This window comes from Muntiacus reevesi, chromosome 5 (assembly GCF_963930625.1).
Source record: "Muntiacus reevesi chromosome 5, mMunRee1.1, whole genome shotgun sequence".
NCBI lineage: Eukaryota > Metazoa > Chordata > Mammalia > Artiodactyla > Cervidae > Muntiacus > Muntiacus reevesi.
In genome coordinates, this window is record NC_089253.1 from 3,428,389 (window position 1) to 3,572,567 (window position 144,179).

Here is a 144,179-nt window from a genome sequence, read left to right on the forward strand (position 1 = left end):
GGCTTCCCTGGTGGCTCAGATGGTGAAGAATCCACTTGCAATGCAGAAGACCCAGTTTCGATCCCTGAGTGGGGAAGGTGCCCTGGAGAAGGAAAGAGCAACCCACTCCAGTAGTCATGCCTGGAAAATTCCATGGATAGAGATGACATGCTACGGTCCATGTGGTCACAAAGAGTTGGACAAGACTTAACAACTAGACAAGGATAACAAAGAGATATAGATAGATAGATAGATAGATAGATACATACATACATACATACATACATACATACAGTGGGTATACATGTCCCTGGCACGACATTTTTCTTGTGACCAGCAGAATTCAGCTAACAGCATCAAAGGTTTTAACAAATCAGTGCATTTCCCAACCAGGTACTTCTATGGAAGTGCTGAAACAAGTTGGCTCCTGAAACCAGGCACTTTGGTCAGCTAGAGGTTGTTTGGCCACTAGGATGCTCGAGGAAAGAGTGCTGGCTAGGAGACAAAGCATCTTCCACCTTCTGCCTGGGAAGACTGCCAGGTGAATGTAGGTGTGGCTACTGCTACAGCTGCTACCCCTCCTGGATTTCAGCTCCTCAGAATGTTCTCTTATGCCTCAGAGGCACCTTACAGATAAGTACAGAAATCTGTCTAGGTTTCAGCCTCCCCTATCCCCAGGCAGTACATAGATAATAAAGTAAATAGTCTTCACTCCCTTGGAAGACATAAGCCATTACAGCAGGGGGTGAGACATTTCCTACAAGAATGATAAAGTGTTTTATCTAGTGGGACACCCCTCTGGTCATTTAAGATCTGCATAGCATTTAATACGCATTCTTAAAAGGCCGTTTTATTTCTTTAAAAGTGCCTACTGTGTGTTAGTACTGTGGTAGGCTCAGTGCTGATAACAGTACGCTTTATGATAGCGGGGAATCTGTTTATAACATTTATGTTTCTGGCCCCAGTTCCCTACACGAGGCCCAACACACTCAATGAATATAGTAAAACTCAATAATATTCAAAGGGTAAACAGATAATGAAAGCTTGTAATCGCCTGTTAGACCCAACGAATATGAGACATAGGATATAATTGAAAAAATATGAAACTATAAGAAAATAATGTTATGTTACTTGCTATATCACATCTCCCATTTGCCACTTTCTATCCTCAGGGCTCCACACGTGTCTTTTAGCCACTTCTGGAACCAAGTTCTAAACAGGCTCCAGCTGGCTTCAGTCTGACAATGTCTGACCCTCAACCCCTCTTACATCTTTCCTCCCATCCAGAGGCTTGTTGGTTGAAGTTTTGGTGTAGACTAAAGCCCAAAAAGAAGTGCAAGAGCTTAAACACTTATGATAAATCTTTGACCAATGGGAGCCCATAAATAAATGGTCCCTTTACCATCCTCCAACAAAGAGTCCTGAAATGTGTTCCATAGAATTTCCTGGGTGGTCTTCCTGAAGAGCCAGGCTCCCGAAGCAGAGGCCAGCTTGATAACACATCCTTGTACTGGCTCTCCATCCTTAGCTGGGTCCCTCCCGCTGTCCCTCACATGCTCCCTGAGGTCACACACCCCAATAAAGTACTTCAAGTAAGTCTGTTATCAGACCCTTTGTTTATCACTATCCCAGAGAATCACTCACCATCAATCCTAAATATTTACATTAAGGAGCAAATGATTTTCACAATGTGCTAAGTACACACACACACACACACACACACACACACACTCTTACACTGGCTCCTCTTTGTGATTAATTAAATCCCACACAGATCTGTTCTTAATAATCTCATTCACTTTGTTTCTTTGCTCATAAAAAACTGCAGAGGAACTTGTCCGTCTCATTGCTAACCTTCCATAAGCATTTCAGAACGGTTTACCTATTGGACTATTGAGAAGCGTGATGGAATTTCTTCCCTGGAAGTATTTAATCAAAGGATAGGTGTTTGTCAACTTGGGATAGGAGTGGATCTGTCCAGAAACTGTGGTACTAGGATGTTTTGGAAACAGATAAAATCAAGTTATATGATGGCAGGGAGTCAGTTTAGGGAGGTGTGAAATGAGCAGGCCCTGGAGGGAGGCAGAAAGACTGAGTTAGCATCCTCGCTTTCCACCTTCACCTTCTGTATTATCTTGGATAAGTTACCTAATTTCCCTAGATGTTAGTTCCTTCATACAGAGCTTGGAGAAGTACAATGATAAAATTATTGTAAGAATGCTGCTGCTGCTGCTAAGTCGCTTCAGTCGTGTCTGACTCTGTGCGACCCCATAGACGGCAGCCCACCAGGCTCCTCTGTCCCTGGGATTCTCCAGGCAAGAACACTGGATTGGGTTGCCATTTCCTTCTCCAATTGTAAGAATAAATAAGATAACTCATAACAGCATGTACTCAGTATATAATGAGAAACCAACAAATCTTAGCTATTATTGTTCTTTTAGAGACAAATCATCAGGCAACATCAGGCTACATTATAGCATCTGAGCTTAAAGTCAGTGCTAGAAGCCAGAACAGAGTTCAGACTTACTACAAGTCCCTTCCATGCTAAAATTCTGTGATACTCACTTCAGACCTGGAAGAGCATCTTACTATTCACCTCGCCGGTGAAGGCCAAACTTTTATTTAAATACAGCAAAATGATGTTGCAGATATTCAGTATCATGCAGTCCATAAACTATGTGTGTATAAGGGGATCACTCACTGGTGGATGAGGACATCTGTTTACAGCCTTTTTTGCACCTCATTAATAAACATACCTGCTCAGATTTCTTCAGGAGGGGCTTGCCGTGCCGGGTCTCTGCTGCTGCACAGGCCGTCCTTACCTCTGGTGAGCAGGGGCTACTCTAGTTGCAGCGCGTGGGCTCCTCACTGTGCTGGCTTCCCTTGTTGCAGAACATGTGGATACGCGGGCTCCAGTAGTTCCAACTCGGGGCTGTAGAATGCAGGCTCAGTGGTTCTGACCCTTGGGCTTACTTACTCCATGGCATGTGAGATCGTCCCAGACCAGGGATCAAATCCACGTCCCCTGCATTGGCAGATGGATTCTCAACTACCGGACCACCAGGGATAGCCCATCTTCCTTAGATTTCAAATTCACCTTTTGCAAGATTATATATTATGATTCACAATGACATCATATAGTATATGCATGAGTGCTCACTCAGTTGTGTCTGATTCTCTGTGACCCCATGGACTGTGGTCCACCAACCTCCTCTGTCCATGGGATTTCCCACAGAAAAGTACTGGAGTGGGTTGCCATTTCCTCTTCCACAGGATCTTCCCGATCCAGGGATGAAGCCATGTCTCCTGCATTGACAAGTGGATTCTTCACCACTGAGCCACCTGGGAAGTCCCCATATAATGCATATGTGACTAATTATAATTCAAATATTATCGTAGAAAAACGTTTCCTTATTTGACTCTGCGTATTATAAAACATCAAAGAATACAAATGAGATTTTGGATACATTTTATGCTTTTTGAGTCACGGACATCTTTGATCAAACTTACAGAACCTCTTTTTAAAAATACACGTGTGCACACATATACATCTTGCTTTCTGTCTCAGTAGTTTATGAGTCCCTCTAAGGTCCCTCCAAAGAACCCAGATTAAGGAAAAGATTGTGCATTAAAAATTATCCTGAAATTCAAGTTCTGTTTCTTCAAGATTTTAGTCACTGAGCTAGCATTGCTTTTGCAGATTTACTAGAAGGAATATGTAATATCTCAGGGTTTGGAAATGGAAACCCACACCAGTGCTCTTGCCTGGAAAATTCCATGGACGGAGGAGCCTGGTGGGCTACAGTCCATGGGGTCGCAAAGAGTCGTACACGACTGAGTGACTTCATTTTAGCTCCAGGGTTTGGAGGTATAAACCGTACCTCAAATGAACTTGGATTATTTCAAACTCTTAAGAACTACTCTTAAAATAAACATGTATATCCAAGGCCTCATGTGTTGGGGGACCCATTGTGCAACAAGAAGTTATCTGAATTAACTTCCACTTAGACAAAAAAGCTTATTAAAAGACAAGGAATTAAAATGTGCTAATTTGGAGTTTACAAACTCCAAATTAAAACTCAACAGTAACTAAATTACAACAATATAACTACAGGATTTTTTCAGAACTTAGAAAAAGAGAGATCTTGTTACAGAAGAATATTTTATCACTGTTATTTTTAGAGTTGCATGTCTATAATAATTCTAAAGAACAGACAGGACTTCCCAGGTAGTACAGAGGTAAAGAATCCATCTGTCAATGCAGGAGATGCAGGAGACTCAGGTTTGATCCCTGGGTCAGGAAGATCACCTGGAGGAGGAAATGGCAACCCATTCCAGTGTTGTTGCCTGGAAAATTCCATGGACAGAGGAGCCTGGCAGGCCACAGTCCGTAGGGTTATAAAGAGTTGTACACAGGTGAGCACCCATGAGGAGGGAAAGAGCAGGCTGTTTTCTTTTCAAATTCTCTATATTCAGCTAGCAATTCCATTCCATCCAACACCTGCACGCGGGTCAGATCTCTCCTACTGCCCCACCTTTTGAACACAAGCCACTGATGATTCTTGCAGGGGTCCTTTTTTTGCCACTGAACTATTCTAAAGCTGACTAACCAATCTCCCTTATTTTGGAACAAGAACCAAAGAAAACTTGGACAGTCCTAACCACTTGGCTTTCACCAAGCAAACTGTCTTACTGTCCTTATCCTTTGGGAAATTTCTTTTTATACATCTGTCTTTGACTGCAACTCTCCCCTCTTTGGCTATGTGGAGACTAATAATAAATGAAATATCAGACACTTATTTTTAACACATCTGCAGTTCTACATTTTTTAGACCACTCCTCTTTCTTTTTTATTAATTCAAAAATATTGTTTCAGAAAGTCCTAAACAGTTGGCTGTCTGCTAAGTGCTAAAATTTTAATGGTCAAGAAAAAATGATGCAATATCTGCCTTCTTGGATCTTTGGGTCAGTGGAGAAGTCATTCTTTATTAAATGATTATACAAAAAATGTAACAGTCAGAAAAACTGTTGCAAATGAATACTTCAAGTTGTTTGTTTAATAATCACCGCCACTCAGAGGGAACTTTCATTCATCCTTTTTCTTTATTCATAAATTAAAGTTCAACACTAACCATGGCTAATAAGCAAACAGGATATTCAGTGCTACATCTGATTTACGTTTTGAGATAGTAGTATACATGATAAATGTCATCAAACACTAAGATATTAGAGTTTTTTTTAAATTTCAGTGGTTTCTTATTCAAAACTACTCTCTTTCAAATTATAAAGTATTCGTACTTATTGTCTTCCCCTATATTTCAATAAAATACATAATTTATCTTATAAATAAAATATGCTTATGTGCACTAATCTAATCAGATCACCATTTATAATATTTTTATGTGTGAAAAGTATTTCACATTCAAAACAACTGGTTTACAAACTTTGGGAACATGGCTTGTTTGTAAAAGATGTCCCATTCCCACAGTTGCTATATAACATAAAAGTGAGGTAATCATTTATTACAAGATCCATAAAGTCTTAAAAGTTAGAAAAGTAGAGTTTTCTCTCATGTCTTTTAATTTACCTGTAAGTCATAGCGGCTTATTGCTTCATCCACTAGTGCATCTCAGAAAAAAGCAGTCTAGGCACAGAACAAAGACTTTTGTCTCCTTGTTAAAAGGAAGAAATATACCATCTTCAACCCATTCACTGACTAATGCAAAATGGAATGTGAAAAAGAAATCCATCTAAACTCAGGGGCCCCTGAACCAAAGAAAATGAAAAAGGCTTTTCAAGAGGTTGGTGAACAAATTATAGCAATTGATTTTATTACCTGATCTTAATTGAACCAGCACAGTATTATTAAAAATAAATGTTGGCATATTGCCTTAAATTAAGGAACATAGACCCCCTTTTCATTTTGAATTCATGAAAAGATCTACTTACTCTTATTTTTGGAATACTTTAACTCAACAAATTAATACCTATTTCATTTCACTGGGCCCAATGTTAGCCATGAATGTTAGCATAATTTTTCAAAAATGAACTGCATCAAACTATTTGCATAACAAAAATGTCACTGTGAACCAGCACCTTGCTGCCCCTGGCTATTGTCAAAGGAAACTGGAAGAGCATCATCTATTTTTATATCTGATAACTTTGTTCACCCCCAAATAACTACTTGTCAAATACAGGTGATTTTCAGTAAAGTGAAAAAAAAAAAAAAGAAAACTACTGGCTCTGAGGAAGTAGCAGGTTCAAGAATTTGATGGTAGGATTAGGTTGGTTTTCTTTAATTAATTAATTAACTTCCGGCAGTGCTGGCTTGCTGCCTCGTGGGCCTTTCTCCAGCTGTGAGGAGCCGGCCTAGTGCACTGCTCAGGCTTCTCGCAGCGTTGGTTCCGCTTGGTGTGGAGCGCGGGCTTCAGAGTCCCCAGGCTTCCATAGTTGTGGTTCAGGGGCTTCGCTGCTCTGTGGCATAGGCAATCTTTCCGGACTAGGGATCGAACCTGTGTCCCCTGCATCGGCAGGTGGAATCTTATTCACTGAGACACCAGGGAAGTCCCAGCTGTTTTATTTTTGTTTTTAAATTTCAAAATCTGCCAGTCCAAATTCACACCAGATTTGTGGTGATTAAATGTTCTTTTCCCTCGATTCTGATTCAGGGATCGATTTGAAGCAAGCTGCTTCTCTCCGAACATTTTCCATTAAGTAGATTGAGTCATTGCAGCATTGAGAGCACCTCGTTCACACACTGAAACCCTACTATGTGCCGAGGGCCAGATGTTGGAGATCTTTGTGGCGTAAATGGTTCCTGATGTCAGGAAGCTCATCCACGGCAACCAGACCTTGGATTCGGTAAGGCTGATGTTTTTGGATGTCAACAGAAATGGGAACCTCTGATTCTTAATTTCTCTGATAAAGAATCTGCCTTTAATGCAGGAGATCCAGGTTCAAACCCTGGGTCAGGAAGATCCCCTGGAGAAGTATTGCTGCCTGTGGAATTCCATGGACAGAGGAACCTGGTGGGTTACAGTCCATAGGGTCACAAAGAGTTGGACACGACTGAGCGACTGAGACTTTAGCACCTTTATTCTCAGTTCTTTGCTACCACACCAACCCCAACGCTTTTCCTAATGAACCTCTAGCCCCTTGGAGTGTCTGCGGTCTGTGTTCCCAGCAGCAACTGGTCTTTACCTCTGTGAAACCACTTTTCATGCAGCCCCATTCTCACCTTCCTCTGGTTTTATCTCCATCTCCTCCACCAGAAAGGGAGCCTCTGGAGGATAAAGACTGGTGTTTATCTCTGCATCACCAAGGTGGGCATCACATAGAGCGAGCTCAATGAGAATGTTTGCAAGTTGAATGAATTATCTCAGCCTTGTTTATTCGGGTTTCCAGGTTGTGGGAGAGCATGGAGTTGTCATTTCCCTGAGAGAGAGGCCTAGATCAGTGGTTCTCAAAATGTGGTCCCTGACCAGTGGCATTCACATCAATTGGTAAGAGGATGCATTAGAAATGCATATTCCCAGTCCCCACGCCAGACTTCAGTTTAGTTCAGTCACTCAATTGTGTCGGACTCTACAACCTGAGAACTGCAGCATGCCAGGCTTTCCTGTTCATCCAGGCTTCCCTGTCCATCACCATCATGCCAAACCTAGTGAATCAGAAATTCTGGATGTGGAGCCTAGGGATCTGAGTTTTAACAAACCCTTCTGTTGTTTTACTCTTCTGATGCTTGTTAAAACTTGAGAACCACTGTTCTTCACATGCACACAAGGGTTCAGGGTTCAGAATAAGCCCATGTGAAGACTGATCTTGCATCCTCAAAGATGGAAGTGCCACACCCCCTTAACCTGGAAATCAGTGCACAGGCTGCCGTCAGCTAGTCTGACTCATTTGGCAAAATTCCACATTGTTCTCTCTACTCCCAATGATGGGGCAGTGTTTGTGCTTGAATTGCCAGGTAATTGCTTCAGTCAACCAATCCATCTTGCTTAGGCAGGCACAGCTGGTGGGAAAACCATCTACAGTTCACAACAAACTGTGGAAAATTCTTCAAGAGATGGGAATCCCAGATCACCTGACCTGCCTCCTGAGAAATCTGTATGCAGGTCAAGAAGCAACAGTTAGAACTGGACATGGAAAAACAGACTGGTTCCACTTTGGGAAAGAAGTACATGACGGTTGTGTATTGTCACCCTGCTTAGTTAACTTACAGAGTACATCCTGAGAAACGCTGGATTGGATGAAGCACAAGCTAGAATCAAGATTGCCGGGAGAAATATCAATAACCTCAGATATGCAGATGACACCACCCTTATGGCAGAAAGGGAGGAAGAACTAAAGAGCCTCTTGATGAAAGTGAAAGAGGAAAGTGAAAAAGTTGGCTTAAAGCTCAACATTCAGAAAACTAAGATCATGGTATCCAGTCCCATCATTTCATGGCAAATAGAAGGGGACACAATGGAAACAGTGAGAGACTTCATTTTTGGGGGGCTCCAAAATCACTGCAGATGGTGACTGCAGCCATGAAATTAAAGATGATTGCTCCTTGGAAGAAAAGCTGTGACGAACTTAGACAGCATTTTGAAAAGCAGAAACATTACTTTGCCAACAAACATCCATCTAGTCAAAGCTATGGTTTTTCCAGCAGTCACGTACGGATGTGAGAGTTGGACTATAAAGAAAGCTGAGCACAGAAGAATTGATGCTTTTGAACTGTGGTGTTGGAGAAGACTCTTGAGACTCTTGGAATGCAAGGAGATTCAACCAGTCCATCCTGAAGGAAATCAGTCCTGGGTATTCATTGGAAGGACTGATGCTGAAGCTGAAACTCCAATTCTTTGGCCACCTAATGCCAAGAACTGACTCATTGGAAAAGACCCTGATGCTGGGAGGGATTGGGGACAGGAGGAGAAGAGGAAGACAGAGGATGAGATGGTTGGATGGCATCACCGACTCAATGGACATGAGTTTGAGTAAACTCAGGGAGTTGGTGATGGACAGGGAAGCCTGGCTGTAGTCCATGGGGTCGCAAAGAGCTGGACATGACTGAGTGACTGAACTGAACTGAAAGGTATTTTAGCCCATTCTCCTCAGGTTGCTACAAGGTTGCTACAAAGTTGCTACTACAGAGCTGCTGCAAGGGGATATGCATGCATCATTTGGCGGGAGAACAGAACCTATGTCTGCCTTTACTTGGCGCAGTTTACACATTTCTCTCCTTTACACCCTGATTCATATCATTTTATGCTACCAGGGTCTGGCACTTGAGTGATGAAAGGAAGTGTTTTCCTATAAGGAATCATATACAATTAGGGTACATCTCCCCCACCATTAGAATCAAAATAGGGGAAATGGACTTGACTGGGGAAATTGCTGCTGCCTCAGCAGCTTTGATTTTCCTGTCAATGTTAAGTGCAGTTTTGCATGAATAAGAACCTGAATTTGTCTCTGCACCTTATGAACACTGTTGCCATAATAGTCACTGGATTTGTGAAATTTTGAGATGACAATTTGAGGCAGGTAATTACAAGTGATCCTGGTTGGTTTTAAGAAGCAATCGGATTACTTACATGGATTAGGCTCCTGAAAAAAAAATTGAAAGACTGTTTAAGGAGTTACATGGAAACTATTTTCATTTTCTTCAAGTTGTGCCTAAAATCAGTAACTTTCTTTTTTTTTTTTTTAGCCCTGCTTCAGGTATTACTTTCCCTGAGATATTGGAAACCTGGTGCCAATAACTTTTTATTTGCCTTTAAGACAAAATTGACTCACTTTATAGAGCTTTCTATCTTTCCAAGTTGGAAGGCTTAGGTGAAGAAATGTCTGAAGAAAATTTCATTTCTCAGGACATATTTCTGAGCTTGTTTGGGAGTGACAGTAATGGCATTACAAGGTATTGAAGCACTGCTCCTGGAAGCAGGAGGACAGGCTGGAGTGGTGTGGAAATCGGCGGATCTGCGGAATGTCCTCCAGCTTGCGAGGGCAGCACAGAGTGATTTTCACAGAGGCTGGCCCCCTCTTGCTATTGACAAACAACATTTAGAGATCACATCAGATTTTTTGCTTAGTGTTTTTTGAAGTGGGGACAGAGTATTGTTTTTGTTTTAACTCTAGTGAACATGCATGCTTTAGCCCATGATGGTTAGAATATCTGGAAGCTCTAGAGAATTCATGAAACCCCAGGCATTAATTACTGGAAATACGAGTGTTAATTCTGATAGAGGATTCTGATAAGGTTAAGGTTGGAGCTTCCCAAGTGGCTCAGAGGTAAAGAATTTGCCTACCAAGCAGGAGACACATATTCTATCCCTAGATCAAGGAATATCCCTTGGAGAATGAAATGGTGACCCACTCCAGTATTCTTGCCTATAAAAATCCCAAGGACAGAGGAACCTGGCGGGCTATAGTCCATGGGTAGCAAAAGAGTCAGACATGTCTTAGCGACTAAACAAAAACAAAGTTAAGACTGGACTAGTAAGCTCCGTGAGAACCAAGAAGGAAAAAGTCTACCATTTCTATTCATTTATTAGCCCATGTATTCACGTGTGCAAACATGAATGCATGCTACACACACCATTGAGAGTCTATTGTATTTCAGAAGCAGAGAGCCCAGAGGTTAATGTGACACAGTTCCTCCTCAAGGAGCTTGCATCCTACTCTAACCGTATCTGCTCACCTTTTCTGTGCGCTGGAACATGTTAACAGGGATTTTAATTAAGCTTAATGCTTGCTTCCTTCGCAGGTTTCAGAGTATCTCTCAGTCCCTAACTTGCTTAGTATTTTAGAAAACACCCAGAGCAGCTACTAGGATCTCAGATGTGTGTCACTACTTCATGTGGTTTAGAAGCCCCAGGGTTGGGTCCTGAACAGCCCCCAGGGGTTATTCCCAGTAGTGATTTCTCCCTGAAGCAGAAACAGCTAGTGATGGGAGACTGCTCAGCACAAGCCATTGTCTTGCCCCCAAAGGTTAGAACAGCCCCTCAGAGAATGGACTTGGCAGTTTCATCTTTATTGAGGTGGCACATATAGTTACATCCACTCCAACAGGGCACCTCCTTGGTCAGTTTCATTAGCATTTCCCTAACAATTGACTGGAGAAGGCGATGGCAGCCCACTCCAGTACTCTTGCCTGGAGAATCCCATGGATGAGGGAGCCTGGTAGGCTACAGTCCAAGGGGTCGCAAAGACTGAGCGACTTCACTTTCACTTTTCACTTTCATGCACTGGAGAAGGAAATGGCAGCCCACTCCAGTGTTCTTGCCTGGAGAATCCCAGGGACGGGAGCCCGGTGGGCTGCTGTCTGTGGGGTCACACAGAGTTGGACACGACTGACGTGACTTAAGCAGCAACAGCAGCAACAATTGACTGCGGCTTCCCAGGTGGCTCAGTGGTGAACCTGCTGCCAATGTAGGAAAATTGGGTTTGATCCCTGTGTTGGGAAGATCCCCTGGAGAAGGAAATGGCAACTGGCTCCAGTATTCCTGCCTGGGAAATCACACGAATCGAGGAGCCTACAGTTCATAAAGTCACAAAGAGTCAAACACGACTTAGTGACTAAGCAAAACAACTGATTAACTTGGAAGGAAGACTAGTGTTTAGTCTGAATGATCCTTTCATCCTAAGTAGAATCAGCGTATCATTGTGGTTTTGCATTAACAAGTCTTGCTGAATAATAATCTTTCCCAGTTCTTGTTTTTCTCAGTGCCATTCCCTAACTTGGTCAAGCATCTTGGGTGGTCCTCCATCACATCGCTGGTGAAGACAATGAGAAACTGCATCAGCAGTGACCTTGAAGCAGAGTCTGCCCCTCACAAGTCCATAGCTCTTGAATGGAGCCAGTTTGAAATCTTGCACAGGATCTGTGAACTCCAGAGGAGCCTTCAGGCTCCCGTGAACTTGCATTTGTCTCCCAGTGGCTGTCTCCCAGCATTGACAGTCTCTGCCCTGCAACAGAGATACACAGGTACCCACCCAATCAAAAAGAGCAAAGAGGCAGAGAAAGAGAGGAGGGGAGGGACCTTTTACAGCCCTTTTTTGTTCTTAATCAAAACTTCAGACCTATTTTTGCTATATGCCATCTAGCTAGCTTAACCTAAATATTTAGTTGCCTTAACCATTTAAACAATTGTTCTTAGAAGGTAGAAATAGTGTTTGTTTTGTTTGTTGCTGGCTGTATACCTGACTCTCAGTATGCTTAGACTCTAGTTGTAGACAGGTGTTAGACTCCTAACAAAGACCAACAATCACAAGGAACATTTCCTAGCTGCCTAGAGAGCAGGGCACATAATGAGAGATTTGTCCTTTCTGGGAAATGAGAAATTACTGCATGCTGAGACAGCCAGAAACTTCATTGAAGAGGTGCAGCATAGGCAAATCCTAAAGGATGAGAGGGAGTTCAGAGAGTTGGGCAGAACAAATGGATCATTTCAAATGACCTGGATGAAAGGATCAGTATGGAGGGTGGTGAGAGTACCAGGCTAGAGCTTTTCTGTGGGAGTTTTAGTGGAAAATAATAATGTGAAGTTCAGATTTTAAAGATCATGGGAAGGTGGGCAAGGGAGTCTGAACATCATCTTAAGGCAGCAGAGAGACACTGAGGATTTTTAGTTAAGGAAGGACACGAAGATGGTGTTTCAGGGCCCCAGTGATGGTGTGTGTGACCCAGAGGGTCTGGGTCCAGGCTCAGCCACTTCATGTCCTAGCTTGTGCAGGTTACTTCACCCTTCTGAAACTCAGGTGTGGGTAGTCACCTCTGTCCTCTTCATGCATTCAGTAAGAAGTCCTGAGAACCTGCTCTGCCAAGTACTCCTCTGGGCACCTGGGACATGTGGGTGTATGGGCTCAATCATGTCTGACTCTTTGTAACCCCATGGACTGTAGCCCACCAGGCTCCTCTGCCCATGGGATTCTCCAGGCAAGAGTACTAGAATGGGTTGCTATTTCCCTCTCCAGGAGATCTTTCCAACCCAGGGATCGAATCTACATCTCCTGCATCTCCTATATTGGTAGGTAGATTCTTTACCACTGTGCCACCTGAGAAGCCCAGGACACTGGGAATACAGTGGAGGGAAAATGAACAGGGTCTGGATTCCATGGCCCTCACTCTTTCAAGGAAGCCTCGATCCTTTTATTCCATCTGGACTGGACCCCAACCACTTGAACCTCTCATACTTGCATGGACTTATCTTGCTCGTCACAAACCCACTGAGTAAGACCAGTGATCCAGGAAGCGTTTCCCCTCTCTGGATGCCTGGGCCATGGCATCAGCCACAGGCCTTCCCTCAGCCCCAAGCTCAAAGCCTTTTCTTCCCTCGGTCAGCCCCATCACCTCCTGCATTCCACCTGAGAAGACAATGAGAACTGGGATTATCTCCTCAACATCCCTGTGGTCAGGCCAACTCTGCTAAAGCAAGATGTATCCTTAAAGGATCTGTTCATGATCTGAACACCTATATTTTCCCTCGCCAGCTGGTGGACCAAAAGAACAAGCTATGTTTGATATCTTTGATATCCTCCGAAGTGATGCCAAGGAAAGCACTGAAACACATTTTATTTTTATTCTGCATTTGCAACTCTATAATTTGACTTGGAATCGGCTGCCAGTGAGTTATTAAACAGTATTTCCTCATTCTCCATTATATATGGAATATTGTGCTGGATGTTTGGGTTGAAAGTCTGGAAAAGTCCAGATTCGTCATTGTTATACTTCAAAGAAAGTATCACTAGACTGGGAGGCAAAAAAAAAAAAAAAAAAACACAAGGGTTCTAGCCCTGGCTATGGCATGTGGTCCTGAACAATGCATTTAAATTCACTGTGAAATCTGAACAATGTAAAAACAGTTACCATTCGTTGAATTACTATATGCTTGAAGTACTAAGTGCTTTACATATATTATCTTATTCTCACAGCAACCAGATGAAGCACATATTATCATTATTCTTCTTTTATACATGATAGAAGTGAGGCTTGGAATGCACACCTCCCCCTGCCCCTGTGACCCCACGACCACTAATGGAAAAACCAAAGTTGAGGCTACCTCCCTTTAAATCCAGAGCCCTGAGGCTTAACCTTTATTCCCCAGGGTTATTATAAACATCTAGCCAGTTAATGTATATAAAAGTGTACTTGGAGCTTGTAACCAGTGTAGAAAATGCTTTTTTCAATTGTAAAAACTTTGAAGGAAAGGGTTGTATCTGATTCCTATGTGTATTTTATCCATTCTTGGTGTGAACCAGTGGATGATCAAGGCGTATTGGATGGACCAAACATTTGTATACTTGTGTTACCTTATTCCCAGCCCCACTGCCATATCAAATTAATCTCCATGTCCACCGAACTGCCCCAAACGTTGCTATTTACAGAATGGAGAGTGGATGTCATTTACATACTGAAATGAAGTGTCCCTAGCTCTCAAATTCTATTTTAAATTACTACTCAATTCTGAAGACATGCATATCTGTAGAAAGCTAAGCTGTCATACTTAGGAATTTCTACCTTGTCAAACTGAGAATCCACCCTACGAGACTGTCATGACTGTAGTATGAAGAGAGCACAAAAATGCCAGGGGAGAACCAAGCAAGCGATGACCATTCAGGGGGAATAAATGATGAAAGACATCCCAGTGTGGTTATTTTTAGGAGGATTTTGAAGGAATGGCAGGAGGCTGGAATGGCAGAAATGACTGTCTGCTCGGGATATGACACACAAACCCCTCTCCCCTGGTTTTCTTAACTCATACATCTCTTGGTCTCCTAACGTTGTTAAGACTAACTGTAAAACTGGTCAGTCTTTTAAACATTTACTGGTTTTTTATCTTGTTTTGTATTTTAAATGGTGGTAAAGTTGCCGACAGAGTAGACAAGGCATTAGATCAGACACTGTCCCACTTCCTTGTCTCTTTTCCGCTCAGCACCAGCTGCTGGGACCTCATGTGGTCCCAGCTGACCATGCCTTGCCTTTGGCTGATGACCAGGGATTCACCTGGTGTCCATGTGTGTGCAAACCCAAAGTGCAGGATTAATGCTGCAAGGACTGAACCACATCCAATAGGAGATGGGTACTCATGGAAAAAAGGCTTTTCCTTCTGTCCTAGGGATAACCTTGAGATCCTGGATATATAGCTTGCCAGACTGTCCTGTGATGGCTAACTTGACAATGCCTCCTCATGTTGGCTCTCTTTCCTCCCCCACTCCTCTCCTCCTCGTCCCCTCCCTCCCTGTAAGCTGAGAGAATACATACCCTCTGTCACTGACTCTGCTTTCTGGGAGACTCAGTTTATAACAAATATCAAGAATGGGAGGTCCATATTGTAGCCATTAATATCCTTAAAATGAGATTTTAATTTTTTTGACTCATGGATATCAAATGTGACCATGAGAGGTGTACACGTGAAAAGGAATTCATTAGTTTGTTGAACTAAAAGCATAAAAATCATCCCCTTCAAGAATATTTAGTGAAAATGATCTCGGTTAACATCCACAATATTAAAGGTGAGTAAAATTCTTCAATATTCACAAATCAATCAATGTGATACACCACATTAACAAATTGAAAGATAAAAACCATATGATTATCTCAATAGATTCAGAGGAAGCCTTTGACAAAATTCAACATCTATCTATGATACAAACCCTCCAGAAATCAGGCATAGAAGGAACAGACCTCAACATAATAAAAGCCATATATGATAAACCCACAGCAAACATTATCCTCAATGGTGAAAAATTGAAAGCATTTCCCCTAAAGTCAGGAACAAGACATGGGTGTCCACTCTCACCACTACTATTCAGCATAGTTTTGGAAGTTTTAGCCACAGAAATCGGAGAAGAAAAAGAAATAAAAGGAATCTGGATTGGAAAAGAAGAAGTAAAACTCTCACTATTTGCAGATAACATGATCCCCTACATAGTGACCCCTAAAGACGCCACCAGAAAATTACTACAGCTAATCAATGAATATAGTAAAGTTGCAGGATCTAAAATTAATACAAAGAAATCCTTTGCCTTCCTATACGCTAACAATGAGAAAACAGAAAGAGAAATTAAGGAAACAATTCCATTTACCATTGCAATGAAAAGAATAAAATACTTAGGAATAAATCCACCTAAAGAAAAGAAATTTCTATATATAGAAAACTATAAAACAGTGATGAAAGAAATCAAAGATGACACAGATGAAGAAATACACTATGTTCATGGATCAGGAGAATCAACATAGTGAAAATGAGTATACTACCCAAAGCAGTCTATAGATTCAATGCAATCCCAATCAAGCTACCAACAGCATTTTTCAGAGAACTAGAACAAATAATTTCACAATTTGTATGGAAATACAAAAAACCTTGAATAGCCGAAGCAATCTTGAGAAAGAAGAATGGAACTGGAGGAATCAACCTGCTTGACTTCAGACTATATGACAAAGCTACAGTCATCAAGACAGTATGGTACTGGCACAAAGACAGAAATATAGATCAATGGAACAGAATAGAAAGCCCAGAGATAAATTCACATAACTATGGACACCTTATCTTTGACAAAGGAGGCAAGAATATACAATGGAGAAAAGACAATCTCTTTAACAAGTGCTGCTTGGAAAACTGGTCAACCATTTGGAAAAGAATGAAACTAGAACACTTTCTAATACCATACACAAAAATAAACTCAAAATGGATTAAAGATCTAAATGTAAGACCAGAAACTATAAAACTCCTAGAGGAAAACATAGGAAAAACACTCTGACATAAATCACAGCAGGATCCTCTATAACCCACCTCCCAGAGTAATGGAAATAAAAGCAAAAATAAACAAACGGAACCTAATTAAACTTACAAGCTTTTGCACAATGAAGGAAACTATAAGCAAGGTGAAAAGACAGCCTTCAGAAAGGGAGAAAATGATAGCAAATGAAGCAACTGACAAAGAATTAATCTCAAATATAAACAATCAACTCCTGCAACTCAATGCCAGAAAAATAAACAACCCAATCAAAAAGTGGGCCAAAGGACTAAACAGGCATTTTCCCAAAGAAGACATATACAGATGGCTAACAAACACATGAAAAGATGCTCAACATCATTCATTATTAGAGAAATGCAAATGAAAACCACAAAGAGGTATCATCTCTCGCCAGTCAGAATGGCTGCTACCAGAAAGTCTACAAACAATAAATGTTGGTGGGAATACAATACACTGTTGGTGGGAGTGCAAACTAGTACAGCCACTACGGAGAACAGTGTGGAGATTCCTTAAAAAACTGGAAACAGAACTGCCATACGCCCAGCAATCCCATTGCTGGGTATACATACCAAGGAAACCAGAATTGAAAGAGACATGTGTACCCCAATGTTCATCGTAACACTGATAGCAATAGCCAGGACATGGAAGCAACCTAGATGTCCATCAGCAGACAAATGGATAAGAAAGCTGTGGTACATATACAGAATGGAATATTACTCAGCTATTAAAAAGAATGCATTTAAATCAGTTCTAATGAGGTGGATGAAACTGGAGCCTATTATACAGAGTGAAGTAAGTGAGAAAGAAAAACACTGATATGGTATATTAATGTATATATATGGAACTTAGAAAGATGATAACTATGACCCTATATGTGAGACAGCAAAAGAGACACAGATGTAAAGAACAGACTTTTGGACTCTGTGGGAGAAGGCAAGGGTGGGATGATTTGAGAGATAGTATTGAAATGTGTATATTAACATACGTGAAACAGATCACCAGTCCAGGTTTGATGCATGAGGCAGGGTGCTCAGAGTTGGGGCACTGGGGTGACTGTAAAGGATGGGATGTGGAGGAAGGTGGGAGGGGGGCTCAGGATGGGGAACACAATGTACACCCATGGCTGATTCATGTCAATGTACGGCAAAACCAGTACAGTATTGTAAAGTAATTAGCCTCCAGTTAAAATAAATTTATTAATTAAAAAAAAGATGAGTAAAAAGTAAGCTATCTCTTCTCTGTGTTCTAATTTTCTGTAAAATATGCATTTATGTGTATGCCAGAGTAACATGAAAGAAGGATGCCAATGCTTTACTTACGGTTATCTCTGGGTGATGGCAATAGGACTGACTATTTATTTAGTCTTTTTATAATTTTCCTTATTGTCTATGATCCTGCTCCCCTCTGATTTATTTATTTTATTTATCTTTGGCTGCCCTGCAGGCTTGTGGGGTCTCAGTCTCCTGACCAGGGTGGAGCTCGGGCCTCCTCAGTGAAAATGCTGAGTCCCACCCACTGGATGACCAGGGAATTTCCTTTCCCTTTAAAATTAGAGCAAACAAACGAACAAACAAACAAACCTTGTTATTGGAAGTGAGCCTAAGAATCCTTTATTCCTTCATTTAAGATTTTTTCTCCATGCATGAAAGCAAATGTGTGTTTCTGCCACAGGAAGCATTCCAGGGTCTTCTTTTTTTCCAGGTCAAGAGTTGATACGGTTTATGCTGTACTTCAGTTGCCGGTGGAAGCCTAGAGATGGCATCACCCTTGGGGCGTGTGGGAGCTTCCACGGCAGGGAGGCGGACAGCACGTGTGCGGGTGGGAGGGTGATGCTAATGACAGTGATGCGGGGAGAGACACACGTAGTGAGTGCGGGCGGTGTGAGGAGGGGTCAGAGCACAGGCGGACACGGTCTGAAGTCCAGACTCAATCTACATTTACACAGGACATCCTGATGGCCCCGAGGGTCACCCTCAGCTGCTGAAGACTGATGAGGAGACACAGGTACAGAGACTTTACCGGCCGTTAGCATCTCAATCCCTTTACATGTGGGTAAAATAGGTGGCTGCCCATGCAGAGTGATGCATCCCTGGGGGCTCGTGCTGAAGAATCTGCCTGCAATGCAGGAGACGCCAGTTGGATCCCTGGGTCGGGAAGATCCTCTGGAAGAGGGCATGGCGATCCACGCCAGTGTTCTTGTCTGCAGAATCCCGTGGGCAGAGGAGCCTGGTGGGCCACAGTCCATGGGGTCGCAAAGAGTTGGACACAACTGAAGTGAATAGCAGGCACACATGCGTGCAGGGTAGTGGCAGGGTTGTGCCTAACCCCAAAGTCCGTCACAGGTGCCAGATTCCTCCATTATTACCCCTTGGGAGAGGGTAAGCAATATCCACAGTCAGGTGGGACAGAGTCCCTCGGTGTAGCCCTGGGAAGGCATTATATCATCTCATTATCAGTTCATATTTTATACAATATCAGCTTTTTTCATCTTTGACAGCAAATTAAAAGCAAATTAAAAGGACAAAGAGTGAAAAAAGGAGGGAGTCTGACTTCACAGACTCTATGTATGGGTCTCCAGCTTGTGATCTCATGCTGGTGAACTGAGATGGAGCTGATGTAATAATAATAGAAATAAAAGGCACAATAAGTGTAATGTGCTTTAATAATCCTAAAACCATCCTCCCACCACCCCAGTCCATGGAAAAATTGTCTTCTGCAAAACCAGACCCTGGTGCCATACAAGTTGGGGACTGCTGTGTAGGAGCAAGCTATTGCCTACTGTAAAGAGACCCGAGGGACTATATATTACCAAAATAATAATTTAACATATTTCTAAATTGCTCTATTTATCTCTCTACCAATCTATGGGTCATAAATCTATCCACACATAACCTTATGCCTATTTGACTCTACACCGCATAGGGTAGATTGCCCCCAACTCTTCACCATTTCTATATTTGTTCCCTTTGCCATGTGACTTTACATTTGCTCCCTTGAAACTTTGAACTAAGTGACAAATATTGTTTGACCAATGATGTATGAACAGACATGGCAACCCTTCCTTATTTCCGCTTGCTCTCCTTCTCCTCTGCCGTTGTCAAGATAAGAGCATGCGGCACCCGACCGATGGAACCGGGGTGAGAGCTGTCAGGAGCAGAGCCGATTCAGAGAAGCACAGCCTGGATCAGCATGCCGCAGCCGACCCACGGTTGCATGCATGCATGGGGATGTGCTCAGTTGTGTCCAACTCTTTATGACCCCGTGGAACGTAGCCTGCCAGGCCCCTCTGTCCCTGGCATGATCAGTAATTAATGACCGTTATTTTCAGCCACCTAGTTTGAAGTGATCAATTACACCGCACTAGCTGGGTGATATAGTGCTCTTTTTTTTTTTTTTTTTCTTACATCCTGAGTTCACTGGCTCATAGCTCAAATAACAGTGAGCATCATGTGTACACGAACTTTTTCTTTCTCCTGCACAGTGTTTGGCACTTGTTATGTAATTGATGACTGTCTGTTGAATGAGTGATTCTTCACAATAGTTCCCAATTGACCTTTTCAACCTTTGTATTATAGGTTAAACTGAGTACTCCCTAAAGAAATGTTGAAGTAATAGCCCCTGGTACTTTAGAATGTAAACGTATTTGGATATAGGGTCTATACAGTGTAATCAAGTTAAAGTGAGATCAGAAGGGTGGACCCTAACCCCATATGACTAATGTCTTATAAACAGGGGACATTTGGATACAGAGGCAGACACACATAGAGAAAAGAGATATGAAGACACTGGTAAGAAGATGGCCAGGTGACTAGACTGAAGCATCTACAAGCTAAGTGTGCACTTGTGCTCAGCTGTGTTCCTCTCTTTGCGACCCCGTGGACTGTAGCCCACCAGGCTGCTCTGTCCACAGGATTTCCTAGGCAAGATTACTGGAGCAGGTTGCCATTGCCTTCTCCAGGGGACCTTCCCGACCCAGGAATCAAACCCATGTCTCTTGGATCTCCTGCATTGGCAGGCGGGTTCCACCTCTAGCTGAACCACCTTACTAAGAACTGCCAGCAACCTCTAGAAGCTAGGGGAACACAAAGCAGGATTCTTTCCTAGGGCTCTCAGAGGGAGTGTGGCCCTGGGAACACCTTGATTTCAGACTTTTAGCCTCCGGAACTGTGAGGCAATACATGTCTATTGTTTAAGACATCCAAGGTTTGATACTTCCTTAGAGCAGCCGCAGGAAACGCAGGGACTCCACTGCTGTGTCCATGTACTCCTCTCTGCTCTTCTGTTGAATACATGAAATTTCGCTTTTGGAATTTCACTTTCTCTTCCTCAGCTATTTAACGTCCTATTCAACTTTCAAACTCAACAGAAAGCTCAGCCCCACTGAGAAACCTGATCTAATACTGCAGGGAGAGTTCATTTCTCACCCTATGTTCTTCTTCTTCTTCTTTTTTTTTTTAATGTGGACCATTTTTAAAGCCTTTATTGAGTGTGTTACAACACTGTTTCTGTTTTATGTTTTGGTGTTTTGGCCAGGAGACATGGAGTGTCTTAGCTCCCTGACCAGGGATTGAACCCGTACCCCCTGCATTGGAAAATGAAATCTTATCCTTTGGACCACCAGGAAAGTCCGTCTACTATTTTTTTTTCTTCATAACTGTCATGTAATATTTGTGATACTGTAGTTTGTTATCTGTGAATGAACTCCCCCCACCCCGCCCCATTGTAAGACTGTGAACAGGGTTTCTCTGTTGGATCAGAGGTAGAGAATCTACCTGCCAATGCAGGAGACATGAGTTTGATCCCTGGGTTGGGAAGAGCCCCTGGAGAAGGAAATGGCAACCCACTCCAGTATTCATGCCTGGGAAATCCCATAGACAGAAGAACCTGGTGGTGTACTCAAGTCCATAGGATTGCAAAAAAAGTTGGACACAACTTACCTACAAACCACACCAGCAAAGACTGAAGTCCTGGGGAGCAGGACTGTGCATTATTTCTCTCTCCTTACATCTTTCACTGCTACGGTTTCCGACTTAAGTCCTTGTTACATACTTGCTGACTGACCACAACGGCTTACAGAACGAGGTTTCCTTTGGGAATAGAGGCTTAAGAGTGGCCATGGGACACCTCCGTGGTGGCCAGGGAGCCTGGTGTCCACGGGGAGAAGGCATTTCATGGGGCTGGAGAGGTGGACAAAAAGGAAGATACAGGCTGGCTGCTTAAAGTTTTTCCGAAGGGAGAGTCCGACTCTCCTCACAGCAAAGTGTGAGTAAAAGGGCACTTCTGGTTCTCGTCTGTACACTTATCACCTGATTGTTGCTGCTGGAAGTTTATAATGAAGAGAAAAAATGAAGGGACTGCATGCCCCCTTCTTGGAGGTCTCCTATTAGAATACACAGTCGTGAAGCAGTATACAGCAAGCAGGGCCTTTGAAGTCAGGAAGACAGGGGTTGGAATTTCCCATGTATCACTTGTCTGCTGTGTGACTTTGATCAAGTTCTTTAACCTCTCTGAGCCTCTGTTTCCTTATTTATAAAAATGGAGATGTATTTTCTGCTTCATAAAGCCATTGTAAGGATCCAAGTATACACACTATCTGAAAGAGATGGAAGCATAGACAGTATTCTTTAACACCGGCCTGTTTTAGGCCTAATCAATGAATAATTCAATCCGGAACAGGAATGTTGCCTCTTTGGCAACAGGAACAAGTAACTAGAACATTCTGATCTTTAGATCACATTGCTTTATCCTGTGCCTTTCACAGGAAAATATATGAAAATGATTAGAGAACAGAAAAAAAAAAAAGGGTGCTAACCCTGCAATTCTGAAGACTTTACATCAAGTTCAACCCTTGATACAGTTTTACAGATAAAACTTACAGAAATCAAGTTTAAATTGAAAATGGACAGACTTTTAACTCAAACAGTAAAAGGGGTCTCTTTTTGTAATGATACAAGTACAGTAACCCTTGGTTAAATTTTATCAGGGTTCACAGGTTTTTCACTGCTGGATAAAGAAATCGCGGTATGGTACCTGGATTCAGGAAAGAGTATAAAATAATATATTTATAAATGCCAACGATTTTGTGGTCTCATTTCATACCTGTCACCTCACATTAGGATATACATCTTTCTGTGGGTACTCAAACACACCAACCTTCCTTTCGTCTTTAGAAGTGTTTCCATTTCCATTATAAAAGCCTGTTCAGGGGCAAATTTTGTTCTTAAAAATCGCAGTTCATGAAACCTATTTTCAAACTGAGCAAAATTATTTCCATAGCATTTGGTTCCTTCGTGTGCTCATTTATTTTTATTTATTAGAAGAGATTTTCTGACAGTCAAATACAGACTCAGCAACAGGTTGGCAGATATGCCAGGTGCTTGCCTGTCCTTATAGCCTTGGGTCAACCTCTACTCAACAGGGTCACTCCAGAGGCACTTTCCAAACGGGGATTGCTCTCAGCCTCAAAGAGGGAGTAGAGACCAAGTTTTGCTTTATGGTGACTACAAATATGTTTAAAATATATTTACCCCCAGAGGTTTAAGTTTTACTGTGCATAAAAAAGAGAATGTGAGTTTTAGTGCCTTTCCTAACCAGAATCTCCTATTAAATTCTTTAAATTACATATGAGAAAAATAAAATTAAAGAAAAACAATGTAAATAACAGAATTGCAGAGCATATATAATAAACACCTCTAAATCAGAAGGGCTCATAAAAATAACATTTGAAGCTTTTGCCATTAATATTAATATGACAGTTAAAATTAATATACCTGCATAGGACTACCCTTTTTCCTCCAGGAAGCTGAAACTGTTTCACTGATACTATTAGCCAAACTTTAACACATGCTACAGGGTGTGGAAAACACAGAACTTATTTATCCTGATTTGCATAGGAGGCGACCAGACCATAGAGAGGTTGAGTGAGTTTCCTGATTGCTAATCCCCACATTACAAGTTTAAGATTACACTTTTTCGAATTCTTTGACTCAGTGCATCTCATTTCATTCTAACCCAGAAGATCTGGCTTTGGTCTTCCCACACTGCCTTCTCCCAGCCAAGTGGTCTCCTTTGTAAGTCTGGTGTTCACGCCTCCTTTCCAATTTTGAAGTCACTTGATTCATCTCCCAAAATCTGTCCTCAGGCAGAAGCCAGCTCAGATTAGGAGGGTTTAGTGCAATCTCCTTCCTCCCAAGAGCTTCTAACAATCAGATACTCCTCAGGGTACTAACTCAGATGGTATAAAACTAGCTGAGAAATTCAAACATGAAAGGCAAGGGTCAGCCCCAATGACTTTAAGCCTCAAGATAGTCCTATAAGTAGGAATTACCTTCTCCTTGAAAGGGAGTCCTGCATGCCTGCATTGATTCATGGATAAACTGTGTTCATCACTGGGAATATAGAAATTAGAGACCTTACGTTGAGATAATGCTGTGAATTGTGCATTTAAGTACCATTTTCTCTTCCAAATAGGGAAAATAAAAACAAAAACAAAAAAGCATCGGATGAGAACTTTTACAAGAGATTTCGTGTTTTAAAACAAGATGGTTGGGGACTTGCCTGGTGGTCCAGTGATTAGGACTCTGCCTTCCAACGCAGGTGGTGCAGACTCCATCCCTGCATGGTTGGGGAGCCAAAACCCCCCAAAACCAGAACATAAAACAGAAGCAATAAAGTCAATAAAGACTTGAAAAATGATCTACATGCAAAAAATAAATCTTTAAAAAACAAGACAATTATCCCCGTGGGCCAGAAATGAAATGTAAATGCAAAATCAGGAGCAAGGCCGAGAGACTGTTCTGTTGGTCTCCTGGCCGCCTGTTCACAAATAGACAGAGCCTGTCAGGAGGCCAGATCATGCAGGACAACTGGACTGAGAGTGCTTCTCAAGCAGGTGGGGGCCTAAGCCAGGTTCACTACTTGAGCAGGGGCAGGAGAAATCCCACTGGCATCCCCCACTTGTGAAAAGATGTGGAAAAGGAATTGTCAACTGCTTTCTAGACTGGAGTCCCTATATAGCTGTATAGTTATGGAAGGTGAAGGACATGTTATCACATTAGGAGGTACAAGCAGTGCCAATTCGAACTGGATCTGCTGAGAAGCCACAGAAGATTGTAAAAATCAAGATGACTTAAAATGTTGATCTAGTTCTATTCTGTTAATGATGAACATGAAGTATAAATTGTGTCCAAAAATCTTACACTATGGTAATTTGAAGCCATTGTAATTATCAAGATATTGAGAAAATTATTGAAAATGTTATATTAAATTTTTTGTATATACATGGTCAGTTCAATTGCTCAGTCGTGTCTGGCTCTTTGCAAACCCATGGACTGCAGCACACCAGGCCTCCCTGTCCATCACCAACTCCTGGAGCTTACTCAAACTCATGTCCATTGAGTCGGTGATGCCATCCAACCATCTCATCCTCTGTCAGCCCCTTCTCCTTCTGCTTTCAAACTGTCCCAGCATCAGGGTCTTTTCAAATGACTCAGCTCTTTGTATCAGGTGGCCAAAGTATTAAAGCTTCAGCTTTAGCATCAATCCTTCCAATGAACATCCAGGACTGATTTCCTTTTAGGATGCACTTATTGGATCTCCTTGCAGTCCAAGGGACTCTCAAGAATCTTCTCCAACACCACAGTTCAAAAGCATCAACTCTTTGGTGCTCATCTTTCTTTATAGTCCAAGTCTCACATCCATACATGACCACTGGAAAAACCATAGCTTTGACTAGATGGACCTTTGTTGGCAAGGTAATGTCTCTGCTTTTTAATATGTCATCTAGGTTGGTCATAACTTTCCTTCCAAGGAGTGAGCACCTTTTAATTTCATGGCTGCAGTCACTATCTGCGGTGAATTTAGAGCCCCCCAAAATAAAGTCTGCCACTGTTTCTCCACCTATTTACCATGAAGTGATGGGACCAGATGCCATGATCTTCATTTTCTGAATGTTGAGCTTTAAGCCAACTTTTTCACTCTCCTCTTTCACTTTCATCAAAAGGCTCTTTAGTTCTTCTTCCTTTTCTGCCATAAGAGTCGTGTCATCTGAATATCTAAGGTTATTGATATGTCTCCCGGCAATCTTGATTCCAGTTTGTGCTTCATCCAGCCCAGCATTTCTCATGATGTACTCTGCATATAAATTAAATAAGCAGGGTGACAATATATAGCCTTGACATACTCCTTTTTCTATTTGGGACCAGTCTGTTGTTCCATGTCCAGTTCTAACTGTTGCTTCCTGACCTGCATACAGATTTCTCAGGAGGCAGGTAAGGTGGTCTGGTATTCCGATCTCTTGAAGAATTTCCCACAGTTTGTTGTGATCCACAGAGTCAAAGGCTTTGGCAAAGTCAATAAGGCAGAAATAGATGTCTTTCTGGAACTCTTTTGCTTTTTTGATGATCCAGCCGATGTTGGCAATTTGATCTCTGGTTCCTCTGTCTTTTCTAAAACCAGCTTGAACATCTGGTAGTTCATGGTTCAGGTATTGTTGAAGCCTAGCTTGGAAAATTTTGAGCATTACTTTACTAGCATGTGAGATGAGTACAATTGTGTGGTCATTTGAGCATTCTTTGGCATTGCCTTTCTTTGGGATTGGAATGAAAATTGACCTTTTCCAGTCCTGTGGCCACTGATGAATTTTCCAAATTTGCTGGCATATTGAGTGCAGCACTTTCACAGCATCATCTCTGAGGATTTGAAATAGCTCAACTGGAATTCCATCACCTCCACTAGCTTTGTTCATAGTGATGCTTCCTAAGGCCCACTTGACTTCACATTCTAGGATGTCTGGCTCTAGGTGGGTCATCATACCATCATGATTATCTGGGTTGTGAAGACAGTTTTTTTGTGTATTCTTGGCACCTCTTCTTAATAGCTTCTGCTTCTGTTAGGTCCACACCATTTCTATCTTTTATTGAGCCCATCTTTGCATGAAACATTCCCTTGGTATCTCTAATTTTCTTGAAGAGCTCTCTAATCTTTCCCATTCTATTGTTTTCCTCTATTTCTTTGCACTGAGGAAGTCAAAGCTGAGGGTTAAAGGACAGATAGTTCTGAGCCAAGCACCGAGGCAGTGGAGGGCATTCCAGACAGAAAAAGCAAAATCCTCAAGGGTGTGGCAGACTTGAAGTTTTCTGCTGCAAGTCACGCTGATGTCAAAGTTTCAGTGTTTCCCTTGGGAAGGAATAAAACATATGGACTCAACAAAGGAAAAGAAAAAAACCACACAGCCTTTAGTGTCAGACAGACTGAAGTTTGAGTCCAGCCTCTGCCACTTGTTCTGTGAACTTCTGTTGCTTCTCTTTGATGACCATGGATGCTTCACCTGCAAATGACAGTAATCATACCTACCTCATAGAATCACTTTGAGCATCACTAGAGATGTTGTGCTCTACTTAACACCATAAATGGCCTGTGTCCAATGTTGGGTGACTGCTGTAGGTGGTAAGGATCTTCTAGGAAATATTCACGAGGGAGGCAGCAGTGGTGCAGACCCACCAGGGGCACCCTGCCGATTGCACTGCCATTGAGGACACTTTTTGCTGGCACGTTCTACCCTGAACCTCGGTTGGTGTAGAAAGAAGCCTTCAATACTGTGAGGTAACAGATGAAGAAAATGAGAGGCAAAGAAGAGATCTTTTGATGAGTTGTGTTGGGATGGAATGGAATGTTGATAGAGGTAAGAAAGCACTTGGAGAAACTCCCTGGGGAAAGAGCATTCTGATCTGGGAGAAAATGTGATGCTTCTCCTGTCTCTTCGAAAGGAAAATCTGGCATTTTTCAACACTGCTGCCAGGCTCCGCACTCGGGGCTTGCCTGAAGGTTGGGGCTGGGACTCCTCTCTTCCAGTCGTGTGTCTTCAGCAACGCTCTGAGGCAGGCAGGGAAGCACATTCAGTGGCATCGTAGACAAAGCAACGTCTGGGAAGAATTTCCATCACCAAGAAAAGAAAGGGGAACAAAAGACTGGAGAAATAGAGCTGGTGTGTGTGTGTTTGTTTAAAGGGAAGGATGTTCTGTTCTACTCTGTTGAGGAAATCACTGGAAGAGAATTCTGTCAGTCTAGGTCAGGAAAAATTAACTCAAAAGAATGACATTAGAAATCAGATTAGGAGGTATAGTTCTCAGCTTCACAGGCAACCCCACAGTGGGTTGTTACTCAATTGCATCATTTCCTCATGTTGTTGTTATTGTTTTATTCACAAGCATTTGACCTTTGCATGTATCAGCAGTTTCTAGAAAGTACAGGTTGAAAGACACAGGGAACACCCACCAGCCTGAATTTGCTTTAAGTCCTTGTCTGCAGTGTTCAGGCTCTTTTCCTTGCATGTATGTCTGATGACATGACCTAGTAATTAGATGGTGGCAACTCTGACCTTCAGCGCATTTCGGAGGAACGTGTCTCTTCTACGTAGCAATAGGATTAGATATGTCCTCTCCCCAAATCTGCTCTTTTCATAGGAATACCCATTTTTTTCCTGTTGGGTCAAAGAATGGTTCTAGCCACTGGACAGTTTTCACTTCCATGAAGAAGGCTTTTTCGCATGTGGTGTGATGGAAAGAGTTCTTTTTGTCCCTGCTCCACCAAGTACAGAGGATTTGGTTTTGGGCAAGTTACCTAACTTTTCTGAGCCTTAAATTTCTCATCTACAAGTGGGAAAACAATACCCACCTAAAAGAATTGTTGCAAAGACTGAGTAAGACAGTATGTTTCAAGTACCAGGCACAGTAGCTTGCATATCCAAAGAATGCGACCAATGCTAATTGCTTCCTTCAAGATGGTAAAGAATCTGCCTGCAACGTGGGTGACCTGGGTTGGATCCCTTTGTTGGTAAGACCCCCTGGAGAAGAGAATGCCTACCCACTCCAGCATTCCTGCCTGGAGAATTCCATGTTCAGAGAAGTCAGGTGGGCTCTACAGCCCATGGGGTTGCAAAGAGCTGGACACGACTGAGAGACTAACATTTACACTTTTTTCATCAGGCATATTGCCTGGCATACCCAATGAATGAAACAAATGCTAATTACATCATTTAGTTAGAAATTACATTTAGTTCATTTAATTCAATTCTCTGGAAAGGCCTTCTCCACTTGGTGAGGAAGATGACTCTGGACGTGAACTGTCCTCATTGCTAGTGACCCCATCGACAAGAGGGTGACCCATCTCTTGGTATCAGTATCAGTCTTCAGAGAACACTGAACGGCCCTGTTTTGGTCACATGTCTACCCTTAGACCATGACAGTGACTAGAGTGATGAGGTACTTTGAGCAGCCTATGTCATTTGACCACTCCTGTGGTAGGAAGCATAGACAGAGAAAAAATCAGCTCCTTATTCAAGTATAAATAATGTAAAAGAGGTTAAAAGATGGGAAAGATACAGGATGGAAGCCTTGCAAGGCTAGACCCCGCTTTCAATGAGCCCTTTGACCTCGTAATCTTAACGGTTTTTCCCATTCCTTTAATTTCTTCATTCAAAAGTGACTGGCCATTTGTTCTAAAAACACACTAAGTAGAAATAATATTGTGTATTTAGTATTAAGAAGGCAATGGCACCCCACTCCAGTACTCTTGCCTGGAAAATCCCATGGACGGAGGAGCCGGGTATGCTGCAGTCCATGGGGTCGTGAAGAGTCAGACATGACTGAGCGACTTCACTTTCACTTTTCACTTTTATGCATTGGAGAAGGAAATGGCAACCCACTCCAGTGTTCTTGCCTGGAGAATCCCAGGGATGGGGTCGCACAGAGTCGGACACGACTGAAGTGACTTAGCATAGCATAGTATTAAGAAGAATGAATAAAATAAAATGCAGTAAGGAAAAATAAATTATCTGAGATAACTGGACCATGAGACAAAAGCCTGAGAAGCTATCACAGTCTATCTTTGGGGCTTTATAAACATCTAACAGTGCAAAATCATAGGAGATCTGCTGCGTGGATACATTTAGTGGGGCTGAATATCTGTCTCTAATTTCTATAAGGTGGCCAGATAATCCTGGAGAAATTTGGATGAAGCAACAAGAAAGAAGTCAGTAATGTGAACATGACTCAGGGAGATGGCAGCAAAGGCAGCAAAGAGATGGTGAAGAGGTTCCTGGGGAGTGGACCCCAGGCTGGAACAGAGCTGAATTCACATTTTCAGGAATGTAATAACAACCTTACAGATGATTTAAAAATAGCTGCATGTCTATAGCATTTATCTTGTGCCTATACTGAGCACTGCATGTATCATGTAATTCTCACAAGAGACCTCACAAGAAGTAAGGATAGGATATTGATCTTATTTTGACACCAATTAGAGGTAGCAAAAACAATGCGAGGGTAAAAGGCTACTTAGTAAAGGAAATACCATTTTCCCCTGACGAATTGCAACTTTCTTTTACCTGTAGGAATGTCGATTTGACACTATCTGCACCTAGCACAACCATTATCTTTAAATATTACCATCAATTTATTTTATGTAAATTGGTATACGGGAAGCCATGTCATTACAACAGGAGAGGTCTTCCAGGTTTAATGGGGGCAGTCTTAGGACCCATTATCATCTGGTGGCATTTTCAGAAATTTTGCTTGTTACTTTTGGCCTTGTAAAAAGAACAACTGTTTATCTCTGTCCCTATAGAAGGAAAAACATTTAATTTATAAGTATACCCAAGTTAGAAATAAAGCATTTTCTATTTAATTAACAGCCACACTAGGATGTATTTTTCACTTTTCCTAGTTAATGACAGAGATGACACTCAAAGGGATTAAAGAAGGAATGTTCAGAGACTGACCATAGCTATTTCAAAACATCAGATTTGATAAAGGATGTCAGCTGACCACCCAAGGAAGTGTAATCTATTTAAGCACCGTTTAGCTTTATCTGAGGCCTTTCTATAACGCAGAGTGAGCTTTGCTCCATCCATCACTCTTTTAAGAAACTATGATGACAAGCTGCATAACTGCTTATTCTTCATGGACTCCTGATGAGCCAGGCTGCTGCTTCAGTCCTGGGAGGTGAGAACAGTCAGTGAGGCCAAACTACGCAACTCATGTCAGTTACCAGGTGAGAGCTGGCTGTAAAGCCTCAATTTGAGTATTTCTTTTTCTTTGAGCCAATTGCTTTCTTTACAATTATGTATTTTTTTATGTTTTATATAAGATAGTGAAAAATATCTAATATAATGGAAAAAATGACTAATAAACATGTCAATTTATATTTAATGATAGTTATCACTTGCTAGTCCTTGCTTAATAAATATTCTAGTCCTTGCATGAATAAATATCTTAGACCTGTGTATCTGACCGTCCAGCTTTTAGGTCCTACTCTCATTTTTAATTTCCAAATACTAATAGCCAGAGTTCTCATCCTACTATACTGCAGGGAATGCAGTCTGTTTTTAGGTTCTCCTTCCCCAAAGTTTCTACATATTCCAAAGAAAGCGTGCATGTGCATGCTCAGTCATGTCGAACTCTGTACAACCCTATGGACTGTAGCCCGCCAGGCTCCTCTGTCCATGGGATTCTCCAGGCAAGAATACTGGAGTGGGTTGCCATGCCCTCCTCCAGGGGATTTTCTTGACCCAAGGATTGAACCTGCATATCTTACTTCTCCTGCATTGGCAGGCAAGTTCTTTACCACCATCACACCCGGGAATCCCAAAGAAGGCTTGCTGCTGCTGCTAAGTCACTTCAGTTGTGTCCGAACCTGTGCGACCCCATAGAGGGCAGCCCACCAGGCTCCTCCGTCCCTGGGATTCTCAAGGTAAAACCACTGGAGTGGGTTAGTGTTCCACAAATCCCACTCTGCTACAGAAATGGCCCAGACCCAGTGATGTTTTGTATCAATAACAGGGTTGCTGGAGATAAAAAAATGTGTTCATACACATGTACATGAAGATAGTTCTAAGTCGCATTCGACTCCTGCGACCCCAGGGACTGCAGCCCGCCAGGCTCCTCTGTCCTAGGATTCTCCAGGCAAGAACATTGGAGTGGGTTGCCATTGCCCTCTCCAGGGGAGCTTTCCGACCTAGAAATTGAACTCAGGTCTCCCACATTGCAGGCAGGTGCTTTGCCAACTGAGTTATGCAGGAAGCCCGTATGTACATAAGTTTATTATTAATTTTAGTGATATAAAGGATATAACACAATTTACAAAAATAAAATATGCAATATTTTTATAGTAAATTCCATATTGCAATTGGTTCTCAAGGAATGATTTCATTGATTTTTGCAGAACTGTTGTGCCCTGTACAACATATGCTTGCAATTTACAAGTGTACTTCTAACATAAATGGTTGACATTTTGGGTTAGATTAAGGAATATAGCAAAAGTGAAACAATGAAAACATAGGCTGAGCTTCAATCATTTCATTTTTGGCAGTATTTGGAGCTATTCACAATGTAATGGCTACAGACATAACACAATTTAAAGGTTAATCTGGATTTTAAAATATTTTCTGTATCACTTTCTTCGGTCTAGAAGTCAACAAAACAATAAATCAAGCTCTATTTTATAGAAGTTGCCAGTTTTGTGGTGCACATGGAGCCGCCATGGCTGATTTCAAGCTATTAACATGACACCATCAAATATGAGCTGGAGAGAGCGGTGTGCAGCGTGAGTGTGCGTGCTGAGTCACGTCAGTCATGACCGGCTCTGGGCAGCCCTGTGGACTGCAGCCCGCCAGGCTCCTCTGTCCATGGGATTCTCCAGGCAAGAAAACTGGAGTGGGTTGCTACGCCCTCCTCCAGGGAATCTTCCCCACCCAACGACTGAACCCTGCTCTCTTGGCAGGTGTGTTCTTCACCACTGGGGCCACCTAGGAAGCATTATCTGTGATACAGTATTTCCACCACACAGATTCTGGGGGTGTAAGCAACTTCAACAGCACAGGTGGTAGTAAAATATAACAAAATAGGAAGTGATGAGTTTTGAGTATTTGTTAACTTTATTTATTTATTTATTTATTTATTTATTTATTTTTTTTATTTATTTATTTATTTATTTTTTAATCATTTTTTTTTGGCCGCACCACGCAACTTGCTAGTTCCCCGACCAGGGGTTGAACCCAGTCCCTCCACAGTGAAAGTGAGGAGTACTAACCACTGGACTGCCAGGGAATTTCCTAACTTTATTTTTAATAAAATTTATTTAATTGTAAGAGTGTATAATGTAATTTAGTTGTATTAAATTGTAAGATTATATGACAACATTTAACTGGATGATTACATCATGAATTTTCAATAATGTCTGCTTTTAACAATGATCTCACAAGATTCCTGAGAATTAGCAACTGGGTTTTTGGAGCCATCATGAACTGGCTTCAGTGCATTATCCCCCTAACTCATGCTTCTACGCAGAGGTTAAACTCCAGCTTCTTTGAAAGACCCTCTCTACCACAGCTACCCAATGGAGGAGAGGGGATGGGAGGCTCAGGATGTTATTAAAAAAGGAAACAAAATCTACAGAGATACATGCATCTCTACTTGCATTAAAGACCAGATCATTATCACACAGAGCAGTTAACCTCCACAGATCTTCCCATTTCACAGGATTTTTGCCTCACTCTGTATAACTAAAACGTCAACCAAAACATTCCTTCGTGGACAAATGAATCATCTGCTCCAAAGGCAAACTTTCCTTTCACCTCAGAAGGCAGACCCTGCTTAGAACTTTTTAAACAGATCTTCCTCTCTTTACAATCAGGATTGGCTTTAAAAATACGCAAGAGAATTCTATGTTCTAATGGACTCAATTGCATTGTAAGTGTTCTGTGTATCTAAAGGTATACATATTGTAAATATTATGTTAATCACATTGTAAATGTAATATACAACTGTAATTTACATAACATTTCCTATTTTGCTTGCCTTACATACATAATATATTGTATACATTTACCTATTGTGTTTGCAATTTCCATTTTACTGGCTGTATATAATATAGAATGTTTCCTACTGATTACAGTAACTTAAGCTCACTTATTCATTTAACAAAAATTTATGGAGGGCCTACGTGCCAGGTTTTTTGATGCAGTTAAATCATCAATGATGTAGAAAACTCTCATGATCCCCCTTCCTGCAACTCACAGTCTAGTGGAGGAGAGAAACATTGTAGCAAACACACAACTGCTTAGAAATTGATCTGAAAGCTGAGTGGAAAGTTCAGTACATGATTGGAAGGAAGAGCAGAGATAAGATCATGTAGGGTTATAGACCATTTTAAGAAGATTAAATTTTATTTATTCTGAGTATTATGGGAAGTCTTTGAAGGTTTTTTTTTTTTTAAATACTCAATGTTTTGATTTATTTCCTTCTAGTCTTTTTTTTGTTGCATATTGTTTCACATAGTTAAGAATAAACCATATGTCTAACTTGCATGTATACATATGGACATAAATGTTCACAAGTGTTCTTCCATAACATTAAAAAGCCTTTATAAAAACATATTTTAATACTGCATATTCCTCTTCCTCATCTTTATTTCTCCCCTTCTGTTTGAAGATTTTTAATAGAGATTAGATGGAAGGCAGTTTACATCTTGAAGGCTCTCTGGGGCTGTCCTTTGGAGAATGGGAGGGCAGCAAGAACGTAAGTGAAGGGATCACTCTGGAGGCTGGGGAGATGCTAGTGGTCTTGGGCCAGACTGGAAGGAGGTGGAGTGAGCTGACGTGTCCTCTGGGGTTAGCACTGCTAGGATGTGGACGTGATGTGATGGAGGGACTTGAGGAGCTACATGGAAGGAGCCGTTCAGAATTCAGAAAAAAGGAGGGTATGATCACACTTTAGGGGCTGGGGATTATTGGCAGTGGAGGGTCAAGGATTCACCGTGTTTGTTTGTTTTTAATTTAAGCATATTTGCTACTTCAAATTTTGGCAAGATGAGGTTAATCTCTCTACCTGTTTTCTTTTCTGATGACTAACATATAAAGTAAATTTAGAGTCTCAGAGAGCAAATTAAAGGATACATCTTATAGGCAATAAGAATATACAAGAAGCAAAAAGCCTAGAAAACTATTAGAAAGAAGAAAGAAGAAAAAAGTTTAAAAGTTTCTGTCAAATCACAAAGAACCATCGGAAATATACTGTGTTATGAAATTCTGTAAGAACCAGCTTGTTATTGGCATATAGTGATTGGAAGCTTATAAGTTTCTTGCATGTAATTTTTCCTGCTTAATAAAGTTGGCTTTTGCTTAAACCGTGAAAGAGGCTAGGAGTTACATAGTGTCATAAAAGGGGAAAAACTCCTTAAAAGTGATTTAGCCTATATTGAAGTTATATCTTAGATGATCTGAGTTATAAGAACTTTGAATAAATTGCAAGGATACTTTCAGTTTCTTTTCTAAAAATAAGAGCCCTCTGCAGAGTGACACCACCAATATGAATAGACTAGATTTGGTTACTCTCTGGTTACTGGTACTTCAAAGCTGATCTGTCTACTCTAGGCTCTAGAACCTTGGTTGTGATTGCTATTTGGGTCCCACAAATTCGAAGTCTTCCCTCTAACAATATCTTAAAATGTTTTTTATGGGGGACTTCAGGAAGACATCAAATACATATAAATAAATATACAAGTATTCAGGAAACTACACATAATATCATAGAGTTATGTTCCTGGAGGAGTTGCTTGGTTTGTCTCAGACTGAGTTTCCTTATATGAATTATATGGACACTAATATGTAATTCGTAAGGTGAGTTCATAATTCATAATTGAATATGAATGAGTAACATGTAATTCATAAGAGGTTACTTGAGGATCCAAGGAGATCTTGTTTATTTTTATTTTTTATTTTTTTTGAGATCTTGTTTAGAAAGTGTTTCTCACTATACTTGGCAAAGAGTAAACCCTTGACAACTAGTAACTATTATTATTTTAATTACTGAGGTCTGTGTTCTCATTCTTTTATCTGAAGCTTTTCTCAGTAAGGACTTGTTGAAACCCTTATTTTCTGAGCATTACTAGAGTTTGATGTTTTTGTCACTTTATTCCATAATGTCTGCTTATCTTGTATTGGAATTTTCTTCTGCACACATTGCTGCAAGACTATCACTTATTGAGTCTCTATCATGTGTTAGAGGATGTTTCAAAAGGACCATTCCTGCCTCAGTTTGAGTCCAGGCCCCAGATCAGTAGCTCTGAGTGTTACGGAGTCTAAGTCAGACTGCCTGCCAGATGACAGTCCAATAAATTGAGAGACGAATTGTTGGAGCAAGAAATAGCAACTTTATTTGGGAAGCCAGCAGACCAAGAAAATGATGGAGTAGGGTCCCAAAGATCCAGCCTCCTTGAATTAGAATTTAGGCATCTTTTTACTAAAAGGAGAGGATGTGATTGGTTGTTTCAAACTTCTCGGTGTCAGAATCCTTTGTTCTTGCATCTGTTCACCAGGGTCAGGTCACAATGTTCGGGTTCCTGTAAACCTCCAATGAGACAAATGCTATTCTCTGTTCTGCAATTTTTTATCTCTGTATGAATAGGATAAGTGTTATACCTTAATGGTCAGAGTCTCCAGAATGGGCTATCCTGTATATTCCAGGATATAGGCAACATTTTTATCTTTAGCAAAAGCAATAGACTATAGAGGTTAAATTAAAGGAAATATATCCAATATGGAGTCAGGCCTGTTCTTCCCTATTACACAAGTGTGCTTCTATAATAGAGTGAGGTACCAAGCTACCTAGGCAGGGTTTACTAAAAAGGTTTCAAAGTCCAGTTTTATAGTCCTTGAATAAACACCCCCTTTTGAGGGTGAAAAGTAGAGAAAGTGCATGGAAAAGCTGTCAAGAGTTCTGAGGCATTTTCTCTCATATCTCATTTTGTTGTCTAAACATCTCTTGGTGTTAAAAAACTGAAGATTTTAGCAACCGAAGTAACCATCAAGGATTCTACCCATTAATATCATCATGTTATCTCAAATTGTAATGCAGAATCCCAGTAAATTCTTTTAACAAATTCATCAGCTCGGTGCTGTGTGATGATGTAGAGGGGTAGGATAGGGCAATGGGAGAGGGCTTCCAGAGAGAGGGGGTATACATACTTAGAGTTTACATATGTATCTGATTCACACTGTTGTACCGCAGAAACTAACATAGCATTGTAAAGCAATTATACCCAATTAAAAAATAAATTAAAAACAAAAAACTCAAGGGTGATGTTTTCCCTGCTCAGTCGCGTCCATCTCTTTTGAGACCCCATGGGCTGTAGCCTGGGCTCCTCTGTCCTTGGAATTTTCCAGGCAAGAGTACTGGAGTAGATTGCCATTTCCTATGTAAATTCGATGATTTGTTGGTGATTACTATTTAACTCTTCTTTATTAAAGAGATAAATGTTTTCATGTTTCTTACATTTTAAGTCAAAATAGAATATACATTCATTCCTCATCCTAATTCAGAAATGCAACACAATCCCTCGGGGCTCTTTTCTATATCAGAGTGGATATCAAGGCACAACTGCAGTCACAGTTAAAGAAACGCAAAGGTTACTGAAAGCCTTTCTCATCTAAGTTCTCATGATTTAAACATTGTATAGCAACCGACACTTAAGGTGAACATTTTTTATACTTAATTTAGAACTCATTTTCTTACGCCATTCATGTTCAGGCCTCTGTGCCAGATGCTGTAAGGAACAAAAAGTAAATAATCTGTGGATTCTCCGACCTCAAGAAGTTTATGGTTTGGTGAAGATAACAAAAAGTGAAATGCTGCAGAAGAAGAAAGTAGGAGGAAAATAAGGAGAGGAGGAAGTTGTAAAGAAACAATAGAACTAAACTTAGAGCCGAGTTGGGACTAGACTTCTGATTGAAAGCCCATCAGTCCAGAGGAAGAAAAAAGAAAAGCAGCATATTGATGTGCTGGCTACCTGTTCATCTCTCTATATTCACTCTCCACTATTCACCACTTTCTAAGATGATGGACAGCACCGGCTGGTCCCCAGCCCTTGGGTGGGTTTGGCCAGTGGGAGTCCTAGTGAGAGATGGAGGGAGGAAGAAGGTAAGGTCGGGGTGTTTATCTGTGACTCCCTCTGTGTGGAGTCTCTTTAGGCTGATCGTGTCCCTCACCAGCCTGCCGTCAGGATGCTTTCCTGTGTGTGACTCCCTGGCCAGCCCGTCCATCCTTGTCCTGTTGAGCTCAGGAGCGGCAGCAGCTCTTAATGGTCCTAAGTCATGGCAGCATCCTCTGTGACTCTCTCGACTATCCCTTACCCAATACCGTTGTAAATATCCTCCAGACTGTGTGCATGCTTGCCAAGCTGCTTCAGTCCTACCTGACTCTGTGATCACATGCACCGCAGCCCACCAGGTTCCTCTGTCCATGGGATTCTCCAGGCAAGAACACTGGAGTGGGTTGCCAAGCCCTCCTTCAGGGGATCTTCCGGACCCAGGAATAGAACCTGTGTCTCGTATGTCTCCTGCACTGGCAGGGTGATTCTTTATCATTAGCACTGCCTGGGAAGCCCCACCCTCCAGTTTACTCCTCCTCAATACTTCTTCTTTATTAACTTGAGTGGGCCGTTGTTGGAGCAGGTCATTGAGAAGGCATGACTGCAAGGTCAGCGGAGAGCTGGGCCCAGGCAGCCTAAGGCTCTTCATCCCCTCCCGGTCCTTGAAGGGTATGTTCTCCCCCCATCCACATCTCTGGACTCATTTCAAGACAAGGATGCAGACTTGAGAGAGCCACGTGTTGTTGAGACCATCTGGACCGCCCATGTGACTGAACCAGGGTGAGGGCGCTAAAGAAGCTCGTAAGACTCCAGTGGGTGGGAGGGCATGTCTCCATGTCTGTGACCGCCCAGGACGAGCCTTGTCTGTGAGTTCTCCTGCTCGTCAAACCTACCACCTGCCAGTCTGGAGCCTCGAGCCTCTTCGGCCTCTTCTTGCCCTCTTTGTGTGGGGAACTCCCAGGTTACACACAACGACCATCTACTCTTATGAGAATCCTGACTGATAACCTGAGGTCGATCGTCATGAAATTTCAAAATATCAAAGAAACAGAGAAGGACTTGAAAGCTTCAGAAAGGAAAAAACCTACGGTAGGTATCTGCAAAGGAATGAGAGACAAATTAGCCAGAATTCTCTTCAACAACACTGGCTGAGATGACAACAGAAGGATGCCTTAAATATTATTCTGAGGGAAAACTATTTTAAATCTGGAATTCCATTCCCAGCCAAGCTATTTTGAAGGCAAAATAAAAACATTTCATATAGTCATACATGTGATCTGCTGCTGCTGCTGCTAAGGCGCTTCAGTCGTGTCCGACTCTGTGCGACCCCATAGATGGCAGCCCACCAGGCTCCCCTGTCCCTGGGATTCTCCAGGCAAGAACACTGGAGTGGGTTGCCATTTCCTTCTCCACTGCATGAAAGTAAAAAGTGAAAGTGAAGTTGCTCAGTTGTGTCCGACTCTTAGCGACCCCAGGACTGCAGCCCACCAGGCTCCTCCATTCATGGGGTTTTCCAGGCGAGAGTACTGGAGTGGGGTGCCATTGCCTTCTCCAATGCATGTGATCAGCTTTTCCTATCACATCTCTGTGCACCCTATGCTGACAGTGAGACTCTAGGGAACGATAGGTGAAAACCAAGAAAGAAGATAAAGAATTCAAAATATTGTGGGACTAAACCAGGGTATGATTAAAATCTATCCTGTAATGATAATTTGTGCAGAGGTCTAAAAAGAAAAGTTGTAAATGGCAAAGATAGAAGTTTCCATGAAGAAAGTCCTCATGAAAAACTGTACTGGATTATAAGCAGCAGAGGGAATAACCAAGGAGCTGAAAATTGGCAATATTAGTGAAACTATGAACTATTTTGTCAAGAAGAAAAATGACAGGCAATTAGAAACTTATGGGAAAATTAAATAGAAAGTTGTGTGGGAAGTCATGGTCCTGAAGGTGAAGGAAATAAAAGGTATTACATGAATTAAAAACATATGGGGTAAATATGAGTGGATCAATTTGATCTGGAGAGCTGAAGCATTCTCCTCAGAAGGGAGGTGAGGTGGAATCAAAGGTAGGAACATTAATATTTGTAGAAATGTATTTATTTTCAGCTGAAGAATAACTGCTTTACAATCTTGGTTTCATTTCCACCACGTGTCAACATGAATTGGCCGTAGGTGTACGCAGGTGTCTTCCCTGTTGAACCTCCCTGCGACCTCCCCCCCACCTCCCACTCTTTCCCACCCATTTAGGCTGGTGCAGGGTCCCAGTCTCAGGCCCCGAGGCACGCAGCAGGTCTCCACTGACTCTGGGGCCGTGAAGACGCGTCCCTGCTCTCCACTCACCTCCCCCGGCCCTGCCTCGCCCGTGCCCATAAGTCTGTTCTCTACCCCTGAGAAGACCCCTGCAAAGAGGTTCATCAGTACCATTGTTCTAGATTCCACGTATAAGGGTTAATGTATGATATTTGTTTTTCTCTTTCTGACTTATTTCACTCTGTATAATATGCTCCAGGTTCATCCACCTCATTAGAACTGACTCAGATGCCGGGAACACTACTATTTTCACTGCACATAACGGAAAATCAAGGTGTACTTCCCAAAGTTGATAAAAAAAGATTAGCAGAAATCAAAAAACTGGGAGAGAGTAAGAATATGGAAAACAAGGTAAATAAGTTGATATTTATTCTCTCATGGCAGGAACTAACATACAATATTCTAAGTTTATAAATATTTTATAAATATTTATAAAAGTTTATAATATTAATAAATTATAACTGTATTTATAATAATAATATTATATAATATTAATAAAATATAAAAAAGTTTATAAATAAAAATACAATATTCTAAGTTTTGAGTTATAACTCAAAAAAATACGATAGCTGATATCTAGAAGTACTAGTATACAAATCCTGAAAAATAGCTACCTTTAGGCATTGGGAAGGTTTGGTGGGGGGTGCCTAGTAAGATAAGCAGGATCAAACACTGTTGCTTTTCATTTAAAAATCATCATCATATGCTTATATTATTTGGTTATGTTGTCTTGACACAAAATAAAATAAAAACCTTTGAAAGGTATACACATGTTATAAAGTGGAGACAAAGGGTAAAATATGCTTGAGGAATCCAAGAGGGAGAGGTCATTCAGGGCTAAGAGAATTCAAGAAACTTTCACGAAGCGAGGAGTTTTAAATCAAGGTAATTTCTTTTTTTTGAGAAGAAAAATTTAGGATCAAGTCATTTTAGGGGTGTGTGTGTGTACACAGTGAGATGTGTGGGTAATTATTACATTAACAAAAACTGTTGCCTTGAGAACGAAATAAACAATGTGTTTTCATTTGGTCAGAGATAGCTGTAAAAATCAAATGCAGTTAAATTGTAGTGAAATAATGAAAAATAACAATTTTTTGGACCTCTAACACCTAGCCAGTTGAGTGACACGCAGCAGATGCTTGGTAAGTACAGGTGAGGCAATTTTTAATAAATGAGTGAACGAATCACTTATGATTAAGGAATTGCTTTAGGAGAGTGTGCAAATACACAGCAGCAAAGTTGTGGCTTGATATATGGCTGTGCTCGCTGGCACAGTCGTGTCCGACTCTCTGCAACCCTGTGGACTGTGGTCCACCAGGCTCCTCTGTCCATGGAATTTTCTAGGCAAGAGCACTGGAGTGGGTTGTCATTTCCTTCTCCAGGCTTGATATATAAAATACATCAACATACCATATGACAAATGCGGTCATAGAGTGGAAAAAGCCCCCACACTGAATGCCAAAGCTATAGGACAGGGCCATTATCAGCTTCATGTTCTATAAATCACTGAGCGCATATAAGGCTCAGTAAAAACAGAGGTATGTGATGAATGGCTTGTCTCTGCCCTTTGTACTCACATCATTTCAGATACTAATTGGAGAGAGGTTTAAGGTAAGGTAATAAGCAACCATGCTGAGGAAGTCCAGATTTAGTATCCAGGATACAAAAACAAAACAAGACAAGCACAGCACTGAATTCTAAGCAGAGGCAGTCAATTAGAATTTGGCGGTCCTCTCATGATCATGGCTGCCTGAGAGTTTCCTGGACATAATTAAGTAAAATAAGTCAGGAAGCTTTGCTCTCTGCATTTCTACTTTCTCAGCTATATGTTTTGCATTTTGGAGGAAAGAACACTTAATTTGATAACTTTAACCAGGTCTTTCTCAGGCGGGAAACACATGTACCTGTTTACCAGCATATTTCCAGGCTATGCAGTTCTTGGCTCAGAGCAGGTGATTGATCAATAACGTTTTAGGAAGAGAAAACAAATGCTGAATTTCTGACTTATTAATTCACTTCAGAATTGATCTCGCTGTTCTCTGAGCACCTCCAATGATGGTGAATTCACACTGGCTGAAAAAAGCAGATTCTATGTGTAGATGGTGGTACATGAGTCATTACCCCTCCAAATCCCTGCCCCAGATGACCTCCGCAGTACAAAACAAGGCACTGCTCCCTGTCTTAAAAACAGATAAAAACAGCCTGTTTGTTCATTTGCATATTTGCTTTTATTTCGGCTGTGTTGGCTTCACTGCTATGCGTGGAGAGCGGGGGCTGCTCTCTGACCGTGGTGGGCAGGCCCCTCACTGCGGTGCTTCCTCCTGGTGCAGCACTTGGGTTCGGAGGCACTTGGACTCAGTGGGGTGGTGCCTGGTCTAGGGGCCTCGTGGCGTGTGGAGTCTTCCCAGCCCAGGGATCGAACCCTTGTCCTCTGCATTGGCAGGTGGATTCTTAACCCCTGGAGCACCAGGGAAGTCTTCCCTGCCTTTTTTTTGAATTCTGTGTATCTATTAAGAGTGAAGTGACTTTTGATCCTTCATGCCAAGGAGTTTATTCATACTGAATTTATAATTATTTCTCATACTTCTACATATAAGCATATTAAATAATATCTTTCTCATGTTGTATTTATGAATTTTGTAAATGGAATAAAATAGTTCATGGTCACCCATGTTATATTTTGAAGGGAAATATTTTTCATCTAAAAAATTTCAGTGTATTTTGCATATAGTAAAATTTACTGCCTCTACTGTACAATTCTTTGAGTTTTGACAAATTTATGCAACCACGCAGCCACTACCATGATCAAGATAAAGAGTTTTATTGCTCCAAAATATTCTCCAGTATAGTTTTGTAGCCCACCATTCTCCCACTCTCATGTCTGCAATCACTGATCTATTTTCTGTTCCTACAATTTTGCCTTTGCAAGAATGTCTTTTCAGTGAAATCATACAGTATGTATGCTTTTGACTATATCTTTTTTCATACAGTAGAATTCACTGAACATTAAATTATATTGTTTTGTGCATCATGTGTGTTTGTATCTTTTTTGCTGTTGAGTAGTATTCCATTTTACAGATATACTGGGAGTTTATGTATTCTTCAGCTGAGAGACACTTGAGCTATTTCTAGATTTTGGCAATTTACAGATAAAGTTGTTCTAAACATCTGTGCATATCTTTTTGTTAAAACATAGGTTTTTATTTACTTGGGTTAGTATTTGGTAGTGGAATTTCTAAGCTGTATTGTAAGTCTATGTTTAACTTTCTTAGGAACTGTCAAAATGTTTCCCGAACGTGAAGTACCATTTTGCATTCCTTAGAGAAATGTTTGAGAGTACCACTTACTCTTCATCTTCATCAGTATCTGATGTTGTCAGGTATTTTTAAAAAATTAGATTTGATTCTAATAGATATATATTAACAGTTGTATTTTATTGTGGTCTTAATTTTCACTTCTCTACTGACTATTGATGTTGAGCATCTTTTTATGTACTTAGTGGCCATATTTGTATCTTCTTATATGAAGTATCTACTCAAATAGCTCCCTATTTTAAATTGGCTATTATTGAAATTTGAGAGTTCTATTTGTAAGCTGGATACAAACTCTTTATTAGAAATATGACTTACAAATGTTTTCTCCCTCTCTAAGTCTTTTCTTCTCATTTTGTTTTGGCTTCCAAAGAGTAGATGTTCTTAATTTTGATGAAGTCCTATTTATTGAGTATTTTCTTTATGGATTGTGCTTTAGGTGTTGTATCTAAGAAATCACTGTTTAGCTCAAGAAAACCACATTTTTTTAACATTTTATTTTTTCCTATTTGGTTGTCTCTTATTATAATTCTTTTTTTCTTTTTAAAAAATATTATGTATTTCTAATTGGTGATCAGTTTACAATATTGGTTGATTTCTGTCATACATTTTCTTTTAAAAGTTTTATAGCTTTAGGTTTTACATTTAGGTCTATTATCCACTTTGAGATAATTTTAGTATAGTGAGAGGTATGAATTGAGGTTCGCTTAAAAAAAATAAAACAGAATTCCCCACTGTTACCTAATTGTCTCAGCACTGTTTGTTGAACTTACTTTCCTTTCTCTATTGCATTGCCTTTGCACCTTCATAAAAAATTAAGTGATACTACATGTGTGCATCTATTTCTGGACTCTTTATTTTGTTCCATTTATTTGTATGTATTTCTTCTCACCAACATCAAACTGTCTTGACTTCTATAGTTTTATAGTAAGCTTGGAAATCAGGTAATGTGAAACTTCCAACTTCCAAAAACTTTTTGTTTATTCTAATTTCTTTGCATGTTTATATAAATTTTAGAATGTTTATTTTTTAAAAATAATCCTCTTGGGATTTTGATTAGGACTCCATTAACTTTGTAGACCAATTTGGAGAGAACTGATATAACAACTTTGAATCTTCCTATCCTTGAAATAGTATATCATTGCATTTATTTAGATCCTCTTGGTTTCATTCATTAATATTTTATAGTTTTTAACATACAGGTCTTATAGTTACTTTGTGATATTTGTTTACAAATATTTCATTTTTGGTACTATTGAAAATGGTGTTTCAAAAAATTTAAACTTCTGATTATTCACTTCTAGTATATAGAAATACTATTAAATTTTTATACTGATATTGTATTCTTCAAGTATGATACTCACTAATTAGTTTTAACAGCTCTTTTTAAAAGGCCTTTGAGTTTTCTATATCATCTCTACACAGTTGTGCCATTTGCAAATAGAGACAGTTTTATGTCTTTCTTTCCAGTCTGTATGTCTTTTATTTTTTCTTGCATCTCTGTTTTATATATGTATCTATTAATTTATATCCATATCCATATCCATGTGCGGTGCTGTGTTTAGTCATTTAGTTGTGTCTGACTCCGTGCGACCCCATGGACTGTAGCCCGCGAGGCTCCTCTGTCCATGGGGATTCTGTAGGCAAGAATACTGGAGTGGGTTGCCATGCCCTCCTCCAGGGGATCTTCCCAGCCCAGGGGCTGAACATAGGTTTCCTGCATTGCAGGAGGATTCTTTGCTCACTGAGCCACCTGGGAAGCCCAAGAATACTGGAGTGGGTAATATATCCCTTCTCCAGGGGATCTCTCTGACCCAGGAATTGAACCAGGGTCTCTTGCATTGCAGGCGGATGCTTGACCAGCTGAGCTACCAGGGAAGCCCATCCATATCCATATCTATATCTATCTGTTCTAACCTGTCAAGTGGGCTTCCTGGGTGGCTCAGTGGTAAAGAATCTGTCTGCCAATGCAGGTGATACAGAAGACACAGTTTTGATACCTGGATCAGGAAGATCCCCTGGAGAAGGGAATGGCTACCCGCTCCAGTATTTTTGCCTGGAGAATCCCATGAACTGAGGACCCTGGTGGGCTTCAATCCATAGGATCAAAAAGAGCCAGACACGACTGAGCATGCATGTGCTAGCCTACCAAGAATCTTGGAATCATGAAACTGGCTTCTAATTTTTTTTTTATTGCTGATCAGAAAGTTTACCAGTTCCCCATTCTAGTTTTTAAAGTACCAAGCTAAATTGTAAACAAAATAGATTTGCTTTTTACTAGGAGAAATTTAAAGTATCTATGTTGTTGTTGTTGTTGTTTGGTCTCTAAGCTGTATCTGACTCTTTGTGACCCCATGGACTGTAGCCCACCAGTCTCCACTGGCCTTGGGATTTCCCAGGCAAGGATAGTGGTTTGGGTTGCCATTTCCTTCTCCAGGAGATCTTCCTGACCCAGGGATCGAAACTTTGTCTTCTGCATTGCAGGCAGATTCTTTACCACTGAGCCACCAGGGAAGCCCCAAAGCCTCTATGCGTGTGTTAGTTACCCAGTCGTGTCCGATCCTGCGACCCCATGGACTGTAGCCCGCCAGGCTCCTTAGTTCACAGAATTCTCCAGACAAGAATACTGGAGTGGATCGCTGTTCCCTTCTCCAGAAAGCTTCTATAGATACGGGGAATCAGTGTAATGAACACATCACTCCTATTAGAAAGGGTCAAAAGTTACCAACACATGGCCAGTCTTGCTTCTTCTATACCTTCACTGGCTTCCTCTTTTTGACCTTACCGGTGGGTTATTTTAAACAGCATAATATTTCCAGATAGAGATATTATAGTGAACACCTCCACTATGCTATAAGTTATGCAAAGGAAAGAATGCAGTCTTACTTATAATTTTATATCCACTATAAAACTCAACACCTTGCACATGGAATATATGTTCAAGATATTTTTGTTGAACTAAATTTTTGTGTAATCTGTCACTTCAGTATGGTTCTAAATGCCCTTTCTCCCTTTGTTTTCTGAAAATCCGACTAGTTTACTTTGAGGTCCTTTCCTATATTTAGTTGCTTATATAATCTTCTTTTTGAAAATATTTTATTTAAAACTCATGACAAAATATATGTAAATGCATATGTACCAAAGCATAGTAATGCCATGTACACTCAACACCCAACTCAAGAACCAGATTTCACAAGATTACTGGAGCTTCTATACTCCTTATCCCCTTCTAGAAGTAATCTCTATTGTGAATTTTATCATTAATATTTTAAAGTTGTATACATAAGTAGACTCTATCTTTGTCAGTACATGATGTTGTCATATTTTTAGAAGCATCTTTAAGAAACATACTGTTTAGTTTTGCTCATTTTTATCAGTTTAATTGCTTTACAATGTTGTATTAGTTTCTGCTATATAATTTTGCTCATTTTTGAGGCTTGTAAAAATGCTATCATATAGTTAAGTGTCTGCAAATGATTTTTAAAATAATACCATTCAGACAATTTACATTTTATATAATTATTGGTATGGTTTGCCTTAAGTGTACCATAATTGCTTTCTGTTTGTCTGATCTGTTCTTTGTTCCTTTTTTGGCTTTTCTTGACTTCTTTCGGATTAATAGAATATTTTTAAGGTTCTCTTTCACATCCATTTTTTTTTTTCTAATTAAATTTCCTTTGTAATATTTTGGTGACAGTTCTAAGGTTTAAAATATAAGCTTTAACTTAGTATAGTCTATCTTCACATTTATTATATCACTTCATACAGATTATGTGAGGCTTGTAACAGAATTCTTTCCTTTCTTCCCTCCCATCCTTGTACTATTGTTGTCATATGTTTTACTTCTCATATATTATAAACTTTGTAATACATTGTTACTACTTATGCTTTAGACAACATATTTTCTTTTAACATTACTAAAAATAAGAAAAAATTTCTCTACCCATTCCCCTTTTCCTTTTGGTAACCAAAAGTTTGTTTCCTGTGTCTCTGAGTCTCTTTCTGTTTTGGAAATAAGTTCATCTGTGCCTTTTTTTATTTTAGATTCCACATATAAGTGATATCATATGATATCACTTTCTTTATGATATCATATGATATGTCTTTCTCTGTCTGGCGTACTTAGTATCACAATCACTAGATCCATCTATGTTGCTACAAATGACATTATTTTATTCTTTTTTAATGGTTGAATAATATGTCATCATGTATATATATATGTTCTGCATATACAAAATAATATATATATAACTAGATAACCTGTGCTGTACCTTTGAAACTTACATGATATTGTAAATCACCTCTACATCAATAAAAATTTAAAAGATAAGACAAATGAAATAACTATGAAAAAATAAGATTAAAAAACCCTCTCAGTTCTAGGCAGTACCTTTGTGCCTGGGCCTTGGAGATACGGCACACTCAGTGTTTCCATGGATTCCCCCTGTGACAACAGAACTCTGCCTTGGACCTGTGGCAGGTACCCAGAAGAAGGATTCCTGCCCCCACTAGGGTATCAGACTTCTGTTCTGTGTAGGTGCAGAACATGGGCGTAGAGATTTTCCATTGTCTCTGCCCTTCCCTAAGATGCTTTCTGTTGGCAGGAAGGGGAGTGTCGTACTCTGCCTCCAGAGGCTGATGGCTTTCACTGCTCTCTCTTCCCCGGTGACCCTGGACACCAGAGGATTTTCTGTGCTTCCCAAAGCGGCTTTTGTTTTTTATGAGAGATGGATTTGCCCCTGAATCAAGCAGAAGCTGCGCTCCATCTGTGTACACCCCTGAAGAGAGATCTCTCTGGTCTCCTGTCCTGCCCTAATCTTTCTTGAGGGCATCACTGGAGCACCATGGAGAAGAGCTGGTGTGTGAGTAAGAACTACCCTGCGTCTGGGGCTCCTAGTTATGCTAAACTTACATCCTAGGCCACATTTGGACTTTAGGAATTTGTTAAAATTTTAACTGCTGCCTTACCCTCTGCTGGAGTGGTCTCCTATTTTTCTTGATCTCTGCAAAGGTGAAATAATTTCCATGTCTTGTCTCTTTTTAAAGGGACTTGTCTGGTTTTGAAATTCAGTTCCTATGGCTGCCTTGTGACCTCAGCTCCCTGATGGGTTCAAGATAAGTTATAATTTTACATATTATCTGCTTTTTTGTTGTTATTAGGATGGGAGAAACATTCTCTTGCAGCTTTCTATAGCTTATGTGGAAGTGGGGTTTATAAAGCTTATTTTCTTCACTCAGTAGTAAAGTTTTAAGATTTATGTTAATGCATGTAGCTGCAGTTCATTTATTTCCCCTGATGTATAATATTCTACTATGTATATAGTACAAATTACCCATTCTCCTGTAAATAGGCGTTTGAACTGTTTCCAGTAATTTATTTTTATAAACAACATTGCTTTGAACACTCTTAGTCATATCTGTTGGTCTACTTTTGTAAGTTTCCCTGGCCTGTATATCTATAAGGGTGCTACTGCAAGGTAAATTATGCATGCATGTAAGTTATTTGTTCATGCATGCTTGTATGTAAGGTATTTGTTCAACCTTACAAAACAATGCTTTTTAAAAAATTACCCCACCACACCTTCTGAACAATAAAGAAAGCCTGCATGCATCGTTTACACGTAACCTCTTTTTTTTTGGTCATCACCTATGTCTTCCCTTCCTCTCCTTATGATCTCTTGATTTCTAAATTCCTCTGTTTTTCTATTTGGTTCCTGCGGCTTAGGACTCAGCTCTTACTTCATCTGAACGCTATTTTTTAACTTGCCTGCATCACGTCTCAGTCGCCGCATGCAGGCGCCGTCATGGCGCGGGCTCAGCCGCTGCGCTGCGTGGGCTTCGGGGCTCTGGGGCGCATGCACGCACACGCACGTGGGAGCTCGGTTCCCTGGCCAGGGGTCAAACCACGTCCCCGGCACTGCAAGGCAGATTCTTCACCACTGGACCACCAGCAAGCCCCCATATTAGTGCTATTATTTCATTTCTTGATTTTTATCTCTTAGTTTTTTAAAACATATTTTTGCTTGTATTTGCTAACATTTGCTTGAATTTGCTAACACTGAAATAGCTAACATGTGTTGAGCTATAGATTATAATAGCCCTCATTTTACTCAGTCCCTGATCCCCCATCTCCAGCTCTCCATAGCTGAGCCAGCATCCTGACCTAGTATTTACCCCTTGGCCTACTGTGTGTGTGTTGGTGGGAAGGGCATGTGTGTTTGCATGTGCACGTGTGTGTATTATTATCTAAACACATGAAGTTGAAATAACTCTACCAATTACTATCCTTTAGGTAGACTTAATTTCATTCTGGAAACTGGTTTAAGTAATTAACTATTCACAACTCCCAACTGCATCTCTCTTCTTAGGATATTAAGAAATATAAAATTGAGGTTTAGACAGTTTAGGACTCGGTGATTTTTTTTTTCCCTTCACACTATAGGTGACTCAGAGAACTTGCTTCATAAAACAGAAATTAAGATTTTTTTCACGGAATTCACAAATTCACAGTGAAGTTGGGGAACTCCTCCTAGCTGAGAGAAACCACTTGGTCTTGGAGGTCCTGGCACCCCCCAAGGCTGGCTGCACGGCTGCTGACTGGCTGATACAGGGGACAGATGGCTGAACTCTGCCTCTGGAGTGGGGAGAAGGCAGTAACTCTGTGATGTGATTCATACTCTAGAGAAGGAGTCAGCAAACCACAGTCCCTTGGCCAAATCTGGCCTACTGATTGTGTTTGTAAACAAAGTTCTATTGGAACAAAGCAAGGCTTTTTTATTTTACTGCCTGTGGCTACTAATGTGCTACAATGGCAGAGCTGAGAAGCTGAGAGATGATGAAACCTGCTAACTCTTGCTCTAGAACCTTATTCCCAACCGCAGACCCCACTAGACACCCACGTTCTCGCTTGGTTCTGCTTCCTCTCCACCTTCACAGGTTGCACCCAAATCTCATCGTCAGGCTCTGCTTCCTGACAAGGGAGACTAACACGTGTACTCATATGTGTCTTCATTTTCCTGCTATTTTCTTTGTCTCTCCATCGGCTCTGAGGGGAGTGTCCCAGACCAAAATGCTGACGTTGCTCAGCAATCAGCTCCCTCCCAACTGGTTTTTGGATCAGTGATGCTCTTCTCAAAGGGAAAGTGCTCATCATTTCTGCAAACTCAACTTCTCTTTCTACAGCTTCTCTGATAGAGTGCCCAGAGAATGATTGCCCAGAATGATCTTTGTTACCCTAGTTTCAAGAATCACAGGCTATTATTATTTCATTTGCATTTATAACATGTTTCAGATCACCAGAAGCCTCCATGGCATTTATCATATGATGCATGCTATAGCCCATGTCCGAAGACCTCTGGGAATATAAATTTCTCACCCCAACTGCCAGTAATGATAAAGTTGTTGTTGTTTAGTCGCTAAGTCATGTGTGGAGAAGGAAATGGCAACCCACTCTAGTGTTCTTGCCTAGAGAATCCCAGGGACAGAGGAGCCTGGCGGGTTGCCGTCTATGGGGTCGCACAGAGTCAGACACGACTGAGGCGACTTAGCAGCAGCAGCATGTGTGACCCTGGACCCCATGGACTGTAGCCCGCCAGGCTCCTCTGTCCATGTGGTTTCCCAGTTAAGAATCCTGGAGTGGGTTTCCATCTCCTTCACCAGGGCATCTTCCAGACCCAGGGATTGAACCCATGTCTCTGACGTTGGCAGGCAGATTCTTCACCACTGAGCCACCAGGGAGGCCCAATGATAAAGTATTGGCAAGAATTAGGTGAGGATATTGTTGCAATTCATTATATTAAAGATAAGAAGGAGAAAATATTTTGTCTACCATTTGTCCAGCATCACACAGAAAGAATGAAGTTTTGTTTAAGTAGCACCCAGTCCTGCCGCCTCCCTCCTGAGTTGCCTGCCTTCATGCTAACGAAGCAGCGCTGAAATCTTCCCATGATGGGGACGTCTTCCTTGCATGATTACTTGCAGTTGGTGCTTAGAAAAATATTCATGGTTTCTAATGCAATATGCTTAAAATTTTGTCTCACTGAGAAAATAAAGGAAGCAGTAGGGCTAACACATAAAATGAAAAATATAATTAGCATCAAGAGTTGAAACAAAGTCATTTTCTGAAAGGATAAAAAGGGGAATGAGAAGAAAGAGAAAAACTTATTAATAAAGTAGGATCAGGTGTGCTGAGGTTCCATTTTAATATTGGCTGAGGATTTGGGCTGGGATGAGCAAGGCAGGGACTGTTCATATCTCTGTGCAGAGACAGTGGATCATTTCAGAAAGTCTGAGGCTATTTCTCAGGACATAGGAGAGGTACAGTCTCTCTTTTCTGAAATAAAAGTATTTTCAGGTCAGTGGTCCACTGTAGGATTCTCAAATGGGTGGTTTCATACAGCTTGCAGGATAGTACTATATGTATGGCATAAGAATAATTTCTTTACCAAAACAGGGATTTTATGAGCAGCAATTTAATTTAGAATGTCATTTGTTGATGAACTTCAGTAAAATATTTTATATCTAAGGGACATTTACCAAAGCCCTTTTCAGTTTTCCAGTTGATTAAAAATCATCACTGAGTACTAATAGGTGAATAGAGGGGTACTCAAGATTCAGAGAGAAGGAAATGGCAACCCACTCCACTGTTTTTGCCTGGAGAATCCCAGGGACGGGGGAGCCTGGTGAGCTGCTGTCTATGGGGTCGCACAGAGTCGGACACGACTGAAGTGATTAGCAGCAGTAGCAGCAGCAAGATTCAGAATTACTCACATACAACCATTGAATTTTAAGATAGTAATTCAAACCTTCCAATGACCAATATGATGGTGTAGCGTATAATAAAACACTTCACATTTGTACATTACTCTAGAATTCTTTCAATGTACTTTCATGTTTTTAATTTTATTTTACCCTCACAGTAATACTGCAAAGGGGAGTAGGTATTTAATTCAGTAATGAACTTAATAATCAAGCTCAAGGTAAGCTTGTTATAAGAATTAACATGTATGTATTCTATATAATTAATGTTGTTAAACAGATATATAGTAGAGTCACAAAGATGAGCATGCACTTTGGACAAAATTAGAAAAAGTATCTGGGTCAGGCAATGACCCTGACTCTTACTGGTTTGTGAGCACTGAGGGTGCTGTTTGACACACCTGAGCCTCTTTTTAAAATGGATATGGTATTAATGACTAATGCCTAAGGTTGTGAATGGGAAGTACCTCAGACAGAGCTAATGTTTAGAGAATCTGAGTGACTTTTCTACTTACCTTCAGCTATATGCCTCCCAAATTTAAAAAGGATAAAAAGCAGCTTCCAAGATAAACCTTGTGTAAGATGGGTGTGACTGAAATAGAAGAAACACTATCTAAAAAAACCCACCACCCAAAATAGTGCCATCAACTGAAGATGAGTTAATTCCTAAGGTATGTATGGATTTAGCTCTGAGTTTCCTGACATCTGAAAGGAACCTCATTAGTTACCTAATGTTCTCTCCAGACAAAAGAAAGCACACACATTTACTGCAAGAAATAAAGCTTTCCTTGGAATTATGCTAAATGAACTGCATTTCCATGGGCCTTTTGAAAATTCATGCTTGCAAGTGTAGTGGACATTGCTTGGCTCCAGCTTTGAAAAAACAACAGAAATGCAGATGAGACAACTTTCCTATCGACCCTCTGCAACAGCTCAGGGCAAAACCTTCCATCATCAATCAGTGAAGGCATTTCTATGGAGAACTGAGATAATTTGGTCCAAGTACGTGACTTCTTGATGATCTAACTTAAAAAGCAGCAAGATTTAGAGAGTCTAGAAGAAAGTGTACTTAGCATGCCCATTACACTTTTTCTTTCAAATATCAGATGCCTTAAGTCAGACCTTGGCAGGTGTGTGTGTCCAATTCTTTCTGACCCCATGGACTGTAGCCCACCAGGCTCCTCTGTCCATGGAATTCTCCAGGCAAGAGTACTGGATGGGATGCCATTTCCACCTCCAGGGGATCTTCCCAGCCCAGGGATCAAACCCACATCTCTTGCGTCTCCTGCTTTGGCTGGTGGATTCTTTACAACGGCATCACCTGGGAAGCTCTGGGTAGGTACTGGCTCACAGACAAATCCTGATTGAACAACGACCTACACTACTGGCTTGTGAAAATTGTAAGCTTTAGATACCAGACATGAGGGAGGCAGCACTGTCATTATGTCATGAATGTTAAGAGCTTTATTTATGTTTTGGCCAAGTTGGAGGACCAACCTATTTCAGTAGCTGCTTAGAAAGTGGGTGGATTTATAGGGAAGGTTACTCTCTCCAGTACAAGAAAACACTGCCTTTTCCCTGTGGGCTTGCATTCCTCAAGTTCTGTGACTTACAGTGCAGGAAGGACAAGTATCATCTTCATACACCAGCAGCACAGGTGTTACTGGAATTTTTCTTCTTCGATTCCCTGGACCAGAGGGGTTTACAGTAGTAGACACTGCTTAAAGCTGTGAAAACAACCCAATTATGAAGACTTCAGCTTATTGCTTCCGCTATTCCTTCTGGTTTAATCCATTTCAGATCAAATTCTCAATAATCTTGTTTCATGTCCTAAAATTCTGCTTGCTTGGGATGTGTGTTTCCACAGATGAGATTTTTCATACTTGGCTGGTTACCCTGGTGTCAATATATGTTTTCAAGTACTTTGGTCCAGTCAGGTAGGGTGGACCCAATTCAGTTCAGTCACTCAGTCATGTCCAACTCTCTGCGAACCCATGAACTGCAGCACGCCAGGCTTCCCTGTCCATAACCAACTCCTGGAGCTTGCTCAAACTCATGTCCGTCGAGTCAGTGATGCCATCCAGCCATCTCATCCTCTGTCGACCCCTTCTCCTCCTGCCTTCAAACTTTCCCAGGATCAGGGTCTTTTCCAAGGAGTTAGTTCTTCGCATCAGGTGGCCAAATTATTGGAGTTTCAGCTTTAACATCAGTCCTTCCAATAAATATTCAGGACTAATTTCCTTTAGAATTGACTGGTTGGATCTCCTTGTAGTCCAAGGGACTCTCAAGAGTCTTCTCCAACACCACAGTTCAAAAGCATCAATTTCTTCAGCATTCAGCTTTCTTTACAGTCCAACTCCCACATCCCTACATGACTACTGGACAAACCATAGCCTTGACTAGACAGACCTTTGTTGGCAAAGTAATGTCTCTGCTTTTTAATATGTTGTCTAGGTTGATCATAGCTTTTCTTCCAAGGAGCAAGCGTCTTTTTATTTCATGGCCGCAGTCACCATCTGCAGTGATTTTGGAGCCCAAGATAATAAAATCTGTCACTGTTTTCACTGTTTCCCCATCTTTTTGCTGTGGGGTGATGGGACTGGATGTCATGATCTTAGTTATTTGAATGTTGAATTTTAAGCCAACTTTTTCACTCTCCTCTTTCACTTTCATCAAGAGGCTCTTTAGTTCTTCACTTTCTGCAATAAGGGTAGTGTCATCTGCATATCTGAGGTTACTGATATTTCTCCTGGCAATCTTGATTCCAGCTTGTGATTCACCCAGTCAGGCATTTCACAAGAGGTACTCTGCAGGGTGACAATATACAGCCTTGATGTACTCCTTTCCCAATATTGAACCAGTCTGTTGTTCCATGTCTGGTTCTAACTGTTGCTTCTTGACCTGCATACAGATTTCTCAGGAGGCAGGTAAGGTAGTCCGGTATTCTGATCTCTTGAAGAATTCTCTAGAGTTTGTTGTGATCCACATAGTCAAAGGCTTTGGCTTAATCAATAAAGCAGAAGTGGATGTTTTTCTGAAATTCTCTTGCTTTTTCTATGATCCAATGGATGTTGGCAATTTGATCCCTGGTTCCTCTGCCCTTTCTAAATCCAGCTTGAACATCTGGAAGTTCATGGTTCACATACTGTTAAAGCCTGGCTTGGAAAATTTTGAGCATCAACTTGCTAGCATGTGAGATGAGTTCAATTGTGTGGTAGTTTGAACATTCTTTGGCATTGCCCTTCTTTGGGATTGGAATGAAAATTGACCTTTCCAGTACTGTGACTGCTGCTGAGTTTTCCAGATTTGCTGGCATATTGAGTGCAACACTTTCACAGCATCATCTTTAAGGATCTGAAATAGTTCAACTGGAATTCCATCACCTCCACTAGCTTTGTTCACAGTAATGCTTCTGAAGGCCTACTTGACTTCACACTGCAGGATATCTGGTTCTAGGTGAGTGATCACACCATCATGGTTATCTGGGTCATGAAGTTCTTTTTTGTATATTCTTCTGTGTATTCTTGCCACCTCTTCTTAATATCTTCTGCTTCTGTTAGGTCCATACCATTTCTGTCCTTTATTGTGTCCATCTTTGCATGAAATGTTACCTTGGTATCTCTAATTTTCATGAAGAGCTCTCTAGTCTTTCACATTCTATTGTTTTCCTCTGTTTGTTTGCATTGATCACTGAGGAAGGCTTTATTATCTCTCTTTCCTATTCTTTGGAACTCTGCTTTCAATGGGTATATTTTTGACTGTGGCTCAGATCATGAACTCCTTATTGCCAAATTCAGACCTAAATTGAAGAAAGTAGGGAAGACCAGTAGACCATTCAGGAATGACCTAAATCAAATCCCTTAAGATTATACAGTGGAAGTGACAAATAGATTCAAGGGATTAAATCTGATATACAGAGTGACTGAAGAACAATGGATGGAAGTTCATGACATTGTACAGGAGGCAGTGATCAAGACCATCCCCAATGAAAAGAAATACAAAAAGGCAAAATGGCTGTCTGAGGAGGCCTTACAAATAGCTGAGAAAAGAAGTGAAAGGCAAAGGAGAAAAGGAAAGATACACCCTTTTGAATGCAGAGTTCCAAAGAAGAACAAGGAGAGATAAGAAAGCCTTCTTCAGTGATCAGTGTAAAGAAATAGAAGAAAACAGTAGAATGGGGCCCAATTGGAAAAAAAAAAAAAAAATTTCTGTTGCTCTTATAAATGTGTGTGTGTTTGTGTGTGTGTATGTGTGCGCTCTAGTGTGCCCAACCCTTTGCGACCCCATGGACTATAGCCTGTCAGGCTTCTCTGTCCATGGGATTTTCCAAGCAAGAATACTGGAGTGGGTTGCCATGCCCTCCTCCAGGGGATCTCCCTGACCTGGTGAGCCAACCCGTGTCTCTTGTGTCTCCCACATTGCAGGCAGATTTTTATCACTGAGTCATCAGGGAAGCCCACTCCTATAAATATTTCCATGTATTTTTATGATTTCTCTTTCAAGAGAAATCTTTTCATGATTTGGAGGACAGGATGTGCTTTGGAAGTTTAAAGGCGACCACTTCATTCACACATATGACTCACAAGTGGAATTATGTCAGTGCAGGTGGCATTTGTTTGAAAGAATAAACCGATATTTGTACAATATCTGCTCACTTATTTTAAGATTCTTTACCTGATGGTATTGCAACTTCCATATGCTAGTACTGACATCCAATGCAAAGCAGGATTATGGCAATAATACATGAGCTTGATTTTCTATCCAGTGTTGCACCTGGATTGCTAGTTAATTAAGTATTTCTTTATTGTTATCTGTCTTTTGTAAGAGAAAATTTCCCAGGCATGGGAAATATATTCTCCTGAGTCTCATCACAGAATTAAAATTTAGCAGTTATTGCCTCCATCTTTATGGTTTTTTATTGCAAAAATGAAAGTCCAAGTTCTGAAATGTTCAAAGTGAAATATGGAGCTATTAATAGTTCTTACCCCAATACCATCCCCTTGAAATTTTTTGATTAATATTTTGTCTCAGTTTAAGGATTTATCACAAAAAGAATATGTTCATAAATATATTCGCTCAATAGATTACATAAAATATCATAAAATATTTTGTGCTTGGAACAGTGATAGCTGGTTAGTGAAGTATTTTTATGGGTGCATGTTTGATGTTTAAGCTCTGATTAAAATCCAATATATCAAATGAAAATAATGTGAAAACTCTCCAAGAGTAAAACATGAAGAATCTCCATTCCAATGACTCTCCATTCCAGAACCAATCAGTAAAGTCATTGAAAAGGAATTTTATTCTTCCTTTTTCCATGTTCACTCAATCAGGCACAAGTAGATGGAGTTTTCAAGGGCTGAAACAAAGACTTGTGCCTTAGAAATTTAGAGAATAGTTTTCTGGTCTTTGTGAAGAATGTCTTCACTAATAAGCTTGTGTGAATGAATCATCTGCATATTTTTATCTACTCTGTAAATGTTTCAACTGGGACTGGCGTTCACTTGGCAAGATTGACCCACAGTGATTTAATGACATATAGCCCTGCTCTCTGCCTTAGCAAAACACCTCCATTTATCTCAGGAGAGGGTCAGCAGCACCCCTACAGCACAAAGTGAAAGCACAGAGGTGTGTGATGAAAGTCTCAGTTAATCAGGGACAAATGCAAGCTTAGGTCTCTAAATCCTGTTGTAATTCGTTTACGATTGAGTGTAGAGACTGCTGTGGCTGAGAAGTTTTCCGTGATCCCTCAGGCCTGGGTTACCTGCATCTCCTGGTTTCCATGGTATCCTGTGCCCAGAGAACACTCTATTATCATTAAAGGTTACTTGAATTTCTAAATAGTAAGCCCTTTGAAGGTAAGAATTTTGTCTTATTAATGATTGTCTCCCCATCTTTTGACACATTTCTTAACCCACAGTGGTATCTCCATAAGTGTCTACCAAGAAAATAAATGTATCAACACATGAATAAATGTCTAGTAAATTTTCTGACCTCATCATAGCTTCCAAGCTCTAGCTTCAGGTTTTTGTTAACTGTTAACACTTGTCACTAAACATGCTTAAGAAGGCTAGCTTGCTGTCTTCTGAGACACGTCTCAGTTGTCATCCCTTTCTGGATTCTCAGAGATGGGGGCTATTGTTCTGAGCTATGTACTGAGTTGACACCCTTCTAAACAGACACATGTAAGGATTTAAGAGGGTGCCTGCCATTTGCATCACCTAGAACTCTGTGTCAAGAGCTACATACCCTCTTAACAGGCAATGCTATTAAGGAAGGGCCAGAGCCTAGCTTATTTTGCTTTGAGGTTGGAGAGAGAAAACACCCGATGATCACTGCCTGGACACTGGTGGGCATCCCCCGTGTGGGGCACAAGGGAGAACACAGCCTCTGAGTGGCGGGGGTGATGCTGCTGTGGGAGACGGTGGGTCCCTTAGACTTCACCTGGCTGTCCTTTGGACCTCCGCTCAAAACAAGTTTTCAGTGAGAGTTAACACTATTTCCCGTAATTGAATTATAATTGCCTGGTTTCTCGTCTTATTTCTTCACGAATTGACAAACCCCTTGAACCATGATTTTATCCTGTTCATTGTTGTGATTTAGCTCCTCATGCATTGATGTAATACAAGAAGTAATGTAGAAGTAATTATTTCTGCTCAGCGTGGGAGCTTTCTCAGGTAGTATTAAACTTGGAAGTTATATCAGGAAGATGGTGAAGCCAAGAATGCATCCTTTTCCTTCTGTAACTAAGCAGAAACAGAAAATTATAGCAGGCAGTGTCACCAGAAATATCAATAACCTCAGATATGCAGAGGACACCGCCCTTATGGCAGAAAGTGAAGAAGAACTAAAGAGCCTCTTGATGAAAGTGAAAGAGGAGAGTGAAAAAGTTGGCTTAAAACTAAAAATTCAGAAAACTAAGGTCATGGCATCTGGGCCCATCACTTCATGGCAAATAGATGGGGAAACAGTAGAAACAGTGGAAACAGTAGAAACAGTAGAAACTGACTTATTTTTTGGTGCTCGAAAATCACAGCAGATAGTGATTGCAGCCATGAAATTAAAAGACACTTACTCCTTGGAAGGAAAGTTATGACCAACCTAGATAGCATATTGAAAAGCAGAGACATTACTTTGCCAACAAAGGTCCGTCTGGTCAAGGCTATGGTTTCCCCAGTGGTCATGTATGGATGTGAGAGTTGGACTATAAAGAAAGCTGAGCACCAAAGAATTGATGCTTTTGAACTGTGGTGTTGGAGAAGGCTCTTGAGAGTCCCTTGGACTACAAGGAGACCTAACCAGGCCATCCTAAAGGAGATCAGTCCTGGGTGTTCATTGGAAGGACTGATGCTGAAGCTGAAACTCCAATATTTTGGCCACCTGATGTGGAGAGCTGACTCATTGGAAAAGACCCTGATATTGGGAAAGATTGAAGAGAGGAGGAGCAGGGGACAACAGAGGATGAGATGGTTGGATGGCATCACCAACTCAATGGACATGAGTTTGGGTAAACTCCTGGAAGTTCATAAACTCCAGGAAGGCCTTGCATGCTGCGGTTCATGGGGTCGCAAAGAGTTGGACACAACTGAGCGACTGAACTGAACTGAAGTGTCACCAGGTATGTGCTCGTGCACATACTTGCCCCCAGGTTCTTGCACTGCACAAACATATCCAATTAAGTACAACCGTACTTCCCAGTGGCTCAATGGTAAAGAATCTACTAGCAATGCAGGAGACCCAGGTTTGATCCCTGGATTGGAAAATCCCCTAGAGAGGAAAATGGCTGCCCACTCCAGTATTCTTGCCTGGAAAGTCCCATGGACAGAGGAGCCTGGCAGGCTATAGTTCATGGGGTCACAAGAGTCGGGCATGACAGTGGCTAAAGCACCACCACCACCATACTTAGAGCTACAGAAATAGAAATAGAGACTCTCCTGACATTGTTAATTTCTGGAATTAGTTTTAAAAACCATAAAGAAAGGGGAAAGGTTTCCTTATTGGAATTGGTAAAATCAGTGCATGGTACAAAAAAGAATGAAGCAAGATCAGGTCAGAGAACTTTAGTTCACAAACTCCTTCTCGGAGTTCACAAATTCCCTTCTCAAGAGAAGTTAAAGTGAAGAATAATGTCTTCATTCATTCACTCAACAACTATTTTCCAGGCAATGTGTTAGGTTCGGGGGATTTAAAAAGAGTAGTTAAGCCTTCATGGAGTGCATTGTCTAGAAAGAAACAGACAAAACTAAAACAAAATCGGAAAGTAAATAGTAAAGCAAGGCTAATATCACTTTTTTACTTTAAGCATAAAATAGTACTTAGAAGGGAAACAGTGCATCTTGAGAGATGAGAGGGCAGAAAATGTGACATCCAGTGTTTTGGAAAGTAAGAATCAAAACAGGGGGTTATTGGAGATGAGACTGAAGGGCAAGCAGGGCCACTTCTCTGTTACTCTGCTAGGATCGTGAACCTACAGTGTAAGTCATAGAGAATCGAAGGGTGTTAAACCACGAAAACATATCTGGATGTTAGTCCAATGACTCCTCATGACAGTGTAAATCATGCGGAGTCATTGAAGGGTTTTAAACCACAGAAACATATTTGGATGTTACATAAGCATATTTGGGGGTGGTGACTGGTTGGAGGATGGATACCAGAGAAAAAATAATGAAGATAAGGAGATGTGCAAGTGGTCCAGAGAGAAGGGGTGAGGGTTTAAGCCTGGGAGGTAATTGTAGGAATGGAACACAAGGCTATCTTCTGGGAAACATTTCAGATGTCCAGCTGGAATTATTTAATAATTCACTGTAATGTGGGGATGACAGAAGAGTAGAGGTATGGATGACTGTTGCTGGTTCCGTGGGTAGATGTTGACGTGAACGGGGAGAGGACCCTAGGAGGAGGACAAAGAAGAGGGTAAGTGTAGTTTTGTGGCTGTTGAACAGAGAAGTTTGAAGCTCCTGCTGAATATATGGGAGTAATATTAACAGGTGAGGAAGAAAACAGATATATATTTGTATATGCCATCAGTATACAGTTTGAAATCACCAGGAGAACAACCTCGTACATTGTTTTATATTGTACATAATAAACACTTATATATTATAATATTTATATATTATAATATAGTATATAATTTGCTATATTTATGTAAGAATTAATATTTATATATTCATATATATGTTGTCAGTACTAAATGAATACATTATAATACAATATGGATTTGTGGATTATACATATTTGTATACTGTATGTGTCTGTGTAGTAGTCACTCAGTCATGTCTGACTCTCTGCGATCCCATGGACTACAACCCACCAGGCTCCTCTGTCCATGGAATTTTCCAGGCAAGAATACTCCAGTGGATTGCTATTCCCTTCTCCAGGGGATCATCCCAAACCAGGGATTGAACCCAGGTCTCCTGCACTGCAGGCAGATTTTTCACCATGTGAGCCACCACGGACGCTCATGTTCATATGTCAAACTCGTATATATATATACACACACACATATATATATATATATTTAATATTTACATTTTTGTATTCACACTTAAGCTACTTTGCTGATGGGGCATATTTTAGAAAGTAATCACTCTATATTCCCCCAAAATGGAGAAGGTAATGGCACCTCACTCCAGTACTCTTGCCTGGAAAATCCCATGGACGGAGGAGCCTGGTAGGCTGCAGTCCATGGGGTCGCTAAGAATTGGACACGACTGAGCGACTTCACTTTCACTTTTCACTTTCATGCAATGGAGAAGGAAATGGCAACCCACTCCAGTGTTCTTGCCTGGAGAATCCCAGGGACGGGGGAGCCTGGTGGGCTGCCGTCTATGGGGTCACACAGAGTCGGACACGACTGAAGTGACTGAGCAGCAATGTGGTCCTTGGCCCTATGCTTTACTTCTAATACTTCTTTAGCCAAGAGTGAATGGTTGGGCTCAATGACTTTGGGCCCAGTGGTGATTAACCCTTCCTCTAGTTCACAGACCCTCAGATTTTAAGAACAAGGGGTTGTCTATAAAATTCCAGGTCTCCCATCCTTTTATTTTCTAACAAAGAAATGTGTTCTGTTTGAAAATTGTAACCATTCGAGAGTAATCAAATGAATCCTCTTTTAACTTACTAGACTGCTCTGTATGAAAAGACTCCAAAAAAGAATCAATAATCTTAACAGGAATTTTAGCTCTATAACATAAACAGGATTTAACATCCACACAATGCTATTTTCACACTATTAACTAAGAAGTATGCAAATCAACACTGGTCTGGTCTGTGCTGACATTTCGTTAACACTTCATTAAGAAGAGTTGGGGCTCTTGGTACTTGAAGTTGTGCCAGAGGTGGGATATTTCTTTTCTTTGAAAACCACATATTTTCCCCCAAAGCTCCAGAGCTTCTTGGACTATCTGTTAATGTTTATATATATTTCAGCTGTTATTTAAAAAAAAAAAAAAAAACAATTGCTTCTGCTAACATCCTATATCTCACAGAAAGTCTGAAGTTCTGAGTGTCCTTCTAAGGATTCATTTTAGATCCAAAGTGCTTTCCTTGAAAATAGTTGTCCTGACAGGTGACCCCGGCAGTAGTAGGGTGATGGAATAATCAATGATGGGGCAAGTTTGCTCCATTCAACCGTGCTTTTAACCATTCAGTATTTAGTAAGTACTTATGGTATTTATTAAGCACTTAGAGCGTTCTAAGCACCCTGTAAGGTTTTGTGGATAAAATATAAAAAAGTTTCAATCTTTGAGGATGGATTCACCAAGTGTTTGTGGAATGTAACCATATATATCTTACAATGTAGTAAATGTAAATATATATCTTACAATGTAGTGTATTAAATTTCACAATTAGATTATGAATAGTGTGCTATGGAAGACCTGCGTCTAGGACACTGACTCAGAGAAATGGATATTTAGTCTGAGCGTTTGATCATAATTAAAAATTTTCCATATGGAGAAAAGTGTCTATGTGTGTGGAGGGGTCACTGGTGTGTGTATTCTTGAATTTGGAAATGGAATGGGTTTTCACAAACCCCAACTGTGTCCTGAATACAAGAGGAAATGGTATACTGAGAAGATAAATTGCTATTGAAGCCTGAGTGTTGGGCCAGAGACGGAGGCCCATCCTAGTTCATTTTAGCTGGACAATTGGACCTCAATCAATTTCAGCTCCTGGAGCCCTCTTGGAAAGCCTAAGAAATTTCCAGTTTGTAAGATTATGACTTACTGAGCAATATCTTCAATGATAGTGTAGATACCTGAGTCTGAAACATCTGGGTCCTAAGTCTGCTCAGGTCCTGCGCTGAAGACGAACAAGGACCCAGTTTTTCCTTAAGTAACTTCAAGTCTTGGATTAATGCAGTAGGTGGAAAATCAACTGCTCATAACTTTCAGGCTTACGTCTATCTGCAGTGCAACCCAGACCTCATTTCTCCTTGTCTGTGGGGCTCTAATGCTACCCTGAAAGAACAGGCAGAATAAATGTCAGCCTTTGCATCCTCGGAATGCTGAGGGGTTCACGTCTTCACTTTCAGGAAGATACCTGTGTGCAGCTTGCAGACAAAGTGTCACTTTTGTGAGAAGGAAAAATGTGAGCCACATTTAAATAGTGGCATTTCTGGAGTACTGAGTCAGTTTCACAAGGGACTGATTGTTCTTCATCAATTAACCACTGCTGAATGCCTAAGATGGGATTAACACTGGTTGGGATGAGTTTTCCTTGTAGAAGGAATTCCAGTTGGCAAAATCTTTTTGTCCTTTCAAGATCCTGGGGACATTTTATTGCTCGTTGAGGACAGTGGCCATCTCTTGTTCAGTTTTATTTACCTGGCACTTACAAAAGTGTTCAGTGTTTTTGAATTAAAGAAAAAGACTTCTTGGATAGTGTTATCTAAAATTTTTCTTATAAATCTTTAAAGTTCAGTTTGGAAGTATTTAGGGCTTCCCTGGTGGCTCAGAGGTTAAAGTGTCTGCCTGCAATGTGGGAGACCCGGGTTCGATCCCTGGGTTGGGAAGATCCCCTGGAAAAGGAAATGGCAACCCACTCCAGTATTCTTGCCTGGAGAATCCCATGGATGGAGGAGCCTGGCGGGCTACAGTCCACGGGGTCGCAAAAAGTCGGACACGACTGAGCGACTTCACTTTCACTTTCGAAGTATTTAAACTTGGAGAATAACAAAAAGCAAGGTAGGTATTGGTCTATATATTAGAAATCTTCTTATAAAATATTCCTGTGATCTCCCCTTGGAAACAAAGAGTAGCAGAAGTCATGAAGACTATATTTAGAGTTCACATAGAGAGTATATCTTGACTTAAAATGAATAGAGCAACTGCCTCCCCCACCCCCGATTTATTCGCATCAGTCAGCATGACCCAGCTAGAAAAGCGTTTTAGCTTACCATAGTTCTCGAGTTAAGACAGAGCAGTTAAACCAATAGTAGTAGGATCCCAACCCTTTGCCGTAGGTTTCAGAAGAGACAAGAGAAGCCGAAAGGAAGCCCTCACATTTGAGGTAACAGCCTCGGGGGAAGGAGACAGCTAAGTGAGGTGGGCAGGAAGTGGTCACTGAACACTCTACAAAGCTCTAAGCGCTTGTCACAGCCTGGGGCTGACGTTCACAGTTGTCATCACGTTCGTTCCAATGGCCCCTTGAGACCCAACTCTTTCCAGGGCAGGAAAAGCTGGATAGCACAGTGAACCCTAGTCCAGAAGGGGTCGTCGGAGCTGTGTCTGCTTTGACCTGTGTCTACTCTGAGGATCCCATGCTTGGTGGCCAGGGTTTATAGCATTATCACGTGCCAAGCTTCCGGGAAGGGCCGTTCCCATTACTAACCACTGGAGGGTTGCTTGGAGACTCAGGGAGCAGCGTGGCCATGGGTAGCCCTGACCTTCCTTGAGGACTGGAAACACAGCGATCGTGGAGGTGGTGTGACTCTGCCCTTTTATCCCAACTCCAAATAATAAGCCTCTTTCCTCCCTTTTTAAATATAAGCGTGACACATTGCTTACCTTGTTTGAAACAGACAGGCAAATTAGAGAAAACAGAAAAAGAGCGTTTGCAAACAACTCAATTAGGTACAGTAGCCTTTCTGTGATTCCAACTAGAAATAACCACTCACAGGACAAGAGTAAGTGCCTATCTCATTTATATCAGCCAAATGCCTCTCGGAGGAGGGGCTCATTGACCTTTTCATCTTAATTTTAATTATCTATCAATTATTTATCTCTGTCGGTGAGCCATGGACTGTCTTAGATGCTTAATACTGTCTTGCTGGAGGAAACTGCTCATCATCTTTGCAGGAGAGATCCACAGCAAAGCTGCTTCCCTTCTTTTTCCTCTCTCTTTCAACATTTTATATTTAAAGGAAATACAGCTGATATATAAAAGAGGGAAAAATAACTCAGTAGTTCTGCTCTTAGCATTGGGGGGTTCATTAGGAATATGCAATTGAAAAAAATACTGTAGCTCAACAATTGCACATTATATATTGCTGACCTACCCTCTCTGGCCGGTGGCTGTATTTTGGTGATACATTGGCAGGACAGTTGGTTTCACAGCTAGATTGCTCCCTCGATCTTAGTAAAACAAGGTTTCTGTCACACATGACTTCAGACATCATAATTCTTAGAACAAGAACCAGCATTTCCAAGGAAGTTTTTTGGCAGTTGCTTGGAGCAGGTTAAATTACGACTCAGTGCAAGGTTAATATGTTTCCTTTGATAAAATTTCAAAGAAAATAAAGCTGTAGATTCACAGGATGACCTTGGAGGATTTGTAAAATAATCATTATCCCCATAATTGTTTGGAATTTTTGGTGCTTTTATCTCTGTCCATCCACCCGTCCATTACGTGCTGTTGTGTCTGACTCTTTTTGCGACCCCATGGACTGTACCCCACCAGGCTCCTCTGGCTCTGGGATTCTCCAGGCAGGAACACTGGAGTGGGTTGCCATTTCCTCCTCCAGGGGCTCTTCCTGACCCAGGGATTGAACCCTCGTCTCCTTCATTGCAGGCGGACTCTTTACCTCATGATCCATCAGGGAAGCCTGCTTTTATCTAGTGTTTCAGAAGGTGATGCGTGATAAAAAAATATATCCATGCTGATTGTCTATAAGTAAAAGAATTTCAGAAGGAGCAATCTCCTTATTTACTTGAGGTTTTAGTTTTTGCTGTTAACAAAATCAGAGGACAACTGTTTCACCTCACGCAGGGTTAAAGAGCAGCTTAGAGAGAAAATGATGGCGCAGAGTTCTGTGAATATTTCAGTGGCACAGAAATGCCTATTACCAATAATAATAGTAATAAGCAGTGAGGGATTCGGCTGAAGAAGTTGAAGGCGAGACACTGTCACATTGTTTCCCTAGAATTAAAAAAAAAAACAACTCTGGCTCTCTTGTGCACATGACACTTTCAATTGTGTGGAGAGAATAGAGCTCTAAATGTGGTGCTTGGTTGTCTGAGGAATTCTTGATGGAGACAGACTTCACAGGAAGTCTCAATTGTGCCACTCACTGTCTGAGTTTTTGCGTTAAGATCTTTAGAAGATAATTTGTTGATACTTCATGTAACCTCAGGCTGAATTCTCTCAGGTTATCACAGAAGAAATGTTACCCCAAAGCAGAAAATATCCCGGAGATTGCTTCAGGCTTGAGCACAAAATTTCTTGTCAAAAAATTAAGTCCAATCTTGAAGGTTATCAGTATTTGCATATATACCCCTATTCTTTCCAGTTCCCTGGGACTGAAAGACTGAGTAGAAGTGGGAGGAAAGATTATTCTTACATTGAAAAATACTAACAGTTGGTTGATAGCGTCAAATTCGTAGAGCCAGGAAGTGCATTGGTAGATGCCGGGCCGGGGGCTAGGGGAATGGGGGAGAATGTGTTTAGTGGGGATGGAGTTTTGGTCTAAGAAAGTGAAACATCCAGGAGACAGATGGTAAAAGGTGCCCAACAGTGTGAAAGGACTTGGTACCACTAGGCTGAGCAGTCTAATATGGTTACAGGGGATGTTTTATATTATGTGACTTTTACCTTAAGAAAAAACCATAAATAAATTGGTTGATAGCATTTTCCAAGTCTGAGTATACAAAAGATGTCTGTATACCTGCTTGAGTCTGTATCCCTGAGTCACTGCAAAAAAATGTTTTAAGCTTTTAGCTTTGCAGACAAGATCCACAATTGTTTATATGCAAGTACTTTTACCATTTCCTCTCCAAATAGTCTATTTTAGGATCACGTTCTTTTTAAGTATATATGAAATTACATATGAATTGCTTTGTAGGTAATGTGACATTATTGCAAAGGGGAAAGAGATAGTATTTTCTCTGTATGGCATGTTTTCTGTGTATTTTCTCTGTGGAAATTAGAAAGGCAACATTCACAGGGCTTCCCTGGTGGCTCAGATGGTATAGAGACTGCCTGCCATACAGGGGTCTGGGGTTTGACTCCTGGGTCAGGAAGATCCCTTGGAGAAGGAAATGGCAACCCTCTCAAGTATTCTTGCCTGGACAATCCCATGGACAGAGGAGCCTAGTGGGCTACATCCCACGGGGTCTCAAAGAGTTGGACATGACTGAGCAACTAACACACATCCATAGTAAATTCATTTGATTTGGCAATGTTCTTTTGCTCATGGAAAGCAGCCTTGGACAGAAGAGTATATATTTTGGAAAATTAGGCAGAAGGGAGCAGGGGGATGGAGCCTGGTGAGCTGCTGGGGGCGTGTGTCACTCAAAGCCTGCCCATTCCCCTACTAAACAGAGGGAAAAGGGTAGGATTTCATTCTGTAATTACAGCCTGGGTCTCACTAGTGATCTGATGCATTCTGGAGTCCAGGATATTTCTTGATGAATTTCAGACATCAAGTTACCCTAAAGGATTTTGTTTTTATTTTTAAGGAGATGCTCACAGGACTACAATCTGTGTTAAACACCAGCACCAGGGAATTGTTACAGATAGGAATGCTCCTTGTTCATCATATAGATTGACTTGGCAAAGAATTACTAAGGATTTGGGAAATTCCAGAATTTGGTGTTAGGGTGTTAGGAACACTTTATGCTGAGGTCAGAAAGGTGACTTTGAACCTCTGGAGGTAGCCAATTACCTAACCACACAACACCTGTTTTACTCAAGACACCACCCTAGGCCTTTAGAGAGGCACCTAAAGAAGTATAAGACACAGTGTCTGTGGCCAAAGAGATTGCATCTATTTGCAGAAAAATTCAGAAGTGGATGAAAAATGAATGGGGTAAGGCAGTGTCTGGAAAGTGCCCAGTGAAAGGCAGGGGAAGGATGGCTACAGGGAAGAAGGGGTATGAGTCAAGATTCTTTGATTCAAATCAACAATAATGCTCTTTACTTGAGCAGAAGAAAATTTATTTGAAGAATTGGACATGACTGGGCAGCTGAAAAACAACAAGGAACTCACAGACTTGTCAGAAAGTCTCGAGAGTCTTGCTTGGAGGCCTGGGACATCAAGCTTGGGAGGGCTTAGAAAGCAGGCTTGCAGGAGCCCTCGTCCAGATATCTGAGGGTGTCGCCAATCCTAGGATTTGAAGAAATTCTGTGTTAGATCACTCCAAGAGGTGGAGATGATTTGAAACATTTTTATATTCCGCCAGAGGTAAAGAAATGATGTTGCTCGTATACTTGGAATGAGGCAGAGTTCCTTTTGCTTGGAAAGTGTTAGACGCTCAGTTGTGTCTGACTCTTTGAGACCCTATAGACGGCTGCCCACCAGGCTCCTCTTGTGGAGGGACCTATAAAAACAAAATGGAGTCTAATATACGCTTTCTGCCTCTGTAACTCAGCTTGCCTCTTGCATGATCACTATAGATCAAGTAGTTTTGGGGAAAAACAGCAATACCAGGAACTTAAACTTATCTCACTCACCCTGTGTCTTGCAATTACCCAGCCTCTGTAGTCTTGCTTAGCCATGCTTGTCTGTGTGAAAGGCAGGCAGTTCCCCGCCCCCGCCCCATCTTGCGTGCCTAAAGTAATCCAATACAAGATACAGAACACAAATCCGGAATTGGACCCTATGAAGGAACTGTACACCCATTGGTCAGGGCTCAGAGCTTGGAGTGTTAACTCCGCTGAGTCCACCAGCATAATAAACCTGAGTTCCCCAACTCTCAAGAGCGTCACTTGGTTTCTTGACAGCCAGTTTCTGCAACACTCTGTCCATGGGATCCTTCAGGTATACTGGAGTGGGTTGCCATTGCCTTCCCCAAGAGATCTTCTTGGCCCAGGGACTGAACTCGGGTTTCTTGCATTTTAGGCAGATTCTTAAGGAGAGAGATCAAGTTGGTAAAGTAAGTGGGAGCTAGATTGCAGAGTGCCTTCCTAAAATTATCTTACTAATTGGGGAGCTATTTGGCAAGTTTAGCAAGAGTTGTTGTTATTGTTTAGTCACTAAGTCATGTCCGACTCTTTTGTGACCCCATGGACTGTAGCCTGCCAGGCTCTACTGTCTGTGGGATTTCCGAGGCAAGCCTACTGGAGTGGGTTGCCATTTCCTTCTTCTGACCCAGGGGTCGAATCTATCTCTTGCTTGGCAGGCATGTTCTTCCCCACTGAGCCACCTGGGAAGCCCTCAGCGAGGTAATAATAGCACTGTTCTCAGTTCTGTTCTTGGCATTGGTGTTTTCAGAAGCTTCCCACTCCTGTCCTGATTGCTGATGCTTTTTAATTCAGCCTGTGGCTAGTCTCTTCCTGAACTACTCGCCTTCCTCAGAGCAGTCTTCGTCCTGTTTTCCCTAGGGCAGAGTTTCTAAAAAGAGCTTCACAAGGCTGCATCAGAAGTAACTGGGGCGATTTGTTAAAATGCACCTTCTGAGGGCTCTACAGAATTAGAATCTTTGGGAGTGGGGGCAGGACTCTGCATTTTTAACAATTTCCTTAAGTGATTCTTTCATGCACCAACATTCATAAACCACTGCCTTGGACAGATAGATGAAGTTTACGGGTAAAATGCTAGATTCTGCCTGTCTTTTTTTCTTGAATCTGTTCCTTTTCATTTCCCAAATTCTGCTCCTTTTCCTCTGTCTTCTCTGACTCAAGAAACACATTACTTGCTGAGCACCTATTGTATGCAGAATGCTGCTGAATGTTTTTCACGGACACTGGAGGCTTAAAGACAGACCTGAAGGTCTTAAAATATGTGTCTGTTCCAAATAAGCATTGGCAGAAAATCAGTGCTATTTCAGGGTGAGCCTTTTATGGAAAAGTTGTTTAGCATTTGCTTTGAGTAAGGCTGACTTTGATTTGCAAGCTTGGTAAGACTTGAGTCAGGAATATCTAAACATTTTTGGCTGTTGATAAAGGGACAGCGGCTGGTGACATGAAATGGCAGTGATCAGGGTAAGAGAGGCTCCTGCAGGTTAACTCAGAGCCTCAGGGAATGGGCAGAGCCAGTTAGCAATGCTTGAGTTAGTTCTCTCTCCCCTTATTCACTGATCTTTTTTGTTTGAGATATCATTAAGACAAACAGCACTTATTTAACATATCACATGCTTTATAGATAGCATCTTATTACTAAAATAATACCTACCACATAGTAAACTTTGAATAAATATTTTAAAATATTTTATTTTATTTCTTATTTATTTGGCTTTGCTGGGTCTTAGTTGGCATGCAGGTTTTTTTTGGTTGTGGCCTGTGGGATCTTTCGTTATGGCAAGTGGGATCTAGTTCCCTGATCAGGGATCAAACTGGACCTTATGCACTGGGAGTGCAGTCTTAGCCACTGGACCACCAGGAAAGTCCTTGAATGAAGACTATTGTTGATGGACTCATTCAGTTAATCAGTGAACACTAAGCAGTGTTCTAGGCACAGGAGATGCAGCAAGGAAATAAAAAAACCAAATCCCTGCCCTCATGTAACTTATATTCTAGTGCTACCTGTTATTTTGTGTCAGCTCTAGGTGGAAAATATAATCTCCATTTGACAGACAGATGAGAAACTGGAGCTTGGAGAAGTCAGCTTGCTAGAGGTCAGACAACCAGGAATTTGTGAAGTCTGTAGGAAACAGATTCCCACATCTGTTTGGCTCCCAAACTCATATATTTTCTATGACATCACTACAGCCTCAGGCTGATTTTTAAATAAAAAGCTTTCCTCTGGATATGTTGGTCACCCTTTGGAATCGAAGTGAATTTCTTCGAAAACTGCCTTTAGGTAATGTGAAGAACTGAGAAGGTGCCAAATAACGGATCACTCCGTCTCTTGCACCCTGTGCGGAAACCAAGACTCCAGGTAATCTCTCAGAAACTGAGTTGAACTGGAAACTTACATGGTGTTTGGAAATGTCTAGTATCTAAAACACACTCCTGCCTCTGACATTTCTCCCCACTCCTTTTAGGAAGAGTTTTGCACACCTGCCTATAAAGCAGCCAACTTGCTCCACGTTAAAAGTCTGCATGTTTTTCAAGTAGTTGAAAAGTTATCCTCTCAACCTCTCAGTCACGTGCTACTGATACCTAGCCAAGCCCTGTGGGGCTCCTGAGGGCAAAGCCTTTCTGTGCCTCTATTTCTTTGATTACAGGAAATAGCCTTCATTTAGCCTCCGTGACCTTCCCTGAGTTCCAGTGGGCAGATTCAAGCAGTTCTTAATTAGGGAAGGGAGGGGACATAAGACCAGGGAGGAATAAACAGTCACAAGAAACAATAGTGCATCCTTGGGCAAGGTCTCCGTTCCCCATCAAGGGATACACATAACAATACCTTTGAGCTGTTTTGCAGATACTGAAGCACCCTCCAGGTGGGAGAAGTTGATGACTAACTGCTCACGAGCATGTAGACCACAGACCACTTGGAACCTGAGGGTGGATGATGCTGATTCCTATCTACATCCCCTCCAGCCCATCAAAAGAATGTCCACAAGATGATCACACCCACTTTGGACCATTAATATAAAACTTCTCATTACCCTCTTCAAGTTGGGGCACTCAGTTTTTCGAGGCAGGAGACTGCTGTGCCCCGCCTTGCCTGGCAAAGTAATGAAGCTATTCTTTTCTACTTCATTCAAAACTCTGTCTCCAGGCTTCAATTCGTCACCAGTGTAAGAGAAGCTGGGCTTTCTGGATTACTATTTCCTGTTTCCTTTCCGTCCCATCCTCTCTTTTCTCTGACAACCCAGTGTACTGGCATTCGCAGAACCTTTCAGACACAACAGAATATGATCTTAAGAATGACTGTGTAAGAGATGTGATATTTCTCTTTTCCAGTGTTTGCATTTTAGAAGAGGGTACAATTCAGTTCAGTTCAGTTGCTCAGTTGTATCTGACTCTTTGTGACACCATGGACTGCAGCACACCAGGTTTCCCTGTCCATCACCAACTGCTGGCGTTTGCTCAAACTCATGTCCATTGAGTCAGTGATGCCATCCAACCATCTCATCCTCTGTTGTCCCCTCCTCTTCTTGCCTTCAATCTTTCCCAGCAACAAGGTCTTTTCCAATGAGTCAGTTCTTTGCATCAGGTGGCCAAAGTATTGGAGCTTCAGCTTCAGCATCAGTCCTTCCAATGATATTCAGGACTGATTTCCTTTAGGATGGATTGGTTGGATCTCCTTGCAGTCCAAGACACTCTTAAGAGTCTTCTCCAACACCTGAAGAGGGCGCAGCTGAGCCCAAAGGACTGACCCCTGTCAAGGATGGCTGAGAGGGTGCAGTCTCTCTCATTCACTCCATTGTCCCTTCCACTCTGCAGATATCCTCTTCTCCCAAGCAGAATTAGTGACTTTTTTCCTTTGAGTCCATAAACTTCTAATACCAATGCTTATCATAGACTCACCTGTTTGACAGTCAGTTGTGATCATGGCCTTGCCATTGGACAGCACTGGACTTGCATCTTGGAAACATTTGAACATGAGTAGTGGCTACAGCAGTCCTTGCAGGAGCTCCAGCGTGGTTTGGTGTGCTGAATGGAACTGAAGGAGTTATTCTGAGAAAGGGCAAATTAAAAGAGTGTGAACTTGACTTTGTGTCCATTCAGAATAACTTGCCAATGATGTAAATAGGTGTAGGGAGAAGAGTTGGGCTTTCTAAGTCATTCTCTAAAGAAATCAGCTGGGCTTTCCCTGGTGGTCCAGAGGTAAAGACTGCAGGGAGAATGGGTTTTGATCCCTGGTCAAGGAACTAAGATCCCCCATGCTGCATAGTGTGGCCAAAAAAACAAGCAAACTATAAAGACATCAAGTAAATGTCATTTTTTGGTCTTGACCATACACTTAAACAATGCAAACTTGGATAGACTGTCTGTCCCTTACTAGGTGGCACCGTGGTAAAGAATCCACCTGCCAATGCAGAAGATGCAGGAGACACGGGTTCAGTCCCTGGGTTGGGAAGATCCCCAGGAGAAGAAACGGCAACCCGCTGCAGTATTCTTGCCTGGAGAATCGCATGGACAGAGGAGTCTGGGGGCTACAGTCCACTGGTTTGCACAGAATTGGACACGACTGAGCAATAGCAGGCATGCACGATTTTGGATGAATTACCTTCTCTCTCAGTGACTCATTTTCTTTCTCTGTGAAATATGCTAATTGTGAGGATTCCGTGGGTAAAGCCATGAGCACACACCACAGTGAATAATAACCCCTCACTTATTATTACTTCTACTCTCACAACATCTTGAGTCATCATACCTTCATTTTCTAGATAAAGTAACACCAGCCACTATTTATTGGGTGCAATCTTTTGTTGAATTTTTACAGCAAGCTTGTGGGAAGGCATGGTGATCACCCCCGCTTTCTCCAAGAGGAACCAAGCTGTATTTGCAGTCACACAGCTGGGTGAGTGGTGGAGCGGGAATTCAGACTTAGGTCTGATGAACTCCTGAGGTTTCATTCTTGCCACTATGACAAGCTGCCTGTAAGGAATGATTGCCACTTCAGAATGGCACTCAGCCTTCTTAAAATACTTCTGTTCTTCAAACGAAATCCCTCACGTCAGTTCTAAATCTGTAATACTTGGGGAATTAGAGTTTCATCTCATGTAATGTTGCAGTGTGCTCTCTGCACTGCTAAAACCTCAGATAGGAGGGTTCTTGCCCTGAGGCATTTGCATTTCACGAGTGGGTGGCTGATTTCTATACTATCTATAAGGTGCTCTGAGAGCTCTCTGGATGAAGGATGGCTGCAAATGGAAGTCAGTATTTCTGCACAAGACAAATTTGTTCCCACTACTGTTCCCACTAATACTGAATGTATTAGTTCATCATGTTTCCCTGGAATACTGAGAGCACATGTGCAGTGAACGTTACAGCATGCATCCATTTCACACCCTGAGCTGGCATTTTACAAGCGTTCAGTTATTAACATGTGAATTTGAACTCTTGTTCCCTGCTGGAGGTAACTGATAGCAGAATAAAAATCGTTGAATTCAACATTCAAATGCGAATGGATAGAAGCAGAGCAGTGTCTTCTGATTGGAAACTGGCCCCTTGCCAGCTCTCGAGTTCTGAGAGAGATCTAAGACCTGGGGGAAAAAATAGCCAAGGTATAAAATATGATTTCCGTTTGCTTTCATTTTGTTTCTTCAAATGTAACATTCCCATGTAGTTCTCAGTTATGTTTGATCACATCAAAGCTGGCTTAGATACATCTTTTGAAACACTCAAAACATTTTGCTGAATAACCTAGAGAGGTCATTTATTTTAGTGTGAATAAAATCCAGATCTATTAGAAGTAATTGCCAATCTTCCTCGCCGCCCCCCCCCTCCCCGTACCAGTCCTAGACAAATTTTCACAAATCTTTGGCAAAAAGAAAAAAAATAAAAAATAAGGGTGATGTGGCAGATTTTCCATCATGCTGAATACATTCAGTGAACTCTATTTTGAGAACTGATTTTGCAAAATACTTTGTGTTGTAATGAAATGGTAGTATTTTATTATGAAATGGTAGTATTAGTAGACTTAAGTTTTTGCTTCTCATGTTTTTGGCAGTATCCAAAGTTGCTATCTCTATTTCTGTTTGCCATTTTTGTTGTTATTGTTAATTTACTAGCCTATATAATGCAAATCTGGAAATCATTGGTGTGGTAAAAAGAGCATAGGTTTTGAAAGTAGAAACCCCTATGTTCCCTTCTTTGTTGGATTTGCTAGGACCAGATGAGCTGAGTCCTTACTGGTTCTTTGTGAATTCCAGTTTCTCCAGTGGTCATGTAAAGATGGGCTTCCTTCCTTGCTCAGAGGTAAAGAGTCCACCTGCAATGCAGGAACCGCAGGAGACATAGGTTCAATCCCCCGGTTGGGAAGATCCCCTGGAGGACGGCATGGCAACACACTCTAATGTTCTTGGTGGAGAATTCCCTGGAGAGAGGAGACTGGCAGACTTCAGTCCAATGGGTCACAAACAGTCAGACACAACTGAGTGACTTAGCAGGCACACACACAATGAAAAGGTGATAGAGCTGTTGAGAGAATTAAATAAGACCACATATACAAAAAGTCTAGCTCGCAATCCTACGTAATAAACAATAACTTCTACTCTTTACTTTTTCCTCACAGAAGTTCAGTTCATGAGGAGAAGAAGAGTATGGTCACTGGTTGATATTTGGGGGTGGAGCAGGTTAAGGGGGACAAATCATAAAACAGTGAAGGTCCCAAAGGCAGGTTGTGTTTGAGGGAAGCCTTTCTTTCTATACTTTACAACATTTTCTGATTCTGAGGAAACTTGGAGGGTAGAAACATGTCTTGTTGCTTTTGATTCCCCACCATCTGGTCCAGGACAGGCAGCACTGCTACAAGTGGTACAACCTGGGAAGTAGCCTTTGATTTAACTATTTGCATGCAGGAGTTTATAAGGATGTGTTTTCCAGTCTAGTGCCTGCAGGGGAAGTGAAGGAGGAAGGCTTAGGCAGAGATCTCTGCCAACACTGCAGGGAATTTCGTCCTTGGGATAACTTTACAAAGTTGTTCTGACTTGACTTTTACACTCCTTTCATCGACCCATTATGGGTTGTGGGTTCTTACAGGGAGGGGGTGTGACTTGGGTGAGGTGGCTTTCCTCAGCTGAGGACAGTTTCAAGAGGGGTTTAGCTGTGAGCTCTCAGTGGCTCCAATGAGTAGAATTTTGTCCCTCCAGAAGATGTTGAAGTCCTGACCCCTCTACACCTGTGAATGTGACCTTATTGGAAAAGGGTCTTTGGAGACGATCAAGATGATCAAGTTTAGATGAGATCATTAGGATGAGTCCTAATCCAATATGATGTTATCAAAAGGGGGAAATTTTGACAGAATTAGACATGAGTAGAGGGAAAATAGGGCTTCCCAGGTGACGCTAGTGGCAAAGAATCTACCCACCAAGGCAGGAGACATGACACCTGGATTCCATCCCTGGGTCAGAAAGATCCCCTGGAGGAGGGCATGGCAACCCACTCCAGTATTCTTACCTGGAGAATCCCACGGACAGAGGAGCCTGGCAGGCTACAGTCCCGAAAGTTGCAAAGACTTGGACACGACTGAAGGGACCGAGCACACAGGTACATATGCAGAGGGAAAATAAGGTGAAGACTCAGGCAGAATGCCATCTACAAACCAGGAAATGTTTGAGGCTTACCGGAGTCCAGGAGAAAGACATGGACCACATTTCCCCTCACAACCCTCAGAAGGAACCCAGCTCGCTAACGTCTTGATTTTAGACTCCCGGCCCCTATAATTTTGAAGCAATCAATTTCTGTTGTTTGAGCAGCCCAGGTTGTTTGTGATACTTGGTTACAGCAGCCCTGGGGGACCGGAACAGCTCCAGTGCTCTGGAGAGCCATGCCGGGTGAGCCTGAGTTCTGAAGTGGGGGTGCTGGCGGGAGTACACCGACTGAAACCCCTGCCCTGACCAGGCACCAGAGTCGCCGTCTGCGTTAGTTATTTTAAAACAAGAGGTCCTGTGAGGGGCAGGGAACTAACTAGCCAGTACCAACCGTGAGAGTTCAGGAAAGGTCGAAAGGAGTCGCCATGTATCCGACCACCTCCCAGAATGCTCCTTGCCGGACTCCATCTTGGCTGAGCCACGCGCTGGCCGCCAGGAAGGACCCTGAGTCGGGATGAGCGGTCAGAGATAACCCGGAAACGAATCCCGTCACCGCAGGGCCTGAGAGCTCCATGAGGCAGGAGCAGTACCCCTGGTTCTTCCTCCCTCACCCTGCTGCTCTCCGTCCGGCCGCCTCTCCCCAGTAAAGCCCCTTGCATGTGCGTCTCCTTGGACAATTCGCTTGTGAGTGTTAGACCGGAGCTCCCTTTCAGGCCCTGGAAGGGGCTCCGCTTCCCGCACAGGGCAGTGTTAGCTGCAGAACGCCAGGCTGTGGGATGAGGGAGCCCTCAGGGGACAGTTCTGAACAACGCTGGCTCAGGTTACTCCCGGAAACAATTCAGTTAACACGGCAGTGGACTGTCCTTTCTTCTAATGAGGTCCCCGCACTTCACTGCATTGAAATACCCCGTCATGTGAAGCTACCCTGAGGCTGGGCCTGGAAACTGACACAAAGAGGGCTCCGCTCACGCTTGGCACACCCTGAATCTGAGGTGCCCTAGAAACCAGGGTATTTATGGAGTTGGGGCTTAAGATAGGCTAGGACTGTTCTGGAGCTTATGGCCACTGCTCTAGCATTGTCAGTTTGAAAAACTTGTTTAAGGACGTGAGGTTTTAAAAAATACATCGACAGTCCTGACTTTGGAGGAGGAGGGAGATATCCCAAAGTGAGTGTAAGGATCCTTTATTGTCACACTCTTACTCCGCATAAACGCTAATGAGCAATTCTCTTAGGGTAGAAGAGAGATGAGGCTGGAGTCACGTAATTATAAATTGATGTTCGCTGGTACGACATGTATCTCTTTGTTATCTTTGGATTTTGTCCAGCTTTCAAAGGCAGGGATGTGTCTTATTCATCTCTGTAATCTCGTCACCAAGCAGAACGCCGATGCTGGGGACTGAATGTGTGTTTAGAGCTGGTGGGGTGGGTATATGAAATCGGCTTGTATAATCCTTTTGCGTCTTCCTGCAAGTTGTGGGTGTTAGCTATATTCTTCATCCATCAATAGAACAGTGGGAGGGGAAGAATCTATTATTTCACTCAGGCCAACAACCAAATTGTCATCAGAGTTTGAATTGCAAAATCTTTATTTCAGGTCAGAGACAGAAAGAAACAGCTGGCTTTCTGCTGAACTCCAGGTAAGTGCTCAGGTCTTGAGGTTAAATAAGGTCATTGTTGCATGGACATGGAAGGCACGATTAAAGCCTTTCAGGACTCTCTAATTTTTGTTTTGGTATTGTATATAAATTTATGCCCATTAAGGAAATCACACAGTTTAGTGCAGGAAAGTCCAGACATTCACTGCCTGCTTGCAAATCATACTATACAACCCCGAGATTCATGACAAGCACACAGTAGGTGCTCAGTAAATATATTCAGAGTACAATTCCATGCTTTACGATAGAAACAGGTTTCCCAAAGAGAACAGGCCAAGTTTCCCTTGAAAGGTCCTTCAGGAGAGGACAGCCATCTTTTAGACTGCATTCTTATCATCTTCCCTTCATCACCCTTCCCAGCCCTTCTTCCTTTTCTTGTGTGTCTGTGAGCCTCCTACTCATGTCCCGGTCTGCAGCTCCAGCCCCAGGGAGGAGGCACAGCAATGGGGCCCTGGGCAGCTCGGCCTGCTGGGTGCAGTGTTGGTGAGAACTGGAGGGTCCTCTGGAGGGAGGCGACGATCGCCGTGGAGTGACGAGGCTTGCCCAGTTTTCCCGCTCTCCTCTGTGCAGGGCCGGAGCTCTCTGAGGCACTCAGTCGCTATGGACTAGGGTGGGGCGAGGCAGGCAAAGTCTTCCCTACCCTTTTTCCTGTGGCTGTCTTTGGTTTTTGAGTTCAGCTGGGTTTCTGCTGCTTCTTGATTGTAATCTAGAACTTTCTCAGAGCTATTTTCGTTTTCTATCTTGCGAGGGAGACAAACATTGGGACCTCCTGGCCCACCATCTTTTTGACGTCTGTCCAAGATCTTCTCAAGACAGACCCTACCATAGTTGGAAGCATTCACTTCATAAACATCCATCCAGCTTGAGGAAAAATGAGCAACACAACCCTACATGCTAACAACTTCCCTCAACAGTATACAGAGTTGAGAGATGTTCTAGCCAAGCTGGAATGAACTCTAACTCCTAATGTGATTCTGCTGTATAGACTTTTCCAGATTGTCAGCCCTGTTGGGTCGCCCTGAGGCCCCCTATTGTCAAATAAATCTTATAATTTCTTGTGGGGTTCTGGAGAGCAGAGACTATCCATCACTTACTTGAACAAATGGCACCACACAGGCACCTCTTAAAACTGATGTAACAAATATTTGCTTGATGACATAATGGTCTGTGAGGATTGGACCCTGCTATTAGCTTTGAGATTTAGGCAACTTTGAAAATCACATTGAATTAACTGTCTAGACATTTACTATATAGGATGTGGTAAAGATCAAATGAGGACTTCCCTGATGGCTCAGTGGTAAAGAACCTGCCTGACAGTGCAAGAGATGTGAGTTCGATCCCTGGGTCGGGAAGATCCCCTGGTGAAGGAAATGGCCATCCACTCCAGTATCCTTGCCTGGGAAAGCCATGGACAGAGGAGCCTGGCGGGCTACAGTCCATGAAGTCACAAAGTGTCAGACACAACTTAGTGACTAAACAACAACAACAAAGGTCAAACGAGAGAGTGGTTATCAAAGCCCCAGACATACACTGGGCACTGCAGGTCTCTTTATTTCTCTCTGCCTCCTTCCTGCCCTGTCTCGGGCCCTCCCTCCTACTGGCCATTTACCTGCCATTGCTACCTCAGCACTCAACACAAGACCCACAATCTTTTCTTCTTCATCCGCAAATGCTTCCTTCATCCGCAAATGCTTCCTTCTTCCTCAGCCTTTTCTCCCTTAGCCTCTCTCTTTAGCATCTCTATTCTGCCTTCTTTCTACTTAACATTCAGCTCACCCTGTACCTGGCTCCTCTGCCTTTCTGAAGGTTTTATTTAAACACCTAATCCCTCTTGCCTACGGAAAGACAGGTGATGGAGACTGTGTTCCTGAGGCTTAAATACCAGTTCTCAACTGCCTGCGGGAAAAGGGCTCCTTATGGAGCTTGTCTTCTGCTCCCCACCGAGACAAAAGGGCTCCCCAAGCCCATGCAACCCACCTGCCGAAATATTAATAGGAAGAGACAGAGAGGCGAGGCCACGCATGTCGGGTGCGAGCCCAGCCGGGCTTCTGGAGCTCTGCTCTGCGGAGCCCCACAGGACGGCTGGCATTCAGCGTGCCTCCACCCGGAGATGCAGATGGCTGCCTAGCCTATTTCAGGGAGCAGACAGGGAAGGGGGTGGGAGAGACTGGCAGAAGAGAACCACAGTTCCTTCCCGGGGCAGCAAGATGCCAAGACGCAAAGACAATTAAAAATGGATAAATTGAGGGAACACACACAGGGAGACAGTTTGAGCCTTATTAAAATGCACTGAAAAACTTTTTTTTTTTTGAAATAGGAGGAAAATTTAATCTGATTTGTTTTTAAGCTGCAAAAAGTAAATATCTCTCAAGATTGGCCTCTCCTAATAGGGTCAGTAGGGGCATGGCTATGTAAAAATAAATCCAATAGGACTTCCAACAGTATTTTCCTTAAAAAAGATGCCAATAAATTTGAATACTGCCAAGTTCCAGAAGAACAGATTGAATTACTCAGGATTAAAAATTCAAAAAAATTTTTCCATTTTAATTTCTTTTGAATTGCAAAATCTTTATTTTTGATTTTTTTAAACTATTCTATTTTAATTTTTATTAAAATTAATTTTTCATTTAAATTTAATGTTTAAATTTAGTTTAATTTCTTTCCCTAGACTACTCTAGGGTGGGGAGGGTTCACTGTCCTTCTGTAGTCTCTTCTTTTGCTTCCCCCTCCCCCAAGTGGTAGGCTCTATTTGCAAGAGATACAAATACTTAGGGAGATTAAGTTAGAAATCACTTTGGGATTTCCCAGTAACAGTCCAAGAAGGGAGCAGTGTCCATATGTGAAGATGGCGAAATTATTAGCTCAGTGTAGTTTATTATTTTCTGATAGTGCATTCAGGGCTGGGCAAAGCCCACCTTCTCAGCCTCGTTTATATGGAGTCAATGAGTCTTCATTTAAAAAGTATGCTATTCTTTTATTTTTGGTCCTTTCTTCACCATTATAAAGGTACTGGTTGCTGTTGTTTAGTGGCAAAGTTGTGTTCAACTCCTTTGCGACCCCATGGACTTTAGCTCACCAGGTGCCTTTGTCCATGGAATTTCTCAGGCAAGAATACTGAGTGGGTTGCATCTCCTTTTCCAGGGGATCTTCTCGACCCAGGAATGGAACCCACATCTCCTGCATTGGCAGGTGGATTCTTCACCGCTGCGCCACTAGGGAAGCCATGAAGTTTACTAGCTCACATTTATCATATAGTGCTTAAGAGCTTAAGCTTGAAAGCAGGATTTTCTTTTGGATTCTATTCTATCCATCATTGTATTAGTTGAGTGACTTTGGGCACATCACCTCATTGCTCTGAGCCTTGGCATATTCATCCATAAGATGGGGGTGTTAACCTTTGCCCCTGATGACAGTGAGATTAGCATGGGGTCAGCTTGTAAAACCCTGAGCAGGCTGTGTCTGGCAGGTAAGTGAGGAGTCAATGATATATTGACTAATATTATTTCTGCTTCTGGGAGAGTTTGTATGACATCAACATAATAACTTCTGATACTTTCATAGCATTTTGCAAATTTCAAAGCATTTCCACTTTCATCGCATCATGCATCCTGTGAGGTTGATAGAGCAAGAATAACCTAATCTCCCTTAACATATTATATTTAGACACGTCCCCAAAACCATGCAGTTAGAAAATATTAGGTCAGGCTTGAAGGTCTGGGCTTTGTTAGTCCATTGCTACATTTATGAAATATTTATATTATGTTTAAATTTTAGTGAGTCCTTACAATGCACCAAGCACTGTTTGATGTGATTTACATCTATAATCTCATTTAATTCTTAACAATAATTTGATTTAGGTCCTCTTATTTCTCCATTGTACAGATGAACAAACTAACAATTTAAACATTAGTATCTAGTCTCTTATCATAGTCACTCAACATTTTAGGTAGAAATACTCAGAACTACTTTAAGCACATCTGAGTTTTCCAGTGTGTAATCTTGAGGAATTTCTTTATATTTTTGCTACCTTCTCTGTAAATTGAGAATAATAATTCAAACTTACTTCCCAGAGTTGTGAGGATAAATTAAGACTTTCAAATTTCCTTTGGAAAAAAAACACAGAGGTACTAATTATCATAAATATGGCAGTAAGTCACTTATACAGACATGTAGCTAAAATGACCACCAATGATGTGGGTATAATTATATTTTTCCCTTTTAAAATCCCATTTTAGCAATCTATAGACACAGATATGAGAAGAGCTGCCTAGGAGCACAACAGCTGTATCATTGCAGTTATAACAACTGTGATTTCTTCAAGAAATGGCCAAATTAGCGATGTTAGCAAAGCTCAGATAATTTGACTTTCGATGCCCTAACTGTCCACAGCCAGATCTGTGTGAGTGCTGGTGTTTCCAGCTCATGGCTTCTGCACTGACGGCTGGTAAATTCTGGATGTCACTCTTTATTGGAATTGAAGTAGTTCTAAATTCATGAATGGCATTTTAATATTTGTGCAGGTAACCCACAGGGAATCAGCAACTGCAATTGATTTTGGCTGTTCATTCCTCAACCTGAAGTCCACTTAATGCAGTTGTTTGAGGAATGATGTCTGAGTAAACATCCGTGTGCACAGACCTGGGAGCCCTTCACCAGTGTTGTTTACCTTCGTGTTTAAGGAAAAAAAAATCAAACAGTGGTGAATGAAAGACAAGACTATGAGCCACCGGACTGTCTTCTTCGAGAGTATCTCCAGACTCGCAGGCTGCCATGTCTTCTGAAATGTTTTTGCATCTGTAGAACCTGGGCTCTGCCCATCCAGTAAAGGATCCCTCTCCTCTTCCTTTGTCTGTGGCGCCCCACTGCCTGAGCGTAGAGCAGAAGCATGGTGCCGGCCCCTCTACTCGGCACCTTGCTGGGACTCCCAACTCTGTTAGCACTGTGGCTTTGGTCTTGATGAGTTCCCTGGCTCTTCTCCTCATCTGTAAAATGGGGATATTAGTAGACAGCTTTGGATTAAAGATAATGAAGATATTACAGGTAAAAGTGCATACACAGTATAAAAATTATTTCAGGGACCTCTCTGGTGATGTTAAGAATCCACCTTCCAAGGCAAAGGGTTGTGAGTTCGATTCCTGGCCACGGGGTGCAGCCAAATAGTAAACAAACAAACAAACAAAAAACTTCACTGATGCTCAGTGAGTTCTCTACCATTGACACTCTTATAATATGAAGTTCTAAACCACAGGCCTTTAGGGAAAGGGTCATGGAAGGTGGGATGATTTAAAATGTAGGGTGCTTTACACTCATTATTTTGTTTTATCCTCACACACATTATTTTGCTTTATCCATGAAGTAGGTACTGTCATCTTCATTTACTCCATAGAGCCTGTAGAGAGTGTAAGTCATGAGTCCAGAGTGCCCCCACCTAGTCAGCAGATGAAAGATTCAGACTTTGAACGCTGTGTTCTTTATTGAAGAAAACACCAGATTTGGAGTGACTTTGTTCACATGACAATGGTGGAGGTAACATTACCCGAACCGTATCCATGTACTAGGCCTGTGTAAGCTGTTCCACACCAGCTCATCATGTTCATAATAGCACTCTCCCCATCTTACGTGCAGGTAATCTGTGAGGTTACCTGTCTTACTGCAGGTCAACAAGTACGTGGCAGTCAGGATTTGGCCCCAGGCAACCTGGTTCAAGACTCTCTGCTTTCTGTTCTGTGCAGTATTAACCGAGTCTACATTCACCTTTGCTGCTCTCAAGCATGACACTCCTCTGCCCGGGGTCCCCAGCTTGTGAATTGGCAAATGAGGAAGTCATTTGGACAAACCATAAAGCCCTTTCCTTGAGTCTATGCAATAGAGCGCATCAATGCTGTCATAATAAACAATCATATGAGGGCTCTCCTGCAGGCCAGGCCCACACTCACCATTCAGTCCATGAGTAACGAACTGGGTGCCTTTTCTTTTGTTTCTGAGCTGGTAACATGAAGCTGAGGTTTATTAGGTACCAGAAAAGTGCGGTATCTCTATGGTAGGACCTTTCTCTCCTCTGAGGTGATTCCTCCTTGTTCTCCTTGTAATTTTCTTCCCAAATTTGAACTTCCTTTCTGTATATTCAAAGTCAAGATACAGGTGGCAAAGGGGTGGGTTATTACCTGGGCTGTGATCCTGGTCCCAAGTGTGTAGATGTGGTTAGCACTCAATAGAACCCGGGCATTGGTTTCTAGTTCTCTACAGTGAAACAGGCCAAACTGAAGCTCTCCAAACTTCCCCTCAAGGAAATGAAATTGTTCGTACATGTGTCCTTACACATGTTGTAATATTAGCTAGTAATGTCACCCTCACAATTGGTGGTCCCTATCTTGGTTTGCTTCACCAGTCTGAACCCTGCAAAATCCAAGAGGATCATGGTGGATGACGGTGGATCATTCAGATATAACCACGTGTTAGTGCCGATGGCAACTCTATACAGATGTGGTAACTTTCCTGGAGCCAACTAACACAGAATACTACTCAGTCATTAAAAAGAACAAAATAAGGCCATTTCCAGCAACAATGAAGCAACTCGAAATGATAATACAGAGTGAAGTAAGCCAGACAAATATGAGATGACAGCACTTACATGCGGAATCTAAAATATGACACAATGAACCTATTATAAAGCAGAAGTACTCACAGACATAGAGAACGGATCTGTGGTTGCCGAGGAGGCGGGGTGGGGGGTTGGACTGGGAGTCTGGGTTAGCAGAGGCCAACTGTTACACATAGAAGGGACGGATGGCAAGGTTCTGTGTATAGCACAGGGAACTGTGTAGTCAGTGTCCTAGGATAAACTGAAATGGAAAACAGTATAAGAGAGGATGTATGTAGAGGATCATGTCATCTGCAAACAGCGAGAGTTTCACTTCTTCTTTTCCTATCTGGATTCCTTTTACTTCTTTTTCTGCTCTGATTGCTGTGGCCAAAACTTCCAACACTATGTTGAATAGTAGTGGTGAGAGTGGGCATCCTTGTCTTGTTCCTGATTTCAGGGGAAATGCTTTCAATTTTTCACCATTGAGGGTGATGCTTGCTGTAGGTTTATCATATATAGCTTTTATTATGTTGAGGTATGTTCCTTCTATTCCTGCTTTCTGGAGAGTTTTAATCATAAATGAGTGTTGAATTTTGTCAAAGGCTTTCTCTGCATCTATTGAGATAATCATATGGTTTTTATCTTCCAATTTGTTAATGTGGTGTATTATGTTGATCGATTTGCAGATATTAAAGAATCCTTGCATTCCTGGGATAAAGCCCACTTGGTCATGGTGTATGATTTTTTTAATATGTTGTTGGATTCTGTTTGCTAGAATTTTGTTAAGGATTTTTGCATCTATGCTCATCAGTGATATTGGCCTGTAGTTTTCTTTTTTTGTGGCATCTTTGTCTGGTTTTGGAATTAGGGTGATGGTGGCCTCATAGAATGAGTTTGGAAGTTTACCTTCATCTGCAATTTTCTGGAAGAGTTTGAGTAAGATAGGTGTTAGCTCTTCTCTAAATTTTTGGTAGAATTCAGCTGTGAAGCCATCTGGTCCTGGGCTTTTGTTTGCTGGAAGATTTTTGATTACAGTTTCGATTTCCTTGCTTGTGATGGTTCTGTTAAGATCTTCTATTTCTTCCTGGTTCAGTTTTGGAAAGTTATACTTTTCTAAGAATTTGTCCATTTCATCCAAGTTGTCCATTTTATTGGCATAGAGCTGTTGGTAGTAGTCTCTTATGATCCTTTGGATTTCAGTGTTGTCTGTTGTGATCTCACCCTTTTCATTTCTTATTTTGTTAATTTGGTTCTTCTCTCTTTGTTTCTTAATGAGTCTCGCTAATGGTTTGTCAATTTTGTTTATTTTTTCAAAAAACCAGCTTTTAGCTTTGTTGATTTTTGCTATGGTCTCTTTAGTTTCTTTTGCATTTATTTCTGCCCTAATTTTTAAGATTTCTTTCCTTCTGCTAACCCTGGGGTTCTTCATTTCTTCCTTCTCTAATTGCTTTAGGTGTAGAGTTAGGTTATTTATTTGGCTTTTTTCTTGTTTCTTGATGTAAGCCTGTAATGCTATGAACCTTCCCCTTAGCATTGCTTTTACAGTGTCCCATAGGTTTTGGGTTGTTGTGCTTTCATTTTCATTCGTTTCTATACATATTTTGATTTCTTTTTTGATTTCTTCTATGATTTGTTGGTTATTCAGAAGCGTGTTATTTAGCCTCCATATGTTTGAAATTTTAACAATTTTTTTCCTGTAATTGAGATCTAATCTTACTGCACTGTGGTCAGAAAAGATGACTGGAATTATTTCAATTTTTTTGAATTTTCCAAGACCAGATTTATGGCCCAGGATGTGATCTATTCTGGAGAAGGTTCCGTGTGCACTTGAGAAAAAGGTGAAGTTGTTTTGGGGTGAAATGTCCTATAGATATCAACTAGGTCTAGCTGGTCCATTGTATCATTTAAGGTTTGTGTTTCCTTATTGATTTTCTGTTTAGTTGATCTATCCATAGTTGTGAGTGGGGTATTAAAGTCTCCCACTATTATTGTGTTACTATTAATTTCCTCTTTCATACTTGTTAGCGTTTGCCGTACATATTGCGGTGCTCCTATGTTGGGTGCATATATATTTATAATTGTTATATCTTCTTCTTGGATTGATCCTTTAATTACTAGAGCTAATCAATGAATATAGTAAAGTTGCAGGATATAAAATTAACACACAGAAATCCCTTGCATTCCTATATACTAACAATGAAAAAACAGAAAGAGAAATTAAGGAAACAATACCATTCACCATTGCAACAAAAAGAATAAAATACTTAGGAGTATATCTACCTAAAGAAACAAAAGACCTATACACAGAAAACTATAAAACATTGATGAAAGAAATCAAAGAGGACACAAACAGATGGAGAAACATACCGTGTTCATGGATTGGAAGAATCAATATTGTCAAAATGGCTATTCTACCCAAAGCAATCTATAGATTCAATGCAATCCCTATCAAGCTACCAACGGTATTTTTCACAGAACTAGAACAAATAATTTCACAATTTGTATGGAAATACAAAAGACCTCGAATAGCCAAAGTAATCTTGAGAAAGAAGAATGGAACTGGAGGAATCAACCTGCCTGACTTCAGACTCTACTACAAAGCCACAGTCATCAAGACAGTATGGTACTGGCACAAAGACAGAAATATAGATCAATGGAACAGAATAGAAAGCCCAGAGATAAATCCACGAACCTATGGACACCTTATCTTTGACAAAGGAGGCAAGGATATACAATGGGAAAAAGACAATCTCTTTAACAAGTGGTGCTGGGAAAACTGGTCAACCACTTGTAAAAGAATGAAACTAGAACACTTTCTAACACCATACACAAAAATAAACTCAAAATGGATTAAAGATCTAAATGTAAGACCCGAAACTATAAAACTGCTAGAGGAGAACATAGGCAAAACATTCTCTGACATAAATCACAGCAAGATCTTCTATGACCCACCTCCCAGAATATTGGAAATAAAAGCAAAAATAAACAAATGGGACCTAATGAAAATTAAAAGCTTTTGCACAACAAAGGAAACTATAAGTAAGGTGAAAAGACAGCCCTCAGATTGGAAGAAAATAATAGCAAATGAGGAAACAGACAAAGGATTAATCTCAAAAATATACAAGCAACTCCTGAAGCTCAATTCCAGAAAAATAAATGACCCAATCAAAAAATGGGCCAAAGAACTAAACAGACATTTCTCCAAAGAAGACATACAGATGGCTAACAAACACATGAAAAGATGCTCCACATCACTCATTATCAGAGAAATGCAAATCAAAACCACAATGAGGTACCATTACACGCCAGTCAGGATGGCTGCTATCCAAAAGTCTACAAGCAATAAATGCTGGAGAGGGTGTGGAGAAAAGGGAACCCTCTTACACTGTCGGTGGGAATGCAAACTAGTACAGCCACTATGGAAAACAGTGTGGAGATTTCTTAAAAAACTGGAAATAGAACTGCCATATGACCCAGCAATCCCACTTCTGGGCATACACACTGAGGAATCCAGATCTGAAAGAGACACGTGCACCCCAGTGTTCATTGAAGCACTGTTTATAATAGCCAGGACATGGAAACAACCTAGATGCCCATCAGCAGATGAATGGATAAGGAAGCTGTGGTACATTTACACCATGGAATATTACTCAGTCGTTAAAAAGAATTCATTTGAATCACTTCTAATGAGATGGATGAAACTGGAGCCCATTATACAGAGTGAGGTGAGCCAGAAAGATAAAGAACATTACAGTATACTAACGCATATATGCGGAATTTAGAAAGATGGTAGCGATGGCCCTATATGCAGGGCAGAAGAAGAGACGCAGAAGTACGGAACAGACTTTTGAACTCTGTGGGAGAAGGGGAGGGTGGGATGTTTCGAAAGAACAGTATGTATATTATCTGTGGTGAAACAGACCACCAGCCCAGGTGGGAGGCATGAGTCAAGTGCTCGGGCCTGTTGGGCTGGGGGGATCCAGAGGAATCGGGTGGAGAGGGAGGTGGGATGGGAGACCGGGATGGGGAATTCGTGTAGCTCTATGGCTGATTCATATCAATGTATGACAAAACCCACTGAAAAATAAAAAAATAAATTAAAAAAAAAAAAAAAAAAGAGATGGGAAAAAAAAAAAAAGAGAGAGAATGTACATATACATATAACTGAGTCACTGCTGTACGGCAGAAATTAATGCAACATTGTAAATCAGATATACTTCAATTAATTAAAAAAAACTCACAGACTTAGGACATGGTATGGTGCTGCTAATTAATTTTCCATACTCATCAAGAAGTATGATTAGGAACGGTTCACATGCATGAGAGACAAATAGAAACACACAGTCACGGTCGAGTGACAGCACTGTGAACTCTTCTGTCCTCTGTCATAATAGATTCCAAAGGGGCCCTGGCTGTCTGGACGATTCAGAGCGTCACATTAGTCCACAACGTTGGTGACATCATGTTGTTTGACCCGGTAATCATTAAGTAGCAAGTACATTGGATGCTTTGAAAAGACACAGGCACTGCAGAAGGTGGGTGATTGCCTTACAAAGATTCAAGGCCTGCCACATTGTAGATTTTAGGGACTGAGTGTTCTGTAACATGCCAGGATGTCTCTGTCACAGGGAAGGACAAATTATTTCACCTTGCTCCTTCTACCACTAAAAAACACGTACAACACTTAATAGCATTCTTTGGATTTTGGAGCCAATGCATTTCACACAAGGGAATTCTGGCACAACCCACTTACCAGGTGACCCAGAAGTCTTCTAGCTTTGACTGGAGATGGAGCTGAGACTCATGTGGAATCTCTGGCAGGACCCAATAGGAGCGTCACAGAGCAGAGTCTTGATCTGGAACAAGGCTCTGCCATCTGCAGCAGAGCACTACATATCATTCTAAAATCTCTCTGGTGTGCTTCTGGGCCCTGATTGAAATTGATCCCCTGACTGTGAGTTATCAGCTGACCATGTGACCAGAGCTGTAGATTCAGTGATATGTCCTATCAAACCCACCAAGGTGTGAGAATAAGAAATTCCAGCAGCAAGTCATCAGTACATAGAAGTGGTGCATCCAGGATCAGGTTTGAGAAGGACTAGGGGGATCAAAGTAAACTGGAGGGCAGGAGGCCCAGGTCCAGACATCGCTTATTATGTCACCTTTCCATCACCACCCCTAGACCCGCCAGGCGGGGCTCCGCAGGATCAGCTGGTGGCAGAAGAGAAAGCCCCAGTTCAGTTCACGAACGGACTGGCTTTGTGTGTGTGAAGCACAAGCCATGTAGAGACTGCTGCTTCCCTACCACCTCACCCAGGAGTGCCCTTAAAAGAGACGCTACATGAAGATCTTTCCAATGGACTATATTTGAAGGAAATGAGAGAAAGTAGGAGAAGGAGAAGCAGAGAGAGAGAAACACAGACATACACACGTGTGTTGAAAACACTTGAAAATCTTAAAATGTTACTGAAAAGTTAGATCACCCAGTGGCCTATATATGCAACGGTACTGCTGTTCTGTAAGGACAATGGGCAGGGCTTTGGGCTTTGAACCTGGTTATCCATTTTGTGTGGAGAGAAACAGTGTGGAGCAAGGGTATACATAGACTTTTGCAGTGAATATCTTAGTTGCTCAGAGGTGAAGTTTGAAAGTGCAAGGTTGGACACCTGTGGACAGAGTCCTAGAAAGAGTAATATAGATAATCCCAAGAAAGTGAGGAAAGTGTGTTTCACTTGTCATCACCCATTAGAAAACATTCATGGTAGAACAGGATTAAACTTGCAAGCAGACGAGCTAATACAATCAGTAGGTATGAAGCAGCCTCTATCATCAAGGACCCCAGTAAACAGATTAGTCCTGATGGCAGAGATGGAGGCAATTCATGGTTTCACCAAGGCTGATGTAGCCACTACTACTGATGGATGTCCAACTTTCCAGCAACAGAAAACCTGAGACTGTGTCAACTTTAATAGAGATCAAGTTGGCAAATTGACAGACTGGACCGCTTTCATCTTGACAAGGCCAGCAATGTGTTACTGGGATTGGCAATAATCTAGATTTGCCTTTGCCTGTCTGCCATGCCTTGGGCAGTGCCACTATCCAAGACCTCATAGAATATCTGACTTACCAATGTGGAATCCCCTATGACATTGCTTGGATCCACTTTACAACAAAGGAGATGGGTTTGGTAGCACATGGTTATGGCGATCATGGCTCTTACCTCATACCATACCATCCAGAATCTTATAGCCTAATTGAGCAAGGGAAATAAACTCTTGTTACTATAGCTGGATTGTAAGTGTTGAGAAGACCTCATGTAAAGATGGAATGCTAATAGTGTGCACTTATACCGTTAAGCATTACATATTATATTTCCAATAGTTATTACAGAATACATGGCTCTGAAAACCAAAAAAGGGGAAGTGGTAAAGGCACCATTCATTTTGACTCCCTATAATTCAGGGACTTTTTTGAAAACCTTTTCTGTAAGTTTGAGCTCTGTGAATTTAGAGGTTTCAGACTGTTGAGGGGGCTGCTTCCATCCATAGACTGCTAATCTAAAGAAATGCTACCTAAAGGACTTCTAATCTAAAGCTCTGGTTGTCATCTGCTAACTTTGGGATCCTCAAGCTGGCTGACCATCAACAAAGTAAAGAAGTAACCATAACGGCTAATCATGAAGTGGTAGGATTGCTCATACATAATTAAGGTAAGGAGAAATACATCTAACATAGAGACAATCCACATAGGTATCTCTTGCTGCTTTCATGCCCATTTGTAAATTCAGTTCACAATTAGAGTAATGATATTCTAATAGTAGCATAGTAATCAAGATTTAAGACCCTCTAGGGCTAAGAATGACCTTCCCTGGTGCTCGGCTGGTAAAGAAGTCACCTGCAATGCAGGAGACCTGGGTTCAATCCCTGTGTTGGGAAGATCCCCTGGAGAAGGGAAAGGCTACTCACTCCAGTATTCTGGCCTGCAGAATTCCATGGACTGTATAGGGTTAAGAAATTGTGGTAACAGACAAGCCCCTAGTAGAAGCACTGGCCCAGGGGGAGGGAAATCTTGTAGATTTTAGAAGTTAGGGATGATGACCATTTCCGTCATACCTCAGTAGCAGGCAGGGATATAGTTCATCTTGGAAATTTTTCCAAGAAATTGAGACCAATGAGAATCCTGAGAAACTACACTCAGGAGTAAACTTAACATAAGAATCACATGAATACCAGTGGTGCAAGGAGTGAACTATAGTGGATGCTGTTGGTTCTTTGCCTAGATTTAAAAAAATCAACCAGTGCACTTATGGCGGCCTGAGAATACTGCACAGATATTCTCTTTTTCAGAGAATTGCCAAAGGATAACCTCACCTTGGAGGCTACCTCTCCTTCCCTCTTCTGAGACAAAAGACTCACTGGCATAGTGTTATAAAAGGTCAGCCAGCTCACTTGCCTCAAGGTGGGACTAACAACGTGATGCAAATTGTTCTCCATAGCTTCCCTGTGACATCAGAATGATGAGAAATCTAGATGAAACCATTTGGTCTCCTTGCCTCATCGGGTGTCATTTACTCTTTTCCCTTGAAAATGTGTTGTTTTTCAGTCACTCAATCGTGTCTGACTCTGTGCGACCCCATGGGCAGCAGCACACCAGGATTCCTTGTCCATCACCATTTCCCAGTTTGCTCAAACTTGTGTCCATTGAGTTGGTGATGCCATCCAACCATCTCATCCTCTGTCATCCCCTTCTCCTCCTGCCTTCAATCTTTCCCAGCATCAGGGTCTTTTCTAATGAGTCGGCTCTTTGCATCAGGTGGCCAAAGGATTGGACCTTCAGCTTCAGCATCAGTCCTTTCAATAAATATTCAGCTTTGATATCCTTTAGGACTGACTGGTTTGATCTCCTTGATGTCCAAGGGACTCTCAAGAGTCTTCTCCAGCACCATAGTTCGAAGGCATCAGTTCTTCAGCACTCAGCATTTTTTATTGTCCTGCTCTCAATGACTACTGGAAAAACCATGGCTTTGACTAGACCTTTGTTGGCAAAGTAATGTCTCTGCTTTTTAATATGCTGTCTGTGTTTGTCATAGCTTTTCTTCCAAGGAGCAAGCATGTTTTAATTTCATGGCTGTGGTCACTATCTGCAGTGATTTTGGAGCCCCCAAAAATAAAGTGTCTCAGTGTTTCCATCATTTCTCCATCTATTCTATGAAGTGATGGGACCTGATTCCCAGATCATGCCATGATCTTTGTTTTTTGAATGTTGAGCTTTAAGCCAGTATTTTCACTCTCCTCTTTCACTTTCATCAAGAGGCTCTTTAGTTCTTCTTTGCTTTCTGCCATAAGGGTGGTGTCATCTGCATATCTGAGGTTATTGGTATTTCTCCTGGCAGTTTTGATTCCAGCTTATGTTTCATCCAGCCCAGCATTTTGCATGATGTTAAATAAGTTAAATAAGCAAGGTGACAATATACAGCCTTGACGTACTTTTTTCCCAATTTGGAACCAGTCCAGTGTTTCATGTCCAGTTCTAACTGTTGCTTCTTGACTTGCATACAGGTTTCTTAGGGGGCAGGAAAAGTGGTCTGGTATTCCCATCTCTTGAAGAGTTTTCCACAGTTGTGATCTACACAGTCAAAGGCTTTAGTGTAGTCTATGAAGTAGAAGTAGATATTTTTCTCAAACTCTCTAGCTAGTTCTATAATCCAACGGATGTTGGCAATTTGATCTCTGGGTCCTCTGCCTTTTCTAAATCCAGTTTGAACATCTGGAAGCTCACAGTTCACAAACCGTTGAAGCCTAGTTTGAAGAATTTCAAGCATTACTTTGCTAGCAGGTGAAATGAGTAAAATTGTGCAGTAATTAGAACTTTCTTTGGCATTGCCCTTCTTTGGGATTGGAATGAAAACTGTCCTTTTCCAGTCCTGTGGCCACTGCTGAGCTTTTCAAATTTGTTTGTGTATTGAGTGCAGCACTTTCACAGCATCATCTTTTAGGATTTGAAATATCTCAACTGGAATTCCATCACCTCCACTACCTTTGTTCATAGTGATGCTTCCTCAGGCCCACTTGACTTTGCATTCCAGGATGTCTGACTCTAGGTGAGTGAGCACACCATCGTGATTATCTGGGTTGTGAAGATCTTTTTTGTACGGTTCTTCTGTGTTTTCATGTCACCTCTTCTTAATATCCTCTGCTTCTGTTCGTCTATCGTCTATCGTTTCTGTCCTTTATTGTACTTATCATTGCATGAACATTTCCCTTGGTATCTTTAACTTTCTTGAAGAGATCTCTAGTCTTTCCCATTATATTGTTTTCCTCTATCTCTTTGCATTGTTCACTTAAAAAGGCTTTCTTGTTTCTCCTTGCTGTTTTGTGGAAATCTGCATTCAGATGGTTATATCTTTTCTTTTCTCCTTTCCCCTTCACCTCTATTATTTGCTTAGCTAATTGTTGGGCCTCCTCAGACAATTTTGCTTTTTTGCATTTATTTTGCTTGGGGATGGTTCTGATCACTACCTCACCAATGTTACTAACCTCTGTCCAAAGTTTTTCAGGCAATCTATCAGATCTAATCCCTTGGATCTATTTGTCATTTCCACTGTATAAACCATAAGGAATTTGATTTAGGTCATACTCGAATGGCCTAGTGATTTTCCCTACTTTCTTCAATTTAAGTCTGAATTTGGCAATAAGGTGTTCATGGTCTGAGACACAGTCAGGACCCTGTCCTGAAAATACTTCTTGAATATTCACTTGAATGTATTTTTGGGGGACCCTAACACATCCTGTAACTTTCACTCCTTGTTTAGCCATGGTTCATTGTATTGGGTTGGTCAGTGTGTGTGTGCTTGTTTTTTTCCCATAAGGTGGCTCTAGTAGCACTTCAGTCAGTTTAGTTCAGTTCAGTTCAGTTCAGTTCACGTCAGTCGCTCAGTCGTGTCTCAGTCTTTGCAACCCCATGAACCACAGCATGCTAGGCCTCCCTGTCCATGACCAACTCGTGGAGTTTATCCAAACTCATGTCCATGGGGTCGATGATGCCATCCAGCCATCTCATCCTCTGTTGGCCCCTTCTCCTCCCGCCTTCAATCTTTCCCAGCATCAGGGTCTTTTCAAATGAGTCAGCTCTTCTCATCAGTTTGCCAAAGTACTGGAGTTTCAACTTCAGCATCAGTCCTTCCAATGAACACCCAGGACTGATCTCCTTCAGGATGGACTGGTTGGATCTTCTTGCAGTCCAAGGTCGGACTCTCAGGAGTCTTCTCCAACACCACAGTTCAAAAGCATCAATTCTTCAGCGTTCAGTTTTCTTTATAGTCCAACTCTCACATCCATACGTGACCACTGGAAAAACCATAGCCTTGACTAGACAGACCTTTGTTGGTAAAGTAATGTCTCTGCCTTTTAATATGCTGTCTAGGTTGGTTATAGCTTTCCTTCCAAGGAGTAAGCATCTTTTGATTTCATGGCTACAGTCACCATCTGCAGTGATTTTGGAGACCCCAAAATAAAGTCTGACACTGTTTCCCCTGTTTCCCCATCTATTTTCCATGAAGTGATGGAAACGGATTCCATGACCTTAGTTTTCTGAATGCTGAGTTTGAAGCCAACTTTTTCACTCTCCTCTTTCACTTTCATCAAGAGGCTCTTTAGTTCTTTTGCACTTTCTGCCATAAGGGTGGTGTCATCTGCATATCTGAGGTTATTGATATTTCTCCCAGCAATCTTGATTCCAGCTTGTGCTTCATCCAGCCTAGCATTTCTCATGAAGTACTCTGCATATTTGTTAAATAAGCAGGGTGACAATATACAGCCTTGACGTACTCGTTTTCCTATTTGGAACCAGTCTGTTGTTCCATGTCCAGTTCTAACTGTTGCTTCCTGACCTGCATACAGATTTCTCACGAGGCAGGTCAGGTGGTCTGGTATTCCCATCTCTTTCAGAATTTTCCGCAGTTTATTGTGATCCACACAGTCAAAGGCTTTGGCATAGTCAATAAAGCAGAAATAGATGTTTTTCTGGAACTCTCTTGCTTTGCTGATGATCCAGAAGATGTTGGCAATTTGATCTCTGGTTCCTCTACCTTTTCTAAAACCAGCTTGAGCATCTGGAAGTTCATAGTTCACATATTGCTGAAGCCAGGTTTGGAGAATTTTCAGCATTACTTTACTAGCGTGTGAGATGAGCACAATTATGTCATTTGAGCATTCTTTGGCCTTGCCTTTCTTTGGGGTTGGAATGAAAACTTACCTTTTCCAGTCCTATGGCCACTGCTGAGTTTTCCAAATTTGCTGGCATATTGGGTGCAGCACTTTCACAGCATCATCTTTTAGGATTTGCAATATCTCAACTGGAATTCCATCACCTCCACTAGCTTTGTTCATAGTGATGCTTCCTAAGGCCCACTTGACTTCACATTCCAGGTTGTCTGGCTCTAGGTGATTGATTACACCATCACGATTATCTGCGTTGTGAAGTTTTTTTGTACAGTTCTTGTTCTTCCGTGTATTCTTGCCACCTCTTCTTAATATATTCTGCTTCTGTTAGGTCCTACCATTTCTGTCCTTTATTGAGCCCATCTTTGCATGAAATGTTCCCTTGGTATCTCTGATTTTCCTGAAGAGATATCTAGTCTTTCCCATTCTATTGTTTTCCCCTATTTGTTTGTATTGATCACTGAGGAAGGCTTTCTTATTTCTCCATGCTGTTCTTTGGAACTCTGCATTCAAATGGGGTTATCTTTCCTTTTCTCCTTTACTTTTCACTTCTCTTCTTTTCACAGCTATTTGTAAGGCCTCCTCAAATAGCCATTTTGCTTTTTTGTATTCCTTTTTGTTGGAGATGGTCTTGATCCCTGTCTCCTGTACAATGTCACGAACCTCTGTGCATAGTTCATCAGGTACTCTGTCTATCAGATCTAGTCCCTTAAATCTATTTCTCACTTCCACTGTATAATCAGAAGGGATTTGATTTAGGACATACCTGAATGGTCTAGTTGTTTTCCCCACTTTCATCAATTTAAGTCTGAATTTGGCAATAAGGAGTTCATGATGTGAGCCATAGTCAGCTCCCGATCTTGTTTTTGCTGACTGTATAGAGCTTCTCCATCTTTGACTGCAAGGAATATAATCAATCTGCTTTCGGTATTGACCATCTGGTGAGGTCCATGTGTAGAGTCTTCTCTTGCATTTTTGGAAGAGACTGTTTTCTATGACCAGTGCATTCTCTTGGCAAAACTCTATTAGCCTTTGCCCTTCTTCATTCCATACTCCAAGGCCAAATTTGCCTGTTCCTCCAGATGTTTCTTTACTTCCTACTTTTGCATTCCAGGCCCCTAAAATGAAAAGGACATCCTTTTTGGGTCTTAATTCTAAAAGGCCTTGTAGGTCTTCATAGAACTGTTCAACTTCAGCTTCTTTAGTGTTACTGGTTGGGGCATAGACTTGGATTACCGTGACATTGAATGGTTTGCCTTGGAAATGAACAGAAATAATTCTGTCGTTTTTGAGATTGCATCCAAGTACTGAATTTCAGGCTCTTTTGTTGACTGTGGTGGCTAGTCCATTTCTTCTAAGGGATTCTTGCCTGCAGGAGTGGCGGCTGCCTGGTGCAGGAGCGGAGTGGCCGAGAGGAGCTACCCCACATCCAAGGTAAGGAGCAGCAGCTGTGCTTTGCTGGAGCAACTGTGAAGGATTCCCCATGTCCAAGGCAAGAGAAACCCAAGTAAGATGGTAGATGTTGCGAGAGGGCATCAGAGGGCAGACAGACTGAAACCACAATCACAGACAACTAGTCAATCTGATCACACGGACCACAGTCTTGTCTAACTCAATGAAACTAAGCCATGCCGTGTGGGGCCACCCACGATGGACGGATCATGGTGGAGAGGTCTGACAGAAGGTGGTCCACTAGAGAAGGGAATGGCAAACCACTTCAGTATTCTTGCCTTGAGAACCCCATGAACAGTATGAAAAGGCAAAAAGATAGAACAGTGAAAGATGAACTCCCCAGGTTGGTAGGTGCCCAATATGCTACTGGAGAAATAACTCCAGAAAGAATGAAGGGATGGAACCAAATCAAAAACAACATCCAGTTGTGGATGTGACTGGTGATAGAAGCAGGGTCCAATGCTGTAAAGAGCAATATTGCATAGGAACCTGGAATGTTAGGTCCATGAATCAAGGCAAACTGGAAGTGGTCAAACAGGAGACGGCAAGAGTGAATGTTGACATTCTGGGAATCAGCGAACTAAGCTGGACTGGAATGGGAGACTTTAACTCAGATGACCATTATATCTACCAGTAGCACTTAGTTGTCTTTAACTTCATTTGACATGGTTTTGTTAGATTATATTATGACAGCTTGCGTATCAGCATGCATTAAAAAAAAAAACTGATCAAAATTAGTGAATTTTTGTGTAGCCATTTTAATATTTAAGATGGAAGAAAAAAGCAATGTTTTTGGCATATTACACTTTCTTACTTTAAGAAAAGTAAAAGTTCAACTGAAACGCTAACCACCCTCCCTCCCCCACCTGACAGATTTGTGCAGAAGACTGGAGAAGGTGCTATGACTGATCGAACATGTCAAAAGTGGTTTCATACTGGAGCTTTCTTTGGATGATGCTCCACGGTGGGGGTAGACCATTTGGAGTTGATAGTGATCAAATGAAGACATTAATTGAGAACAGTCAACGTTCTGCCATGTGGATATACTCAAAATATCCAAGTCAGGCATTGGAAATCATTTGTACCAGCTTGGTTATGTTAATCACTTTGATGTTTGGTTCCATATAAGTTATGCAAAAAAATCTGCTTGACCATGTTTCTACATATGATTCTCTCCTTAAATGTAATGAAAATGTTCCTTTTTAAAAACATGCTGTGATGGGTGATGAAAAGTGGATACTGTACAATACTGTGGAATGGAAGAGACCACGGAGTAAGCAAAATGAATCATAACCAATCACACCAAAGTTCAGTCTTCATCCTAAGAAAGTGATGTTCTGTGTATGATTGAATTGGGAGGCACTCTTTTATTATGAACTTATTCTGGAAAACCAAACAATTAATCCCAACAAGTATTGCTCCCAATTGAAGGAAGCATTCAGTGAAAAGCACCCAGAATTCATCAAAGGAAAACATATAATTTTCCATCAGGATAAGACAAGACTACATGTTTCTTTGATTACCAGGAAAAAACTACTACAGCCTGGCAGAGAAGTTCTGATTCATCTGCCATATTCACCAAACATTGCACCTTCAGACAGACATTGCACATTTGGATGTCCATTTAGTTTGGCCTTTACAAAGTTCGTTTAATGGAAAGACAATCAATTCCCTGAAAGACTGTAAAAGGCATCTGGAACAGTTCTTTGCTCAAAAAGACAAAAAGTTTTGGGAAGATGGAATTATGAAGTTGCCTGGAAAATGGCAGAAGGTAGTGGAACAAAACGGTGAATATATTTTTCAGTAAAGTTCTTGGTAAGAATGAAAAATATGTCTTTTATTTTTACTTAAAAATCAAAGGAAATATTTGGCCAATCCAATACAAAAGAATGGGAAATCTTTGTGCTAAAATATAAGGGGAAAAGTAAAGCATGATATGGTAATAACAAATTTTCTGTCTTTTTCACTTTTACAAACTCCCAAACTGAGGCCTCTTGAAATCCACCTCTAAACTCTTTTCCTTACTAGTCTCTCAGAACAACCTGGTTTAATTCTAGGATGGCTTAAGGAGGGATAGTTAATAAGCTACTAAGGCATGCCATCATATTTCACATTTTGAGGGTTCCTCACCTTCCACTTCAAATCACTGTATCCAAGTCTCACCGCTCATACTTAAGTTCCTGCTTTGCTACCTTGCCTGGTACTTAAGTTCCCTCAAGACTGAGAAGGGCCATAGTTTAGGTGAGGCTTGCTGGCATCCAGCCCTGGCTTTGAATCCTATTTGAGCTGTGATGTCTTACTTCATGACACACAACTGCTCTGATGCTAACTGCTGTTACCTGGATCTCTCATTTCACCTCTTCTGAAACTAGCCCTTGGACCACTTCTTGGATCATCCTGTCAATACAGCATATTTTTCTGGGTCCTGCATCCCACCTGCCTTCCTGGGCTTCTTCCAGGTACCTTCTCCAAGGATTGGCTCACCCCTATGGGCTCTGCTTAGATTTCAGAAACCCTTTGCCCCTCCTTAGCTTTTTCACCCAGTTTCATATGACCTTGTGAATGTTACTCAACATCTCAGTTCCCTATTTCCTCATCCAATAAATAAGTGGGACTGACAGTTTATGAAGAATAAGCAAGAAAATATTCATAAAGCTTCCAGAAAGGTGCCTAACATAGTATCACTCAATAATGGGAGTTATTCTTGTGAATTAGTTGTTACAATCTACGATGCAGATCTGTCAGGAAAAGAAAAGCCACCTTAGGAATTTCAAGCAGAAAGAAATTTGACACAGTAAGAAAGAGGCTTTTGCCATGTTGAAGGACCCGGGGCAAGAAGATTTAGCTGCTACTGCTAAATTTCAGAACACACTGATATTTAGGAATCACAGGGAAGCCACCACCTGTGTTCTCAGCTACCGACCTCAGGAAAGTGGGTGACAGTGACTGTCAGATGTTTACTAGGCAGTTTCTGGAAAAGTGCTCTGCTTCTCAGTGTCCATATGCCTATATATAACTGAAAAAGTGGCTTTCTTTTCTTTTCTCTTATGAATCTTATGCAAGTATCTCACTGGAAAACTATAAATCTTGAAGGAAGAGTCATGAAAAATCAGATTCTAAGCATTCAGTCCTTGCAATAGAGGGATGCTTAGAAATGCATGGATGGTGCTGAGAATCAGTAGATAATAAATGCCACAGGTTTTGTTGTTGGTGGTGGTGGTGTTTTTAAAATGATTGCTTTTCCAGCTTTAATGTGTTAGAAGTCATGTAAAGGAAAATCCGAGATGGAAGTCAGAGGATATGATAATTGGAAGTGAGCACCAGAACCTTCCTAGAGGATTCTGAGTGGTTACATAGTTGGCTGATCTGCAGAGAGGAATGAGCAAGCTCAAAAATAGAGCTGACATGGTTGTCTAATGAAGACATGTCAAAAGCCTTGTTATGGATGTTCTTGGGCAATTTATTGCTAAGCCTCTCAAAACTGATAAAAATGTCAGAAACAGAGATTACAGTGTAAAGGGGACGTCATCTCTGGGGCTTTTATTGCTGATGCTACATCCCATGTCATCTCATCACACTTGCCTCCGGCAGTCAGGCTTCTCCCTGCCACACTCAGGACTGGCCTCTTGGTGCTGGCGTTGTCTACAAAGATCTAGATACAAGATATTCTCACAACACTAGTGTAGGGAACCAAGAGTAAAAGGCAAACTACAGGTCACTCCTGTATCTCCAGTGGTTGGTACAGTGCCTGACATGTAGAAAGTGCAATAGTGTGATTTGTTAAATAAATGAAAGGCTATTTAATTCAACTTCTGAGCTTCAGTGTCAAAGGCCCACAGCTTCTAGGGGCAGTTTATTCCACTGAGGGTTCTGATTACTCAGAGGAAAGCTCCAAATAGCCTTTCAAGTTTTGGGGAATTGTGATCGTGAAGGCGAGGGAACACTGAGGTGTAAACTTCATGGTTCCACTTGGGCAGGTCTTGCGCAGTTTATCTTACCTGAAAAAACAGTGAATTCAAGGTCGCTGCACAGATGCTGAGCAAATAAATGGCGTGAGGGGATGTCTAGGCTCTGTGGAAGGAAGAATATCCCCTTTGGAATGCTGAAAGGATGTGCTAAGTGCTCTTTGTGATGCTTTAAGAGAGCAGGAGCTTAAGTCGAAGGGTCTTGGGGTTCCCTTTACACTTGGCAGAAGAGAAGCAAACAGATCCCTTTTGCATTTCCTGGGGTGACAGAATTTTAGAATCAGAAAGACTCTTGGAGACTTTCTGGCCATACTCTTATCTGGTACCTGAAATTCCTTTCTATAATTTTCAGGAAGTTGTTTTTCAGCCACTAAGTCGTGTCCAGCTCTTTGCCACCCCATGGACTGCAGCACACCAGCCTTTCCTGTCCTTCACCATCTCCTGGAGTTCATTCAAACTCATGTCCATTGAATCAGTGATGTCATCCAACCGTCTCATCCTCTGTCGCCCCCTTCTCCCCCTGCCCTCAATCTTATCCAGCATTAAGGTCTCAGAAGTTATTGTCCCACTATTATTTGAATCTTTTCTTATTCAAGGACCTCACTACCTTTCTAGTCACTGCATTCCTTTTTTAATTTATTGGGATGTTGTCTCTCCCCAGGATTTATCAGTGTTTTGATTTATTACTCCATGGAGCCCCCAGTTTCCTCATCTCCTTTTCTCCCCTTTCTTAAAACTTCGCTAGAGAAGATCTGTTATCCAGCTCACTTTAACCCTCCCTTTGTAAGGGACCATGCCAATAAGAAGTGATAAAACCAAGATGGGATCCCAGGGTTGTTTGAAGTCCCAAGCCTGGACTCCCAACCATGACGTTTATAGTTTTGGGCCAAAAATGTGCATCTGTGTGCTCACACCATGTTGTCTATCTTTCCACCAAGGCAGGTGCTCCTTGTTAAAGTTTGGTCCCTAGAAACGTCCTTCACGTGAGCCTCATGGAGCAGATGTCATTCCTGGGAGCTCACTGACCCCAGGAGGGATGCTTCTGTGGTAATTCACCTTCCTTGCAGACTCCTTAACTAGACTGTCCAGGCCAGAAGGGTTATTAGTGAGTGTTAAATACAAGTCTCTTGCTTTATTAAAGAGGATCTCAGGACCACAGTGTGAGGTGATGGCCCAGCCTCTCTCGGGTGAGGAGCTGAGGAGTCAGCCCTAACCTCAGGGCTCCAGAACATTGCCTGGTGACCAGCAGTGCCTGGGGTGTGCTGATCAGGGCGGGCCAACCACACACGTCACAACCCTGCAAGGCTGGAACCTGGGTTCTGTCTCTCTCTCTATCTAGTCCTTAGCCTGGCCTTTACCCTTCTTTGGCAACCCAGACTAATTTTTCTGTGTAATTCTCTGCTCTTTTTACTCAGTAACTTACATCATTCATTTTTCTACGTGGACATGAATTATTGTTAAAATAAGAGAGCCAGGGTAGAGGAACAGATGGGAGGGTCCTCACTGAAGGCCCAGGGTCAGAGTTACGCTTCCTCTGTAACATGAGACCAGGCCCTTATGGTCTCAGGAAGCCAGTAGATGGTGATAACAGCCATGCAGATCTGGATTCAAATCTTGCTTCTAGAACTTTATACTTGAAAGAGTTTCCTACTCCTGCTTGGCCTTACATTCCTTAGCTGTAAAATAAGATTTTGTAAGGATAATGAGAAACATGTGTTGGGGTAATCCTCCCATCAAACATTCCCTGACAAACATGTACATAAAAGTATTTTGTTTGGTAACTGGCACATAGTAAGTGCTCAGTAAATCACATACCCTACTATTATTATTGAAAGCGAAAGCATTAGTCGCTCAGTTGTGTCCAGCTTTTTGTGACCCCATGGTCTGTAGCCCGCCAGGCTCCTCTGTACATGGAACTCTCCAGACAAGAATGCTGGAGTGGGTTGCCATTCCTTTCTCCAGGGGATCTTCCCAACCTAGGGATTGAATTCTGGTCTTCTGCATTGCAGGCAGATTTTTTACCTTCTAAGCTACCAGGGAAGCTGATTCTTATTATTATTACAATGTATTTAATCCCTTGTTCTTTTTCCATAAAGTGAGTATTCAGTAGATTTAATTTTTATATAGAGTATATAAAATTTACAAGCTCTTATTGCTACAATAAGGGAGGAAAGATGGTATCTTTTATTCATAACTCTGATAATGTGAGGAAGAGGACTCCTGGCATCAGGACTAGTGAATGCAGATCTAAACCAGGGCTTGGAAAAATCCAGTGCACTGGCCAATCACTCTACTTCCAGATTTTGTAAATAAAGTTTTATAGGACCACAGGCATGATTATTCATTTGAATATTGCCTATGGCTGCTTTTACGTTACAATGAGAGCTGTGTCATTGCCGCAGAAACCATAAAGCCAGATTTGCTATCTGGCCCTTTATATAAACAGTTGGCTGTCCCCTAATATAAACAGATATGAGCCAGTTGGGTGCATGATGGACATCTCAGAATGTCTACATCTGTAAGCAAAGGTATGTGAAGGAGAAAAGAGAAACAAAGTCATTGGGCTGCATGGGTTAGTGGAGAGGTTATGAACTTAAAGTCAGGAGGCCTGGGTGACAGTCTCACCCTCACTAGCAGTTAGCTGAGTGACCTTGGGTAATCGCTCCACTCCTCTAGGCATACTTCCTTATCTGCAAAATGAAGGAGCTGGATTAAATCAGTCCTATGGTCATTCAATCGCCAATGGTCTATGATTCTTTGGAACTGAAGGCTAGGGCAGAGAGGAGGCAAGGCCTGGCCTGACATTACCTTCATAAAATGATATTCTATTATCTCTTTAGGATGTAGAGATGTCTGGGAAAGGAACCTGGAATGATACAGAGGTGGACTTGAATTCAGAAAGACTTGCAAAATACACCTACTTTCCTCTCAAACTGGAAGTGAAGTATAAACTTTATTAATACTTTTCAAATTCTAAGGGGAATAAAGAGGCTGCACTTTATAGAGCAATTTTTGGCTTTTGTCAAGTGCAGTAATCACATGGTTCAGATATAAGAGCCAAGCACTAAAAGCATTAGGGCGATTCCTTTCCACAGAGCATCGCTAGCATGAGATTATGGCAACAGAGCACTCAGGTTGAAAAGTTTAAAGAGCGTTTTAGAAAGTTACTTGGGAGAAATAGATTTTAGTGTTTAAAAATTTGTATAAATATATGTATATATACACTTCTTGGGATATAGATGAATGTATCATTAACTCGCCCCTAGTCTGACATTTAGTAGTAGTTGAATAAACCTGTTTGAGTAAATGAATAAAATCCACTTAGAGCTGCTACATTATACTACTTATACCTTAAACATATGTTCATTTCATGACTATTATTTGGATTATTGAGGCTTTTTTCAGGGGTTACCACCTTACACAGTGTAATGAATTCCTTTTAGCACTCCAGATGTTATTAATAATGTTCCTTAGATGAAATCCAAGGAGGGAATCCCCGAATAATAGTTTGAGAGTTGACAGGGGCCAGACAAACCCCCTTAACTCTTAAATGTCTTCTTCCTCTCTTACCCAAGGTCCTAGGGCTGAAAGCAGTTAGATTTTAGATTTCTAAAATTTTTTTCTTTCTGTTGATTTTTAACTTAATGTTTTTTCCTTTACAATACCTCAACTTACATTTTAGAGTTTTATAATGGCATTCTAATACAAAGAATCCTTGACCATGACACGGAATTTGGGTGTTCTTATTAATGACAATATGCTTCATCTATTCATTCACTATTCAACACGAACTTATTAAGTACACATCATAGCTGTTGAAATTTGCTAGCCTTTCCTATAGATGAAACGGAAGCAGAACACAACCCTTCCCCTGACTCCGCCATCCTCTGCAAATTCCCCTGAGCCTCCTCTGCTGCCTTCGGCTCACCTCCAGCAGTATGACTGCCACATCACCCTGTCATGTCCTGTTGGCCATCCATCCCTTTCATGAGTCTGAAAGACACTTGAGGGCCCTGGCCACGCTTTACTAATCACTGGACACATCCTGTCCCTTTCCCCCATGTTCCAACAGTTATTTGATCTGCTATTCCAGGGAGAAAGTGAATTATATGTAGCTTCCTGGTTTAATACAATATATTATGGACTGAATGTTTTCTGACCTCCCCTCCCCCCACACACAAGAATTCTGAAGCCCTAGGCCCCAGCTTGATGGCATTTGGAGATGGGACTTCTGTAAGGCAATTAAAGTGATATGAGGTCATGAGGGTGGAGCCCTAGTCTGATGAGATTAGTGTCCTTATAAGAGGAGACCACAGAGCTCTCTCTCCTTTCTCTTTTCCTCCCCTCCCCGCCCCCTTCTCCTCCACCCCCGTGGCACTGGGGAAAGACCATGTGAAGTCACAACAAGAAGGCAGATGCATGAAAGTCAACAGTTTTCACCAAGACCTGACCATATTGGTGCCCTGATCTCAGACTTCCAGCCTCCAAAATTGTGACAAAATTAATTTCTGGTTTTTTAGGCCACCTAATCTGTATTAGTTTTGGCAGCCTGAACTGATTAATACAAAATACTAAGCCATAATTGTTTGCATTATACCTATATTGAAAATCAGGGGCTTCCCTGATGACTCAGTGGTAAAGAATTTGCCTTCAATGCAGGAGACAAAGGAGATGTGGGTTTACTTCCTGGGTCAGGAAGATCTCCTGGAGGAGGAAATGGCAGCCCACTCCAGTATTCTTGCCTGGAGAATCCCATCGACAGAGGAGCCTGGAGTACTGCAGTCCATAGGGTCGCAAAGAATCAGTCATGACTGAACATGCATATGTACGCATGTGCGCGTGCGCGCGCGCACACGCACACACGCACACACACACACACACACACACACACACACACACACACATCTCAATAAACCTGAGAGATGGGAAATGTTAACATTGTTAAAGCTGTTGAATACCTCATACGAGGCCCTATACTAATGGTAAAGCCAGGATTTAACCTAGACCTCACTAATTTGTAGGTCTAAACTACAAATGCAAGCATTTCTTCTTTGAAAAAAAAAAAAACCCTATAAACCATTTCAGGATTCCTTGTCTTAAAACTTAAAGAACTCTTTTACTAATGTCTGCCTTGAGAATTATCCCATCATATATTCAGGCACAAACTAACAAGTCAGATACACAGATCATCTGTTACCTGATTAGTTTCTTTAAGAGTCTGTCTTGCTCCTTCTTTAGGTCAGCTCATCTATCAGCATCTCTACTCTTCTTCCCTTTGTCTTGGTAATCCATATCATCCCTGAAGCCATTTCTAAATGCTAGGTCAGGTGTCAAAGAGAAACTCAATGCATCTTGTTTGGACTCCAACTTTAGCCTGAAGTTAGTTTTTGTATCAAGAGAGCCTAATTCTCATACTGCTGTATGCAATCACTGCATCTTCAAAACCAACCTGAGACATGAGTTCAGTCAGTTCACCCTGGATTTGAAACTCTCCTATGCCCTAGCCACTCTTCCTCATCCTCTTTTTTGGACCCTGATCCCCAGCCAGAAGCACATCCATGTACCAGCCCCACTTAGCTCTGCATGAGTTTTCCCAAAGCAGTTGGAAGACTCATCATATTATATGCAATTGTATTTCTACATTATGCAGCTGTTTGAAAAATTCCAGATTGATTTTCAGCCGAGAAGTACAGCCTCAATCCTAATAAGGTTCAAGCACTGAAAAAGTGCAGCGATGAACCATTGATTAAGTTGACACTGCAATCTATTTTCTCTGCCCCTGGTAGGCTGAACTGCCTGCTTGCACTTGCATTTGTTAAATGTTCCAGGCTTTTGTCTTTGTGAATAATCTTATCTGAAACTAGAGACGGTCCTGTTCTTGGTTGCTCTGTCTGGGTATCTGTCAGCGCCTCTTTCTAGGGATGCTGAAAATGAAGGCTGAGGAAATTAAGGGTTGCCCACAGGGAATTCACCAATCTAAAAACCTGGTGTCCTGCTCTGCTACTGTGTAGTCCCAGTTTTAGAGCAAAGAAGGAAGACCATGGTTGGAAAATGAACATGCCTTTGGGGGAAATAACAGCAAAATGCACACTACTGAGTGTCAAGTTTAAGGCAAGAATGGCCTTACCACATTAGGCAAGTGTCCCTGCAATTCTGTTCCAAACATAAATCACTAAGATACACAATAGCAGATCGTCTCTCCTACCTAATTCACCCGCTTCCTCAACTTCTTTGAAATGATGGCTTTCATGGTGAATTGGATTCTTAAAACTTACCTGCTCTGTGCTCTTGGAAAAACCTGAACTTACCTTCTGTATCCTTATCTCTAAAATGGGTCTTTTACTAATACTGCCCTCATGGAATATTATTATGATCAAATAAACTAAAAGGTATAGTAAGCTTAGTTTACAGCAATCATTTGATACATTAATACTAATGAAGCAAAGTTTCAGCTGGAGACAGATAAAAGCATGTTGGAAACAATCCATTTTAACAAAGTCTTTTTTTTTTTCCTTCATTGCAGCAATGCTTAAATGAGTGGATAGAATGTGGTGTGGTTCATTCCCACAGTGGGAGAGAGATCCCCTGATGGGGTTGTCAGCCACACTCACAATGTTACAGCAGTGAGTCCTTGTCAGCAGTGGCAGGACAGGAAAAAATGGCTGGGAAAAGGCATCTTGCTCCCAAACTGCCCACCCCTCTCTGCTCTGCCTCAGCAAACGCAGCCTCCCTGCCCTCCTGTCTTCAGAGTGATTTCTAGTTGCATAACAGTTGTTCTAGGATGGCAAACATTGGGTCTTTCAAGTTTAATGTAAATGAATTTTAACCATATGCATAGAATAAATATATACACACATCCATACACATATATAATCTTCCATGAATATTTATGGGGAGTATATAAATGATTCACACCCAAATCCCTCTTATCTAGGAGAAGAATGGAGAGATGCACTGTTCTTTGACCCGACCTCTCAACCCCATCAGAATGCAAATCATCTAACCCTGGACGTGTAATTGCTCCAATAACACCGGTCCTAGAGAACTAATTTTCATGTGGAGCACAGCCACACTCCAGACATGTTCATCAGTCTGCGACTCTGACAATAGATCCCGGACATTTCCCACCAACTCCGTGCCTGCCTCTCGCTTATTCTGAAAGCGCTGCTGCCTTCCTGTTGGTGCATTTTAAAACATAGATGCATGCGGAAGGAAGCTTGAATCAGACTCTAGAGGAAGTTGTTGCCTTTGGAGATGGGGGCAGAAGGAGGCCTTTCAACCAGCACTGTGCAAGAGCACTTTCTGTGAGGATGGAGATGGTCTTTGTTTGTGCAGTAATCACCATGGCCATGTGTGGCTCATAGGCATAGAAATGTGGCAAGTGGGAAGGAGATACTGACTTTTATTTAATGGTAACTTTGAACTGTGGTGCTGGAGAAGACTCTTGAGAGTCCCTTGAACAGCAAGAAGATCCAAGCAGTCCATCCTAAAGGAAATCAGTCCTGAATATTCATTGGAAGGACTGATGCTGAAGCTGAAACTCCAATACTTTGGTCACCTGATGTGAAGAGCTGATTCATTTGAAAAGACTCTGATGCTGGGAAAGATTGAAGGTGGGAGAAGAAGGAGATGACAGAGGATGAGATGGCTGGATGGCATCTCCAACTCTATGGACATGAGTTTGGGTAAACTCTGGGAGCTAGTGATAAATGGGGAGGCCTGGTGTGCTGCAGTCCTTGGGGTCACAAAGAATACAACACGACTGAGTGACTGAACTGAACTGAACTGAACTAAATTTTTAATGTTTATTTTTAAGGTGCTTTTTCTTTTCTTTCTTTCTTTTTTTTGGTATTTTAAAGTCTTTCTTGCATTTGCTACCATATTGCTGTTTCACGTTTTGGTTATTTGGCTGTGAGGCACGTGGGATCTTAGATCCTCCACCAGGGATTGAAATTGCACCCCTGTATCAGAAGGTGAAACTTTAATTGGCGGACAGCCAGGAAAGTCCCTTAACTAGTTTAAATTTGAATAGACGTTTGTGACCTACTGTATTGGAAAGCATATCTTTAGAAAACAGATAGCGCCACATTCTTTTAAGGAGATAAATAGGAAGTAGATGGAGAGGATCCGGTGAATTGGAGTGGGAGGAGTAGGAAGAAGCTGATAACATTTTATCTTCTGACTAAAATACTCAATCTTGGGGTACTCTGGATCTGCTAGCATGAGGACAAATGGAAGATTTGAAGATTGCTGATCAACTCCTTTGCCATTTACTAAGGACTTTAGTGTCATTTGATATCCTCATTCTGAAAGCAAGTGGGGTGAAGAAATAAATAAAGTTAAAAAGGAAAACAACACGTATACCTTTGCCCAAAGTGTGTATATTCAGAACATCAGATAGGCACACATTGCAATAAGTATATACTATTTAGTAGAAGAGAAGCCATGAAAAATAACTGAAATAGTATTACATTTTTGAAAGGTATAGTTAATTTGGATTGGGGTTGACAATTCTTATTCATAATGGTATTCAAGAAACCCAAAATATAACTACATGAAGTTTATAAAAAACTGGAATATAGTTGATATACAATATCGTATTGATTTCAAGTGTATAGCATAGTGATTCAACATTCAAATAAAGTATGAAAGTATCACCATAAGTCTAGTCATCAGTCGCCTGTCCCCACACAGTGTTCTCACAGAATTACTGATGGCATTGCTTATACTGTATGATACATCCCTATGACATTCAATTTCTAATTGAAAGTGTGAACATCTTAATTCTCTTCACATATTTCACCCAACCTCCCTCCCCCTTCTCTTCGGTAACCACCCATTTGTTCTCTGTGTTTATGAGTGTGTTTTCATTTTGTTTGGTTGCATTTTTTAGATTCCACAGTTTAAGTGAAATCCTACTGTATTTACCTATCTCTGACATTTCATTTAGTATAACACACCCTGAATTCATCTATATAGTGACAAAAGGTAAGATCTCATCATTTTTATGGCCCCATAATATTCCATTGACCAATTTTTAATCAGCTTCTTAGCTTTTATGCTATTGAGTTATACGAGTTCTTTGTATACTTGGAATATTAGCACTTCATTGGATATCTTCTCCATTCAGCAGGTTGTCTTTTTGTTTTGCTGATAGTTTCCTTCTGTGTGGAAAAGCTTTTTAGCTTGATGTAGTACCATTTGCTTATTTTTGCTTTTGTTTCCCTTGACTGAGGAGACATATCCAAAGTACTGTTTCTAATGTCAAAGAGGGTATTGCCTACACTTTCTTCTCAAAGTTTTATTGTTTCAAGTTTTGCATTTATCCATCCTGAATTTATTTTTGTGTCTGGTATGAGAAAGTGGTCCAGTTTCATTCTTTTGTGTGTAGCTGTCCAATATTATCAATACCATTTATTGGGGAGGCTGTCTTTTCTTCATTGTATATTCTTGCCTACTTTGTGATAGATTAACTGATCTGTAAGCATGGGTTTATTTCTGGGCTCTACTCTCTATTCTGTTCTGTTGGTCTCTGTGTCTGTATTTGTGCCAGTACAGTACTGCTTTGGTTACTGTAACTTTGTAGTACAGTTTGAAATCAAGGAATGTGATATCTTCAGCTCCATTCTTCTCAGGGTTACTTTGGCTATTCTGAGTCTTTTGTGCTTCTGTACAAAATTTAGGATTATTTGTTCTAGTTATGTGAAAAATGCTGTTGGTATTTTTATAGGGATTGCATTAAATCTACAGATTGCCTTAGATAGTATTAAACTGTCTATATGTGCCAGGCACTTTCATAACAGATAGGAAAACCTACACAACAGTGAATAGTTTCCTGGGTTCTGTTGAGATGGAGTAACCCTAGTCCTCCCAGGTCATAAAACAACAAAAAGACCAGGGAGACTCTGAGAGGTTGCAAGAAGAAGGTGACCTGCATACGAATATTGGAATTTGGGAAGGAGCATAGTGATAAGTTCCTAAGGTTTCCTTATTGCCTCCAATATATCCCCAGCAGAGTTTTGCAGAAGCCTCCATTCCAGATACATCAACAAGCACAGATAAAATTCTCTAAGAAAGGCTTACTCCCTTTAGTTAAAGGGCCAGGGAAAAAGTGTCCTAACAATAGAAAGTCTTGTGGCAATATCTACCTTAGCCCAGTCAAACACTACCAAAAAAATTCTATCATGTTTTCCCTCCATTTCCGCTGGCCAGCCAAGAGCTGATCTTTCAGGCTCCCTCTTAGCCCTTATCCTCTGGGGACAGAAGGTGTGCCCCAATCCTCCACTGGCTGACGTCACGGGTGGGGCAGGGAGCTGCCTTTCCATTCCCTGCTTGCCAGAAGCTGATGGCAACAGCCCAGCTTTCCCACCAGCTGACACTGGCAGGCTGAGCGGGCAGCTGGCCCTCCATCCTCATCCCAGCAGATCTGGTGTACCTGAATCCCTCACTAACTTAGTGTTATTGCCGTCCGTCGGTGAGGTGAGCCTCCACCCCTACCTGGCATCACAAGGCTGACAAAGTGGTCCAAGCAGAGAGTAGGAAACACTTGATTTCCCTACCCCCAACCCATGTCAGTGGGGCCCACTGCAGACCTGAGCCTCCACGCCCGTCCTCTAGCAACGAAGTGTTGGGAATCAACCCTCTGCTTATCCCGTATGCAGCTGAGAGGTAGGACCTAAATTTCACTCCTCTTTCGAGATAACAAGGGAGTGTGATCATCAATGACCCATTTTTAAAGGAGGAGCAAAGAGGGGGCTGATTTTCTTCTCCCCCCTGAAATGGGCGGGGTGAGTCAGCGCTCCTCTGCTGTTGGATGGCACTGTTTGCCTCAGGCGGCAGCTCAGTAAAAGGGCAGACTGATAAAACAAGGAAAAGGTTAGATAAGGCCCAGCCTCATAAGATCTAATACGTTCAGGTAAATCACTTATTACACCAAGGATGAGGAAAATCACAACAAGAATGATAAGACAATAAACAGAAACCAATGCCAATCTGAATCAGAGGTTAGAATTATCAGAGAAGTATTTTAAAGCAGTTATTATAAAAATGATTCAACAATGATCTTGGAACAGAATAAAAATTAGAAAATCTAAGCAAACGAATGAATGTTATAGAGAACCAAATATAAATAATTTAATTGAAATATGCAATATTTGAAGTAAAAAAATAGATAAAACCTCACTGGATGAGTTCATAAAATAGACTGGACATGAAAGGGATAGAAACAGTGAACTTGAAGATAGATTAATACAATTTACCCATTCTGAATATATGAGAGAGAAAATAGATTGAAACAAAAATGAATAGTCTCAGGGACCTGTGAGACCATAACAAAATTGCCAACATTCATCAATGGAGAGCTTGAAGGAGAAGAAAGAGTGGTACTTAAGAAGTATGTGAAGAAATAATGACCGAAAACTTTCTGAGTTTGTCAAAGCACAGACTCCTTGAAAGGCACATCAAAATTAAGCTTCTGAAATTAAGAAAAAAAAAAGGAGAGAGAAGTGATGCATTCCTTTTTAGGAGAACACCAATTAGAATGGAAGTACATTTCTTATCTCGACCCATGATGGCCAGAAGGAAGTGGCGTGCCATTCTTTGAGGACTGATGAAAAGCACTGTCAGGTCTGAGTTTTGTATTCAGTGAAAATAGTCTTCAGGTATGAAGGGGAGAGAAGAGACATCTTTCAGATGAAAAGAAACACAGAGAATTCGTTTCTAGAAAAGCTTTTCTGAAGAACACTTAAAGAAAATTCTATAGGCAGAAAGAAAATGATAGCAGAAAGAGGCTTGAAATTTCAGAAAGAAAAAAAGAACATTATGATAGGTACACATAGGCAAAAATGTAACAAGTCATCCTACTTCTTGTGAGAGTTTCTTAAATGAATATTTGATGATTGAAGCAAAAATTATAAACACCTGTTGTGGCTTTCAATGTACGTACAGGAAGCACTTAGGATAATTATATTTTAAAAGTAGGAAATGTAAAGAGACCTATATGGAAACAGATTTCTACACTTGAAGTGGTGAAGCATTGATATCACTCTCACAGACAGCAATATATTATGTATGTATATTAAAGTACCTAAAACAACCACTAAGAAAACTATACACAGTAAAAATGTAGTGGAAAAATGTTCAAATAACCTGTAGGAAGGTAGAAAAAGGAAACAGGAATGGGGAACAGAGGAAACAGAGAAACAAGCCATCCAACATAAAACAGTAGACTTAAACCATGCTATATCAATAATGACCATCAGTGTCACTTTCAGTTCAGTTGCTCAGTCGTGTCCGACTTTTTGCATCTCCATGGACTGCAGCACGCCAGGCTTTCCTGTTCATCACCAACTCCTGGAGTTTACTCAAACTCATGTCCATCGAGTTGGTAATGCCATCCAACCATCTCATCCTCTGTTGGCCCCTTCTCCTCCTGTTCTCAATGTTTCCCAGCATCAGGGTCTTTTCCAGTGAGTCGGTTCTTCACATCAGGTGGCCAAAGTATTGAAGTTTCAGCTTCAGCATCAGTCCTTCCAATGAATATTCAAGACTGATTTCCTTTAGGATGGACTGGTTGCATCTCCTTGTTGTCCAAGGGACTTTCAAGAGTCTTCAACACCGTAGTTCAAAAGCATCAATTCTTCGGCACTCAGCTTTCTTTATAGTCCAACTCTCACATCCATACATGACCACTGGAAAAACCATAGCCTTGACTAGACGGACCTTTGTTGGTAAAGTAATGTCTTTGCTTTTTAATAATGACCATAAAAGTTCTGAATTAATTGAATTACAAGATTAAAAATTGCCAGGTGGACAAAAAAAGAACAACAACAATAAGATCCAACAATATACTGTCTGTAAGAACTTCACTTCAAATATAACAGTGGTAGATTGAAAGTGAAAGAATGGAAAATTAACACTATGCAAGCCATGATTTAAAAAAAAAGCAGAAGTTCTAAGATTAGATAAAGCAGATTTTAGAGTGAAAAACAGTCTCTGCACTGTAATAACAGTTACAGCAATGTAAATAACAATTTTCACATTATTAGAATGTTATATTTTCAATTTTTGGATGGAAAACTGTAGTTAACTGCCACCAAAGCCAGATCATGGACTTGGAGATGCAACTAAGCAGTGATTTCAAGTTAATTTCTTTTCTTATATAATCAGCCTACAGTGTTTATTTTAATGTGAACTGAGCATAGTACTGAGTGCTCTTGGGTGATGCACTTAATAGGAAATTTCCATGTGAAACATGGTGCAATGGGGTTTTGAGTGGTTTCTGAGGTTTAGGGAAGTGATTTTTTGAGTATCAGACATATTCAGGTATTTTGTAAAAGCACAGGTGAGTAAGACAAAGCAAGACTTTCTTGTTCTTATAGAAATTAAAGTGAGCGTGATAGACAAATAATTAACTTGCAAAGTTGGTAAAACAGGATGATGATGAATTCAGATTAAGGGTAGTTAGAAAACTCTTGGTTGCTTAGTCGTGCCCTACTCTATGCTACCCCATGGAGTGTAGCCGCCAGGCTCTTCTGTCCATGGAATTCTCCAGGCAACACCAGAGTGAGTTGCTATTTCCTATTCCAGGAATATAATGTAATCTTTAGAATAAGATCCAACAATATACTGTTGGACAGTATATTGTCCAACAGGAAACAGACAGAATAAGATTTCTGGAAATCTCAGAAAACGGGTAGGATGAGCTGGAGAAGGAGCAGAAGGCTCAAGAGTTCTGCTGTCCAGTTGTGTGAGACCTGAAGGCAGAAGGAGGGTCATGATCCTGTCCTCATCACAAGCATGGGCATCTGGACCATTAGGGGTGTAGCTGTAATTGCTAGAGCCTGTCTTTTGCTGAGGCTCTTGTTTTAGGATATTCTTTCCAATGCTGCATATGTATTGACTTGGTTTTTCCTTCATTTATCAAAAAGACAGATATAATATTAAAGATACTTCACACTTGCTCTTTTCTGAGCATTTTGTGTCATCATCAGTCTTTCTGAAAATACTGTGAGGTAGACACAGAAGGAGTTATATACATTTAAGAGACAAGGATTCCGCATATAAATGGCATCATATGATATCTGCCTTTCTCTGTCTGACTTACTTCTCTTAGTATGGTAATCTCCAGGTCCATTCATATTACTGCAAATGGCATTTTCCATTCGTTTTAATAACTGAATAATATTCCATTGAATATATGTACCACATCTTCTTTATCCATTCACCTTTGATGGACATTTAGGTTGTTTCTGTGTCTTGGCTATTATAAATTTGGAATCTGAAAAAACAATACAAATGAAATTAATTTACAAACCAGAAACAGGCTCACAGATTTAGAGAATGAACATACAGTTACTAGCAGGGAGGGAGGGATAGATTGGGAGTTTGGGATTGACATGTACACACCGCTGTATTCAAAATAAAAAACCTTCCCAAGAAAAAATTTAATTTAATTTAAGAAAAAGAGAAAAGGAAATAGACTCTACCACATAGTACCTGTGGAACTTTTGGCCATAAACTTATGGCTCAGTTTCTTTATTTATAAAGTAGTGATGAGGATACTATTAAATCAGAAGGTAATTTATGTAATTAATTAAAGAAATTACATATAAATTAAAGAAATCACATATCAGGGATCCCTGATAGCTCAGTTGGTAAAGAATCTATCTGCAATACAGGAGACCCTGGTTTGATTCCTGGGTCAGGAAGATCCCCTGGAGAAGGGATCAGGTACCCACTCCAGTATTCTTGGGCTTCCCTTGTGGCTCAGCTGGTGAAGAATCGACTTACAACGTGGGAGACTTGGGTTTGGCCCCTGGGTTGGGAAGATCCCCTGGAGAAGGAAAGGCTACCCACTCCAGTATTCTGGCTGGAGAATTCCATGGACTGTATAGTCTATGGGGTCACAAAGCGTCGGACATGACTAAGTGACTTTCACTTTCACCTTCACAGATAAATTGCTTTGAAAAGAGCCTGGCACATAGTAAGGAATCAACAAATATTAGCTGTTATTATATCTCTTAACTTTCAATGTTTATTTAATCCACTGGTAGTGGTAAGGCTACAATCCTGTTTCCACTTTTCCTGAATCCTATATTTCTTGAGAAAGTAGTGTAGAGAAAAGGAAAAAATGTAGGCATTGTAACTGAGGAAAAAAAAAATCCTTGTTTGCAATTTTAAGTTTTTTAGGAACCTGTAAGAAGTTGGAAAACTGTGAATCTTAGTTTCCTCATGATAACTAAGATTCACAATTTTCCAACTTCTTACAGGTTTGGCCTCGGTGCTTTAAAATGCAGAGCCTGAGTAAAGGATTAATTGTTTGATGCCATCACAGGGCACTCCCAGTGAAAGAAGATGTGTAGCAGGTGAGAAAATGAAATTAAAATAGGTAACAAGTTGTAGTAGAATGCCCGCCCCTCTGGCATGATCTACACAGACCCAGTCAGTCACTTGGAAGGTATGCCTTGTAGGATGTCTCCAGAAAAACAGCACTGTGCTTCCAGACCTGCCATCAGTGAGAGGAAGGGAGAGGGGTAGCTTGTCTGCAGCTGGCCACAACTTATCCCTCGGGGAGTGAACTCTGACAGTTGCTCAGAGAATTTCATTCTTTCGCTTGACAGTGTAGCAGAATCTGGAAGTAGAAGTGGTAGAAGAGCCAGCAGCTGCAGGAAAGAGATGCGTCAGTTTGTGGAGGCAGCACCTCCACGGCCTGCACAGCGGTCTCTGCCCTGGCCATCCCAAGTGAGGGCAAAGCAGCCGGGAGTCCAGGAGTCTGGGGAAGGTCTCAAGACGGGCCTGTTACATCCTCAGAGGCCAACAGGGCTTGCTTAGTATGGGCTGCTATTTCTATTGCCAATAGAATAGGCTGTTACCTGTTGACAGTTTTGTTATCTGTTACAGCTTTTTTTTAAGACTGGGAAGCCCAAGATCAGAGCTTCAGTAGATTCAGTTTGGTAAGGGCTCATCTCCTGCTTCATAGATGGTGGTCTTCTTCTTGTTGGCTCGAAAGGCAGAAGAGACAAGGAAACTCTCTGGGGTCTCTAAACAGGCTCTAATCCCATTTACAAGAGCTCAGCCTCATGACTTAATCACCTCCCATGGCTCCACATCCTAACGCCATCACACCAGGGACTGGATTTCAACATACGAATTTGGGACACACAAAAGTACAGTATGATCTATAGGTGGGCTGTACTAACATTAGTCATTAAATTTCACCCATCCTGGGTTGAATAGTGGTGGAAATAGGAAGATGGACTGCTGAGAGGAACTCTAGAAGGCACTTTCAAAATCACAGAGCAGACGTGTATCAGATCCTCTGAGACGCAAGACCATCTCCCAGTGTGTTTCTGAAGGCAAGGCCATCACAGGTATTCAAGGGTGACATTCACTTCCTTAGCAGGGGCACCTAGTGGTCTGGCACATGAAGAACAGTAGCTGGAAGCTACTAGCAAGAGCAAGAATATCGTACATTATTTAAACAAATGCTTATAAATTTAGAAACCTCTATCTCCTATAGTAAGATAGCCACACTAATGTGTGTCTTATCTCAGATGACCTACTTAACAGTGTAACCTTGATACTCCTCCATAAGGAGGTAGCGTCTACCCTTTAAAACTGGGAGATGGACGTTGTAACTGCCTCGCCCAATAGGGCTCAGTGGAAGTGATGCTGCGTTTTTTCCCCCCCAGAACTGGTAATAAAAGGCAAAATAGCCCCCTCAGGCTCTCTCTCTCGGGACATGCATCTTGAGGATCTGATCTAACATTAGAAGTTTAGCTGCCTACTGGAGGGATGATATGGAGAGACCTCAGAATGTCTGAGTTACTGTAGCTGTTTCAACCCCTGCTACAGGAATCTTCCACTTCAGGCCCCAGACACTTGAGACAAGAAGACTCTGAGATGACCCCCAGCCACCATCGCTGACTGCAACCTTATGAGAGAACAGAACCATGGAGCTGGTCTACACAGCTTGCCAGCTCACTGTAATCATGAATGAAAAGAAATTATTATCGTTGCTTTATGCTGCTAAGTTTGGGGGAAATTTGTTTTCAGCTATAAAAACTAGAACATCTGTGGAGCCCCAGGTGCTTTGATACAAGGCTATCATGGTAGCCGTTTTAAAAGTGTTTTATTTCATTTTGCTTAAAATGTTTAGCCGTAATCCTTTTGTTAATAAATAAAATATTTATTGAGTGCCTCCTCATTGCCCAAACTGATCTAATTGCAAGGGGTACAAAGAAATAAAACAGCCCCTGACGTCATGACACTTGGAGCCTACCTGGGAGGACAGGCTTGCAGTACCACCACGTGGTACGGAGGTGCCACCCTCTGAGCCGAGTTGTTCTCCTCCCCGTGGGGAAAACCATATGAATGACTAGGTATATATGCATGTATTTATGTATATATATATACAGTATAATTTGCAAAAGTAAGATATTTTAACTGAAAGCATTTGAAATTGTTGACTGAAAAAAAGATGTACAACTTAAAAGCTGAGAATTGTGCTTTATTCCACAGACTTTCCAAGCACGTAAGCCTGGACGACAGCCTCTCAGATAGCTCTGAGCAACTGTTCTGAAGAGGTAAGAAAGGAGTTAGGATACATAGCTTTTGCAACAAAAATCAGGTAGGTGGAACATCAAAAGATTGCTGTTAATTAAGGAAAACCAGATATCTCAGGTTAAGGATTTCAGCATTATTTTATGTGTGGGAAGAGTTTGGGCCCATTGAAATCATTCTTTTGAGATGCACCTTAACCTTCGAGATCCAGTGTTCTGTTGTTTCCTGTCCTGGGTCCCCTCGGGGCTCAATGTTGGCAGAGGCTATAGTGGTCATTGGCTTGATGACTGCAGCATCCTTGGTTTATTGATACGGCAGGTGACATTTTTCATCCACACAGCTCATGCTTCTTTCTGCTCCGGTTTCTCCCCCATCGCTCCTCCTCTCTTGTTGGGTGGTGCTGGAGGCGTCATGACCTTTATGGTATCCTCTAAGAGGATTCTTTTGATTTGACATTAGTGGGTCATGTGAGCATGGATTCCAGTTAAATTATTGCTAGTCGCCCTGGTGTGGGAATGGTTTCCAGGAATACTCCTGCTGCCCACTGTGCTGACTCAACCAAAGTTGTGAAACAAAAGTTCAGAACTTGAAGTTGTGACTAGAGTACACTGCAGATAGCTTGCACTGGAAGTTCATCAACAGTTAGAGAGAAACAAGTTTAATATGCACGGGGCCAGGAGCTGATCTGTGGAAAATTCTTCTCAACCTAAGACATGGAATTGCAAACCAGGGGTTCCATTCTCACTGATACCTGGTCAAAAGAGAAATACTCATCAGGAGGATACTCAATTCTCAATACAGTGTATCAAATCTAAATACATATTATTAAAAGTTGACAAATAACTCAAGCATTTCAAAATCCAGAAAAGTAACATAATTGTTTTATTATTTAAGCATCAAGTCAGCAAGAAATTAAACTCATTTGCCAATGTTTTTATATGATTCAATCCTCTTCATTAACTGGATTACCAAACAACACTGAAGTCTATTTATTAACGCTATTCAAAATTCATCTCATCCTTTTCTTAAATTATTGCCTTGGGTATGATGTGACAAAATTATTTTTACAATTTTCCTCTTCATGTCAAAACAGTTTCTATTGATTTTAGTGCTTATCTTGTTTGCTTTCCTTTCATATTTCATTAACTTTTAATTTGATTTTTTCTCTAATCGTTAATAAGTAAATATGAGACAACAAAGAAGGTATGCTTCCATGTTGACCAGACTGTGTGTAATTTCTCCCTTGATTTAAGTTTTTAATGATCATGATATTTTTCTCATTGTAGAGAAGAAAGAAAAAATATCTAATTTTGAATGCTTCTATTCAAAGCAGTAGGGTTTTGGGGAGGCCACTTAATTACTGCAAGTTTTGAGATGCCTATGTGAGTAGGGTTGGCCCAGATGCAACAATGTGGAAGACTAGGAGATGGGGTCACACTTAACTGTGTTTCCACAGAAATTATTTGAATATTTGTTTTATATGGATTTTCACTCACTTTTCAAACCTGCTTCTAAAGAGCGCCCCTCACCTGTCGAGCAAGGAAGCACACTCACAGCTTGTGCATTGGGAGAATGGGCCAGAAACTTAGTGATGCGACTCATCTTAAAAAAAATAAAGTATCTTGAAATTATAAAAATATACCTAAATTTTGAATGCTTCCTTTTATTTAAGAAAGAAGGACATCCAAATTATGGAAGCTTTAGGTCTCGTTCCTAACTGGATTGACTCCTGTCAGGACGTGGGGGAGAGGAGATCCTGAGCCTAGGTTGAGCACTCTTGATTCCCAAATGGTCCTGTGCTGATTTCTAGAGCTTCCCACTCTAAACCAGATGCATACTTTTCCTCCTAAAGCTTACAATTCTGTGAGGTGGTGTGATACACAATTTTATGTGTCAGCTTCGCTGGGATGTGGTGCCAAGTCGTCTGCTCAAATGTTAGCCTAAATGTCACTGTGATGGTATATTGTAGATGTGATTAATATCTATGATCACTTGTCTTTAAGTAAAGGAGATTAATGTAAGTGGACCTCATGTAATCAGCTGAACATTTACAAGGCAAAAGTAAGGTTTTCTGGCTATGAAAGAATTCTGCCTCAAGTGTAATATAAACTACTGTATATCACAGGGAACTATATTCGGTATCTTGGAATAACCTATAATGCAAAAGAATCTTAAAAAGAATGTATCTGGGCTTGCCATGTGGCTCAGATGGTAAAGAATCTGCCTTAATGCAGAAGACCTGGGTTCAATCTCTGAGTCAGGAAGACCCCCTGAAGAAGTGAAGGGCTACCCACTCCAGTATTCTTGCCTGGAGAATTCCATCGACAGAGGAGCCTGGCAAGTTACAGTCCATGGGATCTCAAAGAGCTGGATATGACTAAGTGACTTTTTCACTTCACGGTCCCTTTTCCTTTCCAGTAGTATTATACTAAAACATTGTGTTCTCATATACAATATTTTATTTAATCATCAGACCATGCTTGGTCATATAAATATTATACCCATTTCACAGATGAGGAATTGACACACAGAGGTGTTCAAAATAATATCTCCAGATAACTATAGAGTTGGAGTATTCTTCTACTATATCAAAGTGGAAGAAAAAATTATAAAAATTTAATCAGTTTGAACCCTGGAACCACTGCCATTAAAAAGAATCCCTTACCTTGCAAGAAGAAATGTTTTTAATTCAAATCCCCTTACTGCCCTAAAGGGAGCAAATTATAATTTCAGTGATTAAGCTTTTAGAGTCAGTATTTCCATTGGAAGACTCTGTCTGATTCACCTGCCAGTACATAACTGAAGCTATCACACATTTGGTGCCCAGCTGGCTGAAGAAGATTAAACTCCGGAAAGGTATTTAAATAAAATTTAAATAATTCATAATTTGCCTCCCTCTGAATAGCAAAGCTTCTCCAGTGCAAGAAGTAGTGGTAAAGTCTTCAATAGAAGGTTGAGTTAGGAGAGGAAGAATATTTGGAATCTGATTTTCCAAGTAGATTGGCAGACAAGGGGAGCTGATATCTTTCCTTTCTAAATCTCTAAACTAACGGCTTACAAACTGCTTTAATTCAAAATTAAAGTGCGCAGAGAATGCAGTTTGTATTGAGACTGGAAATTGGTTACCATAGTTTCAGCCTGATATTGACAAGCCAGAGTGACATTTTAGGATTGTGAAGACCCTGTTGTAAGAGTCATAGCTGAGGAGCTGGTGATGATCAGCCTGATGAAGGCTCAGAAGAAATAAGAAATGGTTTTTCGGTATCTGAAGGGTAGATATTTACCTCCAGAGGGCCCGTGAGACTATAAAAGGAAAGCAGTTGAAAATCTTTGTAACAAGGAGTGCCACCCAAGCATGGGACGGGCTGGTTAGTGACGGGGGCTCCGTGGGCTCACGGCGGGGACCAGGGCTGTTGATGTCTGAGTCCTGCTCTCAGGTGTGTGGTGTGGTGGTCTTGTGTTTGTCTCTCAGCCGTGTCTGACTCTTTGCGACCCCACGGATTGCAAACTGCCAGGCTCCTCTGCCCGTGGAATTCTCCAGGCAAGAATACTGGACTGGGTTGCCATTTCTTGGACTGCCCCCAATTTAAGGTCTCGTCTATCGTTAACGCTCAAAGATAACATGTTGGTAGGAACTGTCTTTTCATTTAAAATATACAGGCTTGAATCCATTTAAGCAGAACACAATAGCTTGCTCATCTAGCTTGTCTCAAGAGGGATTGGCACATATTAAAGACCTTTGGGGCTGTGCTGTGCTGAGTCGCTTCGGTCGTGTCTGACTCTTTGTGACCCTGTGCACCGTAGCCCGCCAAGCTCCTGTCTCCATGGGACTCGCCAGGTAAGAACACTGGAGTGGGCTACCATTTCTTCCTCCAGGGGACCTTCCCGACCTAGGGATCAAACTCCTGTCTCCCATGCATCCTCATTGCAGGCAAATTCTTTACTGTGGAGCCACTGGGGAAGCCCATTAAAGCTGTTTTACTCCTTTCTAAAAATCTGCTTTCTAAGTCTCAGATTCTTTATACATAGAATGGGAAAACTACTGTGCATACTTCAAAAGGTGATTGGGAAAGCTGGTTTGAGATGACGCACGTCAAGTGTTCAGAAGCTAGCACATAATAATTCACTAATAAGTGCTATTATTATTGTTGCTGTTATTATATGTAAATTTATTCTGCCTTATAACCTTGTGAGCTTGATGATGTTATCACCTTTTTAAAAATAAGGCAGTAGAGGCCTCTACATCATGTAAACTGCTTGAGTTCCTGTAGTTGGAAAGATGTAGAAATGGAAGTATTTGATTATGTCTTTCTCATACCAAATCCTCCAGATTCTTTGGTATTCCATGTGGATGTAGCATCCTTTCTTGTTTTCTCAGACATTTGCCTTGAAAATGACCCTGTTATTTCATTTTGATATTTAACCATTCTGAGTTCCAATGGAAGCAAAACTGTGGCTTTGTGTTACATATATCCATACACACACACACATTCATACACACAGCCACAGTGACCAGCGTAGAAACTGTAGGTATTAACGTGACTCTATTATTTGAAACATCATTTACTGACAGCTCCGGCAAAGCTTTTGATCATACCAAGCTGTGTGGCTCAATGAAATCCATGTATAGAATCCTATCTAGCTGCAGAAAGATTGCATCAGAGAAGGCTGAATGGTTCAATTGCTGCTATCCTAAAGCCAGCATTCTGGGGAGAGCATTAGTATTCACAAACATCAAAAGAGTCGCTAGAATGGAAATTGACCCTGTCTTGTAATATAAACAGGTCAGCTGTTTGAAAGTTTTCAAAGACAGTTATGATGTAATAGCCTGTATGCAGTACTTACAGCCTAATCTGTTTTAAGCTTCTCCTCTGGCATTTCTCTTTCCCAGGAATGAAATAAAAGGAAAAGTGAATACAGATAAAGAAGAGAGCTCATCCCTTTTGCCATTTAAGAAATGGCCTTTTGTCCAGCCGCTGTAGGGAAACAGCATTGCTGGTAAACTCAATATTTATATCACTGGGGCTGTTTTCATGGGAGCCTTTTTATTCCACGTGAGATATTATCATCTTGTTATTTGTAAACTATGCATCTCGGCTGACATTTTTTTCTAAAGTTTTCATTGTTCATAAATGTACTTGACACCAGACAAATAGCTAATACTGATCGTGTTGACTGCAGGTGCAGCAGACATTTTAAGTAAGAACACAATTAAATGGAAATCTGAATTCTAGCCAGCAGGATGTTAACAACACTACAGTACGCTGGGGTGCCCTGTTATATCGATCCTGTGGTGTGTCTATAAGCAAGAGCTCACAGTGCATCTGCCACCAGATGATGGACGTGCTTTTTCAGCAGAGCCCTCTCCCACTCAGTGGGGTAGGTTGTAGGAGGGCTTGGGATGAGGCAGTCCATTCGGATGTAGAATGTAAGTCAAGGATGAAATTATACTGATTTTATCCAAGCTCTCCTTTTCTTTTAAATTTGCTGATTTCACTAGTTTCTTAACAATCCCTCCCTCCCAAAAGTCCTACAACAATTATTGGTTAGCATAAAAAGTAAGAGTGAAGAATTAATTTACACTGAAAAACATAAAATCACAGCTTTTCCAAAAGTGACTTTTTCTAAAATTAAAGGTGAAAAGCCACCAAGAAATTGCAATTGGTGGAAATGTAGACTGATTTAACTCATGGCTCTAAAGGCATTAAAGTGAACACAGAGTCATAACATCTTATGAGCTTTACCTGGGTCAGTCTTTTGGGGGTCATGTTTGATCTGTAAGGCTCAGACCAAATGTCATATATCTTTCAGAAACAGTTTAAGAGGTCCATGACTCTGAGTCAAGTCAAAAGCATGGTGACTTTTTCATATGGCTGGAGAGTTTTCAGTTGTGTCTTTTCATAATCCACACTGTAAATCTCTAAAGGTTTTTTTCCCCCCCATACACTTATTTCATCGTGGATGATGTGCAAACATGTTAACAATTTTGAAAAATCTCTCAATATATGGCTTCAAAAACAAAGATTAAATGGAAAAAACAGTACCTTACTATATGTATTTTTCCAATTTATGAATTTTTTTGCATGTGTAAGAATTAACAGTCCCTTAGCCATCCTATAAAATCAGCTGCACTGGAGGGGTCTAAGGCCAGTGAGTCCTACAGCCACTTCCCATTCTCACAGAGTCCCAGTAACCCCACACTTGTCCAGTGGCAGTCAGAGTCTCTCCTACTGCCCCTGGCACTCACTTAGGTGTGCAGTGTCTTCCTTGTATTCCAGCATTAGATACCCCATCTACCCTCACAGCTCCATTTTCTACATAAAAACGTAGAAAGAGCACCTGAATCGGAGAAACTAAAGTCGGAGTCTCAACTCTGCCCTTTCCTGTTTGATTTTGTTCAATTACTTATTTCCTTTGAGTTTTGGGGTTTCTCATCTGTAGATAAAGACATGTTACAGACACCAAAAAAAAAAAAAAAATTCACAGAGTTGTGGATGTTAAATTAAATAATGAGCGCAAAATTCCTAGTACACTGCCTAGTATGTAGCTGTTGCTCAGTAAATATTGATTACCTTTTCTCTGCGTATAAAAGAGATGCAATGAATCACACTCAGTGTTTCTCTTATCTTGATGCAAATTATTTGCATTTTAAAAGGGAATCTTGTAAACCGAAAGGAATAAAATATTGACGATGGAGTTTTAGGGAGGAGGGCAGACTGGAGTGAGAATTATTGTGAGAGTTATTTTTAAGTCAGGAGACACTTCAGTTTCACTAAATGTCTAGTGAGGACACCTAGTCCATCTGTACTTCTGTTAACACAGAAATAAGAACATTATCATAATAGTGCATTAAATAGTGCCTCTCATATCCTCAATGATCCTGAGTTTTAGGAAATTAAAGATCATTATTATTTGATCAAATTTAATTAAACAGAACCCACCACCTTAGAGCCTCTGGGCTTCTCTAAAGAGAATATGAATGCAATGTTTAAATTAAGTCACAGCCAATAAAGATTCTCATCAGAAAAGAAAATGGAAGGAGTTATCTGATTGAGAACTCTGAGTGAATTATATGCCTTGGGTGTTTCGTGAGAAGTCATTGAAATTTACCTGTGCTGAAATGGAGAAGAGACCGCTTAGGAAATATAACTTATTTATTTGTCCATTCATTCATCTCATGTGGTAGATACTTTGCTGGACATCTTGTGAGAGATAACAGGATAAATGAGATGCATTCCCTGGCTTCCTCCCAAAATTTGGAGTACAGAATACTCCTAAATGAATATATTCCATAGAATTTGGGATGCAGAAAAATATATCAATTTTGAGCTGCAAGTATCAGGAAAATGTTCTTTGAGAAGATGGTACAGAGTTCAGGCCACAGAGTTAAGATGATTCAACAAAAGTAGTTCAAGTGTTTTCCATTATATCCTTACCAGATGTCAGGAGCTATCCTAAGTCCTGCGGATATAGTTCTAGAGGGAATGAGGTTGTATATCGGCTCTGCTATTTTCTGGTTGTGAGCTGTAGTAAAAATTATTTACTTTCTCAAATGCTCAGCTTCCTATACTCAGACAAAATAAGTTTTGAACTCATAGGTGAATATTGAATGAAATAATGCACATAAAAGGAATTATGTGCTCAAAAAAAGTTAGCTATTGTTATTTAAAATTCCATTGAGCTCCTCTCTTTCTTTGTCTTTTTCTAGCTCTCTTATCTCTGGCTGTCAGTTTCAATCTCATTAAGCAAAATTTTACTCAACAAAATCCAAGAAAAAATTTGTTAGCTTTTTAGCATCTCTTGAGAAACTCTAAATACTTTGCTTTTATATTCAAGGTGTATCATGACCTGTTTCTAACCATTTTATTATTTGTACTATCTAGTTTCTGGATAAACCATATTCCAGGATGTTGTGTAAATGTTTCCTGGGTTCTGCTGCCTTTGTATCTTTAGACATCTTTGAGGGAAAACAATCTTTACCTTTCCTTCGATTAGTTTTCTTATTTCCTGAAATAGTATTCAAGACCTAGCTGAAATGTCACTTCTTCCGGTAAGCCCTCCCTGATTCTGCTGGCTCATCACTCTTTTTTGAATATAGTATTGATCATGTTAAAATACTGCTCAAGAACTTTGTTGGCTTTTCCTTCCCTGGCGAATCAAGTCTAAGCATTTTAACAGACATGCCCTTTATAATCAGACGTCCCTGGTGGCTCAGATGGTAAAAAATCTGCCTGCAGTGCAGGATGCTTGGATTCAATCTCTGGGTCAGGAAAATCCCCTGGAGAAGGGAATGGCAACCCACTCCAGGATCCTTGCCTGGGAAATCCTATGGACAGAGGAGCCTGGCAGGCTGCAGTCCTTTATAACCAAGTCACCCACATGATTTCCCAAGCATGCTATGTACTTTTGTGTTTTCCTTACACTCTCTTCATCACATGGAATGTTCTACACTGCTTCAAGATCTTTGGTCTTTTTAGTGGTCAGATCTGTGGAGCCTTTCTGAAATGCCTCAACAGAATTGATCTCATCCATCCTTCCAACACCTCATTCATGTTCTATTACAGTACTCAGCGACCTCTCAACACACACAGCTAGCTGTATGTTCCTACCTTGCTTCAAAGAAGAATATAAGTTGCTTAAGACACTGACTAACTTCTGTTTATCATTAGATGACCCATTTGCATCAGTGCCAGTCACATACTGGGGCTCAGTCGATGTTATCTGAATGGCGTCACGAGCACAGCCTGTCCTGGGGACAGAAGAGCAGTTTTCAGTGTGGTGGGGTTTTCTCGCCGATTCAAGAAGGGGCTCATTTTTTCAGTGTTATGAGCAAGCGGAACGAATTCCTCTTGGGTTTCCTCATCTCAGAATTAGGGCTCTTGTTAGGTGGCTTGCATAAGTCATTTTGCTCGCAATGGGCTTTAAAACCAGAAACCTTGAGGGAGCCGCGGGGTGGCGCTCCCTCTGGGTGTAGTGAGCACTGGAGAACTCTTCAGGAACTGAATGTAGTCTTGTCTTTGGGCTCCATGCCTAGGCTCCTGTGCTAAGGAATCTTCTCTAGACAGGAAACACAGAAAGGTTGTATAAACGCGAACCCAAAACAACAAAGTAAATGGCAATGGGACCACACCTATCAATAATTACCTTAAATGTAAATGGGTTGAATGCCCCAACCAAAAGGCAAAGACTGGCTGAATGGATACAAAAACAAGACCCGTATATATGCTGTCTACAAGCGACCCACCTCAAAACAAGGGACACATACAGACTGAAAGTGAAGGGCTGGAAAAAAATATTTCACACAAATGGAGACCAAAAGAAAGCAGGAGTCACAATACTCATATCAGATAAAATAGACTTTAAAATAAAGGTTGTGAAAAGAGACAAAGAAGGACAGTACATAATGATCAAAGGATCAATCCAAGAAGAAAACATAACAATTATTATAAATATACATGCACCCAACATAGGAGCACTGCAATATGTAAGGCAAATGCTAATGAGTATGAAAGGGGAAATTAACAAAAACACAATAATAGTGGGAGACTTTAATACCCCACTCACACCTATGGATAGATCAACTAAACAGAAAATTAACAAGGAAACACAAACTTTAAATGACACAATGGACCAGCTAGACCTAATTGATATCTATAGGACATTTCACCCCAAAACAATCAATTTCACCTTTTTCTCAAGTGCACACGGAACCTTCTCCAGAATAGATCACATCCTGTTTCTAGGTTTAAATGCTGGGCTTAGTCATTGCCTTTGTGAGGACTAAATAGTGATGTGTCTGGCACCGGGCCTGGAATATTATATTTTCTCAGTAAAACTGAGATTGATTTCTCTTTCCTTTACCCCCACTCAACCAGTTTAGGACTGGTTGCATATTAATAGAATACATAATTAAAGAAATAATCTCCATCTCCAAAAACCCACATGAAATCTTGAAGCACAGTGGTTGGAATGTGCTGATGCCATAGTTCAGGTCTGCTCTACAGCCTCAAGCATCGTCTGCTCCAAACCCACTCAAGGCCTCCTTCTCAAGGTTGATGGCTGGATCGCATTTGCCTTTTCCGCTGGCTTCTGAAGAGTGGCCTGCAAACTACCAAGAAACAACAGCCTGGTGACTTCCATTTCTTGGGTACATTTTAGGTGGGAGAAATTCCCTGCTTGATTTTCTTCAGGATGTGTGGTACTCTAGTGTTTGCTAATCAGCTGCTCTGCTCCCTTACATACAGATGAGTTCTGTTCCAAGAGTGCGTCTGGAAGTCCCTATTCATTCGTTAATCCAACAAAATTAGCTTTGGCCACCTCATGCGAAAAGTTGACTCATTGGAAAAGACCCTGATGCTGGGAGGGATTGGGGGCAGAAGGAGAAGGCGACGACAGAGGATGAGATGGCTGGATGGCATCACTGACTCGATGGGCATGAGTCTGAGTAAACTCCAGGAGTTTGTGATGGACAGGGAGGCCTGGCGTGCTGTGATTCATGGGGTCACAAAGAATCAGACACGACTGAGCGACTGAACTGAACTGAACTGAACCCAACTAATTCAATCACCTATCTTATACTGTGCTGTAATAGGCTTATAGTATTTCTACATAAATAATGCATAAAAACAAAAAACCACAAAAAATAAAACATTTGTAATCTTACAGTGCAGGGCCTTGAAAAGTAGAGTAGTACAGTGCAACAGCAGGCACACAGGGGCGGGCATGGAGGGAACAGGAGAGAAGAGTGAGTGGTGGACGAAGGAGCAGAGGTGGGAGATCATGGAACCGGGGGGTCATCAGTGACAGGAGACGGGGGTGAGCTGTAGCTTCACTCAGCCTGACGCTGGTGGCACAGGCTCTGGCCCTGTGCTGGAACCAGCTGCACTTTCACATGTTTGAAAGTTCACAACCGGAAGGCTTGTACATAAGAGATATCCTGCAGGTGAGGTGAGATGTGAGTCTAACAGCCTTTCTGTCTCTTCTATCTGGTTCCTGATGTTTTGTTGAGAGCGAGGATGGGGGTAAAGATGGGAAGGGAAGGCAGAGAATTATAATAGTGACATCAGTGACACAGTTGGTAAAAGATAACACTGCCATTAAAGTCTATACCAAAACAGGCTCTGTGTTTTGGTTGCATTAATCCTGAAATACGGTATAAAATTCAAGTCCTTGCCTCCCAGGTAGTAAACTCCTCATCAATGGTGGCATGCAAATGGAACCGACTTTTGGAGGAGAGACAGCGGAATTTCCTGATTAGTTTTCTCTCAGTTATGAGAGTCTGTATTTTCGTGAAGAGAGGACCCCCTCTCTCGAGCCCCTAGATCTGCAGACGTCTGCAAGTCCACAGGTGTGATAAGGACTCCAGGGCTCCAGGTGGTAGCGTGGAACTGCCCAAGGGACCACAGCTCCCACTGCCCGTGATGTCTATCCCTGGTCTTTCTCTTGGCTACGGAAATGTCAAAATCCACTTCTCTATGGATAAAACGACTTCGGGGCCCAAGTGAGGACCTACGGGAACATCGAAGAGTCTATTTCTTCTTTCTACCCTTCCTGGCAGGCTTCAGCTGACAAATTTAAGAGGTGGAAAATGAAGGGAGAGCTCTGGTTCCTGAGGAAGAGTGAAGATTGGAAGGATCCTAGCATCCTTTAAATTTAAATCTTTAAAACTCTCCTCACTGATGTAGTTAAGGAAAACTAAGATGGGAACATTAAGAAATTAGAGCCGGTTTGAAATTGAGACTAGATGGGCTTTTTCTCAAAATACAATCTTTCTAGTGATCCTGAAAGGATTTGAGCATTGGTGTCATAAGAAAATAAAACAGAAACTTTCATTGGTAGGCGAAGGTACTCTCAAGCAGGCAAAATGCAATGACATTTGGTCAAATAATATAAAATCCTCCATTGTTTAGCTTTCTGTTCTATCTACTCTGATCCTGTAACATCCCCAGGCCAGTTCATGATGTGTAATATCACTGGAGATGTGAACTTCCTGAAGAAAGCAAGTGAATACTTAATTCCATAAACAGCAGTGAGAGAAGTGTTGCAGGATTTGCAGTCCTAAGTATCAGGCAAGGTCATCTTCAGAAAGAGTGAAATCTCTAAATGAATTCAGTCTCAAAGTATTTGCAATAGCACTTTTAAGATCCAGGACCAAGAATGATGTGAGTAATATAGTTAGTGGATCTCACCACTGAAGAAAGTCAAACATTTTTAAGTGTCTTTTAAAAAATAACAGCTTTTAATGATATATAATTCACACACAACAAAATTCACCCTTTCAAAGTGTACAATTCAGTGGGTTTTGGTGTATTTACAAAGTTGTACAACCACCAGCACTGTCTAATTTTAGAACACTTTCACTCGCCCCCAAAAGAAGCACATACCCATGTTCAGTTTTTCCTCGTTTTGTCTGCTCCCAGCCCCTGGCAGCCATAAACCTATTTTCTGTCTTTGTGGATATACCCATTCTAGACATTTCATATAAATGGAGTCATACAATCGCTGGCTTTTTGTGTCTGGCTTTTTTCAATTGCATAATACTTTTAAGGTTCATTGATGTTGTAGCATACATAGTACCTTTTCCTTTTATATGGCTAAATATATTTAGTTATGTGGATATACGATATTTCAAAATATCCATCCACTAATGAATGGAAACCTTGTTTTTTTGCTTCTACTTTTTGGCTATTTGAGTGGAGCTGCTGTGGACATTTATGTACAAGTTTTTGTGCAGACATAAGTTTTCAGTTCTCTTGGGTATATATATATCTAGAAGTGGTATTATTGGGTCACATGATAACTCTATGTTTAACCTTTTGAGACATTGACAAACTGTTTTCATCGAAGTAACTGCACCATTTTACATAAATACATAATGTCTTTTTAATCTCCTGTGTAGATGAAGAAGTTTATTCTGCCCTGGAGACCATGTTGTCCTAGAACTGTGTCTTTTTAAAAAATCCATCACATTATGAGGGTATTAAACCTCACCCATTCTGGCTCTCTTCCCTCTGCCTTGGCAGAGTCCCCCTCATAAACATTTATAGGCAGTCCGATTATATTGAGGAAAGACCTCAGCCAGAGAGTGAGACAAGGCCTTTGGCTACTGAATGCCACTCAACCTTGAAATTATTTCCCGTACTCTTCCTCCACCAGGAGCGTGCCAGCTCGCATTGTCACATTTGCACCACCTAATTCCAATAGCAATAAGAACACATGATAAGTCAGTGCCTACTCTGTGCCATGTAATGTATTTATTCCTGGAGAGAGGAAGAGGTCTGACACCAAACTACCATTCAATGGTTTCACAATTCCCCATGGACACTGATAAGTGCTTCAGTAGATATACAAAAGAAGATATATTTTCAAAGACAGAATGATGTAAAGCAGAGCTTTTAAACTTCAGCAATTGGTATTCCGGGTCTGATGAATCTATGTTGTGAGTGGCTGTCCTAAGCATTGCGGGATGTTTATCAGTATCTCTGGCTTCCATTCGCTATGTGTCAAGAGAACCCCTCCAACTGTGACATCTAAAAGTGTCTCCAGACACAGCCAAATATTTCCCTGGAGCAACATTAGTACTGGCTGAGAATCACTGGCTGAGGGTTTAGAGCAAGGGCTTAGGCAGGATCCAGGTTTCAGGATGTTGGAGAGGTAGCTAAATCTTTCTGACATTTATCTTCAAAAAGTAGAACTAATGATAGCTACCTTAGAGGGCTAGTGTATGGGTTAAACAAGACAATGCACAGAGAACCCCTCATGAGTGCTGGGTGTACTTTTCCCTCATACTGTAATGAGGGCCATTCAGGAAGCTTTGGATCTCAGTTTGAAAATCCTGGAGAGGATGACTCTGGGGTTTTATTTTCCTCTCATTTCTTCTCTTTTGTTAAACTTGAATTGTAAAATGGTAAACTGGGAGAAAGTCTAAGGAATGAAGAAGTGGGCTTTCTCTGAGTATCCTTGTGTGAATGCATGGCTGGAATGCTGGATGGTTATGGAACCAGACACTTGTTCACTCGTGTGTTCACTCATCCATTATTTGTTCATAAAAAATATTTACTGACTGTCTGATCTGGATCCCTTTCTGCCCTTCTGCTCTCCAGTCACTTGGGTTATTTCTTTGACTGTTGCCTGCTCCCTCCTGTCTCAAGGCTTTTCCATATTTTCTTTCTTTCCTCAGCCTGGAACACTTATTCTAGTTCACTCCTGTTCATTGTTGAGACTGCAGTTCAAAGTTAGTATTTTCAAAGCTACAATCACTGACACTTCCTACATTCACTTGATCCCAGATTAAAGCAGAGCCCACAGAGTAAGCACTCAAAACCCCTGGATTATTTTATTGCTTTAGTTCCTGTGAATCCCACTAAACTCGGAGCCCTATCAAGGAGGCAGTTGTGTCCATTTTTCTCATCACTTCTCAGCACATAGCCAAGCACATAAGTATTCGGTAAATATTTTCAAACCAGTTGTCTGCTGACTGGCTGATGGAATGAATGAACAAGTGTTAGGCACTGTCTAGGTTTTCTCTGGCTTTTCTTAAAAACTGATGGACTTTCACCTGTCTCAGGAGTGATGAGCCCTTGCTGGGCAGGGTGTCTAAGGCTGACCAGTGAGTGTCCTCTGATGGTAGGAGAGAGGGAGAGGCAGGCTTGGGAGGGGATGGGCGGAGGGCCCGGACTTCTATTAAAGTTGGGCCTAAAGTCTGACTCATTAGAAAAGACCCTGGGAAAGATTGAAGGCGAGAGGAGAAGGGGACGACAGAGGATGAGATGGTTGGATGGCATCACTGACTCAATGGACGTAAGTTTGGGTAAACTCCAGGAGTTGGTGATGGACAGGGAGGCCTGGCGTGCTGCAGTCCACGGGGTCACAAAGAGTCAGACATGACTGAACCACTGAACTGAACTGAACTGAAAGTCATTTCAGGGCAGAGCTTCTATCTTTACCTCAAGCACTGCAGTGACGTTAGTCATAGGAAAAAATCCTCCCTTTGCTCTCCACCTGACACATGCACTCTTTTTGCATCATTTGAAGCTAAAATCCTATTTCACCCTTTTTCTTTTTTTTCTTTGGCCCTAGGAAGTAGAGATCCTTCAGTTTTGAACACGTTTTTCTATGCCAAACAACCTTCCATAGTCTGGTCTGAAATTAGGTTAGCCTTTGTGTTTCTTTTGGCTTGTTAGTAATAGGTATGATAGTATTATTTTGACCTAATACTAATAGTAATAGGCTGACCATTGGGATGGTCAACTATGTTCTCAATGTACAAAGAATTCATTCTCTAGGCTTGTGGTCAGTCGCTCAGTCGTGTCCAACTCTTTGCGAGTCCATGGACTGTGCCTCTCCAGGCTCCTCTGTTCTTGGGATTCTCCAGGCAAGAATACTGGAGTGGGGTGCCATGCCCTCCTCCAGGTGATCTTTTCCGAACAAGGGACTGAACTGGCACCTCTTATGTCACCTGCATTGGCAGGTGGGTTCTTTACCACTACCGCCACCTGGGGGCCCATTCGCCAAGCCTATAATCTGCAAATTTAAAATATGCTTATTTGTTAAACAGTCCTTGGGCTGCTGAGGAGAATAGCTTTTTTTTTTTTTAATTACATAAATGAGAGCAAGCAGCCTTCACCTGGGTTTGCAACGTGTCCAGTGAAATATGAACCTCTCGCCGCCTGTGAATGAATGCCTCGCTAGACACCGGCTGCGAGGTCTGCTGCTTTGCGGCAATAGCACTGTTGGGGTCACAAAGAGAAGAGTCTTGCTCGTTTTCCTGGTAAGTGTGAAGCAAGGCCTTGCTCCCGGTGTTTTCTCTCTTTATTTGGCTTCGCTGTGTCTCTGTTGCTGCGTGCGGGCTTTCTCTAGTTGCACCGCGCAGGCTTCTCACTGTGGCGGCTTCCCTGGGTGGGGGGCAGGGGCTCTGAGCGCATGCGCTTCAGCAGTTGTGGGGCTCCGGCTTAGTGGCCTGTGAGATCTTCCTGGAGCAGGGATCCGACTTGTGACCCTGCATTGCCAGGCGGACTCCTAACCACTGGATCACCAGGGAAGTCTCTTGTTCCCAGTATTGCTGCTGCCTACCAGCTCTGAACATACTTCTTGTCGCACCAGACTGGAGGCCAATAATACAAAAAAACCAGTATCTTCCAAAGTTAAACACTGACACTAACATGAATATTTATTTGGATATGGCAAAGCTGCTCCTTCTTCCTGTGGCCGAGGCTGGAAAGCAAGACTGATGATCAACTTACAGTGGGGTGATGAGGAGGGAGTGGATAGTTGGGGTGTGTATATATGTCTCCTGGTTCTGATGCAGTTTGGATGAATGAATCTGTTTTCCATTCCTTTCCTGGAGGCTTGTGAGTCTTCTGTGGGAGACTCTTCCTTAACCGGTTTAATTGTGAATTCTGAGGAGGCCACTTTCAGCATCTCATATTAGAGGTATCATCTGTGGATGGGGTTTTTCATTTCTTTGTTTACAGCAACCTGGAATTAGACTTGTTTTGTTATTCACAACACTTGTTTGTACAGTGGTCTCAATAATTAAACCAAAATGTCACTAGATCCATATGCCTTTCCATATCTTATTTTCCTGTCGAAAGGTTTATCCCATAGGAAGTAGCCCAGTTTCAGTCAAGTTCTGATTTTGCCTTGGGGAAAGAAGACACACAAAAATAACTTGTCTTTTCAAATGTTTTACTTAAGCTGTAGAACAATTAAAATTATTTATCTACAACCATGCCACAGAAGTAATGAGATGATTAAAATATTCTTAATGAGCTTGCATTTTCCAATTGTTTCACTTGATGTAGCAATACATATTTATGATTTTAATTATTGTTTTGGCCTCAGAAAGTGTCTGTTTTATAAAAATCAGCAGGGTTCATGAGAGAGTTGATATGTTGACTTGTTGACTTTTTTTTTTCTTAGACTATTAGCAATTAAAATAATACACTGCGGTGGGGAAGTAGTTTAATAAATTCATTTAAACATGTTAAAGCCTTTAAGAAATATAATGCTGAGATCTCTTTTCATTTTAAAGTAATTATAAAGCCCACAGGGTCTGGTGAGCATGGCATAATCCATGTAGCATGTAGAGGTGATTAACTTGTAAACTGGGGTAAAGTCTCACATGCCATCTCCCCTTTCTTTACCTCATTCTTGTCTTGGTAGATGAGCAATGGCTCCAAGAAGTGGAGGTTAAATCTACTATCAGTGTGTGCTCAGTCCTGTTTAATCCTGCGACCCCATGAACTGTAGCCCGCCAGGCTCCTCTGTCCATGGGATTTTCTAGGCAAGAATACTGGAGTGGGTTGCCATTTCTTCCTCCAGGGGATCTTCCTGATTCAGGGATCAAACTTGCATCTCTTGCATTGGCAGGCAGATTCTTTACCGCTTCTTAACCTGTGAAGCCCATCTGGGCTCTGGCACTTTATTCCCTAGAGACTCAATTCATCACTTATTCCTCTGTCCTGTTTCTTCAAGTTCTGCCACTGCCCATCTCTCTGCCTACAAAATACTCATGTCCTTCCATGAATTTAAAATAATATTATTAGAAAATCCTTCCTTCACCTTTTAACAGAGATCTCCATCTCTTGCTTTTTATTTTTCCCTTAACTTCTAAGTTGTCTTTTCTTCCTCACTTATTATTCTTCAATCTCAGTTAATCTACCTTTTATCCCATTTCTTTATGGAAAAGGAACTCCCTTTATTCCATACCATCTCCAGCATTCATTTTGTAGACTTTTTGATGATGGCATCTGTATGTCTTCTTTGGAGAAATGTCTATTTAGGTTTTCTGCCCTTTTTGTTTTTTGTTTTTGATTGGTTGATTGTTTTTTTTGTTATTGAGTTCTATGAGCTCTTTTTATATTTTGGAAACTGAGACCTTCTCATTTGCATTGTTTGCAAATATATTCTCCCATTCCATAGGTTGTATTTTCATTTGGTTTATGGTTTCCTTTTCTGTGCAAAAGCTTATAAGTTTGTTTATGTCCCATTTGTCTATTTTTGCTCATCTCCACCTTAAGTCATCTTTGTTACTCTAGATCAAGCTTTGTTAACCAACTGTATTATTGCATTAAGTATTCACAAAGGCCTACATGCCAGGTTTTCCTCCATTCTATTCTCTATAACAAAATAATGTTTCTAAAGCATACATTCTTCAAAATGTCTTATTATTTTGAGGAGACAACTTAAGCTCATTATTAAGAACACTGTTCATGAATGCTTTTTGGCTTTTTCTGCAGCCATTCCTTAAGTCATGTCTGGTGGTGACTGTCTATATTGAATTCCACATGTTTCTGAGAATTCCTCATACTTTCTTTCACAGGGGATTTTTAACTACTGTGTAAGATTCTATAATGATAGGGGACTTCCCTGGTGGTCCAGTGGTTAAGAATCCGCCTCCAGTGCAGTGGTGGCAGGGCTGATCCAGGGTCAGGGAACTAAGATCCCACATGCTGTGGGGCAACTAAGCTCGAGTACCCAATAAATAAACATTCAAAACAGATATCTATAATGATAGATATATGTTGTTATGCATTTATGAAAACTGATAGCATATGCAACACCAATGTAAACTATGGACTTTGGAGTGATAATGATGTGTCAGTGTGGGTTCGCCAATGATAACAAATGAACTAGTCTGGCTTGGGATTTTGATATTGAGGGAGGCTTTGTTCATGTGGTGGCCACGAGTATATGGGACCGCACTATACGTCTGCTCAGTATGGCTGTGAACCTACAACTGAAAAACTAAATCTGTTAAAACATTACTTCATTTCGGCCTCCATGCTATGTGTCTATACTAGCTCTTCCCAACAACAGCGTCTTCAGATTTCTGCTTGTCTAGTAAGGCAGGCAGACCCTTGCTCTCTGTAGTTAACTTAGCTGCTGCTAGCCTCTCTCTACCAGTTTCTCTCACTCCCTTTTCCTTAAGCAAGCATTTCAGAAGTGTGCCTCTCTGTAAACCTTGCTAGTTTCACTTCGTCCTTTTATTTTCAACCTTAAGTCATCAACAGCATTGTGAACTGACAATGCAATCAACAGTGACTTCACGTTGTCAGATGCAACAGGCACACTTTGCTCCTCATCTCATTGGACCGCCTGCAGCATTGGCAGTGTGCTGATCTTCTAGAGCTCTTTTCGTCTCGGTGTTTGTGGCACCTTCTTTCCCCAGCTCCTTGCCCCTCCTGCACAATACCTTCCAGAACACTCTTCTCATCCCCTCCAGTGTTGATGCCCCCATGCCCAGCAAGGCTCTGTCTGTAACCCACCTTTATTCTTACTACCTATTAATCCCAAAGTAGCAACAACTGGAGCATGAGTTTTAAAAACTTCTTATATGCAAATGATTCCCAAGTCTTCCCTGATCTCTCCTCTTAACTGAAGACTCCAGCGCCTTTCTGATGATGAAGGTGCCTCCAGATTTACCCTGAATTCAACACGTTTAAAACGGGGGACTTCCCTGGTGGTCCAGTGCTTGGGAGTCCACCTGGTAATTCAGGGGACCCTGGTTTGACCCCCGGCTGGGAGGGTTCCCCATGTCCCAGAGCAGCGGGACCTGTGCACCGACAGCCCATGCTTCTCAGCGGGAGAGGCCGCTGCAGTGAGGGCTCATGCACCAAAGCGGAGGGGAGCTGCCGCCCGCGCCGCTAGAGAAAGCCTGCGCGCACAGGAAACCAGCGCAGCCGAAAACTCACCGATTAACTAAAAATATTGATCTCACTGTCTGCTCCTCTGGCCGCAGCCTCTTCACCTCCCTTTATTCACCGTCTCCTAACTCCTCAGTGTCGCCCTCGGGCTCGTAGGCTTCCAGTGTGGGTAAAGTGAGTCAATATGGGATTGTGTTTATCACAGGGCCTGGCATATATTTGCATCTCAGGAAATGTGGTCTATTATTGCTACAGTAAGTCCCTGAAAGTGAAAGTGAAGGTCGCTTAGTCATGTCCGACTCTTTGTGACCCCCTGGGCCATACAGTCCTTGGAATTCTCCAGGCCAGAATACTGGGGTGGGTAGCCTTTCCCTTCTCCGGGGGACCTTCCCAACCCAGGGATCGAACCCAGGTCTCCTGCATTGCAGGCAGATTCTTCACCAGCCGAGCTATGAGGGAAGTAAGTCCCCTGCTACTGCTACTGCTAAGTCACTTCAGTCGTGTCCGACTCTGTGCGACCCCATCCTGGGATTCTCCAGGCAAGAACACTGGAGTGGGTTGCCATTTCCTTCTCCAATGCATGAAAGTGAAAAGTGAAAGTGAAGTCGCTCAGTCATGTCTGACTCTTTGCGACCCCATGGACTGCAGCCTACCAGGCTCCTCCGTCCATGGGATTTTCCAGGCAAGAGTACTGGAGTGGGGTGCCATTACCTTCTGCGAGTAAGTCCCCTACCTAGGAACAATTTCTGTTCTGGAGCGGGGAGAGGAGGTGGAAGATGGTGAAGCGGAGCATCGTCTGCGCTAGGAGGCGGCTCGCTGCAGCTTCACTCGCGCCTGACAACGGCGCGGGTTCCGGTGGCCTGCTGGCTTCCATTCTACCTAGACTCTTGAAAAAATAATCCAGTGATGCCTGTTCGCATCTTTGAAGGTTTGAAACTTGAGGGTATGCGTGTAGGGGATTTATTGTGTTATCATTCTTATCTTGGCTAGTGGTATCATGGGACCACATACTCCAGCCTGAATATCGAGGGCCATCTTCCCCAAGCCTCTCTTTCTCCTCAATAACCCAACAGCTGTGAGACCCAGCCTCTGCCTGGCTGCCCATCCTTCACTCCGCCCACTCCCTGCTTCATGAAGTTTTTTAAAGCAGGACTCACTTACTCGAGAATTTTAGAATTCTCTCTTTTTCTTGTGCAGGCCTCTATGCCCAGAGCCGTCTTCCTTTCTTTCTTTACCTGCTTCATTTTCTGTTGATTCTTCACACTCAGTTCACCATCATGTTCTTCAAGAATCTTCAGTCTCCTAATCCTTAAAATGATTTGCATGTTTATTCTCTGTTTCAGCAAAGTGTCCCAAGCTGTCTTGTATCACACACAGCCTTCCACATTGGCTTGTGAGTTTCAAGGACTCTGTCTTACCCATCTTTGTTTGCCTTTCACTCCGTGGAGTGCCTGGCATATGTTGTGTACACATAAATACTGGTTGGGTTAAGCTAAACTCTTGATTCAGTTTGAATACTAAATAAGGACCGTGAGGCCTTGTGCCCTGCCTCCTCGAATGTCTCAGAACTGAACTCTTCTTAGTTATAGAACCACAGATACGTCTCCATTAAATCTTCTTTCTTTTGGATTCTATGTGTATTTTGAAAATTAAGAAGGAGGTCTTTTCAGATGCTGATCTTTCCATTTTCAACTTGACGAACAAGACATCAAAGTACGTACAACAAAGCACCTGGTTCAAAAGTCAACAGATTCTAGAATAGAATCCCCAGAATCCTTATATTTACCAGTAAGTACTATGAAATGTAGACTATAAAGTATTTTTTATTTTTACTTGTAAAAAATGTGGTTTGTATTTTTCCCCTAGTTATAATGATTGGAAAGCTCAATATGTAATAATATAAATATAAAGTGTGGAAATTCACAGAGAAAGAAAACAAAAATTAGCTACAATTCTACCACAAAGATAATTGAAATGTTAAAATTTGCTTCATGATCTATCAGGATTTTCCATAACTTTTCTCTGTTTAAGTACTATGATTTAAGAATTGTTCTGTAGTCTGTTTTATTTTTCTCTTAGCAATATAAGAAGAACATTTTTTCCATGTCAATAGAGATTTGGCTGTAGTGCTATTTTAAAATTTCTACTTTTTAAAGCTACTTTATTGTGTGGGTATAATCCTTTATTATTAAACATTGTAGCTTTTCTAAAAATTGTAATACAAATTTTATCCACATAGTTTTGCTATACCTACTTAGGTATTCTTTGTGTGCTGGGGTACTTACATATACATATGAAAATAGAGTTTAACCATGCAAGTACAGTTTAAAATCTTCTCTTGTTTACACTGATGAGTGTCTTGGAACATTGACCAAGAGGGGCCCCTAATGATTCATATTTCCAATTTTGTAGCTCAGATGAAAATACTACTTCCTTGCAGATTCCTGGTGGTGATTTGCAAGTGATTCAGTTATGTAAGATTAGTAAAGAACATAACTTTATGCTTCTCCATGTTTTACTCGTAAAATAGAACTAATAATATACTTGTCTCCAACCTTTGTGGAAAGCAAGAGAGTGTATGAAAGCAGAGAGGAGTATGTTGCCATATAGAGTTTTCATGGTTATTATTTTAAAATTTTTCTCATTGTTCTTTTATATTGTAATTTTTTTGGTATTTTTACTGCCTTTCCCATCTTATGAATGAATGATGACTCTAAAGTATAATTTCTTTTCTGCTTGTGTGTGTCCTGTGGCTTGCTTTCTTTTTTATAGGGCAATATTTTGTGCTACACAGAAATACATAATAAATATATTTCTAAATTACATTTCAAAATGAGCTATTGTTTCAAAGTGAACCTCAAAATATGGGAAGTCTGTGAAGTGGAGGAAAAGATGAAACGGACAGATTAAATGAGATGTGGCCATCTCAGGGGACATTCTACTTCATACAAGTCCCAGAAATCTCAATGAAATCACTACATAATTTATGCATGTTCATAAATAATCCATCTCAACATTTTTCTTTAAGGATTCAGTTTTCAAGTGCATAAACTAAGCAATCCTGGTGACCCACCTCCAGCATGAGATGGGGAAAATATATTTCAAGTCTAAAAAAATGACTTCGTGGGTTGTGGTTAATGGAATATTTGCTGGTTGCTTTATCGAGGCCAAAGGGACATTAGCAAATGCACACCGTTTGATCATTTATTAATGTACCATGCGCTGTGCCTGTTAAAATAATTTTAGCATTCAGGAGCTGGCTTATGAGAATGGAAGAAGCTTGAGAGAGTGGCTAGGCTGTATTTTGAAAAGTGCTTTTACCATCTTCACTGAACTGTGCTACATAATCCTCTCCCTAGCTATAATTAGACACAGGTATCACTGTTACAACTCCAGTTTTATTAGCGGGATTAAAAAGTAGCAGAGGAGATAAAGGGTAGGGTTTTGTTTCTGGAATGATTCAGAGTCTGCCCAAGAAAAGGAAACATTAGGGTCTGATGCAGAATTCTGTCCCACCTCTGAGGTCTGCACTCCAAGCCTTGGAAGTATCTTGTAGTATTAAAGAGCACAGGTTTTCCCTCACTGATGGATGAGGGTCTTGCCTTAGCCAGGATAGGAGCCTCATGTGTGGCTAAAAAGAGGGGATTAGCTGTGGGGAGACCAGACATGCTCATCTTTATCATTCCTGAAAGTTATTCCATGGGTGAACAGACCATTCATCATCAGTGAAAACACAATTCACTTCCGTCTTCTCACACACAGGATTGGTCTCCCAAATGTGCACATCTGGAAATATTATCTAGGCCTGTGTAATGACCAGTGTTTAAGCATAATCTGTGTGTAAGTGAATTCAGCTGAGAGGGAGTTTGCCTTTTGGTTTTTACTGTCTGAAGCCCTGGTACTACTGAGCTTTCTTCCTTGAAGTTTTATTGTCTGCACAAGAAAATTAATAGGAGCTAGGAAAGAGACCCTAGACTGCTGATTTTACAAAGAATGTGGCCATGCTTCTTGCAATAATATTGTATAGGCTGGTTAGTACCACTGGATATCTCAGTGGCTTTCAAAGCTCTGAGTCAGCTTTTGTGGTCATTTGGATTAGAATGTCTTCTAATTACAAGGGTGTGTGTCCATAAGGAAGGGCAGGTATAGCACAAAGGTCTAGAATTTGTTTTCCTTATGCATTATGGGCACAGAGTGGCCCAGTTGTCTGTTGTTCAGTTCAGTTCAGTCACTCAGTCGTGTCTAACTCTTTGCAACCCCATGAATCGCAGCACACCAGGCCTCCCTGTCCATCACCAACTCCCAGAGTTTACTCAAACTCATGTCCATCGAGTCGGTGATGCCATCCAGCCATCTCATCCTCTGTCGACCCCTTCTCCTCCTGCCCCCGATCCCTCCCAGCATCAGGGTCTTTTCCAATGAGTCAACTCTTCGCATGAAGTGGCCAAAGTATTGGTGTTTCAGCTTCAGCATCAGTCCTTTCAATGAACACTGATCAGGACTGATCTCCTTTAGGATGGACTGGTTGGATCTCCTTGCAGTCGAAGGGACTCTCAAGAGTCTTCTCCAACACCACAGTTCAAAAGCATCAATTCTTCGGCGCTCAGCTTTCTTCACAGTCCAACTCTCACATCCATACATGTCTGTTGTAGGTTATCTCAAATAATCCTTACAGAGTCTTGTGTGCATGTGTGCTTAGTCATTCAATTGTGTCTGACTCTGTGACCCCAAGGGACTGTATTCCTCCAGGCTCCTCTGTCCATGGGGATTCTCCAGGCAAGAATACTGAAGGGGGTTGCCATACCCTCCTTCAGGGTATCTTCCCAACCTAGGGATCAAACCCAGATCTCCTGCATTGCAGCCAGAGTCTTTACTGTCTGAGGCACCGTCGAGAGAGGCATTGTTGCCCAAATTTATAGATGACAAAACTGATGCTCAAAGGATGAAGTGACATGCCTAAGAAGTGTTATGGCAGATACTGAAGACCACCTCTATAACTCCATAAGTTTCCTTTACATATTGCTTGTGGAACTCAAGACCACCAATGGACATTTGCTGACTTTTTTAGTCCACTACATGATTCTCTGTATCTGTGAGTCTGCTTCCTTTTTGTTATATTCTCTATTGTTAGTTTTAGAATTTCACATATAAGTGAAATTATCATACAGTATTTATCCTTGTCTGATTTATTTCACTTAGCAAAATGCCCTTCAATTCCATCCATGTTGCTATGAATAGTTCATTCTTTTTCATGCTTGAGTAGTATTCCATTGTGTATATATACAACAACTTCTTTATCCACACATTGTGGATGGACATTTAGGTTTCTCCCATATCTTGCTGTTGTAAATAATGTTGTATGAACATTGGGGTGCATTATACTTTTGAATTAGTGTTTTCTTCTTTTTTGGACACATAACTTGAGTGGAACTGCTGGGTCATATGGTAGCTCTCCTCTTACTTTTCAGAGAAACCTCCATACTCTCTTCCACAGTGATCGTACCAGTTCACACTCACACCAATGGTGTGTGAGGGCTCCCTTTTC